Here is a 144,179-nt window from a genome sequence, read left to right as displayed (position 1 = left end):
ATAGTAAGCAAATTGTTCCCCTAACCAGGTCTGTACTCTCAAAGGCAAGGAAAAACAAACAAAAAACAGGAAGACCACAAATAGCAGAATATTGGGAGGGAGGATTATATTCTAAGTTATAAAGGAAATATTTTCAAGTAATAAAGGAAACATCAAGGACTGTAGTTTCTATTTACTGTGGTCCAATGTGGATACTGTATTAAAGGAAAGCCACATGAATCCCATTACTTTTAGACTATTTATAATGACTTACTGCTTGAACTTTTGACTAGTTTGATAGTTCCAATAAATCATAAAGATGCTCAAAGAGAGTTCCTCTAAGGGGAGGAGGGATCACCTAAATGGATTTCCTGAGAGGGCTGCACAAATACCATTCTTGCTCTGCATCATGTAGCCAAAAGATTCTGTGCTTTCTAGGGTGCACACTCCATTCACACAGGGAAATGAAGCAGGCTAATAAGCCAGCCAGCATTTTGTGTGCGTTGACCATGCACACAATCATCTATGCCCAAGAAGCCCAGGAGTCTCTTCGCAAAAGGGCAGCAGCTTTGCAGCACAGCCCAGGCTGCTTCTAATTCCAGGTTCAGCCTTGCTCATCTCTATATATGAGCGGCTTAAGACTCTGGAGAGCCATTGCCTGACATAAGACAATTCTGGCAGCTTCCTGTGCTCCCATCATAAAAATAGTTCCTCTGCCGTAGATAGGTGTTGACGCTGACGGCAAAAGCAAGGAAGACCCACTGACTCTGTCCAAACTGCACTGAAAGAGGAACAAATATCAGTTAAGTAGCAAGCCCATACATCTCTCCCAGCAAACAGTCTGTGCAATTAACAATCCAAAAACTATGACAAAAATGCAAGCAGGTGACAGCTTGCTGTGTTTGCAGACCAGAATGTTTCACCATCTGTGGTGAGGGGGGCGGGGGAATTTTTCAAGCCTGTGGGCAGCAGCTACTCTGAACACAGGCAGTACAGCAGTACCAAGACAAATTCCCACGTCCTTTTTTATTACATTTATATGCCTCCTTTCCTTCAAAGTGGTGTGCGTGGCTCTCCCCTCCCCACTTTATCCTCCCCACAACCTTGTGAGATACAATAGGTTAGGCTGAAAGATTGAGCCTGGCCCAAGCTGACAAATTCACCTCCCTGACCGCCACACTGGCCTTCACTGGCTTTGCCGTCTTACCTGCCAAAAATGCCTGCTATGTTTCTACCGACAATTTAACTGTAGGATCCATACTTAGCAGATTACTACCACTGGCTAAGTCATCAATATGAGAGAAACGCAGCAGGAGAAAATACAGCTTGGAGTTCAGAATGTCTGCTTCAATCCTCCAGATCTAAAACCATTGAGAAGCTTTGTAAATTGCTGCCTGACCGTTCCCTGATATTTTACCACTACATTTAGTTTTGTTCTTATATCCAACCCTTCAACTTTCAAGTGAACAGGGTGGCCAACAGCAAAGCAAAGCTGTAAATACACATTATGCCACTCTTCTTATGCTTCAATAATAATAATAATAATAATAATAATAATAATAATAATAATAATAATAATAATAATAATAATAATTTATTATTAATACCCCACCCATCTGACTGGGTTTCCCCAGCCACTCTGGGCGGTTTCCCACAGTAGTCCATCAAACATTAAAAGCTTCCCTAAACAGGGCTGCCTTCAGATGTCTTCTAAAGGTCTGGTAGTTGTTGTTCTCTTTGACATCTGGTGGGAGGGCATTCCACAGGGTGGGTACCACTACCAAGAAGGCCCCTGCTTGGTTCCCTGTAACCTCACTTCTTGCAGTGAGGGAACTGCCAGAAGGCCCTCGGATCTGGACCTCAGGGTCTGGGTAGAATGATGGGGTGGAGATGCTCCTTCAGGTATACTGAAGAGCTGATGGGACAAAGAGGTCTTCAGCTGCTGTTTTAAGACACGTAAGGGGGGGGGACAGACTAATCTTAATAAGGAGGGAGTTCCGTTTTCCAGTTCTGCGCAATGGTGGTGGCTCTCTCACGTCAGAGAGAGGCTCAGACAAAGGGGAAGGGAACGTTAAATCATTCCCTGAAACCTCTGAGGGTACAGGGGAGCAGGCTGACCTGCGGTCACCTCACTGACTCGCTCCCACATGGGTCAGCACGGGGGTGGATGGTGTTGAGTTTCTAGCACCTTCGCCATGATGCAAACCCTCCTGACTGCCATCAAAAGCAGAGGTTCTCCTAATGATTGGCTGGTAATTGGCATTAAGTAAAGGAGATGTGGACACTAGAACTGTAGACTATCCAGCTGCATTGAAGTGAGGTTTGAAATCTGGAGAAGATGGTATTCTGTGTTGGTAGTGGTGGATGGAGGAGAGGGGGGCTCTCCGCTATGTTTTATATTATGGAAGTTCTTAAGTTTATGATTTGGCAACCCTCTCCAAATACAAGATTTAAAGAGATGCATAGTAAATCAAACCATCCTCACTTGTAACTTTGATATTTAAAAGACTTAAAGCAGTGTGGTTGGGGAGCCTGGCTGTTTCGATGGATGTCGTTGGAGACTAGAGCTTATTCCTCCCCCTCCTTAAAAACAAAGAGACAATGGACTTGAACATAAGTTGTATCTCAACCTCTCGCCAATAGGAATGACATTGGCCAAAGGTGCTGCTAGCAGAGGGACTCAAAAGCAGTGGTGGTTTCACCAGCGATATATTGCTAAGTGAAACCGCCATCTCACTCTGCATAACCAGGTTGAAATTTGGAAAAATCAATAAAAATAATTGACACTCTTAATAAGGATGAAGTTTCAATAGGACACCACCATTTAGGAGGCCCCATCCTGTGTGGCAGTAACACACAAAGGGCCTTGTCTTGTGAATCTTAAATCACTGGTTTCCTGGTACTGAGGAAGGCATTCTTCCTTCAAGTACTTGATTCTTAAGCCATACACAACACAGAGCCACACATGCATATTTACATGCACTTGAAGATGCAGACATTATCAGCATTTCCAGCTGTAATTGGCAAGCCAGGGAAAAGCAGGCTTTCGGCACTCCTAGCCACTAAGCCACATGGACAGTACGGAATCCTGGCTCCACCCATGAGCAGCAGTGCTACCACCACAAAGAAATACAAGCCTCTTTCGTCTTCAAACTGTAGGTCATGATATATAATGGGCAGAGTGTTGAACTGGGACCAGAAAGAAATAGGTTCAAAAAACCATATAGCCAAGAAGCTTACTAAGCAAGTTTTGCTCACACTACTAGAAAACACTACGAAAGCTTTCATAAGCTGCACAGAAGAAATACAAAAGCAGTAAAAATAAATATAGCCAGGATTGCCGCTCTAAGCATACATTAATCTCCACACATACACACAAAAGAAAAACATATTCTAGAAATAATGAGTTCAATGTCACAAGCTACATTTTTCATTAACTTCTCTGCTTAGCTGAAGTCCTCTTAAAAAATTTATATTAATAAAAAATATTTTGCCTAAACATTTCTACCAAGTAAATTAAATCAATTTGCTTTAAGGAAATGCGGTATGTATTTGTTGAAGACCAGCCCCCCTTTGACCAGAAGGTCTCATAGCAACATACATACAATAGTTAACATGGAAAGGACAGAGGAATCAAGTTCTTGATGCATTTATCAGGATTAATAGACACTCACATTCATATGAATTAAACAGGTTGCTCACAACAAGACAAACAAAGCCTACATATATGAAAATCTAAAATGAGAATAAAAATTTCACAGGGAGTCTTCAAACATTATAATTCACGCATATCTTTAAAATGTTTTGTGTTTATACCCCCCCCACACACACACTCACACAAAATAAAAAATACAAAGTGCAAATGACATTTAACAAATCATTTGTGGGATTGGCTGTGGTACCCAGTCAAAGGCGCCAGCGTTTCCTGCTGTGTAATGTGTGAAACGGCCCTCCAATGGCCATTTAAACAGTGAAAATGGGGACACGGGCAAAAGAGAAAATAACTGGAGTCAGAATTTTAAATTAGAGGAGAAACAATGCAAATTTAACTCCAGAATCAAAACCTGAAATGTTCCCAAGGGCCATTTCTCTCAATATATATGAGAGAAGAAGAAAAAAGCCTGCACTGCTTTGTTTGCTAGCTACAACCTACTCACTCGTCTTGCAATAATCCCACAGACTTCAAATAGAGTGCTTTGGAGAAAGCAGTTAGTGGATGGCAGCCAAAAACAACGCTACTGCAGTTATTTTGGAATATTTACCCTACACTGTGAGGCAAGCTATGTGGGTTAAGCCCATTTTTATTTGTTCTAAAAGGTAAACACTTACTAAAAATAAATACCTTAAACAGGAATGAAGGGCAATAACTATTCAAAACCTAAGTTGCTTAGGACACAACCTCTGTCCATCCACAAAGTAGCTGGTAGTTTTCTATGGTGTTGCCAAAAGTGGCTGACATTGTTTAGCTACCAGAAGAACAAAATGGAATCACTGTGTAACACTGGATCCCTTGCCAAGTAACATCTGTATACACCATCCGGGATTCCCTATAAAAGACATCTTGTTTGGACTACATTATCCTTTCACATTTTATCATGATTCATTCTACTGTTAATTCAAACATAAAGTTTACGATCATCAAACAGAGCTGTCTCTCCGCTCTCACTACTACCATACAGTACACAAAGGAAATGTTTGCAGTGAGAAAAATAGACATCTATGCAGGCGACAGGCTTTACTTAGGACTATTTTGCTCCTATCCTATTTGCACATAAACAGATACCTGGAAGAAGAGGAGCATGGTTATATTAGCCCAAAATTATTATGGGTGAATACAGATACCATTTTGTATGCCCATCATCTGGAATGCTATGCCAAGCATTAACAATGCAGTTGCTTTGGGTTTTGACATTATTTTGAAAATGGTTTTTGGAGATAGGTTTGATGAAAAGAAATTTAATAGACACACGTGTGGTGAGAATTCCACTGCGCCCTTGTTTTTAAAAAATCATCTGCTCTGTGAAAAGACCACATGATTCAGCTCCACAAGGTCACAGGTTCTCTTCCCACCCTTTTCCTGTTAAACTGCAAGCAAACATGATAAGACAGGGCTCTTAGAGCCACAGAATTTTATTCAGCAACTGATCTCTATGAACTATTGCTCAGTGAGCTTTAAAAGTATAGCTGACGCACTGTGAAGTAATTGCAAGCAACCAGCCAGAGCAATTCCCTAAAGCCTAAAAGGCTAAATTAACTGAAGGATTCCTGTGAAGCATCCCAGTGTCTCTAGGCTGCTTCTTGTTGCATAAGTTTGCCGCGTGATCCTGGCTGCTAGCAGATGGCCCCCAAAACTTCTCCAGCATCACGCTGTCAATTAAACAGTGACACTAGTTATATTTACAAGCCAGTTTCCAGTGGTAGGGGGGAAAGATCTGTCAAATCCTCTCTTAAGGCTGATGCCCCTTGACAAAATCATTATAGATGGTATGCTTTTTCCAATTTCTGTGTGCCCTTGTAACTTACCACACGAAACTCGCTTGATGTTTTTATTCACGCAGTGGTCAGTTCATAGCATCTATCTGCAGGCTTCTCTTACAAGTCAATGCAAGCCAAAGTGTCTATTAAATTATTGAAAGGCCTGGTCACACATCGTATTAAACCACAGTTCAAAACAAACAACAGTTTAATGGGAATGTGGAAGCTGCTCAAATGTTCTCTGCTCCTCCCCCACTCCAAGAACCAAGCTTATGACAAACCATGAGTGGTAACTAAGGTTTGTTCTTGGCTCACAGCTAATGGCTTGTTTGGAGAGACACAAGCCCAGGTTCAGACATTATGACCAACCAGAATATGGCTTGTTTCCTGGCAACAGCAGGACAGGTGGAGCTGCTGAGCAAGACAGCATTGCAGCAGCAGTCTGTGCAATGAGTTAAACCAAAGTTTGCTTTTAGCTATGGTTTAATGTGATGTGCAAACTCATCCAGCACAACTAGTCTCTTTCAGATCTCATTTCTACAATGATCACACTTAGGAGGAAACCCCCTTCTCTCAACTGCACATCTGTACTATGGGGATTAACATTGACCTACCTTGCAGAGTTGTTGTGAGGATAACTGAGATAAGGTACTGATGACCAACAATGGTGCAGATTCAATTAATAGCACAGATATTGTAGCCCCATTGTCTCAGTCAATTATCCCAAACCAAACTGACTTTGATTCAGACAAAAATATTTATTAGTGGCCAGATGGACAATGTCAGATGTTTGAAAACGCATGTGCTACGAAAAGCAAAGGACAGCACTTGCATTTAGAAATCATTCAGTTGCACATGCAATTTTTGCCCATGGGTCCTAAACACAAGGATACCCAAGACAATGGAGCAGAAAACGCTCTGGGTAAAAAGGACAGGCTTCAAACTTCTGAAACACATTGAAGCAGGGATGAGGAACCCACGGTGGTGCTCCAGAAGTTTCTGGACTCCCTTAGCCCAAGCTAGTTTAGCCAGTGCTCAGGGATAATGGTAGCTGTAGTCCAACAACATCTGGAGAGCCACAGGTTCCCCAATCCCACCTAAAGTGTCAATCCACTAAAAGATTAACAAGATACACACCTCTTTATTTCTTTACATAACTTAAGTTCAGCACAAGTTCCAACTACCTATTACAGTAAATCAAGACTGACATTACCCAAGATGAATAGCTTCCAACCACTTAGGCCAGTGTTTCCCAAACTTGGATCTCCCGCTGTTTTTGGACTACAACTCCCATCATCCCTAGAACCGGTGGTCAGGAATGATGGGAACTGTATTCCAAAAACAGGTGGAGACCCAAGTTTGGGAAACACTGACTTAGGCAAAGACATTATAATATATAGTAGGAGTGTGGTTCTTTCTCTGCCCTTCACTCTTAATAGCATAGGTAACATGGTAACTTGGTTAGCTAGGGCTTTTCCCAGGCTATTTGTGATAAAGATGCAAAGTCTTCTGCCCTGCTTTTCAAGCTGTAAACATGTCCAAAAGACAAAGGCATGTGTGGAGACTGGCAAATCAAGCATATGTGCTTTGGGGAACTTGCAGGCAAACCTACTGTAAATACCATGCTTTGGGCTACCGATTCATGCTGTTGAACTTTCATTTAGTATTGCATTGCATTTGCACTGTTCATTAACAACCTCCACCCATAAAATCATTTTTAAAAAAACACAAAACTGAACAAATACTGCCCTCAAGTAGAACTGTGCTAACCAAACGAAGGACTGGAATTCCATGTGAGTAAATGAAGGCAAACTGTCGCTCAAGTGGATTTTCCTCCAGTTATGGTCTATTTCACAGCTGCTGTAATGCCCAACAGCTGAAATGTTTAAATCTGCTTTTTATATTAGCAGCACTCAGTCAGAGTTGTTTTGAGACACAGGCGTGAGTGGTTTGCTCTCAAGGGGATCTCATCACAATAAAAGTAATTGCAAGAATCTTTCTTATTTCTACACCAGGCAAGCAGTTTCAAGCTAACCATAATTGCCTTTCATTTCAACCAGTCTCAGCTTTAAAGGAATAACTCAGAATTAGATCTGTTGTACAAATTAAACACTACTTGCATGCTGGGAACTGTTTGGACAGGAATAATACAATCAGCCTGAAGCAAAACTGGCAGGATTCTATATGCACTCCAAGGCACAAAGGAGAGTTTGAAGGTCCAGCTTTGCTCAGAACAGCAGTCCATCGGGGTAAGTGACCAACAGTCATTCTTTGACTATTCAAACACACTTTTTCATACAAAAAAGAAAAAGAAAATTGTTTGCAAAAGTGAATGTTATCAGGACTGGGGAATGAAGCTGTTTCAAATATGGTTGTATTTCTAAACTACAATTATAGACTTTGTTATACTCTTATTTTAAAAGGCACAATACATGTCCATATATATTGGGTGGTATTCAACTATGTTTTACTCAGAGTAGCCCCAGTGAAATTAAACAACATGACTAAGCTAGGCCCATTGATTTCAGTAAGTCTCCTCTGAGTAAAACTTAGTTGAATACCACCCACTATGTTCTGCTGTGGTCATCTTGAGAACTCTGCTGCATCAAGTATTTATGGTCTGCACAACAAATAAACAGAGCTGAAAATATGGGGCTAAAGTACATAGGACAAGATTCTTAATTTATTGCATACCCATTTTCTGGGGTTCACAATGTCTCGTGCTATATTCATAATGCAGCAGTCCTACCCACCCCTGGATCTTCTCTCCTGACATGGAAGCCCATAGCTGCATTGCATGCCTGAGTCACTCTAAGGGCTTCTGAAGTACCAAGTGACAGGCATATATTTGCCCCAGCCCTCTTCTCAAGCACAGATGTGGCGAGGGATCATTCCAGCAGTTGCACTGCCTTTGAAGGGCCTTCAATCTGCAGGGACGATCTACCACTCCCAGCCCCAACTATACTTAAGAAGAGAACAGAGATGATTCTTTTCTGTGCTGTGCTGCTTTCTGAGCTGCCAAAAGCAGGGCCTGCCCAGGACATTTTGGCATTTGAGGCAAACCACAAAATGGTGCATGCACACCCCAGACAGGGAAGAAGGAGAGGGTGAAGCTCTACATCAGGAACAAGGAGGAGAATGAAAATCGACACACAATGAGTTCCTTGGAGCAGTGTTAGGAACTGGGATGGGAAAGCCAGGAGCCATGGCTCCTGGGACCTAGGTTGTGGGCACCAAAACCAAAAAAAAAAATTGCTTCCTCGCTATCAGACCAAGCAGCCCCATAGTAAAAAAATAAATAATAAATGCTGCTGGGTGAATTGGGGGTCTGAACTCTACCCCACCAAGCACCTGATTCACAAGGCAGCACAACAGCAAAAAAAAAATTTTCCTGCCAGGTGATTCACGGGTAGCAAAATAGTTGATTTGCTCGGCAGCAGCAAAAAACAAATACGAGTCTTTAGCTGCTGCACTACTGGGTAAATCATCTGTTTTGCAGGGTAGTGCGGTAGGAAAAGACAAGCCTAGTGCCACCAGGCACTGAATCACATGGCCAGGGAGGTAGAGATGCTAGGTGCCAAAGGCAGCACCTGGACATCTCCATCCAGTTGCAAAAGGCTGATTGCCAATCACAAAATGCAACTGGTGCCGGCTAATTTTGAACCGTGCCTTGGAGGCCGGACTTGCTGCCCTCTGTATACTGCCACCCAAGGCAGTCACCTCACCTTGCCTCATGGAAGGGCCGGCCCTGGTCCCAAGCACCTTGAAAGTGCAGAGGTTTGTTCCTGACCCAGCACCACATTTCAGTTGTTCCTCTCGACCCTTTGCTAAAATCATGAGGTAGGTTTGCTTTTCCGAATAAAAATATTTTTTAAGCATTCATCTCACAACAATCCCCACAGAAGAGCAAAAAGCAATTGAGTTATCTCCGTTGAACGAAGCTACTTAAAGTAAGGGGTTTACAAAACCATTCTTGGAAATAGAAGCCAATTGTATTATCTCTTATCTTGAGGATAAGCCCAGGGCAAAATCACATTGCAAGACAACTAGGGCAAAATCCATTTATGCTACTGGCTACGGGACAGTGAACACATGCCTGCTCTTTGTTATTACAGCAATATCTAAGCTGCAAAAATTGCAACACTTTTTAACATCTTTGTACTTACAGGACCCAAAGAAAGAAGAAAGATTTTAGTAGTTTGTTTTAATGCAAAGCATTCACACATGAAAATGTGTGAGTGAGAGGTAGACAGAAATACATTAAGAGAAGAAGAAATGTTGTGGGCATCAGCACACCTTTTCAGTCCTATTCTCCTCATAAGGCTTGACTTGAGTTGGTCAGAGCTAGGCTGCCATTGTCTGCGCCAAAAAATGGGTCCTGTTCTTCCACAGCTTCCAATGCAGTCATGAATACAGTCATGCAGATTCTTCCATCCCAGCATTACAACAGGACAAGCCGCATCACAAAACAAAGGAGGCCTGTGAATAGACATCCTAAAGGTATTTTCTTGAATCACCTTTAGTTTTCAGTGGAGCCTAACAGCAAAGTAATTCAACTGTAAGCCACCTTCTCAAATAGTCTCATCAGAATGTTTAATAATAATAATAATAATAATTTATTATTTGTACCCCGCCCATCTGGGCGGCTTCCAACAAAGATGAAAAATACACTAAAATGTCACATATTAAAAACTTCCCTGAACAGGGCTGCCTTCAGATGTCTTCTGAATGTCAGGTAGTAGTTTATCGCTTTGACATCTGATGGGAGGGCGTTCCACAGGGCGGGCGCCACTACCAAGAAGGCCCTCTGCCTGGTTCCCTGTAACTTGGCCTCTTGCAGTGAGGGAACCGCCTGAAGGCCCTCGGAGCTGGACCTCAGTGTCCGGGCAGAACAATGGGGGAGGAGACGCTCCTTCAGATATACTGGACCGAGGCCGTTTAGGGCTTTAAAGGTCAGCACCAACACTTTGAATTGTGCTCGGAAACGTACTGGGAGTTTAAGGCCCAACGCATACCTCTGAATATACAAGACTGGAAGAATCATAGCTGTCAACTTACAGATTTGAAAATAAGGGACCAGCAGCCTTGAAAATAAGGGACCAGCAGCCAAAATAAGGGACCTGCAGCCTCACCTGTTCCAGGCACTCCAGTCTTCCTGTCCTCCTCCAGTCTGGTCAAACTCATGCTGGGTAGCTTCGAGAACACTGTCCAACCAACTTTGTAACCAGAGGTTCAGCTGAATAGAATCTGAATCACATGCACCACAAGGCCTATGCAGCCTCAACTTAAGATGGCTCCCCGGCCTGGCTTTGCACTGCAAAGTTTGCAGCAGCATGTGCAACAAAATGGCGTCCAGCATTCAAAAACCCCCTCAGTTTGCATTAACTAGCCACACACAAGGCATGCAAGCTCCACCCCCCAGTTGTTCTTAAGACTTCTTATTGGGTGAGCAACAGGGCACGGAGGGAGGGAGAGGAGCTGCTTCCTTTGAAATTTAAGGGACATCATTTAAGGGACATCCATCAATAAGGGACAGCAGCGGGACATGGCGCTGGAATAAGGGACTGTCCCTTCAAATAAGGGACACTTGACAGCTATGGGAAGAATCCTGCCAATGATGACTGAGGTGTTCCACTGCTGGTCTTTCACATCACAGAACTTGGGTGTACATTTTGACCTGTTTCTGTAAACCAGCTGATCCTAAGTGGTCCCCTCCATATTAACATTTGAAGCTGCCTTTTACCAAGTTGGAAGATTAGTCCATTCAACCTAGTAATTTCAGCTATAACTGGGAGCAGCTCTCCATAACCATAAGCAAAGATATTTCCCAATCATGCTATCAGACATTCTTGCAACTGTAAAAAGGCCTGGGATGGATCCTCAGGCCTTCTGTGTACAAAAGCTAAGCATCCCCCCCCCCCCGCCAGTGTGGTATAACAGTCAGTGTGTCAAATGTCCACTGAGCCAAGTTCACTGGGTGACCTTGGGCCAGCCACTGTCTCAGTTCATCATATTTCACAAGGCTGTTTCAAGGATAAAATGCGGAGGCAAGAACCATGTACACCAGGCACCCCCAACCTGCAGCCCTCCAGATGTTTTGGCCTACAACTCCCATGATCCCTAGCTAACAGTAACAGTGGTCAGGGATGAGGGGAATTGTAGTCCAAAACATCTGGAGGGCTGAAGGTTGTGGATGCCTGATGTACACCTTTCTTGCGTTCCTTGGAGAAAAGGGGGGCCTCCTTGAAGTAAGTATTGTAGAGGCAGAACCATACAACCATCTGCACTTCAAACCAACATATTTAACTTTTATTTCTTTCTGCACAAAACCTTATAAAGATTCTCCTGTTAAAAATCTGAGACATCTTCATAGTGCTGTTCTACTTAGCTGGGAACCACAATAGTGAGACATTTAACCTCATTCAGCTATGTACTGTAAACCAGTATCAAGTGGCCAAAACACACTGGTATTTAACTAGCACTAGCATTTAACAGCGGTACCTTGGGTTATAGACGCTTCAGGTAACAGACTCCGCTAACCCAGAAATAGTACCTCGGGTTAAGAACTTTGCTTCAGGATGAGAACAGAAATCGTGCTCTGGCGGCACGGCAGCAGCAGGGGGCCCCATTAGCTAAAGTGGTGCTTCAGGTTAAGAACAGTTTTTCAGGTTAAGAACAGACCTCCAGAACGGATTAAGTACTTAACCCAAGGTACCACTGTAATCATGTTCAGCATGTCTACACCAATGGTGCACTGGTGCTTATTATTATTAACATATACATTATGAAACCATGAGCTGCATTTCCAAACTCTCAAGGACAGATGCCAAGGAGCCATAACTTTGTGGCACATGTCCATAACATTTGGACTTTTCACACTGTTAACACCAGTTGTAGCCCTGACTAACACAACTGCTCCATAAAGCATGGAGCATGCCCCTGGCTTTCTGGGCAATCAGATCACATATTCCACTTCACAGGATGATTTGCCAAGTATTACAGGATCTTATTAAATACAGACAAACCTTTTGCATGAACAGGGAAGAGATAAGGCGTATAGCTGCGATCTGTTTTACATGAAGCATGTCTTTTCAGGACAGTTAACCTCATAGCTCCTGTTTCCCTTGGACAATTATCAGAAATGTTACTTGAAATCTGAAGCACTTTGGCATCCATTCTTTTCTAATCAACAGCCAAAGAAACAAATAGAACATCTGGGAAGCTACAAGTGTGAGAAAAAGACTACATGCCCACAGAGGAACAATGCACAGCACAAGGAGACAACCACAAAATTCATCTGGATGGCAAGACTCATTTATGGAAAATTCCAACACAGAGACACAAAATAGAACATGACAGCAGCTATGATCACTTTTTCCCTTACAATTTGGAAAAAGAAATATAATTTAGACAGCCACCCTCCCTCGACTGAGACAAAACCAAAAAATACCAGTCAGCTTGCTCATCTGGGTAAGAACGAAGAGGCAACTTCACAACATCACAAGGAGTTTTCACAGCTGAATTCCCTTTGCAGGGTATTCGCCATTAAACTAGTCAAATGGGCCTACACTGGAAAAGTATCGGAAGAAAGAGGACTGTGAACATTATCGGCACTGTAGATGGGAAAACACACACACGTCCACCACCATCCAATCTTCAAATTAGAGGTAACCTGCTGGCGAACACAGTTCAACATGGTAAGGCAACTGGGTGAAATTTCAACCAATTCTAGTAATTTCAACCAATTCTAATTACACACAAACAAAAGCCATGATACTACTGTAGATTTTCACTCTTAACGACATAAATGGATATTTGTTTTCATTTTATTCTCACAAAACCCCTGTGAGGCAGGTCGGGCTGAAAGAGAGGCTGGTGGAAGACTGTCCGGGGGGGGGGGGGAGAGGAATTTTGAACCCTAGCTCAACTCCAGCACTCTCTGAATGCATCATGCGGATGTCATAAACATGATGCGAATTCTGGTGCATCATCCAAGCACTGTTTCCACATCAATTAAGTGTTAGGGCTGCAATCCTACACTTGTGTGGAAGAAATGCCCACTCAATAACACTGGCACTTACTTCCAAGGCTCTAATTTATAAAGTCCAACGAACTTAATAAAAATGGGAGGGGGACTTCTACTTTATTTATTTCAGCTCCACTTCTAATCTAGCCACAGGCTTCTCACAAGGCTAATTGGCTGGACAGTAATCCTCCGTTTAAGCACCCATTAATATGGGTTAATACTTATTCTGCTCATTACCTTAGGAAGCAGGTATTGTTTATGAAGGACTGTGAAGATGAGTGTTGACAAATGAGGCCTCTAGTTCACAAAGTGGTGTGTGTTTTTTTCCAGTTGCTTATATATATTCAAATAGTTTCAGATCATTCTATTCATTACGATTCTAGGTAAAAGTGTTCACAGTGAATTTTACCATTGTACAGTAGGCTAGCGTCTGCACACGCCAACACTTCCCTCTCTATCCTCCATCCAGGCAAGCAAAGGGCATCATCAGAGTTCAAGATCACATTCCAACCAGGCAAAAACACTCAAGGAGGGTACAAAGCAAGGCTGGAGAAAGGTGTGCCCCCAGAAAGTCCCAACAGCCAAACAGAGAGGCCAGGAGGGCTGTACTTGGCTAGGAAGCAGAGGGCTGGAGTGATGGGAAAGCCAGTGTGGTGCAAACACATGGGCAAAGCCAAATGAGTTTCCCGTCGGTGTGCCTGCACCACACTAACCTCCCTGCTGCATCACCCATTCCCCTCTTTCTTCTTGGGAAGCAGCAGTGAGTCAGCTCTCAGGAGGGAAGATGAGCACTGCCACCCCACCTCACCATCTGCTACTGAGTGCAGTTTGATGTAGGAACCCCAAGTTCAAATCCACAGCTATCCTCTTTGTGGTTTGGCGTTGGGCAAGCCACTGGTCATACAAAAGCCCTCACACATTTAAACCCAACATGGAGGAATTGTGGGACTGCATGGGCTAGCCTCCCCCTCAACACCGACTTGTCCAGCAACAAGGCCTCACCAACCATGAGAAGTGAGTGTATGGACAGAGTGCCTCCAACAGGATTGTGGGGAGAGAACCCTGGGCCAATCTGGATCGCCACACGCACACATATGGAATTTTACATGTGTTCTTCCAACACATGCATAGTGCTCCTTCTCAGGCTCACAGTAGGGCCAACATAACCCTGTAAACCCCCTCAACATGTTAGAAAAATTCATAATGTTGGCTAAAAGGTAAAACATAATGAATACTTTAAAATAAGATTGACAAACTGTTGTGCAGTCCCATGTAAAGCTAAAGTACACATCATACAGGCAAAGCCTGCAAAATCGAGCATAATCTTTTATATTTTATGTTTTTAAAGAAATTGAATATATTGACGTATACTACTTTTGAGATACCAGAGAGGTAACACCTTTTAAAGAGCTATCTTTAGGAAGGGAAACAAATGCACTGAATATCATTTAACAATGTGTAAACCATTTGCACCATGATTACCAGATTTCTACTTAAAAAAGGTATCTTCATGTCCCGATACACCTAAGACTGATCCATAATAGTACAGAGGCACAACAGGTACAACTTGTGGGGTAAGCACACTACTACTGCAATCTGCACCATCATGGATGGCAACGCAAAACACAGCTTCCACCACTACATGCATCATGGTCCCACAAAAGTCACAAATTCCATTTCCCCACAAGCACAACAAACTTTTGCACTGGGCCCAAGTACACAGGCCAGCCAAAGTAAATAATGAGCACTTCTTGTGTTGAAGATCCCTAAACATTTTCAAACCAGCAGTTTTGGTCAGGGCTGTTTCCCTTTCAGAAGGCTTCTTAATATTCACTGCTTCCAGAATATTGCTACAGGGGATTACACACACCCAAGATCTTCTGGACATTCCCAGCAACACCGAGGCCCCCTTTCCCAGGAACTCTCATCTGGGTTGTAATTTGGTGAAGATAAGAAACAGCAGGAGCACTTTCAAGTAGCAGGAGAAAGACTCTCTTATTTGGCCATACTCCAGTGAAAACAGGGCAAGGCCCTGCTCTGCCAAGCCAGAATATTCGGGGAGGGGATGGCAAAGAACACCAAAAAAACCCCAAACAACTGGATAATAAGCAAGTCAACCTTAAGTAGGCCCTATATATAGAGGGCACACCATTACATTCTAGCTGCTCAAATGCAGAAAGACTCAATGCAGTTAAAAAAGAGCGGAATCCGGGGCAGAGAGCATAAGTCATCATTCGCATGCACCACTGCTGTTTGTAAATCCTTGCGATACACAGGCCCTCCCACCCCACATACATTCCAGCTGCCATGGTTAGGCTGGTAAATGATATTCTTTCCCTCTGCTCACATTTCACTCAAGGCCAATCATAGCGCAAGTAACTTAGCGAGAAGCCATTTGTTTTGCATCCCTCATTTGCCTCATAAACAAAGAGGCCCCAGGAGATATCCCTTTGACACCTTGAAAGTAATCCTCGCTTTCCCACAGGGGGTGTGGGAATGATCACATTCCAATTTCATAAAACTGTAGGACAGAACTAGGTCACCCAGTAATTGTGTAGCCTTAAAGGGGCAGCTGAGTTTGGATTTCACTTTGAAGTCAGAAAATGAGGTCAACATCACAGGAAGGGGTGGGGGTGGGAAGAAAAGGCAGTCTTGAGGGGACATCTCCTCTTTTGACATGCATACCATCCATATGAGAACCTCACGCTGTGGCCCTCATTCCTGAAGGATTTATAAATAAACGCAGAGACTGTACAAACGTACATAGCTGGGAGCTTTACGGATCGAGTCTGAACATTGTGAGCATTTCACACAGGGCTCCGGTTTTCCCCCAAGGTGCTGCCCTAACAGGCATCAGGCTATTTCCTTTAACATCTTCTCCTGCGTAACCAGTGCCTCCCGGCTGGAAGAGGTGGGGAGAACACACACAGGTTTTCAAATTGTGTTCAACTTCTGGTTGGTCCTTGAAAATACATTCAGGGTTTCCTCAGTAAGATCAGGCAGACAACTTGCCCCCCACTGCCAGCTTTCTCCTGCAGTGTCCACCTCAGGAGCACATGGGGACCTTCAAAGATGCACTCTCAGGTGATATAGGGCAACGGTGAGGCCTACAACTGGTGCCCTGCATGAAGCGACTCGCATTGTGCTCTGTACGTGTCCCTGGATCCATTGCAACATGCAAGCCCAATCCGTAGAGATTCCTCAGTAAGCAAGGGTTTCCTAAAAGAAGGTTTGAAAACTCCTGAACCTAAAAAATTGTAGTGTCTCAGATAACATTTCTGAAGGCAGCAGCCACCTCACTCTCTTTTGGTTTCATCAGGAACTTAGAGCATTATGAGTGAAATCCTAGTGGCATTTGTGTTGACGGCTAAGGTGACAATCTTTTCAAGTTGTAAGTCCTGGATGCTTAACAGGCAGGTCCATCGGAAGATTCCAAGAACAAAACAGAAATTGCTGAGAAGTGGTATGATGGGTTAGCAAATTTTCAGGGTTAAGAATTCACTGGCAGTTTTTCAATGAAGTGTAGTTCTGAAACCAGAAATTAGATGGTTCCCTCTGTTTAGCTGGTATATGCGACAATCTTGGCCATGTGTATACTTAAAACTTGCAACACAATCTCTGAAATCAGACTTGTTTCATATAGTTTATAGGACTGTAAGACATAGAAAACTGCTAAGATTTTAAATGCATACTTAATAGCTATGGAACAATTAGACCAAAATAGATGAGCATCAGTTCTCAAATGTGCCAACATGTAAGAATCAGTCATTTCAACAAACCAGTGCTGAAAGTTAGCTTCTGTAGAAGAAATCAAGCAAACCTTTGAACTGCAAATAAGTTTAATGAGGAAGGAAATGCCATAGACTAACCTCTAGGCTCCTTCTTCAGGTTTAACAGGAGTTAAATACATAACAGAATGTGTTCTAGGACTTAGACGCTGAAATGGAGAATGATGTTCACCCTGCTGACACTAAAACCATACTAAGGATGAGACACTGACCTGAAAGTGTGGCATATTTCAGTGAAGGATAAATACTGGTGAAGCATATTAGTTAATCGCATGAACTATGTAAGCAGGGAAGTATTTGGTTCAAATATCAGTTCTACCACAATCAACCTGGATAACCTTTAGCAAAGCCACCAACACCATCTCCTACATATGCATCAGACCATGCACTAAATGACTGTATAATGTATTTCAGTATTTGTCACAGAGACAGGAAAAATATAGTTGTCCTTGTACAATAAGGTGGAAAGCAAGAAGCATAACCCCAGCCATTTATGAAATAATTTGGTAACTAACATGCTACAGTGGACGCTCGGGTTGCGAACGTGATCCGTGCGGGATGCACGTTTGCAACCCGCGTCTGTGCGTCTGCGGGTTGCGATTCGGCGCTTCTGCGCATGCACAACTGCCAAAACCTGGAAGTAACCCGTTCCGGTACTTCTGGGTTTCGGCAGTCCGTAAACCCAAAAAAACGCAACCTGAAGCGTCTGGAACCTGAGGTATGACTGTACAGTTAAACAAATTAGGAAAACCTTAATTTAAACATGTGCCATTTCCTTATTGGCCTAAAGCAGTTATTTTCTACATGAGAAAATAATTTTAAATGTCACATAAATTCTGTAATTTTTCAGAACCCCAAAACTGTGTATAAAAGCAAAACTCAACATACACTTGGATCCACCTGTAATGGAAGGGAGCCAATATTCTCGTTGGCTGCCATGTTTACCAATGTCATGTTGTCAACAAGGCAGTAAAGGGAGGGGGGGTGTTGTTGGGTTGTCGTTATTTTATGGTTTTATATTTTGATTTTATTCTGTGACCCACCCTGAGACCTCCAGGAATAGGGCAGTATATAAATTCAATCACTCAATAAGGTCTGGACTGTATCACTTAAGAAGACTGCAGATGGGGATTCACATAATGGGATTCTCTGCCAAGCAAAACATGCCCGACATGTGGAAAAGTCGGAGTATTAGGATACAATCCCCAAGACTGCCTTAGTAAGAACTAGTTCTCAAATATGCAAAGTTGCAAAGTTCACATTCAGCCTTCACCAGTAATTTATTTGCCCTCAGTCGTCTGAGGAGGGTGTTACAACCATATCTCCCAAACAAAAAACCTGAAAAGCAACATAGGAAACCTGAAACATACGAAAGCTGAACCTTCCACAAGTATAAAAATCCTCTTCTAGAACTGGCAGTCACTTACGACTGTTACTGTGCCCCTTCTCATCCAGTAAGAGTGAGAAAACGTTGGGGTTTTGGAAGAAGTGACTCTCACTCCCCTGGGAAGGAAACGAACCATCCAAACAGGCTCCCGTCATGGGAAGGGGGGGTGACACCTTTGGGATCCTTGTCCCCTCAAATGTATCTTACACAAAATTGCAGCTTTTGTTTACCAATATAAAGGGGAGGAGGGGTGCTGCCAGTATTTCACTCCCAAACCTCCAGTAACAAAGAAAACTGCTCCTGGCTTGCAAGAAGTGTACAAACTGATAAATTTTTGCTGTTCACCACCTTGGGGCGGTCTAGAAATGTTTTTATAAACAAATGGGCACCCTTTTTTGTTTAAATTGTTAAAGGAATTTGGCAACTTCACACTTCTTTAAACAGGGCCTACATTTCAAAAAAGCATCACTTTCACACCCCCAGTTCCCCCACATCTCCAGTTGTGGGCTTGTTCCATTGTCATGGACTGTGGAACAGCTGCTGACAGCAATACTGAAACCAGTATGGATGAAGTAGAAGCAGAAGGCGCCCAAAGAGAGCCTACACCTCTCAAAATAATTGTCCTGCTTAAATAACTTTCTCCTTAAAAAGCCCAAGCTCTCCAGGTGAGAGACTAACCAGCCAGTCAGCAGACTTGAGCCAACTGTTCTGTTTTGAGCTACTGAAGTAAAATCCCATCTTTTCCACCACCCTGGCACTTCCCACTTTCATTGAGCATCTGCCCTACTCACCAAACTTCCTGTGGGCTTCAGAATCAGCAGTCCCACCTTGACCACCATGCCCGAGAAGTGCTAGACTGCAGTCTCTAGGGTCTCCCAAACACTCACTACTTTTCCTGATGCTTATGGCTGCAGGGTATAAGGAATGCTAGCAGAGTGCAAGGGCGGCCCGGGGGTGGGGGGAGCATGCATTTGTGTCCAAATAAACACTTGCACCACGCACAGACAAATGCCCATCTTTACGCATCCAGGGTCAGTTTATCTCCCACAGTAACAGCACCCTGAATTCTTTAGTTTTTCCCTATATATGGAGAGAAACATTCACTTACATGTGCAAAGCAAAGGAGACCACAATTCACGTGGCAGTTCAGTGTGTTTCTGAAAAGCAGTTCTATTTGCACAGCTCCATCCTTGCTCACACTAGAGTGTAACAGAATGTTAGTAACTATACACTGTATATTTAAAAGTGTGAAAATATTACAGTACATCAAGGCTTTTTGACTGCAGGTATATTTGACTGTTCAGAATATCTGCACTTATGAGCGCCTTTGTTGTGGCACTGAAGTTTCAGGAATATTTATTTTGCTGATCACTTATGCCCTTCTGCATGTTCTACAACCAACAGTTCGCAGTGCATATTTTACTGTCAAAACCTTAAACAAGGCTAAAGGAAAAAGAACTAGCAATGCTGACTGCGCCATAAATCCTTAAAAATTGTCTACAGATTAAAAACATGAGGTAAATTTGAATCAGTCACTCCCCATAAATATGCTTTAGAAAACTGCTTTAAGCTATCCTTTAGAATCAGAAAAGCTACTTATGAAGAACACTGCATACCACACAGGCATTCTGCCATTTATTCAGCTCTTCAAAAACAGCTTGGGGTTGCCAGCCTGGGGGTTTGGCCCCCATCTCTTCTGCACACATTACTGAAAACAGATAATCTCTTAAAATGCCATCCAAGAGTCCACTCTGGTACCAAGAGAATAGGAAAGAAAGAAGATGTGGCTCTTCAGCTGGCAAGACAGGACCCACCAATGGGTTGTGCTAAGCATTTAACTTGTGTGCTTTCAGCTTCACGCGCTTGGCAAAAAAATAATAAAATAAAAGGGGGCAGGTAGAATCCCCAGAACATAGCATCTGCCTAAGTTGCGGGCTTACTTTATACTTAGTATTTATGGATTGTTTTTCTTAAAAGTACTTCCAGTTGCGTGTCGAGGTCCCCAGGTCCACCCCAATAACTCACACATCACACAGAATTTTTGTTTAAGGTTTTTGGCATAATTTTGGCCACAACTTTATTAAAATACAAATTTGTGAGTGGTTGCTTAGGCATTGGTTGCGACTATCTGCCCCCACCATGGGGGACAGACTGACATTCCGCACGATGCGAAAGTCAGAATGGGGGAATACACTTGGGGGTTACGCGGAGCAGGGAACCTGCCCTCACCCCAAATGCGACCAGGAGCTCATTGCTATGGCCCGAGCCCCCTTGACAGAGTGGACAAGCAATAGTTAGCCCCCAATTCCTTTAACGGAATCCCTTGCAGCAGCAGCAGCATTAGAGGGGCAGGCACAGCCAATCCATGCCCCTCAACCAACCAAACCATAAACCAATGCCTAACCGCAACCTTACAAGTTGTGACGATTTGCTACGCAGTAGGCAAAAACCAAATGGCCCCAGCCAATCAGCCAGATGGACAAAATTCCTACCAGGCCCCCGTTCCAAAGCAGACGACCCCATGACAGGCATAGCAAGGTCAAAGCGAACAACCCTATTCTAGGGAGGGAGGGACGGGCAATCCGCTGCATGGGCGAAAAGAGGAAGCCCTGGCCTCGTGCAAGGAGTTTTAGCATTTCTGGCTGTCAATCAATAAATGGCAACATTAATTTCTTCCCAACAAGGGAAGCCTCAATCGCTTCAGTGGCCAATGATCAGTTAGCCCGCCCCCAACTTTGGAGTGTCCTGGCGGCCCCCACCGCAACACGTGCTCTCCATGAAGGAGAACACGCTTTCTCGTCAACTTCAGCATCAAGACACAGGGGGAGAATCTTAGAATCCTAGCACTGCCAGTTGGAAGGGACCATGAGGGCCATCTAGTCCAACCCCCCGGCAATGGAGGAATCTTTCTCCCAACATGGGGCTCAAGCCCACAACCCTGAGATTAAGAGTCTCCTGCTTTACTGACAGAGCTATACCGCTTTCAAACACTCCAAGACACTTTATATATATTCTCCCCATTATCTTTATAATATGAGGCAGGCTACCTCTACAGTGGTAGCTCGGGTTACAAACGCTTCAGGTTACAGACTCCACTAACCCAGAAATAGTACCTTGGGTTAAAAACTTTGCTTCAGGATGAGAACAGAAATCGTGCTCCAGCGGCATGGCAGCAGCAGGAGGCCCCATTAGCTAAAGTGGTGCTTCAGATTGAGAACAGTTTCAGGTTAAGAATGGACCTCCGGAACGAATTAAGTACCACTGTACTTCTATATTGAAGGGGTCGTGATGTCCTAATAGCCGTGACAAAACTTGAAATTGGAACCCCACAGCTCACACTTTTAGCCACAAGACACAGCCCCAGATGTAGTGCTCAGTGAAAATGCCACCACACCATCAGCAGGTGTTATGTCACAAGTCAAACCATGATGAGAATAAGAATTTGATCAAACCACCCTGGAGACCAACCCCAAAGCCATTCTAAATTGTTCCAATCCCTCCTCCTACTCCATGGCGAGATACTGACTGACCACCTCCTCCTCTGCTAATCCACAGCAGCTCAACTCCTCTCAAGCTGGTTCATAACAGGCTTTCATGTTATCAGGAACTTGACAGGGCCCAGCTTTAACAACTCTCTGGTCTATTACTACTCCTTATGAGCTACCACTCTACATGCGAGGGGCATTCACACATTTGGGAGTCCTCGTGCCTAAGGATCCTATTCTTAGTTGCCCTGTGTGGAGTGACTGTCTGAAACAGAACTGTATGATTTTATTGCTTTGGCTCGTTGTTACTGCATTAGGCTTTTTACCATTTTAATGTTGTGCATGTTATCCAGTTGATTTTATCAGGTACTACATGCTGCATTCTGAAACAAAGTCTGTTAAATAAATGAATGAACTATTATTTGTATTAATAAACTTGTTAGCCTGGAGTCTCAACAGAAAGATGAATCTGCCTTGCACAGGATACCACCATGCCTATTTCACTAAAAACCACTCTGTATCCCTACTACAGCTGCACAGGATTGCCTCTATCCATCACAACAAAGCTTTATTTTTCAGTTCTCTGGGCTTCGCTGCTCTTTCTTAGAGCCAAGATTCTCAAATGGAAGTTGCAAGTCACTTGTAGGTAGGACAGACAAACGTTGGGCCTGCAAAAGGGATCTGAAGACCAGTGTCCTTTCTCTCTTTGAAGCCAGGGTGAGGCTTCAAATGCAGCAGATAACGGAAGGAACTGCTCAGTTCCTGTCTTTTGGGTCAATCTGGAGCAAACAAGCAGACCCTGTTGCCAGGAAAGAGAGGACAGCAAAAGGAGTCTCTATTTTCCAACTCCACAGAATTCATATGCATCAACACTTCTATGGGCAACAACCTACACATAACCCCCAACGAAACAAATGGTTAATACAGGCCTGGTTTGGGGAGAGGGAGGGTACAATTCAGAAGACTGATCACTGTATTTTTCACTCCATAAGACGCACCTAGTTTTTAGAGGGGGAATGCAAGGAAAACAATATTCTTTAAAGGGCCACGTGGAGCGTGTGTGCGGTTCTTGGGGCTTTTCCCTGAGGAGGGAGAAGGGCAGCCCATCAGTGATGGAGAGTCTTTCTGTCAAAAAATGATTTAAATCAAGTCTTACTGACTAGTAATTTAAATTGTGATTTAAATTGATTTGATTTAAATCAAATCCACCCTGCTGGGATCACTGGGAATAAACAGCTTCCCAAAACTGTATTTTGCACAAGTGTAAAAGCGTGCAAGTGTTATAGGATTTCACCACAGTTTACACACACAAAGACATATGCTGCATACATCCCAGAGCAGAGGTTAAAGACACCAAACTGAACCAACAACCCAACAAGCAGAAGTTTCAAAGAGAAGCTTCAGTCAGTCTTTATTTTACTCTCTCCCAACTTTCCTCAGATGGTGCCGCCCAACATTTTTACTGGTCAAAAGAAGGTGGGTTTGTTTTGCTCCCGTGAATAAGCAAACGGCAGATGTCTAGCTGGAATATATGGCAGCTTCCAGTTTCACAGGCAGGAAGAGAAATAAAGAACTCTGTGTTCGCAGGAGCCCTTGCTCCCCACTGGGCAGAGACAGCAGAAATCTGACAGGCTTTAAAAGCCGCAGAAAACCTAATATTAAAAACACAAAGTAAGTACCTATTGTACAGAATAACCTCTCCCAAAATAACCCTTATCCCAAATTAATGAAACCATGACTTTTTAATTCAATTAAACTGCAGTTCTCGAGCCATTCACACACTGCTGAAGCCAAAACAAAAATCAATGAGGCTGATCCAGAAGGAATCTGGAAAGTTCACTTCCACTAGCCTTGAAACTGCACTACAAGTATGGGGTGTGATTAGGCATGTTGGCTTTTAAAAGGCTACCAACTTAAATTAAACCTCAAGCAAATTTTTATTGGCACCAACAGACCGGACTAATAAACTTCTTCCCTCTAGTCTAGTGAAACATAGAACCTTAGCCTGGGAGACATTAAGCCAGCAGCCAAAAATATTCTCTCAAGCGTGACAAGGTTTTCACAATATCCTGCTAGATCCCCACCACTGCGAGATCACCTTTTCCATTTAGCACCAGTGTGAACATAAAAGTAGGCCGTTCTTCCCAAGCTTAGGAGGAGGTCTTGAGCATATACCTTCCTTAAAATCTCCCCCCCCCCCTTTACCAAATCTCATCCATATTCATATTTAATATATTTCCCCGTGCTTTCATCTACATGATTTTCCACAAACACACAATCATCACAGGTTGGAGGAAAGACTCCAATTTCCTTGGCGTGTGATCAACCTGTTTGGATTCTAACCTGCAGATTGGCTCCCCCTCCCCCCCCCCTCCCAGGCAGCTGATTTAATAAAGCCCAGGAAGGATTCCCCCTCGCCCCCCCTTACCGATCCCACCCCAGGCTTCAAGTTTACATTTCTCCACCCTTCGCAGGACTCGCTCCTTCCCCCCTCAGAAGATCAGCCCCCATTCAGGACCCAACTCGGCGCTTCCTGCCGATGGCCAACAAGTGGGGAGGGGGCGCCTGGCAGCCAAGACCCGGAGGGGGGGGGGGAGAGTGTTCCAGGATGAGAGAGAGAAAGGGAGGAATTGGGCAGCATCCCCGAAGCAGCCTGTCCAGAGAGCGGCCGCGCTTGCAAGCCAGGAAAAGCAGGCGAGCTCCTCCTGCACACGAGGAGACCCAGGGACTTACCCAAGTCGGAAGCGGACCGGGACTTTCAGCAAAGAAAAGGCCTCGCCCCTCTGGCCAACTTTACAAAGCCACCCCCCCCCCTCGCTCTCTCGCCCTCCTTCTCCCCGAGCGCCTTCCGCCTCGCGCCCCGCAGGATCCCGGCCGGAGAAGCGAGCCCGGGGGAGACCCACGTCACTCCCTTCCCCAGGCTCCTCCCGCCCCCGCCCCCGCCAAGGGAGCGGCCCAAAGGACGGGAGGAAAGTCCGGAGAGCCCGCCCCCGCCTCCCGCGGATTGGAGAGGGGGACGTCACTCGCGGGAAGGGGGCGGGGCCGGGGGCTGGCCCGCCTCCCCATCGACATTCCAGGATCCCGGGAAGCGGGGGGGGGGGGGGGAGAGGCGGCGCGGGGAGTAAACAGCGCGCAGCGAATCACGGGGGGGGGGGGTGTCGCGAATGCAAAGTGCAAACGGGGATCTTTACTACCAGTGCAAAGTGAAAACTGGTTTTAGAGTTTTTCCATTTTGAAAATCATTTTCCCCTCGTAGTTTCCGAAACTGCAGGCTCTCGAGGCGGGTGGGGAGAAGAGCCCCAGGACTTTCAGCAACTGGGAAAAAACTGTGTTGTCCTGGAAGAAATCTGCCTGCTCCAGGCCATGCTGGGGGGGGGCTGGAATAAGGTTGCATTTTAACAGCCTCCCCGCCGTTGGGCCCATTCCGTCGCCCTCGCGCTCCGCTTGCAAGGCTTGCTCTTCGCAGTCCGGAACTGAAATTAACTTCAGTCTGGTTTTACAATGGACGTTATTCACGCAGCAGCAACAGCAAACACCAGCCAGTCGCGCAGCCAAATTCTGAATGAATTGCAATTCAACTCGGGGACCGTCGCGAAATCATCCAGTTTAGGGACTGTCGCTAAATCATCTTTTGTGTGTGTTTTAGGATTGGGGAATCAAAACAAAAGCTTCTCAAACTAATTTTAAAAGGTCTGGCCTGAGACAGGACATATAGAATCAAACAACTGTGGAATTAGAAGGGACCCCAGGGGTCATCTAGTCCAACCCCTCAATGCAGGAATCTCAGCTAAAGCATCCATGACAGATGGCCACCCAACCTTTGCTTAAATGCCTCCAATGAAGGAGATTCTGCAACCATTCCACTGCCAAACAACTTACTGTCAGAAAGTTCTTCGTGATCTTTAGTTGGAATCTCCTTTCTAGTAACTTGAAGCCATTGATTCAAGTCCTAACATCCAGAGTTGGAAAAAATCAAGCTTGTTCCCTCTTCCAGCCCTTGAGATATCTGAAGATGGCTATCCTATCTCCTCTCATTCTCCTCTTTTCCAGGCTAAACAGACCCAGCTTCTTCCTTCGTTTCTCATAACACCAACAACCTTCTAGCAACACAAAACCCAGACCTTAGTGTACACACACACATACATACACCCAGGCAAGCAAAATGCACTATCACTGTCCAGTGACACATTATAACCAGGCAAAAGCCCTCAAGGAGAACCAGCGAGAGGCTTGGTCTAGGGCTGTGGTGTCCAAACATTTTTCAAAGAGAGACAGATTTGATGAAGTGAAGGGCTGTGAGGGCCGGCCAAGGGGCCAACCAAAGTTGTTAAGCTTTTTTGCCACAGGGGCCGGATTAGGCCACCGAAACAGACTTTGGACATGCCAAAGAGTCCAAGAGCCAAACAGACTGACCTCGAGGGCCACATGTGACCTTCATGCTTGATGTCCCTCCCACTATTCTAGACCTTCAAATGTTATTGTATAGGAGTTCTGTCCTTTTTTGGACTCTGCCTTTATACATATGAGGTACAGTAAGAATATACACATTCCAACACTGAAGCATTTAGAAGTGTTCAAATTAATCCCACACACATTTAATGAACCACAAAGAAGCAGCAGGAAAACACCTGCAGGCTACGGTCGTTGCATCCTGACACTCCCACTGCCCACGTCCCACATACAGTTGTACATAGAGTCATACGACTGTAGAGCTGGAAGGATTCCAGGGGTCATTTAGTCCAACCCCTGCAATGCAGGAATCTCAGCTAAAGCATCCATGACAGACCCCCCTGAATGCTCCTCACTCAGCAGCATCAAGGCGGCAGCAGGTGGTGTCCATTGGGACTAATGAAGTGGAAGGCAGGGGCCCCAAACAGCAGGTGGAGCCCGTGAGGCACAGAGGCCACTCATTCTAGGTTTGCCCCCCTTCCCTGCTGAGTTTTACAAGGGCAGACTGGGACCAGGGAAGCCAGCAGCCCCTGAACTGGCTGTGAAGTGGCAAGGTGTGGGTGCCTGAGAGCAGCCTGAGTTTGGGGGGGGGGGAACTTCCCCATCAGCCCGAACGGAGCAGCCTCCCCTGCTTCAAGTGCTTTCTCATCAGCCATTCACTGGCTATGTTGGGGAGGCCCATCTGAAGACCACTTTGGTCAGAACTAAATACGACTTTGATACAAAGCACTTCATTTTGCCAACAAATTGTGCTTTTTTTCCTCTGAAAATTAAGCCCCAGGTAAGCTCTTCTTTGCATAGATTTTATGCCATCACTTTAACAAAGTGAAAATTAGCATAGACAATGCTAATAAGTCTGCAGGAACCTTGAAACTATAACACTTGGATGTGAGAAAACTGCTAATATTTGCACTGTGGTGCTTAGTCGGGGTATTTTAGATTTAAGTTTTAGCACTTCTATGGTATTTTAACAGCAATAGGTAGCTAAAGTATTTTAGCTGTTCTAGGAGAACTGTGGCTGCTTCTAGTCTATGACTGTTTTGCAGTTTAGGGGTATTATTTTTCCTTCCACAATCAAATGGAAATGGAATAAAAATGGTGGTCTATGTCAGTGTGGGGTTGTTGTTGTTGTTTTGCAGTACTCACGGGTACATGGTAGTGGTACCTTCCCCCCTCCCCCCAAAGATGGCTTCTAAAGGAAGCATGCAAGGAGGGTGCACCTTTTCTCCTGTGCCCATGACGGCAGGCCCCTCAGCACCGCCAGCCCCGGCAGTGGCACTTTCTCCTTGTCCTCATCCTTCGGTAGCATAGTTGCAGGAAGCTGCTGGGCTGCCACTGCACCCGCCACCCTGCCAGCTCTAAGGCTAGCGGAAGGCACTTGGCACACAGCAAGTGGACCAGTCCAGGGCGGCGGCAGCAGAATCGATGGCAGGGCCAGGCAGCACCAAGAGGACTCCCGTTTCCTTGAAGGCCTCACATGTGGCACAGAGGTGGAGGGCCATGTCTCCTGGCATTCGCCCCACATCAACCCCCATCCTGCAGATAGCAGAAACGCAGCATTTTGTATGAACTTTGCTTAAAGATACCTGTTGCCATAGCAATTAGGGGCAGGCTGTTCTGACCAATGAAAATAGTTTTAGGGGTCCACAAGCTGTCCATGTGTTCTGTTACCCAATCATATTGCTGAAAAGGATTGTGCACGAGGCGATAATGCATGTAATTGTTATAAAAGTGTCTTGAATTTTGTATTTGTGGTCCCAGCTTTTCAGAGATATCCACTGAGGCCTCTAGATTTATGCTGCAGCAATAAATATACAGTAAACTCTTTCTACACGCTGAGTTTGTCTTCTTTTGGCTGAAGGATCAGCGTTTTTATTCCACCCACCCCTGTATGGTAACAATTGTACAACCAAAAACACTAGATTCAATAACTGGAGAGAAGTTATATGAAATATTTATATTATTATTTTCAGCCTGACTAGAGCTCTCCAAATTGCCTCATAGAATGTAATAAAAACAATATAAAAATAGCCAATTAAAACTGTGCTATAAATAATTAAACCATGGGCAATACAATAGTGAAAGCAGGTCTTTAAAAAGCATTAAAAGGGGGGGGGGGAGAATAATACTTCTAGATATTGGCAGGGGGCTAAAAACAGGCTTTCCAAGAGAAAACATTCTATACTCAGTACCAGCACCAATAAGGCCCTGTCTCACATACTTGCCAGATAGTGTAAGCAAATGGAACTGAACCTCTCAGAAGATCTCAGTGGGTACATACAATCATGTGGGAGCAGGTGGGTCTCTAGAATAACTGCCTCTCCCCATATGAACTGACTTGCACCTCATTCAGGCGCTTCTTTGACCGCCCCCTACAAGAGAGGTCCAGAGGGTGGCAAAACCAGAACAGGCAGTTTCTGTGCTGGCTTCCCACTTGTGGAATGCTCTCCCCCGGAAGGCTCGTCTGGCACCCTTCTTACATATCTGTAGGCGCCTGGCAAAAGCGTTTCTCTTCTCCCAGGCCTTTGTGTTATGTATTTTCAGGGCCGTCTTAAGCATATCCGACACCGTGGTGCAAAGATCCCTCCAACTTGCCCTCCCCCCCCCCTTTCCCAGAGTTGTCGAGTTGTCAACCTTTTTAAAGGGGTGGAACCCCTAAATTATTGACCTTTTTAAGGAAAGGTTCCCCAGAGTTGTTGACCTTTTGTTCAATGTGGAAAATGAATCAACCCACAAAAAAGTCACTAAAAGTCAATGTATATCAAACATTTTCTCAATTGGAGCCACGGTTAGTTTGCTTTCATCTCATTAATGCATACTGTGTGCTTCAAATACCAGTTAAGAGATTTTTGCGTAGTATTGGTCAGATAATGCTGTTAACAGCAATAGAATTCACAACCAAAAGAATGCCTGCCCCTGGCACATTTCACAGCTTCAGCTGCTACAGACTGTCACTGAAAATAATGCCTTGGTCAGTCTGAACCATGTCAAGTAAACTATGGAAGTAGCATATCCACAACACAAACTTTCTTTTCAAGTCTAATTCCATAGTGGGTACAATCTGAGGGAGCCACTATTCCCAGCCTGTGAAAAGTAGTGGAACTTGGCTATCAGACATTTTGAAAATGTGAGTTACAGTACATTCTTGCAGCCCAGCGCCAGGTTCTAAGCATTGCAGGGGGTTGGACTAGATGACCCTTGGGTCCCTTCCAACTTTACAATTCTAAGATTTAATAAAAGGTCCTTACAACATAATGCAGTTTAGTCCCATATGATTAAGCAATTACTGTATAAATAAATGTGATTCTCAGACGAAGAGTAGTGTATAATTCTTTTAAAAGAAAGACACCTGGACACAACCCCTGATTTGTGAGCTGTTTGTATGCTCTCATAACCCCTTCCTCTGTGTACTCATTTTTATCATCATCAACATCATGTTTATTTCTGTACTGGCTTTTGGCCCAGGCCTCCAAATCTTTCTTTTCGTACACTGCCCTTCTCAAGGCAGCTCGCAGCATAAAAATACAAAACACAAACACAAGATGCATAATTAAAAATAAGAACAGAAACAAAATGAACCCATAACCTCCTCCTACCAAAGCAGTGAATGGATTAAGTATACAGTATAATAAAAACAAAAAGATAAAATAGAAACAAATTATGCACACTGTTGTGTATTGAGTCAAAGGATTTTATATCTGTATTATTATTGTCTGTATTGCATTAGGGTAAAGTAACTGCCTTTTGGTTCCAGAGGGTACAGCTACTATTGGTTCATTTAAGCTGCTGTATTTGGATCCTCTGTCTTATTGGTTTCCTCCAAAAGGCAGGACTGTGATTGCCTGATATTGTTCCCTCCAAAATGTATCCTTTCTAGCTAGTTCCCTGTCCCTATAAATGTAGCTTTCCCCTCCTCAGTCTCAGTCTTGTTTGCTTGAATAAAGAAGTGTTACTAGAGAACTGTCTCCAGCATATTATGTCAAGAGAGCTGAAATCACAAACCCCACGTCACAACAACTGGCGACGAGGATGGGATCCGGAATGCTGAGGAGCGGTTAAACGCAGCCCTGCCTCAGAGTCCGGATTGTAGCTAAGAACAAGACTCACTGGTCAGCTGAGAAGACGACCCTGCCCACAGGACCATGGAGAGTCCAAGGGTATTGGAGCCCTTCCAGCTATCAGAGCCCCACACGTGGGAAGACTACGTCGAACGCTTCGAGTTCTTCGCAGTGGCTCAAGGGATCACCGATGCCAGCAAAAGAAGGGCCACATTCCTGAGCTACTGTGGGCCTGAGATCCTCAAGCTGGCCAAGGCATTGCTTGCTCCAGCGAAGCTAAGTGAGACATCTCTCAAAGATATTCTTGCCTGCCTAACAAGCCATTTGGCGCCTACTGAGACCAAGATGGCCCGGCGGATGGAGTTTCATAAGAGGCAGCAGCGTGCTGGGGAGTCTGTATCTGCATTTCTAGCTGAACTGCGGAAGCTCGCTCAGCACTGCGACTTCCAAGATCTGGAAGAGACTCTCCTGGATCGGTTTATCGGTGGTCTGAGCAGCAAGAAAGCCAGAAGACGCATTGTGGCTAAAGAAGAGGTTACCCTTGCTTCAGCCTTGAAGGAGGCCACCGCCACGGAGAATTATGAAAGAGAGGAGCTTGATGCCAGTCGCAGGGCCCCTAAGCCACAGATAGAAGTTGCGCATGCCATGGATGAGCTAGAGCAGTGTTTCCCAACCTTGTGCCTCCAGATGTTTTTGGACTACAATTCCCATCATCCCTTGCCACTGGTCTTGCTAGTCAGGGATGATGGGTGTTGTAGTTCAAAAACAGCTGGAGGCACAAGGTTGGGAAACACTGAGCTAGAGGATACTCCGAGCCAGAGCCCAGTCCGTGGGGTCGAGTCAGTGCGTCAGGCCTGCACAGTGCACAAAGATCACCGAGGCAGGTGCCCTGGTTGTGGCGGAAACCATGAGTGGAAGAGTTGTCGCTTCCGGGATGCTATGTGCCGGACGTGCAGGAAGACTGGTCACATCGCCAGGGTCTGTAGATCGGCGGCGTTGGGAGCGACAGGAGCACCTAGACTGGAGCATCGCAGACCGCCCACAGCAAACCATGTTCTACAGGACTGCCACTACGTAATGGAGATCAACGGGAGGGTCGTGCAGTTTCCAGCGCAAGGCAAGGCACACGTCAAGGTGAAGATTGAGGGTCAGCTGTGCGACATGGAGGTGGACTCCGGATCTGGATTCGCTATCGTGTCGGACCAGACCGCGAGGACATTCTTCCCCAGGGGTAAGTTGCCCCCTCTGGAGCCCTTCCCGGCAACTTTGCAGTCATACTCAGCGGGCCGCATCCATGTCATGGGAATGTGTGCCGTGAGAGTACAGTTCCGGGACAAACAGGCGGTACTCAAACTGGTGATTGTGAAGGGCAGTCGCCCCAGTCTCCTGGGCACTGACTGGTTCCCCGCCCTGGGACTGAGTATAGCAGGGCTTAATTCAATCCAAACCTGCCCTGAGATGAGCGAGGCATTATGCAAAGAATTTGCTAGTCTCTTTAATGGAAAACTGGGTTGTTATAAAGGGCCCCCAGTTGACTTCGAATTGGACCCTGGGGTGGCCCCAATCCGACTCAAACCAAGGCGAGTGCCATTTGCACTGCAACCCAAGATCGAAGCAGAGCTGGATAAATTGGTCAAGCAGGGAGTTCTCTCACCCGTGGACTCCGCTAAGTGGGAGACTCCAATCGTCACGCCCCTTAAAGCAAATGGGGAAGTCAGGATCTGTGCGGATTACAAATGTACTATCAATAAGGCACTCAGGGGAAACTCATACCCCATTCCAGTCGTATCACATCTGTTGGCTAAACTGGCTGGGGGCAAGGTGTTCGCAAAAATTGACCTGGCACAAGCTTACCAACGGCTGCCAGTAACCCCACAATCAGCGGAAGCACAGACTATTGTCACACATAAAGGGGCGTTCAGAGTTAACAGAGTGCAATTTGGAGTTTGTGTGGCCCCAGGGATTTTTCAAGGACTCATGGAACGCCTGTTAAGAGGTCTGCCGGGGGTCTTGCCATTTTTTGATGATGTTTTGATTGCTGGAAAAGACCCACAGGAACTGATTGCGCGTGTCCGTGCAGTGTTGCTCAAGTTCAAGGAGGTGGGGTTGCAACTAAAAAAGGAAAAATGCAGTTTTGGGGTGCCAACTGTGGATTTCTTGGGGTTTAAAATTGATGCATCAGGCATCCACCCCACAGATGCTAAGGTTAAGGCCATCATCGAGGCACCACAACCACAGAACAAGACGGAGTTGCAGTCATTCCTGGGACTTATTAACTTTTATCATTCGTTCTTACCCCAGAAAGCTTCGGTAGCTGAACCATTACATAGACTGTTGCAGAAAAAGAATGTGTGGCGATGGGGGCAGGGGCAGCAGAAGGCTTTTGACTCCTTGCGAGGAATGCTGAGTAGCAGGAGCGTCCTTGCTCATTATGATGAGTCGAAGCCGCTGGTCCTGGCATGTGATGCCTCTCAATACAGCCTGGGGGCGGTGCTGAGTCATAGGGAACCGGATGGGTCGGAAAAGCCCATCTCTTTCTATTCCCGTACGTTGTCGGCCACGGAGCGCAACTATGCTCAAATTGACAAAGAGGCGCTTGCAATTGTGGCAGGAATCAAAAAGTTCCATGATTATGTTTACGGTCGCCATTTCTCCATTGAAACGGACCACAAACCACTGTTAGGGTTGTTCAACCCGAACAAACAAACGCCACAAATTCTCTCCCCCAGAATGTTGCGTTGGTCTATATTCCTGAACGGGTTCCAGTACACCTTGACCCATGTGCCGGGGAAACGGTTGTGCCACGCTGATGCGCTGAGTCGATTGCCCCTTCCTGGCGGGAGCAATGAGGATCCTGCTCCAGCGGAGCACATAATGATGCCGGGGGCTCCTGTAACGGCTACTGATATAGCTGAGAAAACGAGGAAAGATGCTGTTCTCTCTCGTGTGCTCACTTGGGTGGGGAGGGGGTGGCCAGGTGGTCCGCATGAAGACAAATTCAGGCCTTATGCAACAAGGCAGCACGAGTTGTCCATGCATAAGGGTTGTCTCCTGTGGGGAGATAGGGTGATCATCCCAGAACCACTGAGAAACAGGGTTCTTGAGATGCTTCACATGGGACACCCGGGAATGGTCAGGATGAAGTCGCTAGCCCGATGTTATGTGTAGTGGCCTGGAATGGACCAGAACATAGAACAATGGGTACGAACATGCAAGGCATGCCAAGAAATGCGGCCAGAAGTGGCCAGAGCACCAGTTCACTGGTGGGAGCAGTCCAGATCTCCCTGGAGCTGGCTGCACTTAGATTTTGCTGGGCCATTCCAGGGGAAGGTCTTTTTGGTTATCGTCGATGCATATTCCAAATGGTTAGAAGTGGCGATGGTCCCTAGCATGGCATCAGCTGCCGTAATCAAGGTGTTGAGGCAGCTGTTTGCAACCCACGGGTTACCTGAGACCATTGTATCAGATAATGGGGCAGCTTTTGTATCCCAAGAATTCAGGGCATTCTTGGCTGATAACTTCATAAGAGGGTTCACATCCGCGCCCTTTCACCCATCCTCCAATGGGCAGGCGGAGCGCATGGTAAGAACAGCCAAAGAATCCATTGCGCGCTTAATGGAGGGTAACTGGTCAGCTCGCATCGCGCGAATGTTATTTTTGCAGCATGCAACGCCGTGTACTGCGACGGGCAAGTCGCCAGCTGAGCTGCTCTTGGGTAGAAGACTGGTAACGGTGCTGGATTATGTCCACCCGGATAAAATGCCAAACCGTAATTCAAGAGCAACCCCCCAGGCTGAGACTGACACAGCAAGGTATCTCGCCCCTGAAGATCTGGTCTGGGTGAGGAACTATTCACGAGGTTCACGGTGGGTGGCTGGTGTGGTCACCCGGGCTAGTGGACCTGTGTCCTATTATGTGACCTTGGAAAATGAGCAAGTTTGGAAGAGACATATAGATCAGCTGAGGCGCCGGGCGCTCAGCAGAGAGGAGTCTGATAATTCATCCCTGGCTAATGACGCAGAGCTACAAGGCCAGGGTGAAAATGGCCCAGAGGCGCAGTCACCAGGGGCCTCAGCAAATGAACCAGGGTCTGCTGGTCCTCAGGATGACGAGGTACAGGTAGGGGACCCTGAGATGTCTGGGACTCCATCTGTTCCTGACGAAACCCCTATAGCAGCCCCCCTACCACAGGTGACACCCAATCCAGAACCGGCAACACCTGTTGTCAGGAGATCAAGTAGAAGTTGTAGGACCCCACAGTACCTGAGAGATTACGTCTGCTGTGCTCACTGGGGGGGGGGAGGGGTGTTGTGTATTGAGTCAAAGGATTTTATATCTGTATTATTATTGTCTGTATTGCATTAGGGTAAAGTAACTGCCTTTTGGTTCCAGAGGGTACAGCTACTATTGGTTCATTTAAGCTGCTGTATTTGGATCCTCTGTCTTATTGGTTTCCTCCAAAAGGCAGGACTGTGATTGCCTGATATTGTTCCCTCCAAAATGTATCCTTTCTAGCTAGTTCCCTGTCCCTATAAATGTAGCTCTCCCCTCCTCAGGCCCCAGTCTTGTTTGCTTGAATAAAGAAGTGTTACTAGAGAACTGTCTCCAGCATATTATGTCAAGAGAGCTGAAATCACAAACCCCACGTCACAACACACACCATGAATCAATCACACATTACACACAAACAGCTGTACTCCAGGGCAGGACTAGCTGGCTTAACGTTCTGATTCCTCAACTGGCAGCAGTTCTGTAGATACAGAAAAAAAAGTCTGGAGGGGCTAAAGTTGGTGTCCTGATTTTCCAGGGACAGACCCAGAATTATGAAAGCCACCCCGGCTTCTGATTTGACCCCAGAATGTCCCTACTTCCCCCACCAGGGCTGCCACTGAGCTCAGAGAGGAGCATGAGCCGGCACTTGTCCGAGCGACTACAACGGCTGCTGCGGCTATGAGGGAGCATCCCGCTGACTCTCCTTGGGCAGCTCAGAATGGCTGTTGGAGAGGAGGAGGAGTGGCTCTTGCCCCTGAGGCCGAGCTCTGCATGATGCCCCGGCTCTGAGGGGCAGGCAGAGGGCAGGAGAGCCCCGGGGGGAAGAAAGGGGAAGCAGAGCAAGCGCAAGGAGTTCCGATTTCTTTAAAAAATAATAATAAAACTTTGTACATCTGCTCCTTTCTAAAACTTATTTGTTGGTGTGTGCTTTTCTTTTTGTAAATCTACCAAAGAATAAATCCAGATTGGAATGGAGGTGTTTTCTCAGGACGGTGGAGGCCTGTGTGCTGCATCCAGTTGGTGCAGTGGTGGTGCCCCTCACCCTCCTTCTGATAGGAAGGGGGAGGGATGGGGGGGTTGAGGGGGGTCAGTTGTGGGGAGTGAGAAATGTCCCTATTTTCATCTGAGGAATTTTGGAGGTTATGGTATTCACCTCCCAGCCAGCAATAATCCTGTTTCTGCTACCTGCCACCTCTCTCTACATTTGGCCAGGTTGGTGGGTGAGGCCTGCAGACAGGGAGCCAGGTGCACTAGGAAGGAGTTCAACAGAGAGGAGCAAACTGCCTCACAAAATGCATGGCAGAGGGAGAGTACTTTACACGCCTGCCCTCCTTTTGCCTTTCTAAGCCCTCTAGACTGCTTTGCCAAGGCTAAAAACTTAGGGTTGCCAATCTGAATGAAATATTGGGGGGGGCAGATAAGCCCCACAATGCATAATCGATCACATGATGCATTGCACACATACCATTTGAATGGGAGTGCCCATCAACTTTGCCCGGCCCCCTCAAATGCTTTATTGTGGGGGCCAAAGCCCCCAAGGCCCATGGAGTCGACTCCTATGTCCTTAAGGCAACGATATAATTTATCAACATTCTGTAGAGAGGAACAAATTCTGCCAGCATATTTAATGATTTATCCACAGTTAAAGCCACTCAATGAGTCAGGAGTGGCCTGCTGTTTTGATTCCCTCTGCTCTCCACAAGACTCTCCTTCCTGCCTTCATAACAAAGAGGAAAACAACACACATGCCTTGTAACATCCACTTGTTAGCACTTTAACCCCCAAAGGGTTCCCGGGGGAGATGACAGCATCTTCATAGTTGAACAGGAACTGTGTTGGCTTCCCATTTCCAAGCGTGTATTTTAGGATCACATTCACTGGGTCTGCATTTCATACCTTGACCTTTCAGAGTTCTTGGCTTATTCTTCCTGTGACACAGTTGTAGAGTATGAAGAGGCCCAAACTGGGGTGGACTTAGGCCCATGTTTCTCACTCTGACCTAATATCAGCGTTCTAAAGTCTCATACTGAATCATTGCTTTTCGCTCTAGAAGGGGATTGTGTTTACATACCTAGAGATGACATTAAAATAGACCAGGATTCACCCACTGATATCAATGGCAGAGATTTAACCACTTCACAGATTAATGGGATATAAAGCAAGTATTACTGAATTCATTAGGGCAGACTCTCAAAGTATTTACTGCACAGCATTAGCACTTATGCTACAATTCTACGCAGTGACACTGACTTCCAGAGTTAACATGCAAAGGACTGCCTCATTGGAAATGCTTGATTTGGTCTGTGCCCATAAAACTTGAGTGTTTTGTGTGGGTCATTGCTGTGTGCATGAATGCTACATAAGTCGCACTGAATGTTAGAGAAGGATGGGTGTTGCCTTTCCGCATCTCCTCTTGCTGGTTGGCGATGGAGGTGCCAGGCTGCCACTGCTTTGGCTGGCTTCAGCACTGCTGCCGCTGCGTGGGACGCAAGATGAAACCTGTTGCTCTCTATGAGGATCTCAATGGCAAGCAGTTTCCTGTTACTCGGGGTCAGGGTGTTGGCCACTCTCAGGTCTCTTGGAGCATGGAGCATAAGTTGAGTTGCTCTGGCACAAGGTGAAGTTCTTTAATCAGGAATCCTACAGCATCTTGTGCAAGACTCAGCAGAACAACAAAGATGCCTCTGAGGTCAAACCATCTTTTCGGTCAATGTGGATCTGAAGGAGTGGAGACCAGAGGTCCACTTCGGAGAGCCAGGCTGGAGCCATTTTATAAGCTGAAAGCCATCTTAGAGAGCAAACTAAAAGCTAAAAAGACATTTCTCTCTCCCCTGCTTGCCCCTGCTTGCAAAAACAATATTTTTGCAACACAGCGAGTTTGCAAGAGGATGCGGTCAGGGGATTTTGATAATAGTTGAGCCTGGTTCTGAGAAACTGTTCGTTTGCCCAGGATGTCTAGCCCACCACAAGGTTCTAAGCCGAGCAACCTGTTAAAACCACAAACACAGGTGGGGGCCAGAGCATTTACTGGAACCAGTAAAGAGGTCAGAAAGATTTTAAACTCGCAGCGCCACCTAGTGGAACCGAAAGGCCACCATCAATTCTTTAATTGGTTGAGTTTCAATGAATATGCATAAAGGAGGATGTCTGGAAGGTGGAAGGAGAGGCTGAACTTTGCTTTGCCTAAGGGGATAAAAACTGTCTGCCCCTGGTGTTCGAGGGCATTCTCTCATTTCTTTCTGAATGCACCCCTTTTTGCTTTTTGTCTGACAAAAACCAAATTGAATAAAATCTTTTTCTTAAAGAAATATTGCTGCCTGGATTTTTCCATTCTGGTCTGTATTCTGAAGTCTCTAACATTTCTGGTGCCTGCGTGACTCGGATAGGGACCTTAAGTCCCAAAAGACCAGAAGGCAGCTCCCTTGTCCTTTTCTGGGCAGGACACAGCCGAGGGCCGAGGGCCAACTACTCCTTGCGCGCACTGAGGCTTTTCTTCGGAGGAGGGCGAAGCCAATTTGACCCTTCTGCTGGATCCTGTGAGAGAAGGCAACGGATTGAAGGACCGAGGTTGACAGGACAGGGCAGAGTCCAGCCGGCTGGGGTGAGTACATGGCAAAGGGCCCTGGGGACAGAGGAAGACAGAGACCCCCTTGTAATTAAAAAGGGGAAGGGGCATCCTGATCACATGCCCAAGCGTGTTTGGTGGCAGTAAGGGAAGGGTTGAACCCTGACAACCACCCACGCTTAAGTATTAGGAAGAAGGAAATGGGGCAGAGGTAATTGGTGTTTGTGTTTTGTATGTTGTATGTTCAGATACTCCAGTGAATGAATTTGTTGAATGAGTGGCCAGGGTTTAGGACCCCTTTGGCCAAGCGAGTGCAGGGTTGTGCAGTTCCTAGTAGGGCGACCTCACCTAGGTCACAACCTGAAGTGTGTGAAGAGTGGAAGGAATTTTGAAACCCGGTTAGGAGCGGAGTATCTGAAAAAAATGGGGTCTTAAGCAAGCCAATGTAATCCTCTTGAATGCTTTTGACAAGGACTTTATGGGCCACACCCTTGAGTGGATGTTAGAATTGGCCCAAAGTACTTACAATCAGAGAGAGGAGGCCTCAAAGGAACAACCACGCCCAAGGTTTTCTGATGCCTGTTCCTCAGGCATCAGGCATCAAATATTTCAGAAGTATAGCAGCCCTAGCTGGGACAGGGCAACAAGGAGTATCTTTTGAGGCTGAGTACCTACTTAGGGAAGAGTTTCAGACTCAGATACAGCTCTGGGAGCGATGGAGGGGATCGCTCCAGAGATCCCTTAGGTTAGTCAAGTTGGTATATTGTACTAGAATGCATACAAAGGTTTCAGATCTCTGGACCTCAATGAAGGCAAGAGTTCAGCCAGGCAAAGCTGGAGGGTTCTCTGCTGACCTGTGGCTTCGGTAGTAAGGCAAGCCTCCTAGTTTTTTCCATAGCCCAGTAGTGAACTGGGAATCACATGAGCCTTGCAGACTTCCAACAGTTTTGATCCCTATAGTAACTACAGCTTGACCAGGGAGGGCAAGCTAAATCCCAGAACTTAGATAGGGAAGAGCTGGGTACCTATGTGACCAGCGGCAGTTTGGAACACATCAGGGAAACCACCAGCAGCCCCCTAGTTTCTCTGATGACCAGTGAAAGGTGGTCTATGGGTAGGAATTACGAAATGCTTTCAGACCTATAGCAGTTACAGTTGAGACAGGGAGGGCAATTTAATTGGTGACCTTAACCAGGCACCACCTGGATGGCTCAGAGCTCAGGTGTGTCTCAGAGAACACTGCAACAGACCCCCAGTTTGAGGCTCAGGCAGAGGAGCCTCAAGAGAAGACCTGCATCTCTGTGGCCATCACAGTGATGAAGGAAGAGATGAAGAATAATCCGGACACCTGAAGTTGACACAGGCTGTGAGCAGCCAAGGTCAGGTGTCTGCTGGGAGAACTACTAGAAGTTAAAAAAAAAAGAAAAAGAAACTGCATAAAACTAAAAGAGAAGGAAGAGCTTTCTCCATTTAACTTGGAACATGGGTGAAGTTCTAGAGGTTTACGTGATAATAGAGAACCCCCCCCCCTGGCTGAAGAAATATAAGACTGATCAATGCAAAATTAAGGAGCACAGGCAGGAAAACGCCTCAAGAAGCCCATTTACCAGGGATCCGAGGCAAAAGTCTTGGCCCCATCCCCATATGATCCAAGTGCCGTGGTGGCCCCCATGGGAGGACAGGGACAGCCCCATATCCCCAAAGCTCTACCACTGCTTCAGTATGTGGCCCCGGGAGCCGAAGCAGGAAAGGGGGGGCTGCCAGACACCCCAGAAGTAGACGAGGCAGAGCCCAGCGACCAGATCCTGGACAAAATATACCCCAACCTTAAAGAATTGAGAGAACAGATGGGCAAATACAGAAGTTCGACCCCTATGTATCAAGAAACTGCAGAAGCTTATTGCAATGTTCAAGGCAAAGCATTGGGGAGCGCAGAGGCAAGAGCAGAAGTCCTGATTCCCCCTTCGTGTAGTCCTGCGCCTCCGTTCACCCTCCAATATGTCCCCTTCACCACCACCGATTTGATGAATTGGAAGACCCACACCCCTGCGTTTGCTGAGAAGCCCCAGGCAATTGTGGACTTGCTGTCCTCTATATTTGCAGCGCATGAGGCTACCTGGGCAGACTGTCAACAATTGTTGAACACTCTCTTTACTTCAGAGGAAAGAAGAAGAATTAATACACAGGCTTTAGAACACCTGAAAGACCAGCAGGTTCAGGAGGCAGATTGGCCTAATCGGTATCCCTTAACCAACCCACAGTGGGACCCAAATAATGTGGACAATCGCAATGCTCTAAGTACCTATCGCGAAATCCTTTTGCATGGAGTTTGCAGGGCAGCTAGGAAGCCCACTGACTTGTCCAGGGTGACCGCCGTCGTGCAGAAGTCTGATGAATCTCCGGGCGATTTCTTGGAACGCCTGATGGAGGCATACAGAATTTGGACCCCCTTTGACCCTGAACTCCCTGCATATGAGTTAATGGTAAATGCCTCCTTCATAGGACAATATGCAAAGGACATTAGAACCAAAATCCAAAAACAGCCTGGGTTCCAGGGCATGTCCAGATCTCAGATCATGGCCATCGCCCAGAAGGTGTTTGAACAAAGAGGAGAGGCTGAGAAGAGGGAGAAAAAGCAGTGGAGGAAAGAAAAGGCAGCAGTGTTAGGCACAGCAATGGCTCACAGGCCAGGGACCCGAGGGGTTCGCCGTAGCCATTCAGAGACCCGCGGCCAAGGGGGAGGAAGATGCCTGCTCAGTGATAGCAAGGCCATGAGAGTTACCCCTGTGAAAGGCTGCATGGAGCCAATTGGGAAGCCTGGTCAAAACGCATGTATTACTGGCTGGCAGAAAAGCAGCTATGGGAAAGTACACAGGCTGAAACAGGCTTTGCCCAGCCCATTAAGAAGTTTACAGGCGCAGTGGAGGCTTGTGAAGCAGACGTGGCTGATGCTCTAGAGAAGCCCTGGGTTGCGTGGCAGGGATTGAAGACGGCATGTCAGGCCGCAGTGGAAGCCAGACCAGAGGGACCTGGAAGCCCAGAAGGGGCTGTGGGACGCCCAGGAAGCCCAGAGGGGCCTAGAGGATGCCCAGAAAAGAGTACCAAGCCCAGAGGGGGCTGAGGCTGCTTTGGGAAGTTGTTTCTACGGTTCAACGCATCTGTGTGATGGACTGTGTGTTGGAGAAAGGCTGAAAAGGCAGTTGCAAGCTGTTCCTCAGGCAATGGAGCACCCAAAAGTGGGGGTGCAGGCCAGGCAAGCCATTCCAAGAGTTCTGAGGAGGCCAAAGTCTCCAAGAGTTATTTGTCCTCTGAGGTGAAGTCCAACAGCGAAAGGCATTGCCATGCAATTGGCAGCTGGATGCAAGGCTAACATCTATATTGATTCTAAATATGCCTTCTTAACCCTGCATGCGCATGGCGCCCTATGGAAAGAGCGGGGCTTGAGTGGAGCCCACGGGAAAGCTCTGAAATACGTTCCAGAAGTTGAGACGTTACTAGAAGCTGTATGGGCCCCCAAAGAGATTGCTGTAATGCACTGCAAAGGCCATGGTAGAGGTTGGGACATGGTCACTAGAGGCAACCGGAAAGCAGATAATGCAGCTTGTGAGGCAGCTCTGAAACTTCCACCAGTAGTCACCGCAGCCCTCACCCCAGAACTCACTCCGGACGATGTGGAACCACGTTACACCCTTGATGAACAGCAGTGGACCAGCCAAGAAGGAGCAACGCTCCAGGAAGGACCAGACAGCCGTGTTTTTTGTGCCCCAACATCTGGCCAGCACAATTGTAAAGAATTACCATGAGTCCACCCATTTGGAAAGCCCAGCTGCTAAAGCACACCTTGGGAGAATATTCTATATCCCCAATCTATCTCAACTAACTGCTGCTATATCCCAGAAGTGTGTCCTGCGCGCAGCCTATAGACCCCAGAGTTCGGGAAACACTGAGCGAATGTCCTGCCCATTGCCTTGTTTCGGGTACGAATCGCTCCACCTAAGAGACTGAGACTATCACCCTTTGAACTTCTATATGGCAGGCCAACCCCTTTCGTCCGAGACATCCCCGCCAGTTTGGGGCAGATGGGAGATCACATCACCCAAGGACAAGTGCAATCCCTGTGTTTGTTGTGTGTGTTTGCTTCCTTTCCAGGTATTCCCTCGAGCATACACCGTGCAGTCCCGCGGCAGTCTCGCTGAGCCGGTTCACCAGTTCCTCTGGGTGACAGCGTCTGGCGACCCCCTCATCCCCAACTGCAGTGAAAGTAGCCGAGGTGATCCCCTGGGTACATCACACACATCTGAAGAAGGGTGTCTGGACTTGCAAGAGAAATCCTGCTGACCCTCTGAAGCTGATCATCACCTTGTGTCTGACGCTACCAGGGAAATGCGTTGGACCACGGGCAACGAGATCCTGCGACTAATCATCACAAGGACAGTCACAAAGACTTTCTCTTTTCTCTCTTATTTTCTTTATTGACTTGCTCTATGTCTTATTGCCCTGACCCTACCGAGCCATACCAACCCTATTGGCCTGCTGACCTCTGCTATGAAGTGGTTGGGCCTGGTAACTCCACACCTAATACCCTTGAATGTGGCAGGGTATTCTTGTGGCTGCATAAGAGTTGCCACCCAATAGACAGACAGGACACCTAGTTCCGGAAGAATTGGATGGGAGGGGTGCCCGCGGGCAGCATCCCCAAAGTAGAAACTTGCTCTCCAGCAAATTTAGAGGCACCACTAGGACTTTTGGTATTGGGACCAGAACCCCTTGATATAGTCACCCCGTGTGTCAGGCCGTTGCAGGGGTGGATATATTCTTGTGGGTGCATGGTGATATATGAAGAGGGGGAAGCCCCTTTTGGGTATAATCTCTTGAGGAGACAACACGAGGGCCCAGTCCACCCACAAGGGATTATAGGGAAATTGCTCCATATAGTGGGTGCCTCAGCAAAAAGGTGGAGAGTCACCCCTGAGGCCCAGCGAATAATTGAATACGAATATCAGTGGGCCCTTCAGCAGTAAAAGAACATTAGGAATGAACCCCGAGTATTGGTGCGAGGAACTATGGAATTATTGGGGTTGGTGAGTAGGCGTGGTATGTACTGCCCTACTTCTTTGGATGCTCCTGTATTTTTGCTGGCATTGGCCAAAGCGGGAAAGAGTTCCCTGGTCTCCCCTGCCAACTTTTCCCGTCTAATGACTGAGTGGGGCGTCCATGACCCCTACACTAGGTGGTTCCAAACGGCTGAAGTGGTAGCCCATCCTGCCAATGCACCATGGCCCCAACAGATGCCACGAGTGGACTACCACTCCTCCCACTGCCACTTAACCGTTCCGCCATTCACAAACGAGCATTGGTCAATGCAGTTACATGTACGCATGTCCTGGCTCTCTATGATGTGGTACCTATAGATCCATCAAAATGAAAATGCAGAACCATAATCGCTCGGCATTTTCGTGATGGAAAGGGGGGAATGAAGGAGTGGAGACCAGAGGTCCACTTCGGAGAGCCAGGCTGAAGCCATTTTATAAGCTGAAAGCCATCTTAGAGAGCAAACTAAAAGCTAAAAAGACATTTCTCTCTCCCCTGCTTGCCCCTGCTTGCAAAAACAATATTTTTGCAACACAGCGAGTTTGCAAGAGGATGCGGTCAGGGGATTTTGATAATAGTTGAGCCTGGTTCTGAGAAACTGTTCGTTTGCCCAGGATGTCTAGCCCACCACAAGGTTCTAAGCCGAGCAACCTGTTAAAACCACAAACACAGGTGGGGGCCAGAGCATTTACTGGAACCAGTAAAGAGGTCAGAAAGATTTTAAACTCGCAGCGCCACCTAGTGTATAATGCAACTTGGAACCGAAAGGCCACCATCAATTCTTTAATTGGTTGAGTTTCAATGAATATGCATAAAGGAAGATGTCTGGAAGGTGGAAGGAGAGGCTGAACTTTGCTTTGCCTAAGGGGATAAAAACTGTCTGCCCCTGGTGTTCGAGGGCATTCTCTCATTTCTTTCTGAATGCACCCCTTTTTGCTTTTTGTCTGACAAAAACCAAATTGAATAAAATCTTTTTCTTAAAGAAATATTGCTGCCTGGATTTTTCCATTCTGGTCTGTATTCTGAAGTCTCTAACATTTCATCGAGGTGCCTGGAGCGAACCGTGTGGCTCCACTGAGGTGTTGGCAGCATTCATTGGTCTCCTTGTGTATTACATGGCCTTCAGTGCCAAGAGCAACTTCCAAGCATAATCTGCTTCAATAAACCTGGAAGACCCTGTTTGCCAGCAATTTATGAAAGGAGCCCAGTTGTTGAATTTTTTCGTGAAGATTATGAATTCATATGGCAGTCCCACACCTACCTCCTCTAATCTAGGAATTATTCCACTTTTGCTCCTGATGCAGCATTGCTGTATTAATGCTCACTTTCTCAGAAGGCTGTCATTTATGAATTACTGGACTCAGAAAGCTGAAGCAGAAACTACACTGAATGCAAAGCCAAGGGCACATGTGCACCTAAACTCCCCTCTATCCCACAGCAACATGTAGCAGAAGGGGAGGGTGAATCTGTCAATCTTGGTTTCTCTCATTTCTCGTTTTTATCAATCTCCAATTCTCCACATTTTCACATCTGCTCATCATTTTTAAAAAAAGCCTCAATAAATTCATCAGCATCTTAGTCAAATAATGTAATGTACACATTTTGCTTTCAATTTTGCGTAATACAATGCATTTTGTGTGCATATTTTTATGGAGACCTGCGTTTTGGTCTGCATATTGTTTTGGAAAGTTGGCCTCTAAATACAAACTGAATGGAATTTCTCCCTGATCCCTAAGCAGAACTTATTTACATTCAGCGTTACAACATGCAGCATCTCCTCCTCCCACCCCACATAATTGGCTGCTACTGCTGGGGTGGGAGGGAGGTGTGGAAGAGACACATGGAACATTGTGTTCCTCTTCCCCTCAAGGATGCCACAGACGACTATCTGGAGAAGGGTACATTATTCTATGGAATGTTATTGGGTGAAGGAGGAGCTAAATACATAGCACTAGCTACATGTTTGGTATAATGTCTATTTTGACCAGAAACTGAACTACCGTATATCTTGCCTCTGGTTCTACAGTTTATTCCATGCATTATCTTGAAAATGATATGCCAAAGCAACTGCCAAGGCTGTCTTGGCTGGGGACTTTGCAGCAGCTGTGACAAGCATGACACTTTCTCACCACATCACTGGCCCAACCCAGAGGCAGGACATGCTTGCAACCTGGCCTTTACATACATACAGGCATCATTTTATTTGTATCTTGCCTTTCCATGCTCAAGGCAGCTTACAACGTGATAAAAATTACATAATTAATCACATAACTACGGTAGTCAAAAACAAAAAACAAAACATCAAAAAGCACAGAACCAAATTGAACAATTTAGAAGATCTAAAATAAACAACCACCCCAACAACAAATGAATATTTATTTCAGTTTGCTCATAAAATATCAAACATCCCTTTGCAAAACTGCACTTCATTTGATGAAACTCCATTTTGACTGCCTGCACAGGGAGTTTAAACAAGCACCCTTGTGATAATCAGTTACTTCATAAACCACACTTTTATTTTTAGCCTAAAAGGACCTGAAACACAGAAGTAATAGTACCTTTGTTCAGAGAGTAGAGAGAAGAAAAACAAACTCAAAGGCTGAAATAATGTTTGTTCAAGGTAAACTGCACTGGCAGTAACATCTCTTTAGAATGACGCATCTTCTAAGGGAGGTGGAGATGGGAGAGAGAAGGAATGAAAAAACCTGAAGCATTCCAGCAAAGAAGGCAAATTCATAATTCAGTAAAACAGCAAGATCAGCAATGCATAGCAGTAGCCTTCGTTGCTGAAGATTTCATATTTTGCCTCTAGCCTCCAGACCCTTCCCACCCTTTTTGGCCACAGTGTCTGAAGGCTCAGTGCCTGTTAAGGCAGAATGAGAAAGATTGGCTTCACTCAGAAGATCCCAAGATCAGTTTCAAAAGAATTTAGATTTAGATTCAAGTTACTTCCCCACTCCTGTTACCCCACGTTTTCACATAGCCCCGGAGCATATTGTGATAAGCAGAAAACCTAAAGTCTTTCATTCATTCTAAGTTGTTTAACTATATAAAGTGCAATCACATCTTATGTGGGGGTTCGGCTGCAAGGTTTCCATGCATAAATCAAAGTTGTGCATACCCCAAGCCTAGGAGCTGCCCCATGGCTAGCGTGGGGAGAGAGAGAACCTCCATATTCCTGGAGCCCACATGCCAAGTGGGCCTTGCCCAGGAGGCAAGGTGGAGAGCTTAAGCACTCGTTTTCCACCAAGTAACCCAAGCAGGCCTTGCTGGGGAGACACAGCTTGCTTAGCATGCTGGCTCTGGGATGCTCTCACAAGAACTCAGGTGGCCCCATGAGATCTCACAAGAGCATCCCTCTGGGACCAGGGCACTAAACAGGCCATACCTCCCAAGCAAGCTTGCACTTTATGACCCAAGCTATCCACCTTGCTTGGATTTAACTTGCACAATTTCAGTGTATGGGTGAATTTGCGCAAGTTAAATGCATGTAAGATGTGATTATGCTGCATAGGCTTTCCAAGTGGTGCAATGGCTGTCGAAGGCCCTGCTTCCTGTTCCTGTCCCATTGCCATCAGAGGGCTGGTTGGCCAGGACAAAGGGCAGGCTCTTTTTATTCGCAGTGCTCAGCTTGTGGATCTCCACCTTAGGAGCGCAGCTGGTTCCTTCTTTATTTGGTACTCAGCTAAAACATTTTTTGCTCTGTTGCACTGTTAATTCGGGGTAGATTTTCTCCCATTCTGTGATTTCTAATAACTAGCTTCCAATTTTTAAGTTCAATGCTGTTGTTACTGTTTTAATTTAGTTTTGATATACCTTGTGAGCCGATGAGAATTTTAAAAGGGTGAAAAGGTGTGATATACATATGAATACACCCACACACCCCAATATTGGATTATATATATATATATGGACACACACCTTGCCTTTTCCTGAAGCTTGCTGTTAACAAAGCACACAGAGGATAAAATATCTCCTCTGCCCTATAACTCCTCTCATCTTAAATTGGCCAAGATACAAAGGGCATTTGTTTCCCTAACCTTGGTGTTGTAGGGATAATAAAGTATCCTACAAACAGTCTGTAATGTTGCAGAGGATTCCAGATGCAAGTGGAACAGTGGAACCATCTTGTGGACTCTTTCCTTGGAGGTTTTGAAGGAGAGGTTGGATGGCCATCTGTCATGCACGCTTCAGCTGAGATTCCTGCATCAGAGGGGGTTGGACTAGATGACCCTCGGGTCCCTTCCAACTCTATGATTCTATGCAGCAAAGCATTATATCTCAGAAACTGTAGAAGAAACCAGATTAGCAAAGTACCTCCACCATGTTCAACACCTCTCATTCTTTGTTGCTCATGGTGGCCACCAAATCTCCTTATTTGACAGAGCCAACACTGGGTATATCCATTCTGTGTTGTGTGTGTAACCTGTGTTACACATGCCTGGTTTGTAATAAAAGTTCCCCTCCCCTCGCCGAGTGTGATTCTCTCATTACTTAACTGGGAATGAGTGACAACCTTAACTCCTTGCTACTATGCTGGGTTGTTAATCTGTTGTTCACAAATTAAAAATTACTGTTGGAATATTATTGGTTTCTAATGCTTCCTGTTATTAGAGCAGACCTGTTGAAAGGTTTTCTAACACAGCAAGTTCCCTCCACAAGTCCATAGGATGCAACTTTCCACTCATTATATCAGCAGATTATCAGTTATTGAGGCTTTCTCATATACAAACAAGTTCTGCAAAGTTATTGTCTGGTTTTAGTCTAACTACAAGGCAGGCTGTAAAAAGGGGTCCTGTTCAAGTGCAGCCAAATGAAGATCAGAATAGCCAGAGATACTACATCAAGTGAGGCCCAATCAATGTTCGAAACTGAGATATGAAAGCTAGGAGCTAAATGACACCTTAAACCGAGGTTATGGATGCCACAAGAGAATGTCTAGGTGTGCTTTTTCATAACAAGAATACAAAGCTGAAAATGAATGAACTGCAGCTAAAATCTTATATTCGTTTTTCACATGGTGTAGTCCTCATCTGAAGACTGCAAAAAACAAAGCCCTATTTCCCCTGCCCACTCCAATATTATTATGAGGGTCCCTTCTCCAGTCCTCAGAGAGTGGCTGAAAGTGGGGAGGGAGAAAAAGGTCCACCTTTCATTCCAGCAGTGGCATTACTGCTCCCAGAGCTCAGAAACTGCTTGCATTAATGAAATTCCCTGTTGCAAAATGTGCCTGGAACAATGGGAGTTTCAAATGCTGGGCCTAATGAATCTGCTGTAACTGTTCACAAGGATGATTTGACAAGACTAGTAAGTTAACTGGGCCTTCTGTGTGCTAACCAATTTGGAGAATCAGCTGAAAGTATTCCAGCTGAGGGGTCAGCTGACTGTCTCCAGCCTGGGATTGCACCCTAGAGACTACCCTTTCTGGTAACCTGTCTGGCCTTCTGAGGAATTGCAGCCCCTAGCTAGGAATGCCCCTCTGCACCTAGTATGAACCAAAGTAAATGCACTCTCCATATGGAGGTGTTTTAGTCAGGGTGCGGTGACACCGTGACACCTACACATAAAGCAAAGGTTGCTCCACCTACTTAGCACAATGGATCTATGAATTAGTGTCAAAATAAATAAAAATGCAAAAACAAATTATGGTCAATAAATTAATAACCTCATTTGCAATACTGACAGCAGCCTTTGAACCTTGAGATCTTCATTCCTTCTCCATTCAAAACAGGAAACCTGTTAACCTGGTAATACGCAATTTGGACAAAATTGTCATCACACAAGTGATTGCAGTGTAAAGAAATCCTTCTGAAGGGAAGGCAAACCTACAGCACTTTAATAAAAGGCAGTTCAGTAACTCAAAGCAAACTGGAACAGGTTTCATCATCTCATCAAATTGAAGATAGATCTTAAAAGGAGAGCCCTCTCTCAGCCTCCAAATGTCCCCATGGGCTGAGGGGATGGTGCTTGTGTTATTTATGTGCTCTACTACTTTTAAATTAAACATGCCTTATTTTACATATAGTGGAAAATTACTGCAAGATGTACTCCGCTTTTAACACAATATTATGCAACCAATCACTTCTGCATTAATCAAGAGACCAAACTTCAAAGGAACATTATGAGAATGAGACAAGCCCCCAAATGCCACCAAATGTATCAAAACAAGTTTGCAGAAATTCATCTCATTCCAGCCTGAAGATAAAAACAGAAGGCGGCAATATTTTCATTCCTGCTCAGCACTCATTTCCTCTCCACCTATTCATCTTTGTTTTTCATGGCCTAGTTTTGCTTGTGTTTTGGAAACAGCAGGTTGCCTGGTGTTGATATCTTTTGCTGTTCCTAAAAGCCTTCTTCAGCGCTTAATATAAGGCCTTCTAAACAGCACAGTGGCTTCAGAAATAAAAGCTTCTTCAGTTTTCTTTCCTTCTCTGCCTGTTGCTGGGAGCTCTGTTTAACAGGCTGAAGCCAGCTGGTTCTGGTGCTAACACTTTCTCCTTGGACTCTTTAAAGCTGCAGGTGAAGTCACTCCCCCTTTTCCCCCTCCAGGCTGCTGTTCAGCAGGTGACGCTGATTCCTGCCCCATGACACTATCCCCCTTCCCAAGGTGCGCCTCCACCTGCCAGATGGCTGCCGCCTTTCGGGGAGCACGAGAGTGGAAGTGTTGGACCAACCGGACATTGGGGGAGCATGGACATGCAAGGCATCTTCCCATGAGGATTTTCCATTAAGTCCATGTCCATAAAAAAGGCTGTAGCCCCTCAATTTCTATCATCTTCTTCTTTGGCGATCACATGTAGCTGAGTAAGATTGTCTTCCATGAACACAGTCTTAACAGTGAGTCCATAATGGACTGTGGAAGCCAATTCTGGGCCCACACATCCTTCCACCGTGGGGACATAGGTTTCCTGGCAGGAATCAATCAGGGTGAGGGTTTGCCGAACATGCCTTCCTCTTAGCTCGTTTCTCTCTTTCTTCCTGATTTCGAGCATCTTCAGAGTCCATGACACCTTTGGTAAAGGCTGTTCTCCAGTCTTTCCCAATTGTTTATACTACATTTCCTTTAGATTTGCCTTGAGAGAGTAATTAAACCTATTTCGTTGACCACCAGCATTACATTTTTAAGATGCTTGGGAAGATGATAATCAGGTGTAGCCCAGGTCTGTAAAGCAGCTTTCCAGGTAACTGGAAGGGGTGGTGTGAGGCATCTGGACTTAGCAGCACAAGCCAAGCCCTGACCCTTAGCCCCATCTCAAAACCAAACCCTATCCAACTCTCTCCCTCAGAAACGGCTCTTTTTATACTCTCTCCCAATGTGCTGCTCCTCCCCCTTCTGTATCTAGCAGACTCTGTAGCCAATCAGAGAGAGGCTCCAGGCCTCTGGTGGAGTTTCAGGGGGAATGCATCACCTGACTGCTCTGGCTCTGCTGTCCGTACTATTCACACATAAAAGTAATGAATACCTAAATGTGAAAAGTGGTTTCTACTTATTTTCCTTACTATATTCATTTGATAAGTGAGAAGAGCCTGTCCACACTTACATCTTATCATTGAACAGGTCGGACACAGCTGAAAATCAGCCACAGAAGTAATTGTCACCCGTCCCCAAACAATTTTTACTTGATTAATAAGATGTCAATAACTCTTGGGAGAGCTGGGTGCTTCTGCTCTGTAGCCCAACAATGTAGATTTGGTTAATTGCTTAATTGGTGAGCTATGAAATGAGGGGGAGGGTCAGATGCCTTGTCAATCCCAGAAGGCCTTGTCAACCAATCAGAGGCAGCTTTGTCAATCCCACCAGCAGGTATAAAAGTGGACGACCAGGCCTACCCAGGCCATAGGCCCACTTTGCACAGCCCCCCACTCATAGCTGTCAAGTGTCCCTTATTTGAAGGGACAGTCCCTTATTCCAGCGCCATGTCCCGCTGCTGTCCCTTATTGATGGATGTCCCTTAAATGATGTCCCTTAAATTTAAAAGGAAGCAGCTCCTCTCCCTCCCTCCCTGCTGGCCAGGGAGGAGGGAGGCTCCAACTGTGTTGCTTGGCTGTGTTGCTCACCCAATAAGAAGTCTAAGAACGACTGGGGGGTGGAGCTTGCATGCCTTGTGTGTGGCTAGTTAATGCAAGCTGAGGGGTTTTTTGAATGCTGGACGCCATTTTGTTGCACATATTGCTGCAAACTTTGCAGTGCAAAGCCAGGCTGGGGAGCCATCTTAAGTTGAGGCTGCATAGGCCTTGTGGTGCATGTGATTCAGATTCTATTCAGTTGAACCTCTGGTTACAAAGTTGGTTGGACAGTGTTCTTGGAGCTGCTGATAGATTGTTTCACTCCATGTGTGTCAACTGTGCAGGAGGAGATGTAAGAAGCAGATCAGAAGAAGTTTTATTTGCATCAGCCACTAGCTATAGCAATAAAATAAAATACAATGTACTGAAGAGGTAAAGGCTTAACTATACAAAATACATTATAGAGGTTTATATCAATGGTCAAGTAATAGATCTTATTCTAATTGCCCAGCTATTTTTTTGCAGTTTTTGCTGTCACCTGGTTACTTTGATCTGCCAGAAGAAAAGACACAGTAGCAATGGTTGAACAACCTGGTATGGATTGTAGTAGAGGGGTAATAACCTCACTCCTCAAATATTTATAAAGAGTACAGTCAAGCAGTACATGAGCTACAGATTTTAATCTCCCTCTGGATATCAAGGGGAAATTGCTTTTAACAAAATGGTGTAACAATAACCTGTAATAATTCATAAAATAAAATTGTAGCCCAATGTTCTGCAGTGTTTTCCAGTTCCTTTCTGAACCCAATTTAACATGCTAGCCTTAAATGGTTTGAGCTGATCTGTTTGATGGACCTCTTGCACCCATACCATCTGCCTACATGTACACTTAATAGAATTATACGTAATATAACTGTACATTTTTGATTATTTTAAGTTTCTCTGCATGGGCTATACCAGGAAAACCAGTCTATAATTATTTTTTTAATTTAATGAATTTTTTAAATAAATAAAATAATAAAATAAACATTATACATTCAAAATTATTTTGGCTGTTCCAAAGATTTTGACATCAAGGAAGGTCGTTTTAATAAACAAAGGCAGCTTCATGCAGAAGTTTTCATCTAGATGTCTTTGCAATCTTCCATATTGTAAAATTACAATTTTTAATAGCATTCTGACAAGCAATTATCTCAGGGTTTACTAATTCTCCACAGCACATGGCAGGGGAGAGGAAATCAAGGGAAGCCTATATTGTAACACACACTTAGCCATCATTACAGGGGGCAACTGAATGATGAAATCCTACTGGCCATGTCCAACGTGCGTATATTTTTGCATGCTGACAAAAGCAAGGAACTTACAGTGGCCACAGTGAATAAGTAAGCCTGGGAACAGCACAATGAAATTGTGTATCACACAATTCTACAAAACGATTACATAATATTTATGGTGGTATGCTAAAGCAGACGTTTATCTTGCTCAAGGAACAATGTCATGATGGGCATTTTTGAGCCATAGCAATCAAAACACATCAGTGTGGAAAACTGCACCTGGGGGTTGGGGTGGGTGGGTAGGGCTAGTGGCGGGCAAGCTCAGTCCTCAGCCCAATGCCATGTGGGTGGCAAGGAGCTAAAATTGGGCAGCAGACACACTAGGGCATGGCTTGATCCTGCCCACCACCAGTAGGCACTGCCTGCCTCCTGAGGGAATGAGGTCCTCCTTGAGCTAAAAAAATAGGAACCCACAAGGTCCAAACCAAATGCTTAAAAATAAATTGAATATGATACTTTGAAAAATGCATATACACACACTACATTTTTGTATAAAATATATATTTATTCTTCCTACACATTAGTTAGTGTAACTATTTACAAACAGTAGAAACTGGCAAAGAGGAAAGGTTGAAGAGCAAGCTCTGTAAGTCGAAAAACAAAAATTTAATAACAAAGCAAATGAACAGATACTGCACCTCTCACTAAGGAAAAACACTGTCCTATTAAACTGAATAAAGCTAGTTCCAGAGATGATTTGCCCCAACAAAGAAAATGATACATGAACCATCATAAAAGATCCCAATAGTCATTACCTGAAGAGTTCACAGTGCCAAATGTGCATTAGGATGTCTGTTTGAACCCTTAAAATTTTTAGTTCACTCATCCAACAAGTTCACAATTAGGTGGGACAGAAGAGAATCAGTTTTTTCATACTATCCTTTTCTTAATATTACAGTATTAGTTATTTTGTTTCATTTTGCTATCTACCTAAACATTAAGGGGGCCCAACAGAAGAACCACCACCACCACCATCATCATTATTATTATTACCACCCCCACCTTTGCTTGTTCCAAGGCTGTTTACACAGAAGTCAAATTCAGGAGGCTTGTGGGTGTTTCCACAGGATCAAACAAGGTTCTTTCAATACCCTGGAGCTCTGGAAAGCAACTCACTTTGCAAGATGGACTCTATGAGAATGTACTGGGTTATGGGGAAGCCAAGAGGTCAATAGTTCTCTTTAAAAGCTCTGCTGCCAAATCTTATTGCTTCAGGTCATCCATTCACACCCTTTAAAAAAATTATTGCTTATCAAGGGGGGGGCAAATAATATATTCAAGGGGCTGGAGGTTGCTTAGAGACGTTTATTATTACTCTACATTTTGAGCCATGTTTAGCTTTGTCAGCAACCTTTTACACATGCTCCATATACAGCTACGTACATGATTTTAGTATTTTCCTTAAAAAGGAGAGGGGGAACAACAACAACACCACTGTCAGTTTCACTTCTATTTCTGGACAGGCAAGGAAGTGCGCAGGCACTGGGCACTACATCTTGGTGCTCCCCTGGCATAGGAAGTGTCCCAGCCTCCTTGCTGGCCCTAACTTCTGTTGCCACTAGACAGCAGTGTTGTATTTAATTCAGTAAGGCTTCTGACAAAGTCCCCCATTATATTCTTGTGGAGACACTGGTGAAATGTGGACTGGATGAGGGAACTGTTAGGTGGATTTGCAGCTGGTTGACTGACCAAACCCTAAGAGTGCTCACTAATGGTTCCTTGTCATCCTGGCAAATAGTGACAGGTGGGGTCTGTCCTGGGCCCCTTGTTGTTCAATGTCTTTATTAACTACTTGGACGAAGGAATTGAGGGGATACCCATCAAATCTGCAGATGACACCAAACTGGGAGAGGTAGTTAATGCTGCAGGTGACAAGATCTAGATTCAATATAAGAGATTGTAAAACTGGGCCAAGACTAACAAAATGAATTTCAATAGGGACAAATGTACAGTTTTACACCTGGGCAGGAAGAACCAGCTGCACAAATATAAGATGGAGGACACCTGGATTGCTAGTAATACATGTGAAAAGGATCTAGGGATCTTAATTGACCGCAACTGTATCATGAGTCAACAGCAGCAAAAAAAAAAGCTAATGATCTTCTAGATTGCATCAACAAAAGTCCAGTGTCGCCATCAAGGGATGTAACACTCCCACTCTATTCTGCCTTGGTCAGACCACACCAGGAGTACTGTGTCCAGTTTGGGGCACAATTTAAGGAGAATATTGGCAAGCGGGAACATGTGCAAAGGAAGGTGACCAAGGGTCTTGAAACCAAGCCTTATGAAGAACGGTTGATGGAGTTGGCTATGTTTAGCCTGGGGCAGATGAGACTGAGAGGAGATCTGATTACCATATTTAAATATCTCAAGGGCTGTCACATGGGAGATGGAGCAAGCTTGTTTTCTCCTGCTCCAGAGGGGAGGACCCAAACCAATGGATTCAAACTGCAAGAAAGGAGATTCCGACTGAACATCAGGAAAAGGTTTCTGACAGTAAGAGCTGTTCAACAGTGGAACAGACTTCCTGGGGAGTTTGGTGGACTCTCCTTCCTTAGAGAGGTTGGATAGCCACCTGTCATGCATGCCTTAGCTGAGGTTCCTGCATTGCAGGATGTTGGGCAAGATGATCCTTGGGGTCCCTTCCAGCTCTTCTTCTTTCTTTGGTGATCCCTCGTAATGCTGGTGGTCAACAAAAGAGGTTTAAAGACTCTCCAACTCGATGATTCTAACAAAAATAGTGAGGCTGGAAAAAGTTACATCCAATGGCAAATGTCCTGTCATTTTCTAGAGATTAAATGACCCTTTCATATATGAGTGTCTGAAGCAGTGTGCATGCACACGAAAGCTCATACCAAGAACTAACTTAGTTGGTCTTTAAGGTGCTACTGGAAGGAATTTTTTTGTTCTTTCATATATGTACTGCAACATTATATGGGTGATCAGTGCAACTCATACATTAATGCTGTTACAATACACTACAAGTAAGACCTCTAGTGGCTATTGGGCATAACTACCCACAATTTCTCTCCCTAGAATTATTTCCCTGGTATGTTTCACAAGTTACAAATTTAGCAGTTCTGTCACTCTATGCAGTATACTTGCAGTATAATCCATAAGGTGGAAAAGGCAAATATTATACAGGTACTGCATATAACATATTATAAATGACCCCCAAAACACTGATTACACATGGCCTCACCAATTGCTAGTACATTACTGATGCACGTATCTATTTCATGAATGTGTGAAGGTGTCTTCACATACAGACTTATACAGTACATTACATACAAAAAAATTCTAATCTTACTATTCTCAGTGGAGCAATCATATTTAAAGTAAAGACTTTAGAATTTTAAAATAAATTGCTATTTAGTATAGGCAGTAGTTGTTTTTCTAAAGTTCAAATTTATAGGTGTTTATCTGCATGTTCAAGTTTTAATTACTTTATGGCAGGGGACCAGTACTCCACATTTTCAGAAGGACTCTCACTATGTGAAAAAAATGCACTTCAGTGGCACAGTGTGCTAGAACATCCACACATAGCATAATCATAGCATTTGCATGTATTCAAAATGGACAGTCTGTATTGTATAATACATTGTATTGTATAATACAGAGCCTAGAGCAGGAATACTAATCGCCAATGCTACAATCTTGTACAGTTACCTGTAAGTAAGTCCCACTGAACTCAGCATCCTGAAAAAAACTAACAAACAATTCTAGTATATCTATATTTTCTACAAGGCTTGGGTACTTTGGGTATTGTCAGATATGATTTCCATATTATGCATTAAAGATACATGGGTGCTCAAGAGCTACTCCAAAGGTGACAAGTGCATTTTAGTATATTACTGAAAGATCATTGGCTTCCCTGCTCAAAATTTGTGTGTGTGTGTGTGATGTTTTCTATCACTACTGCAAACACTAGAAAATAATATACCAAATTTTGTTGTTTTAAGTCTTTCCTGTAGCAGTTTTACACTGGAAAAATGCACAATTTCATGATCAATATGAATGACTGCTCACTTTGTAAGAAACTTCCATTCTTTGTTTCTTGATCCCTGGGTTCAAACAATCCAACAGCAAAAAAAAAATATCTTAAGGACTTGAGCTCCTCCAGGAATGGACATAAAAAGTCTAGTTCTAATACAGTACTCAAGTACAGTACTGCTACCCAAGTAGCAGTAATAAATTAGGAACAAGGAAAACACATATAAATAGACAGGAATATTTCAGAACAAAATCTGTATGCCCATTTTACAGTCGATTCTCTTTTTTTTTGTAAAAATATAACTGTTTTAAGATTCTGGTCAACAAGTGTATCAGTAACAAAATTGAGGTCCTGTGTCATTTTTAAAAAATTACATGTTTTCAACATATGCAGCCAAAATGACTGAGAATAAGGCCAAAGTCATTTTAAAATATAGATATTGTAAATTTGAATTAAAGTCTTAAAAGGTACTAGTACAGTACTAGAGAACAGATCATTATTTTTGTGCATCAAAGTAGCTTCAATTCCTTCTTAGCTGTGTAATACTAAAGAGTCCATTGCATGTCACTGAGCTCTGCTGGATTGCCCAGACCTCCCTCAGCTTCCAAGTAATTCATAAGAGCAGCCATTGCAGTGTCATTTTCACAAACTGCATCAAAATCCAGTTGAGAAGCATCACCTAAGAAAAAAACAAAAAATGTCACCACTTTATGCAAAAATCAGCCCCTGTAATTCATTGTTTACTCTGAAACAAACAACATCCTTTTGGCACAAATAACTTTACACATCACATCTGTATTTCCTTGTACAAGATAGCCAAGACTGCGATACAAAGAATGAAAACACAATTGTACTGACCGGCAGCTGCTCTCCAGGAATTCCCAACCCTACCTGACTTAACCAGAGGTCTTCTGCAGCCAAAGCAGACCCCTCCACCTCTCAACTGCAGCTCTTCGCCTTTGACTAGAGAGCTTAACTCTACCACATGGTAAATTGCCAATTAATGTTCCTTAAGGGGGTGGTTCAAAATGCCCTGCTGAGAATGATTCTGACTAGCTTGAATTTATGTTACCAGAAAAAGGAAACCTTAAAATATTAACAGATTTCTAATGAGTGTTTTCTTTAAAAGCCCTATCACTTTTGCATTGAAAAAGAGGTATCTTAACACACATTAAAAATGTACATATTAAATGTAGGCTTTATTCAGTTCTGTTAAAATAACAACTTTTATTTTAAAAACATCCTGAGGATTTATATTTTATGCTTAAACAGCTTAAGACGTTTATTGGGAGCAGGCATTCCTGATTTACCTTCATTCTTTACTGAAACATTGTTTCAAAACAGAATGAAGTTTGAGATGAGTCAATTTACAGAAATAAAAGCACTATGGACAGAATGCAAAGTATCAGGCATGAGTATCATATTGCCCTTGGTGGCAGTGGTGAACCTATATTTGTGAGCTGCATTTCTAAGCTGACTGGGCTTGCTCAATGAAAAATTTCAGTTTCCTTCCTTTTTTTTGGTGTGGACCACCTGCATCCACAGGTGACATCTATTTCTTTTAACCTAAGGATTCTATGAACAGGAGCGCTGGTAATCTCAAATTAGTAGGAACTAAACACCCTCAGTTACACAATCGACTTCTGCAGAGACTTACAAATACTTCATTAAGAGGAAATAAACAGAAGGGAAGCTTACTGAGAAGAGGTTCATTGCTGGGGAGTGGAATAGTGCCCTGGTGTTGCCCTGAGGTTTCCACATCTAATATTCCTGAAGGACACAGCTGAAGAATGTCTCTCTTTGGCACCTGAGCACACACAAAAATGGTGACAATAGCCAGAAATCAACAAAAATGATATTACAGAAATCAAATACTTTTCAATGCTGATTCTTAGGGATACACTGTCGAAATTAGATGGCTTTGTTTACAAGTGATGCAAGAGCAGGGAACTGGCAGCCCACAGTCCAGATCTGGCCCATTATGGCAGGCACGTGAGAACAATCGGAAGTGATGTTTTGTCCAGCTCTGCCTTCACAGACAACTCAAAGGAAAATTAAAAAACCAGCAGGAAATCTGTGAGATCTGTAAAGGAGGAACGTGTGCTATGTGTCTGCTTACATGTGACAATGTTGAAGAGTGTGTTATATGTGTGCATGCTGGTGCATATGCATGAGTGTGGACTGGACTTGTCCCCTTCAGCTACACCCACTTTGGCCCTGCCTACATGTGGCTCCTGAACGGCTGGCTATGAGGGAATGCAGCCCTCTAGGGAAAAAAGATTTCCCATCCTTGATGTAATGAATAACAGCTGCAACAATTCTGTATTTGCAATGCCCTCTAAAATACATTTTGGCCTTTAGTACAATAAAACCACCAGAAAGAAAGAAAGAAAGAAAGAAAGAAAGAAAGAAAGAAAGAAAGAAAGAAAGAAAGAAAGAAAGAAAGAATTTTGTGCTGAAAATACAGCTTGACAAAGTATGACAACAGGCCCCTAACTGAACTACTTCAGAGGATACTTACCAAGAAGTAATAGTTGCTCCTATCCAGGGAGTTTATAGTCATAGAAGTTGGAGGGAATCCCTAGGATCATCTAGTCCAACCCCCTGCAATGTGACTCTTTTGCCCAACAAGGGGCTTGAATCCACAACCCTGAGATTAACGGTCTCAAGCACTACTGACTCAGCTATCCTACAGTCGGAAGCTTTCAGGCTCCCAAAAGGAAAGAGCTGTTGCCGTTTGGAAACAGCATAGTTGGTTACAGAAATTTTGCTATAATATGAAATAACCGTGGCCTCCTTCACATGCTACATGAGGTCATGTGTGGAGCCAAAGATGAGGACTATGCTGCTAACCCTACCCAAAATGTGTGTTGAGGATGCACATCAGAAGAGCCCCCATCAGGAGCAATTTGCCCACACATATGGGGCCTCACGTGGTCAGGGCCTCAACTGCACAGGTGGGCCTCTCATGTAGAACATTAGCAGCTGCATTACGCACAGGAGATCTTCAGACATGATGTTGGGGGTGAGACAAGAGGCTTGGCACTCCTCCTTGCTCTATACACAGATTCTCTTCATGCGTGTAACAAGTTTAGAGGGCTAGTAAGAAAGATCAAATCAAGTTACTGGGATATTAGATAGCCTTTCTTAGAGGCCAGTGGCTTATGGATACTCACATCACTACCGTCTACTGGGGAAGAAGACTTCCTCATCAGATCTGATGGACTTAACTCACCAGAAGGTGGAGATGTATGAAACCTAGATAAAAACAAAAGATGACATTTAATCCTCCTCACAAAGTATTTGGCAAACACAACCAATCTGGCCTCTAAAACACTTGATATTATTTATTAACTACTGCTGCTGTATCAGAAACATTAGCAACATTTGCCCTTTAAGATCTCCACCCCTTCCCTCCAAGGTCTTAGACCTCCATCTCTGGAGGAACTTGATCATATTCAGTCCTATAAAAGAGTCCTAAAATTCAGACTAAATGATCAAGTGGCTGTGTTGTTTAAAACTATAGGCTAAGCTGATTAAGTGATTCTTTAGTTCTGCAAAGTTTTAGTAGAATGGGATGCCAGTGAACCAAAAGGATGTACTAACAGCCTTGATGGATCAGGCCAAAGGCCCATTTAATCCAGTATCCTGTTTACAGTGGGCAACCAGATGCCTATGGAAAACCCACAAGATGGAACTTAGAACAAGAGCACTCTGTCCACTTGTCATTCCCAGCAACTGGTACTCAGGGGCCTATGAAGTTAGAACATACCTTAACTCCTATGGTTCCTCAATGAATATGCCTAATCCTCTTTTAAAGCCTCTTTAAATGAGATGGTGGACATCACATTTTGTGAGAACAAATCCCATACTTTAGCTATTACTGTGAGGGTCATGTGCACAATCAAGTGAGCCATGCATTAATTACAGTTAGTTGGAAACTCTTCAGGAACTTTGGCCCTCGCACTCGGCTGGCAGTCGGCATGACTTCAGGGATCAAAATTAAAGCCAGATCAATGCATTATTTAGGACTACCAACCCCCCTCCCCAAATTTCGATTATTTGTTTAAATTTAATTTTTGACTGGTGCCTAAACAGATTAAGCAAGACCTCAGAACTCGGAGGAATATGAACCTCGTGATTCTGGGCAGCCACTGTTAAAATGGTCCAGGCTCATGTTCTTTTTCCAAGTGCTCCCTATTTTAATTTCAAGCGCAAGTATTAAGGGTTGGCAATCCACTCCACTAAACAGATCTCCCATTTTATTAAATATGCGGGATTACAGGCTGGTGGTAGGGGATCTTTAGAGATTTGAATTTCCAGTGTCCAAGGGTTCTCAGAAGGAACTTGTTTCAACACCTTATACTTTGCTTTTATACTTACAAATTTCTCCCTTTGAAAACCCTTCAACTAACATGGGAGGGTGACCTAGCTCTTGAAATGGATCCCTCAGAGTGGTCTAGAATTTGGTCCTCTAAAGCTTTTATTTCAGTTTTGGCCATGGTTAGTTCACCTTTTAGAATAAAAAAATGGTTAGTGATTGCTGCAAAAAAAGTTATTACCTTTGTAAATCTAAGACTTCATTTGCAATTTCGGTTCCTATGCTTCCAGCCCCAAGTACAGTTCCTGTAGACACCCCTGGTACACCAAGAAATGGTGGCTTTGTTGTATCTATGTTTAAGAGACAGGGAATCAAGATGGTTTTATTTAGTTTTACACTGTTTCCCACTGTAACAGATTATCTATTTTATTGAAATAATTTTTATTAAAGATTTTATTGAATTACAAAAGAACATGCAACGTCTTTCTCTCTCTTTTTATCATATAGTCTCTTAGTTATGTTCCATGTAGGAAAATGTATCTAGTATAGGGTTGAAGGGGAAGAGAGGTCGTAGGGAGATGGTGTGGTAAATTTACATATTATTTTTCTTTTCTTTTTTCAAAATTGGTATCTGTGTGTGGTTTTTGTGGCAGCGTCACTTGGGCAGGTTCTCTTTCTTTTCATTTGTTAGTTTACATTGGCACTGAGAGAAGCTTGGGAGGCAGATTATCTGTTTTAACGCTTAAAAGTAATTTTAACTGTGTTATAAATACATCCTATTCACAACCATTTGTTTCAATTTTGATGACATACATGGAATGCTTTCCCTTTCATGTAACGTAACCTACAATTTCAGTATTTTTTTTTTACAGTTAATATAGGATTTCAACTCCTTGCTCCAAAATAATAAACAAGGATAGAAACTTCAATCTTTTCACAGAAGTAATACGATGAAAATTTTAAGAGGTTAGGCTGGCCTCAACCAGAGCCAGGGCTTTTTTGGCTGTGGCTCCGATCTGGTGGAACACACTGTCACAAGAGATTAGGGCCCTGCGGGACTTGACATCTTTCTGAAAGACAGAGCTGTTCCACCAGGCCTTTGGCCAGGGCACAGCCTGACTCCCTCTTTTGGCAATCCTCACAGAACTCTAGTCCAATAGTTGCCATTAATTTGATTTGAATTAATTTTATAATGAAATGATTTTAGAATGTTGTATTATTTTACTGTTGTTAGCCGCTCTGAGCCTGGCTTTGGGTGGGGAGGGCGGGATATAAATTTATTATTATTATTATTATTATTATTATTATTATTATTATTATTAATTGTAATTCACTTTTTTCTTGCACCATCAGCTTTTACCCTACAAGAGTAAGACGCACGCAATAAAAATCTCTGAGTTATTTGTCTGCAGAGCACAGATTTAAAAGAAAGGGAAGGTGTGCACATCCAGACAGCTTCTATATGGGGTATGTAAATGTTAAGGGGTATCTCTGAACAGCAGTTGTCAACATGGTCCCCTCCAGATGGTTCTGGACTTCAGCTCTCCTCGTTCCTAGTCACTGCCCATAAGACTGAAGCTGACGCACTCCAACGCCACATGGAGGGAACAACGTTGGCCTTTGATTAATATTGTATTTTCAGATCAAACTGAAGGTGAGTGAATGCACTTATATTGCTCTTCATAAAAGGTTTGCACATTCACCCATGTGAAGGATGCTTTGTTTGTTATGTTTATATGCCACCGTTATCTTCCATAGATCTCAAGGTGGTGTATATGGCTTTGTTTCTCCCCATTTCATTCTCACAACACCCCTGTGAAGTAGAATAGGCTGGGAGATGCTGACTGACTCCAAAGTCACCCAGTGAGCTTTATGGCTGAGTGGGGATTTGAACCCTGCTCTCCCAGGTCCCAGTCCAGCACTCTAACCATTACGCCACACTGGCTTAAAGCTCTCCAAAGTGGTGTTACAGTTTAGCCACAACATGCTGGGGAAACAAGTGGCGCTGCTATCGTCTAAATTATAAGTGGTGTGTATATACATCACCATATAAAGAAACAAGTGTCAAAATATTGTAGCAAAAGGCTGCAACCAATAAGGCTAGATCTTTTAATATCTTTAATGCTTTAACGTTATTAACAGTAGGTGTTACTATTATGGGAGAATTATTTGATCAAGAGGCAAGAAAGAAATATTCTAAATAATAGAAATGATATTCTACTACTGATAAGTGAAGTTAATATGGTCCCTGATCTAACAACATTGTCTCACTGTGGAACTAAAAACAAAGAGTTAAAAGGACTGCAAATTTCCTGTGCCACAAAAACATACTGTTTTTTGAAATTTTATTCAGGTTGCATACACACCAAGGCTTTAAAGCATATTTAAGACACCCACCCACCAAAGAATGCTAGGAACTGTAGCCTTAAATTTCAGTTCCCAGGATTCTTGGGGCAGGATGGATGTGCTTTAAAGGTATGGGACGTACACAATTTCACAAACTATTTGCAATGCAAAGTGGGGAGGTGGGAACTGATATTTGGGGGAGGGCTCTTAATACCTTGTAGTTCATAGAGGTATTTGCATGCCTCTTCATATGCTGGTCACTTTATTAATTTAACAGACAAGTCTGCAGCTTCTATCAGGATTTTAATTTTTTTAGTAATGTGCCCAGTGTGAAGCTCCCATTTGATTTATGTAATATTGTGTGTATCCTTCTCACTGTAAGCATGTGTACTTGCCTTCTGAAGACAGGGAACTGCAGGGTAAGAGTGCCTCCTCATCTGATTCGTTATGATCTCTAAAATGCACCAGAGCAGAAAAGTTACATAAAGGAGCATTCTCAGACGTAAATAATATACATGTTTTCTACATGAGTACTATTTCTTGTTTCTTCTTCTTTTTTGTGTCTTATCTTACTCTGCGCACTTGTAATTTTGTACTTTTGAGTTTTCAATAAAGAACCATCACCATCCCCATTCCCTAAAGCAGCCTTTCCCAGCTTCCCCCAGCCAAATCCCACCATCCCTTGGACGATAACCATGGAGGCAGAGGCTGATGAGATTGTAGTTCAAAACATCCGGAGGACACCAGGATGGGATAACCTAACATTTGCCAAGTAAGGATTGCCATCCTAATTAGAAAGATCTAATCTATTTATCCAACACAACAAGCCTGACATGGGCTGGTGCAATGGATAATTGAATATATTTTAATAAAAGTTAGCACTTGCTATTCCTGCCAACCTAGCAGTTCGAAAGCACGTCAAAGTACAAGTAGACAAATAGGAAAAGCTCCAGCGGGAAGGTAAACGGCGTTTCTGTGCGCTGCTCTGGTTCGCCAGAAGCGGCTTAGTCATGCTGGCCACATGACCCGGAAGCTGTACGCTGGCTCCCTTGGCCAATAAAGCGAGATGAGCACCGCAATCCCAGAGTCAGCCACGACTGGACCACTTAATGGTCAGGGGTCCCTTTACCTTTACCTAGCACTTGCTATGCAGCAGTAGAGCCAGCAATTGGCTTAAAAATTAATACATTAATATTTATTCTATTTACAACTGAAGTCCTAGCATACAAGGTGACATTATATCAGTATGAAGGTCAGCAGGACAGAACCAAAATAGACCACCTGCATTAATATTGCATAATTAAATACAAAAGGAAACCTATTTTTTTACATTCAAGCTCATAGGCAGTGAATGCACATGCATTCTTTTAATTAACTTTGTCTTTTAATAATATCTAAGCTATGGTAAATATTTAAAATAGTTTATTCATAGCTTATATGAATAAGACTATAACTTACGAAACAACTGTGTTGATTGACACAATGTACTCCAGTTCTTTGGTCCATGGATTTATGAAACTAAACCACTGACTTTTTAATGTGACAAAAGAGCCATCTTTTGCTCTGAATTTGTAGAAGTTTGTGAATATCTTTTCTTTGCTCTGAAGCACTGGTGGAAATATAAAACAAGTTATGAACAAAACCAGTGTTTAAATGTGTTTCAACTAAACCTATGTTCATACAGCAACTGTAAAACATTAGGCTGCATAAAGACCATTCAGAAGACGTCATCCCTATGAGGCTGATAACATGATTCTCATGATCATTCATTTAATGAATGAGAAACAGAGGAAGAAAAAGGGAATGTGCTAAAGAGGTGATGAATCAATTTCTGATGAAAGAAAAAGTGGCCAAATATAGCAACTACAGCAAACCATGGTTCTGGATCCTTGGTCATTCTCCCATCTTGCCAGAAGCAAGAGAAAAAAGAACACTTTAAAAATGTTATTTCTCTGGCTGGAAAAAGAAACATTGGTTCCTACCTGAAGGGTAGCTCACTCAAACTGGGATGCATCGCCACCTTGTGTTGAAGGCAGGAAGGTGAACTTCAGGGAAGTAGGGCTTTCCCAGACACTATTTATTTATGCTTCCAGCAGGAAGCAACACAGGAAACTGCCTTATACACCAAGTCAGACCTCTATTCCATACAGCTTACTATTCTATACCAGGGAAGGGGAGCCTCAGATGCTCCAGGCCTCTCTGCCTGGTTCTCGGGGCTTCCCCAAGGCAACACACCAACCTCAGCCACACCCTTCACCAAACCTTCACCCTCCTCAAGTATTTTTGCCTGGGAGGAATAGGGCTGTGAACTCTGATAATGCTTCTTGCTTGTCTGGGTGGAGAGGGATGTGTGAATATGAAGAAACTAGCCTATACAGTACTACAAAGGTTAAATTCACATGTATTCTTCCATTCACTTTTGTCTCTGATCCTGCCACCACCAGAAGGGAATGTAACCCCCAGGCTGAAAAATATTCCCCACCTTTGGTTTACACCAGTGGTTCCCACATAGCTAATTACTGAGGATCCCCTATTTTTCAAAAGCCACTGCAAGGACACCCTACTTTTGAAAATTTTGATAACTCTATGGCAGCTACCTCTGCAAAGCAATTTTTTGAACAAAATGTGGGGTAGCCCATAATAAGCAAAGGATTTTAGGTATACCAAAAAAACCGGACTAGGGCTGAGCAATACCTGGTTTTCAACATTGTGATGTATCAGCAGCTAAACATCATGATATTCCGATGTATCACTGAAACTGGAAATCAGGTGTAGGGATGAGGGAAGGAGGAGTCACAGAGATCCGGCGGGTGAAGTGTGTGCAGATCAGGCATGGGGATGAGAGAAGGAACAGCCATGGAGAGCAGGTGGGTGGGGGGAGGAGAGGAAGAAGAAACCACCTCCACCGCATGGTTTGAGTGGGGGGGGGATGGGGGGGACCAAGTCGCCGTCCCTGGTGGCAGCCGGTGATGATGGAGGTCCACTGTGGCTGCTGCTGCTGCTGCTTTCCTGCGGACTGAGAAAATCTGCTCAGCCTCAGCACCAGGGAAAGGTAATGCCACGGTGCCTTGAAGTGAGGGCGATCGGCTGCCCTGTTTTCCCTCAGCGTGAGGAAAGGGAGCTCAGATCAGCAGCATTATCGGCTAAGATCATCGTGCGATATCAGTGGTGCCTTGAAATTGGCTGCCCTGCTCTCCCTCACACAAGGAGTGATACATTGCTGAGTCAAAATCATTATCACAGTATGATTCAAAACCGATTTTGGCTAATATATTGAAAAATCACGCAGTGCTAAAACAGACCATAAAAACTGTGGTATTACCATGCAAAAATGACCAAAAAAATAGTTGGGGGAAAGCAAGGGATGGGGCTGTGGACCCCCGGGTGTGTTTCGTGGACCTCCAAGGGCCCCTGGACCCCCCCAGTTGATTGGCAGTGGCTTTCCAGAGTTTCAGACAAGAGTTCTTCCTCAGCTGTACCAGAAATGCAAAACTGGAACGCTCTGCAAGCAAAGCATGACCTTCACTCCAGGGCCACTACTCAAGATAGCTTTTTTTCCCTTCCAAATTTAAAATGTTAACAGTAGCAGGAAGTAAAATACTACCATACTTTACCTGCTTTGTGTTTCTCTGTTAGATGACTGTAATCATCTTGGTGGAAGTACTCATAACATGAAGTTCCTAGAAGCTCTTGTGGTAAGTATCCTAAAATAACTGTTGCACTATAAAGAAAACATGAACACACTACAGATTCTGAAAACATCTGAAACGGGCTTTTTAAACACATTACTCTGGTCCCTCATGCATACGAAAGCAACAGATGCTCGTTTCTGAAAAAAAAATACTAAAACTTAAAGTTAACATATATAGCCAAAACAGAAGGACAAACAAATGCTACATTGTAATCCTTTTGTATTATTAGATCTAATAAAAGGAAACATCACCACAATTCTAAAATTGAATTCAACTTTGAAACCACATCTGATTTTTTATTTAAACTTCTATCAGTTTGAAGTCAGAGATTATTTGTAAATGTTCATATCAAATCAAATTAAAAAAAAACCTTTGTTAGAAACTAGTACTTTAAATAAGTCTTACTTAACTAGAGGACTCTGAAGTAGTTTATAGAGCAACAGCAACTTAACAGGAAGTCTGTAGTGTGGGAGGGGATCTTATCTAAATACTGAAACCTTACACAATTTAAGAGCTATTGTCTTAAAATTAAAAAGGCAAAAATGCTTACCGCTGGTCTACAAAAACAAATTTTCCATCCATGGCAAAACGTGCTACAAATTCTGTTGGCTTGACTTTTATCTCACCACTTTTTTGTGGAACAGCGTAAGGGTGCAATCGCCCAATTGCAACAAGGCAGTTAAAGTTACTGCTGTCTTTTTCAGCCTCACCCTCCTCTTCAGCTCCCACTTCATTAGGAGGCCAGCTCTTCAGATACCCGGTGCAATGAACAGTACAGTACTTTTTAAGATCTAATTTATTACAAACACAAAACAGTTTTTCAATTTCTTTTCTAAAATCATCAGAAGCTACATTTTGCACTAACCTAAAGGCATGAGCTAAACAATTATTAAATTCAAGACTATAGTGTCAATTTGTTATAATTTTTTTAAAATAAACACTGTTTAGGTTTGGCTTACCTGTGGAAGCGTACTTCTAATCTTACAAATGATTTGAGAAGGTAAGTCATAGGTGCTGGCAATAAAAATGTGTTCTTACATACAAGAAGAAAATTTAATAGTTTAGTAATAGAGACTGCTTTCCAGTACAATACTGTTTGATTTCAAAAGTGTTATGATTTACATTGAGCCAGATAAACTGCAGAAGGGACTTTGAGCTTGAGCCTATTAAAAACTTAATGTCCCTCTCTGATACAAAAATATGGGGAAATCAGGAAAGAGAACGAAGAGGAAATTCTATTTATCTTTCATCTGGATACATAAAGGCGTAATTGCAAAGGTTTCTCATCTCCCCAAAATGGGGAACATTGAAACATGAACCCCACACCTACAGTTTCAAATGCTACAGTCCAGAAATATGCACATCATATATCATAGTTCGGTTCTAAAGCCTTGGCCATATTTAGTGCAACGCACATGTACAAATTATTTGTGAGAAACAATGAGCATTATATCAGGTAAAACATCACAATCTTATGCACTGCTCTGTGGAACTGACTTGCTTAGGATGCTGTTATAGCAATATGCTTGCACTATTTCACTTGAAGTGAGAGATAAGGTAGAGATAAAAGGTAGACTTCAGTAGGCTTCAGTGGAGTATTGTTCAGCTCTTACTGCCTACATAAAGTAGACACACTGCATTTATTCTAAAATAAGAGCACTGGGTCCTCAGTACATTCAGCAACACTACACCACAAAAGAAGACTTGCAAAATACTGGTACCAGTGGTTGTCTACATTCGCAAAAGTGTGCTGAAAACTCTGGATTGTAATGATAGGTAAACTAGTGAAATTCCCAAAATGGTACTTGCTGTATTAATATAATACAGGGGTGAGGAACTTCAGGCCTGGAGGCCAAATGCAGCGCTGCAGTCCTCTCCATCTGGCCCTAATGACTCTCCCCAGACCACATCCCTCACTGCTCCTGCTTCACACTCCCACGGGCTTTTGCCTGGCTGCAATGGGCAGGATGGAGGATTGAGAGAGCTGCAGGGGGGCTTGCAGAAACTAGTCCAGCGTACAAAGGTGAAATTTTCATTGATTGCTCTGCCTTTTGTACTCACTGGCATGTGGCCCAGAAGAAATACGTCCCTCCGGCTGAAAAAGTTTTCCCACCCCTGATATAACAGAAGCAGGATTATTATTATTATTTAATCCCATTAGGATATGCATGTGTGGAATTGCCTATCTTGCAGAAACTATCTATTCAATCCTAACTGTTGGTAAAATACTACTGAAGTTATTACTAAACTGTCCATGTTACAATTGTGATAAAATGAATTTATTTGGTGTTCGGATTAAACACTCTCCTCAAGATGCAACCAAAAAACCACCTCATTCATATAAAATGAACATTGTTACTCTGTACAAGCATCCAGATTATGGCCGTGGAACTTTGTTACAACCCAAATGCTATGCCTGGATTAACGCAGGCCAGGATGTCAGTCCCCTACTGAACTTGCATAGGACCACCGAATACAATACTGATTCTAGTGACAGCCATTTCTTCTTTGATAAAGTCAACAGATGTAGCACAGAAATACTCATCCCACACACATGACGTTCAAGTAAGTAAGGAGGGTAATAAATTTAGATTGAAGTTAATTTATTTCCAACTATTGTTTTAGGTATTTTGAATGCTGAAGTCCACGTCTTATAGCTTTGAGGTTTTATTAGAATCAGGTGGTATACAAATCATGTGAAATAAATAACACAGCTGTAACATTTTAAGAAGATCATATTTTGAAATACACTCGTACAATTACTGTATTTTTCACCCCATAGGGCGCACCTAGTTTTTTGGGGAGGAAATAAAGAAAAAAAATATTTCCCCTCTAAAAAATTATTTCCCCCAGGTGCGGGGCTGGAACGAGGGGAGCCCGAGCTTCCCCCGACCCCAGCCCCCAGAACAGGCTGCTATCCGCAAGCCATGGGAGAGCTGCACGACTTTGTGCAGCTCTCCCATGGCTAGTAGAGAGCTGCGCGAAGCCCGAAGCCTGGGGCGTGCTGAGCTCAGCGCACCCCAAGCTTCTGGGTGCAGGCAAGCTCTCCGCTAGCCCTGGGAGAGCTGGGTCTCCCAGGGTTAGCGGATAGCTTCCTGAAGCCTGGAGAGCGAGAGGGGTCGGTGCGCACTGACGCCTCTCGCTCTCCAGGCTTCAGCGAAAGCCTGCATTCGCCCCATAGGACGCACACACATTTCCCCTTCTTTTTTGGAGGGGAAAAAGTACGTCCTATAGGGCGAAAAATACGGTAAGTAAGAATGGGGGAAAGCTGAGGTTGAAGCTGCATTTTTTAAAATGAGGTATGTGGTCTCACAATTAAACCAATAAAAATGGTTAAATTTAAGGAAACCAGCTGTACAATATTCTACTAAAAATATTGTCATTGTCCTATGTATGCAAGTTTCTACAGACGTTTAAAAAAAGAATGATTCAGGCACACACTGTGCAATTGCAGAGCTTGCCCAATTTCTTAACAGCTTTTGAGAAACCTTTATATTTGCTGTAGTCCTGGTAACTTAAATCCTATTCAGTGCCTTTCAGGAAACCATTTCATGTTTCCAGAAGCATATTATTCTCCTGGATTCTACAATTTTACATCACTTACAGTGCAAACCAACATATGTGTACTTGTAAGTCAGTCCATTAAACTTAATGGAGTAACTTCTATTTAAATGTGTACAGAAAAGCAGCCTCAAATCATACAATAATAATTCAAGCACATTATGATTTAACACATACAGCACTTGAAATAAAATATTATTCACTTATTTAGAAATACCTTTCGTCTTTGAGTTTGGCAAGGACTCATTTTCTTCTTTCACTGTGGTTTTTATACACTTTATTCGACAAAAAAATGAACGGCGAGCACCAGAATACAGACGACATGATGACCCAGCTTGAAAATCTGTGTGAACTTGCAAACCGGCTTTTAAAGTTTAAAAAGGAACAAAACACACAAAAATACTTGGCATGTGAAATAAAAACACTATTCAGCTTTCACATGCTTCCAAGATACTTTCATATTGCTTCTGAAATTTCAGCATATATAGCTTAGAAACCTTTGATGAATTAAAATATGAAAATGAAGAAATATGGTTAAAGTAACTCAAGAGGGGAAAGCAGCAATCTATTTTACAACCCAACCAATGTTATGCATGATGATACAGTATGACTGAAGTTTGAATTTGAACTCCATATAGCTTTAACCACTAATTTGGTAGGAACATTTAAAAAAAAGGTTTCTGAGGATGCTCATACAAAAACCAGTTACAAGTTACATAATGTATATGATAGAAACGGTATCTGATTACATTAGGAATGGCATGTAACATTTTTAAATACAGTGATTCTTGGTAGTTAAGCATTTTATCCTATGCTAGACTACACCAGGTTTTTCTACTGACTAAACACACACACAATAAACCAGCATGCCTGGTAAAAATGACATGACTGATTTTGCTACATATCTAAAATTATTTCTTGACATTATCAAAAAACATGCTTCTTGGGGCACTTTCAGTTGTCTTAAAGTCTTCCACATTAATTACAACCAAGCACTCATGATTTAGCTCCTATAAATAAGAACTGCAGGAACATGGCTATATGTACATACAGCTAAATCATGACATCTAAGCAATTTTAGGTGAAGACTTACTTTTGGTGTCTATTAGCTTTTCTCTGGGAGAAGCATCTGAAGATGAAAGTTGCTCCTTCACTTTGGCAACATCCTTTGGATGAAGATAGTCAAAAAGACTTTGCCCAATCAAACTCGTCTAATGGAACACAACATTGTTACCTCATAAGCTGTGCATTACAAATCTCGTTCACAAACAAAAAGACACAAGTATACTGAAGAACACTGAGTACTTAAAGGTACTCCACTGTAAGGGCTAAGGTGTGTGTGTGTTGTCACACATTCACAGTCACTATAATGGATTGTTGAATCAAACATTTGGGTTTGTTTTCAAAGAAAACTGCATTTAAACAATATCAGATATTTTCACATTATAGCAGAGAGCACTGGCTGGCAAACTATTTAAGTAACATCACGCAATTCTGAAATTTAGAGGTAAGGAAACAACTATGTGGTGGTGCCAACGACGACTATAACAACATGCAGATGAAGCTTGTCCACTGTCAGCTACTAATGGGGAAGAGCCACGTGTGTTTGAAGAACTCCTGCAACAGTCATTAACGTGAAAGGTGTGTTTATTTGTTTTGTGAATATATACCCTGTCCTTCAAATGCAACAAGAACCTACTGGATCAGGTCGATGGCTTATCTACTCCTGCACCATGTTCTCAGTTAGCAATCAGATGCCTCAGGGAAGCCAGCAAGCAGGGCAGAAGAACAACAGTACTTTGCCCACCTGCAGTTCCCAGAAACTGGTATTGAGGCATACAGCATCTGACAGTGGAGGTAGAACAAAGCCACAGTGGCTAGCAGCTGTTAATAGCTTTGTCCTCCATGTCTCCAGGGCAGCTTACAAAAACCTCTGAAAGTAAAAAATGGTAATGCATGTGTGATGGTGAAGGGTGTAGGGTTGGCACTTGTCAGGGCAATTAGTAATATGTAAAGAAACTGTTATACTAAATATTTTGCTGTGAAATACTGTCTGCATTCAGTATTCAGTACACAAAGTCACCTACTGGGTCATAGTTAAGGATCTTGAAAACAGATTCTGAAACAAACAGGATTTTCCCTCTGTCACATCCAACCACAAAGAGGAACCCATCAGCAGCCTGTAAATTAAGAGAGAGAGAAAACACACACATGTTTATAGGCAGAAAAAACAAGATCTCATGAGACAGAAAAATAAATTATGTAAACAGTAGTTTTAATAATTTAAGATTGCAGCATTGATTTGAACATATTATGTTAGTTAAAAACATGTTTCCTGGATTCCTAAGCACAATTCAAAATTCTGGCTTTTAATCTTTAAAATCATTACAGCTTGGATCCAGAGTTTCTCTCCCAATGTCAGAGGGACATTCTTTCTATCTTAATGTCAGAGGGAGGTTCTTTCTATCTTAGGAAGAGAACCTTGGATCCAACTCAGGATTGTCTAAAGCAGGGAGTCAAACTGAACTTGAACCTGCACCAAACCCCGGAATAGAACCTGAAGCATTATCTTAAAGTCTCTACTGAACCTTAAAAGCACTGTTAAAAGAAAGTGTCACTGGTTCAGAATAAGTATTCAACCAATGAATCAATTGAAATGGTAAACTCACTGAATCCACCAGGATCAGAATGAGCACATACATTAAAACCAATATCTGGGAGGATTTATATATTTTGTGGTATACAGGATTCTATATTCTGTTCTCTCCAAAGACTGGACCTGGGAAGCACTAGGCAGGGACAGAATTCCATTCCCTCTGCCAGAGAGGTTTGGTCAACATACAACTGATGACATTGAAGGGATGACTATAATACATGTGTGTGGCACAAGAATACCATACGGGAGTCAGATGACATATCTGGTGTCTTATCAAAGTATGGATTGATTGATCGATTGAATTTGGATACTGCCGTATAATTGCAAGTCTCAGGGTGTTTCACAGGATAAAAGCACAATATAAAACCACAAAAGACAAATAAATAAAAAAGAACAACTCAGTAATTCCCCCACCCCAACACATTTTAAAAGGACATTGAATGTCAGTCAACTAAAGGCCTGGTTAAAGAGGAACATTTTTGCCTGGCACCCCTAACTCAGGCATCTGCTCCAGAAGGATACCATGTTCAATGGTATCAAAAGCCGCTGAGAAGTTAAGGAGAATTAACAGGAACACATTTCTCCTGTCTCTCTTCCAACAGAGGTAATAATAAAGCCAGTGGCGTGGCGTGGGTTGTCAGCACCCGGGGCAAGGCAAGTAATTTGTGCCCCCTAACCCGTGGATTTGCACCCCCTAACCCATGAATTTGCACACCCTAACCCTAACCCCCAGATGTTGCGCCCGGTGCGGCCGGCCCCCCCTGCACCCCCCACGCTACGCCACTGAATAAAGAGCAACCAAAGCAGTTTCTGTACCAAAGCCAGGCCTTAACCCTGATTCAAATGGAACTAGAAAATTAGTTTCATCCAAGAGCTCCTGGATCTGGTACAATATGAACATATATATATATATATGAATGTAAAATAAAGTAGGAATATGAATAGGGATTATTGTGTGAACCCAAAACTGGACCAGGAAAACAGGAAACAATTTTAGAGGGCAAGAAAAGCACAGATTGGAATTAAACCAAGTCATTCAAATAAATGGGGGGGGGGGGAGGTGACAAACCTAAGGGTTTGCAATGCACTTATGTGAGGACTAAAACTGGAGGAGACACCATTGCTGTGCAGAGTACGTCCTTCATGCTGCAGTGCTCAGTTAATCTGTAGGTGGCCAGCAGGTCTACGGTTAATGCATCTGTTATGGCTAGACCTTCAGAATCCTGAGCAGAGCAGAGTGCCCTGCATGGCAGCCCGCTAGAATACTTCAGGCCCTAAGAAACAGAGAGGTGAGTGAGCAGGCTCTCCAAGGCCCAGAAAGCCTGAAGAAACCCTCAGCCCAGGCAATAGTGAGCATGGTGTTGTGTCTCTATAATAGAGAGGATGTTCCATTTCTGGTCTGGTTCAGGTGTGTTTATGCCCCTCCCTTCCAGATGATTAAAAACGTTAAAACTCATATTGTCACCACAAAGATCCAATTTGAAGAAGTCAATCTTGGAGGATGATTTGTTTGTGAGACAGCAGAAATGATAGAAAACCTGTCATGCCCTCTTCAGTTTACATGTAGAATGAGGAGAGGGGCAGCAGCTTGAACCACCTGGAAGTAGCTTTTAATAGTTCTTAATGTATTATTATATTTGATTAATATATCAGTATCAGTCATCTTGAGGTTGTCTTGGAGAAAGGCAAAGAAAGTTAATAATGCAGTATGAAGCAATTACTGTTGAAATAACACTCAATTCCTGGCCTTTCTTTACTTACCTTAAGAATTAATTGTTGAAGTTCATCATCTTGTAAAAAAAAAGGCTTGTAGCGGACTTCTGAGTAAGAATTAGAAGAACCTGCAAAATGATAAATGATAAATTAATTTCTAAAAGGAGACCAAAGGCAGATAAAGAGATTTCACACCAAGTCATTGATTTACTAGCAGGAAAACGCCCCACAAATATGCTCACATGACAAGACTTGCTTGGCATTTTCACTTTTAAAAATGCAAACTGGTCATAAAGGTTTGCAAGTGAAAGCTGAGACAAAAGAGTATGGAAAACTCTTTTTTCCATACTCTTCCACAGCAGGGGTCAGCAAACTTTTTCAGTAGGGGGCCAGTCCACTGTCCCTCAGACCTTGTGGGGGGCTGGACTATGTTATGAAAGGAAAAAAAGAACGAATTCCTATGTCCCACAAGTAACGCAGAGATGCATTTTAAATAAAAAACACACATTCTACTCATGTAAAAACACACTGATTCCCAGACCATCCGTGGGCCTGATATGAAAGGTCCGGCCCCTGGGCCTTAGTTTACCTACCCATGACCCACAGAGAGCAAATTTTAAGTCTTAAACAGATATAAACATAGAGAAGAAAATGGTAGAATGCCTTCACAGTAGTAGCACCCTCCCTGTGGAACACCCTCCCTTTAGATGTCAAGGAATTAAACAATTATCTGACTTTCAGAAGACACCTGAAGGCAGCCCTGTTTAGGAAAGTTTTTAATGTTTGGTGTTTTTGTATATTTCGATATATGCTGTGAGCTGCCCAGAGTGGCTAGGGAAACCCAGTCAGATGGGTCAGGTATAAATAATAAAATAATAATTACAGTATTAACATCTTTCAGGTTCCGTTTTCATAAATACTTAAAGCAGTGAAAAACTGTTCTAAATTTAACATCAAATCCAATGGTCTGTTTCAACAGCACTAAAAGCAAGGATTGCTGTGTCAGTGCAACAGTATAACTTGCCAGGACACTTTTCATGCCTTACAGAGAGGCAGCTTGCTCAAAAGATATTGCAATCAAAGAAAGCATTAGCTGGGCACTCAATCTGTCCTATATAGGACACTGTAGTATTTCTATTTGTGGAAGTCACTCTGCCCTGGTGTACACCTTTTTTACACTTAAAACAGGATATTTTATACCATTCTTAACTCACTTTTCAATGACTTTAAGTGCTGCACAGCCATTCTTAATACTGTGAGTTTATCCACTTTACGGGCCACTGGGTTGCACTGAGGTATCATAGCAGAGAGTTCTTCTATGAGGTTATTCATTTTGTCTCTTCTTCGTTTCTCTGTTTGGCTATGAGCCTCCCTAAAAAGAGTGCAGAAGACATATCTTGTGCAGGGTACTTAATAAAAACAAGCTGAACTCCATGTAACATGTTGCAAAGTTATTATATGAACAGCAAGAGAACGCAGAAAGAACCATACTGATTTCTGCAATTAATAACTAGAGATGGGAGAAAATATTGATATACAAATATAAGTAGGGGCTGAGTATTCATAGGGGATAAATAAATGACTGTCAAAACCTCTTATTTATAGTTTTTGACATTTTTTCAAGTTTAAATTGCAGAAGTATATATGTATGTATACACACACCTGAACATTAGTAAAGGTAAAGGTACCCCTGCCCGTACGGGCCAGTCTTGACAGACTCTGGGGTTGTGCGCCCATCTCACTTAAGAGGCCAGGGGCCAATGCTGTCTGGAGACACTTCCGGGTCACGTGGCCAGCGTGACAAAGCTGCATCTGGCGAGCCAGAGCCGCACACGGAAACGCCGTTTACCTTCCCGCTGGTAAGCGGTCCCTATTTATCTACTTGCACCCGGAGGTGCTTTCGAACTGCTAGGTTGGCAGGCGCTGGGACCGAGCAGCGGGAGCGCACCCCGCCGCAGGGATTCGAACCGCCGACCTTTCGATCGGCAAGTCCTAGGCGCTGAGGCTTTAACCCACAGCGCCACCTGCGTCCCTCACCTGAACATTATCTAGGATTAAATCTAAACTGAACACTAACAAATGAAAGTTAAGACTTTATCTTCTTAAAACTACCATGACCCCTCAAGCAAACAAATTAAAGCCTGCACTAACCAGTACACCTGCACGAGAACTAGGGATATGCCAGTCTCTGTGGGATCTTCCACTGACTCAGGTGGATCTTCTTGTATTATTTTATACCCTGTAAATAGTGGAGTTCAGCAGTCTACTCAGTTCTCAAATTCAGCGTTAACTCTACTAGCCAAACAAGGAATACTAGCCATTTTATCTGAAGCAGAAACACTGTTTTACGTAACTACACTATATTTCTGGAAAGTTCTTTACATTTAGTCTTTAAGTGATCTTGATGAGCATTTTGAATTTGTAGAAACACAAATATACATTTAACCACCACTTTAACTCTTCTGAGCATGGTATTCAAAAATACAGTACTGTATTTATCTATTTGCTTGTTAGTTCGTTAAGGCATTATACCTGCTCTGGAGATCATCAACATCACATGCATACCTAGAGAAAAGAGAATTTAAACTATTTAGAAGACATCAAAATCAAGAATGAAAAACAATTACAATAGAAAATCATGCTGAGTTTTCCTTACTCTTCTTACAGCAGAGACCTGGGACACATAAGAACGCCAAAAAAGAAAAGAAAAATGCCTTTCTTCTTTACCCCTGAACACCAGTCATAGAAGACTGCATTCCAGTACAGTAGTACCTTGGGTTACAGACACTTCAGGTTACAGACTCCGCTAACCCAGAAATAGTACCTTGCGTTAAGAACTTTGCTTCAGGATGAGAACAGAAATCATGCTCCGGCGGCACGGCGGCAGCGGGAGGCCCCATTAGCTAAAGTGGTGCTTCAGGTTAAGAACAGTTTCAGGTTAAGAACGGACCTCCAGAATGAATTAAGTTCTTAACCTGAAGTACCACTGTAATGTGATTCCAAGAGTTTTCCTTGGTTTTTGTGGCTATTGTGCTGAAGAGGTACTAAAGATTGTGCTGCAGCCTGAAAAAGCCCAGGGCAACTGTGGTCAAAGTTATTTCACGTACTGCAGGAGTAGGGAACCCATTTCAGTCTAAGGGCTGTGTTCCCCACATGTGTAAACTTGGGTGGGGGGACATATGCAGGACGAAACCCAAAAAGGAATACAGTGCAAAACAAATCCAGCTACAGAAATACTGTACATTTTCAGGCACATACACACACCACTTACTTCTGCATAAAATTCAGCTTCCTTCCACCCAGCTCCATCTCTCCAAACTTCCCAAATCCACAGCTCCACAGAAGAGACATCTCGCTTCTCCTTTCACTTCCTGCATCTCAATCTCTGTTTTTCCTCCCAACGTTATGCCTCCCCCCCCTCTCCTTTTCCTCTCCTCCCGCACTGGAATTATGGAGCATCTCTTTTCCTGCAATTACTCTTTGGCCTTACTTTTCCTGCAAGAATCCCACCCTGTAACTAGAGTCCCCACTATTTTTTGTTGAACATGCCTCCAAAGAGGGGATTATCACTTTGGGAGAAGTGAGAGGAGCTGACTGGTTCTTGAAATACTTGAGCACTTTTGAAAATGGCTGCATGCTGCTGAATACTCCCCAGGGCACCTGGAAATGTATGAGTGCTTCCTAGCGCAGAAAAGAATGTCCAGATATGGCTACTTCCCTGAGTAAGGGAACATGCTGACAGCTGGTGAACTGACTGCAGCCGGCATCTGCAGAAGAGAGTTGAAGCATGACAAGGAGGGGGTGGAGCCTTGGAAAGTGAGTAGGCTGAACAGAAAGGCTGTGTTGACCAGATGCAGCCCACATACCCACGGATGTAGCCACAATTTTTGTTAGGGGGGCCGAACCAACATGATTAGAAATACTTAACTAACTGACCATTGTTTTATTTGGTCTAGGGGAGGCAGCCCGCCCCCCCCCCAGGCTACACCCATGCCCATGCCACTGGTTCCCCACCCAGTACAATCAATTTGGGCCTTGCTATAGCCATAGCAGAATACCCTAACAATTAATAGACATTTTCCCTTATCACATCTGTCATGACATAACTTTTTGTTAATTACTTTTAATCATCTGACAATTTAAAATGATGTGCAACTTTCCAGCAGTTCTTATAATATAGCACACTAAAGATTCAGGTAAATATCCCTGATGCCATAACCAACTTAAACAAGAAAGTACGGTATTTGAAAGATGCTCACATTCAGAAAGTGGGTCCTGTCATAGACTCTTAAGAGTTGGAAGGGACCTGAGGGTCATCTAGTCCAACCCTCTGCAGTGCAGGAATCTCAGATAAAGCATGCATTGCAGATGGCCATTCAACCTCTGCTTAAAAACTTTTAGTATTATGTCAGTTTTTAGTATTATGAAGAGATATTATGAAAAGCACTTTGGAGAACTCAGATAGGAGTTAGTCGTTCAGAAACAGATTTTCAACAACTCTATGAAAAATCTAAATAGAAGCAGCATGATGTATCTGATGAGGTAAGATGCCATTGTTGGAAAAGATAAAGATGTACACAAAAACTTTCATAGTGTTAACTCACTGAGACCATCTGTGGCAAGAAGAATCTACACTAGACAAATGGAAAGTAGGAATAAATTTCATTACATCATGGAGGCCACCTGAAACAGCTGAGCATTCCGATACCCTCCTTCAGATAGGCTTCTTTCTGTAGGATAATCTTGGTACCAAATCTAATGGTTTTTAGGTTAAATATTTGTTGTTGTTGTTTCAAAATATGTAAACCCCTCCAATTAAATCCTATAATGTTTTCAGTTGTTGATTTCCAGCCCTGCTGTTTTATTATTTCAAAATATCAGGGAAGTATCAAATTATATTCTTGGAAAGAACATATAATAGGTAAAAACGTTAAGATGGAATGAGAACAGACAGTGTGAGTAAAAGATGGAAATGTATGTTGGTTTAGGAAAATTATTGAGAACTGTGGGATTTGAAGAAGTTTACAAAGAGCAGCCAGTTGGAAATGGCGTGAAGCACAGAAAAGAACAGACTTTTCCAGGCACAGAATATGTCATGGTAGATTAATAAAGGTGTGAATAGGAACTGGAAGCACAAGAAGCTGAAAATGCATTATCACCGTTCTGTCATGTGTTTAATATGTAGCTCCTGAATATACACAAAAATATCTCCCAAAATAGATGTGTTAGATGCATAACATGTACACACACACACACTAGCAACTATAGGTCTAACACAAATCCAGTATTATTATACTACAGTGAGGCAGAAATACCCCCCCAAACTTACTGGTTATCAGAATCACTTCCTTTGCGTTTTCTTGGAAAGTCCACCCCAAATGTATTACTTGAGTTGGCAGTGACAGGCTGGGCTATAGGAGTCATAAGGCTTGAGAACGCAGAGGCAACACACTGGTTTCCTTCCATCTGAAAATTATCTGCAAATAGTAAAATAGTGCCAAAGTTGAGACAGAGTGATTTTGTATGTACTGTATTCCGACCAATCTAGACAGAAATGAAAAAAATTGCTGACCTAAATCCGTGAATAACCTTGATACAAAGAGCTCCACCATCACAAACATGCTTCTTTATTCTGTGTCAATCAATCTGTCCATTTACATAATTTATGTCCCACACCGTCAACAAAGATTTATGCTCTTTGCTGCTAACCATGGTGTAAGAAGCAAGAAGTAAAACTTAAAATAATAACAACAATAACAACAATAATAAATACAAACTAATACGGGAAATTAAAAAGAAACTGAAACATTGCCAGCCAATTTAACTACAGTATCAAAGTTAGAAACGGAATTATTAGAACCTAAGACTAAGGTACTTTCAAGAATGTATAATTTGCTGCTAAAATGGAATACACAAGATGAAACGGTCAAATCGGCTATGATAAAATGGGCACAGGACATTGGGTACAATATCATGTTTGCTGACTGGGAAATGTTATGGACCACCGGTTTGAAATTCACGGCATGTAATGCCTTGAAAGAAAATATTATGAAAATGATATATAGGTGGTACATGACCCCAGTCAAGCTTGCAAAAATATACCATTTGTCTGATAATAAATGTTGGAAATGTAAAGAAACTCAAGGAACGTTCTTTCACCTCTGGTGGACCTGCCCTAGAGTTAAGGCTTTCTGGGAAATGATATATAACAAGTTGAAAAAGGTATTTAAGTATACCTTTCCTAAGAAACCAGAGGCCTTTCTTTTAGGCATCGTCGGCCAGAAGGTGTTAAAGAAGGACTGAACATTTTTTATGTATGCAACAACAGCAGCAAGGATACTTGTCGCCAAGCACGGAAAAACCCAAGATTTGCCCACGCTGGAAGAATGGCAGATGCAACTGATAGACTATATGGAGCTAGCAGAAATGACTGGCAGAATCCGAGACCTGGGAGAAGAGGCTGTGGAGGAGGACTGGAAGAAATTTAAGGACTATTTACAAAAATATTGTAAATTGTATGAATGTTAAGAAAGATGTAAGATTATTAACAATATGGCACCAACAAGCTAGTTAAAAGGAATATGAAGATAAATGAAAAGATAAGAAAAGATAAATTTTGGATAAATATTATGTTAAAACTAAGCTTTTAAGGTTTGGGTTAAATTATCTAAAATTAGGGATACAATATTGGAAAATTATAATATAAGAATTGAAACAAGGTGATAAATTGCTGGGTAAAGCTTGAAAATTTGGAACGCAGGAACGAGAGATGTGAGGAAGTCCAAAGAAGCGAAGAAAGTATGGTTATTGTAAAAGTATATGTTATTTTGTTTGGGGTTTTTTATTGTATTAAGAAAATCTTTAATAAATATTTATTAAAAAAAAGAAAGAAACTGAAACATTGCCAGCCAATTTAACTACAGTATATGGGTAAAAACAATCTTCACTAAGTTAAAGAATGTTTACAGTCCTTTAAGCCTAGGAAAACAGATTGCCTGGTGACTAAGGATTCATCCACACATTTCCGCTTTCCCTGGGGAAAACCCGCTGATGAATAAACATCAATTGGGTTTTCTCAGGATTGACATTTGCTCCAATTTAGCGCTGAAGAGCAGTTTTCCGGGGGGAAGTGGCGAGGTAAAGGCAAAACTGCTTGGATCTGTGCCTAGAAAACACAGAAAGTCATTTTGACCCATTCTTTCTTGGCACTGGACAAGCGAAAGTGTGGACAAGCCCTTAATGATAGTAATGCAGTCTCTATGTGGACCTCCTTTAGGAGAGTATTTTAAAGGTGTGGTGCCACCAAAAAAAGGCTTGCTCTCTGCCACACATCAGGCTGCAGAGGCACAAGGAGAAAGGCCTTAAATAATGATCTTAAGGAATCGGTAGACTGATGCAGAAAAAGGCAGTCCAACAAATATTTGGATCCAGAGCTGTGCAGGGCTTTAAAGGTTATGACTAGCACTCTGGACCTGAGCTCAGAAAGTTCCTGGAAGCCGGTAGAGTTGTTGAAATAAACACAAATTATTTTCTCTTCACCTAACTCCTATTATCAGCCTAGGAACAGTGTTCTGGGCTATCTACAGTTGCTGAATTGTCTTCGAAAGCAGCCTCATATCAGTTACCAAGGCAAATACAACTGTGGCTAGGCTAGCTCAGTCTAGGAGAGGTTGCTGTTAGCATATGAGCCTGTCAAATGACAGAAGTTTCTTTGTGCCACCAAAATTACTTGACCCTTAAGAGAATGACAAACCTAATATCACTCCCAGGACGTTAGATAAAGTACAATCCCTTCCAGAGCTGGCTGAAAACCATCTGAAAGAGGATTAGCTTTTAGTATAACTTTCCACATAACTCCTGCTGCTGCAAACCCAACCTACAATGGCTACGGAAAAGTGACTGCCTGAAGCATTCACATCATTTTAAACACCTGGCCTTTTCTTCTCCACACTATGCTGTGCATACCACAACTCAATAAGAATTAAAATGTCTGTCTGCCTGTCTGTCATGCAACCCCTCACTGAATGCCTAAATTTACTTACCTAATTAACAAAATCTATATACTGTTTGATTGTAATAATCTCTAAGCACTTTACAGGAAATATTGAAACAAGTACTCAAAAACATTTAAAAATAATTAACAAAATACACTGCAACTACAGATAAAAGGTTTTCCAACCCAGAATGAATACCTAAACTCTCTGCATATAAGGCCACATAAGAGTCTTTATGCTTTCTTCATGTTCACAACAAATTTATTACAACAGCAGAACACATCCAGGGGAAGCAGTGATTTTGCTGCAAAAAACAGCAATGAAGAGTCTTGGGCAAACTTAAAAACTAACATTTATTTTTCATTACACATATCAATGCTAATGATAGACCTGCTTACACACAGTTTCCCAGATTAACTGCCCCTTCCTTATCTTGGTTCAACATTTACCTATTTCATTTGCATGATCAAGTAGTTAATCAGAGGGTGGAGTCAAATAAACATGAGGGAAAGAAACTTGACTAAATAATCAGATACTTCTTAATTTGCCGCTGTTCTCTCACAGTACAAGCAACTATATTTGCATGTAAAGAGAAGATTGAGAATTATAATTCATCAGAAATATGCAGCAACTTGAATGATGTGGAAAATGATAAGGCTAAACTGGACTGAGCATGCCTTGCTTGCGTGAATGAAGCTCTTATTCTCAGCACTTCAATATAATGAACACATAAGAAAGTACTTAAGACCATTACAGCATTTGCCTTATTAACATACAGTACCTTCTAGCACCCTTGTGATAGCTGGTAAGCAACAAAAAGGTTTACCACCCACTGTTGTAGATGTTTAATCTTGGAATATTTCAGTAAATATAAGGGCCAACTGTGCTTCCGTTTTAGGGAAAGTAAACAGATTACTGTGACTCAAATCCAGGCATCCCTGAATGACCCAATTTTTTTTTACACCCTGTATCTACAATGGATCACAACATCCTGCAGAATTTTTTTTAAAATATATATTTATTAGGTTTTTACAAAATATAAAAGTACATAACCACCACAGAAGTAGAAAAAAATGTAAAAAGAAATAAAGCATAATCAAAAGTAACACATAGAACAGATCAAAACACAAAACTATAAAATACAGTAAGGAAAAATTCCACCCAACCAAGTACAAAAACATAAAAACTCCAGCTTTTTCGATCATACTTAATTAACTTCCTTTCTTCCTTTCCCTGGTCCTGAATGGGGTAACTGTGCCCCTGAAGGACCAGGTGCGCAGCCTGGGAGTCATTTTGGACTCACAGCTGTCCATGGAGGCGCAGGTTAACTCTGTGTCCAGGGCAGCTGTCTACCAGCTCCACCTGGTACGCAGGCTAAGACCCTACCTCCCCGCGGACTGTCTCGCCAGAGTGGTGCATGCTCTAGTTATCTCACGCTTGGACTACTGCAACGCGCTCTACGTGGGGCTACCTTTGAAGGTGACCCGGAAACTGCAATTAATCCAGAATGCGGCAGCTAGACTGGTGACTGGGAGTGGCCGCCGGGACCACATAACACCGGTTCTGAGAGATCTGCACTGGCTCCCAGTACGTTTCCGTGCACGATTCAAAGTGTTGGTGCTGACCTTTAAAGCCCTAAACGGCCTCGGTCCTGTATACCTGAAGGAGCGTCTCCACCCCCATCGTTCAGCCCGGACACTGAGATCCAGTGCCGAGGGCCTTCTGGCGGTTCCGTCATTGCGAGAAGTGAGGCTACAGGGAACCAGACAGAGGGCCTTCTCGGTAGTGGCGCCCGCCCTGTGGAACGCCCTCCCATCAGATGTCAAAGAGATAAAGAATTACCTGACATTCAGAAAACATCTTAAGGCAGCCCTGTTCAGGGAAGTTTTTAATATGTAATGCGGTACTGTTTTTAACACTGATTGGGAGCCGCCCAGAGTGGCTGGGGAAACTCAGCCAGATGGGCGGGGTATAAATAATAAATTATTATTATTATTATTATTATTATTATTATTACTTGACTTCATCACGCCTCCCTTTTTTGTGGTCCTCTTTACCCAATCAGATACAGCAAATCCTTACCCTCTTTCAGATCTCATTCTATTATGTCACCAATCTTTTCTCCTCGTACTTAATCACCTTTATAATATTATTTACTTTCGACATAATATCACTTTAATCTTTCCTCCTTTTCTATTACATTTTGCATACTTTTTAAGCTATGTCACTAATGCCTTATTATTTCCAAATCCAACATATTTTAACATTCATAAACTTTGCAGTGTTTCTGCAGATAGTCTTTAAACTTCTTCCAGTCCTCTTCCACTGATTCTTCTCCCAGGTCTCGAATTCTGCCAGTCATTTCTGCCAACTCCATATAGTCCATCACTTGCATCTGCCATTCTTCCAAGGTGGGCAAATCTTGTGTCTTCCAATACTTTGCAATGAGTATTCTTGCTGCTGTTGTCGCGTACATAAAAAACGTTCTATCCTTCTTTAACACCAATTGTCGGACTATGCCCAAGAGAAAGGCCTCTGGTTTCTTAAGGAAGGTATATTTAAATACCTTTTTCAGTTCATTATATATCATTTCCCAGAAAGCCTTAATCTTTGGGCACGTCCACCATAGGTGAAAGAATGTACCCTCAGACTCTTTGCATTTCCAACATTTATTATCAGGCAGGTGATAAATTTTAGCAAGCTTGACTGGGGTCATGTACCACCTATAAATCATTTTCATAATATTCTCTCTTAGGGCATTACATGCCGTGAATTTTATACCGGTGGTCCATAACTTTTCCCAGTCAGCAAACAAAATGTTATGACCTATGTCCTGTGCCCATTTAATCATGGCTGATTTGACTGTTTCATCCTGAGTGTTCCATTTCAACAGCAAGTTATACATTCTTGAAAGGATCTTAGTTTTAGGTTCTAACAGTTCTGTTTCCAATTTTGATTTTTCCACCTGGAAACCCAACTTTTTGTCCAAATTATAGGCCTCTCTTACTTGATAATAATGAAGCCAATCTTGCACTTTGTCCTTTAATTTCTCAAAACTCTGCAATTTCAGTTTATCTCCTTCTAATTCTAATATCTCCCAATATTTCGGCCATTTGGCCTCCATATTGAGTCTTTTCAGAGCCTTTGCTTCCATGGGTGACAACCACCTTGGGGTCTTGTTTTCCAATAAATCTTTGTACCTTATCCAGACATTAAATAATGCTTTCCTGACAATATGGTATTTAAAAGCTTGGTGCGCTTTAACCTTGTCATACCACAAATATAAAAAAAATTCCTTCCAGTAGCACCTTAAAGACCAACTAAGTCAGTTCTTGGTATGAGCTTTCGTGTGCATGCACACTTCTTCAGATATACTGAAACAGAAGTTTCCAGACCCTTCTATATAGTGAGAAGGTGGGGAGGGGTATTACTCAGAAGGGTGGTGGGAATGGGTGATTGGCAGATAGCTGTGATGAGCCTGCTGACGACTCTTAACGACTGCAATAGGTCATACAGGAAAAAGCAAGGGGTGAAAAGGTGAAAAATGGCTTTGTCATGTATAATGAGATAAGAATCCAAGGTCTTTGTTCAGACCAGGTTTCTCCATGGTTTTAAGTTTGGTGATAAGTTGCAAAGAATTTGCCTCTCTTACTTGATAATAATGAAAGGATAAGAATTGCAACTTATCACCAAAGTTGCAAAGAATTTGCCTCTCTTACTTGATAATAATGAAGGGATAAGAATTGCAACTTATCACCAAACTTAAAACCATGGTCTGAACAAAGACCTTGGATTCTAGAAGCAGCCAATCTCTCAACCAGCAAAATGCTGCTGATTCGTAGTAGAGTTTAAAGTCCGGCAGGGCAACCCCCCCCTTTCTTTCGCATCTGTTAATATTTTAAATTTTATTCTGGGCTTTTTGCCCTGCCAAACAAATCTAGAAATATCCTTCTGCCACTTCCTTTAGAATTGTTAATGGGATTTTTTTTTTTACCCATACATTCTTATCCACACCTTGCAGGCTCTCATCTTTCCTTCAGGTTGCAGCCTAACTTTATAATGCAGAGTGCAGCTTTTTCTGTGGTGATTCTAGAGTAAATAAAACTCGTTCCTCAAGGAAATCTGTATGATTGTCCAGTTTTAAGAAAGTTTAGTTTTTAGGAAAGCTTTTGGCAGTTTATTGTGTTAGGAGGTAGATGATGGAGTAGTTTGTCCGTAAGAAAAAAAATCATAATTTAGCATTACATGCAAAAGCTGGCTCCTCCTACCCTCTGCTCCTGCAGCACAAATGCAAGAAGATCAGAAATAGGTGCTTCCATTTTAAACTAATTCTACTTTTTTGCTGTCTCACAACCAGGACATGCAGCCAGTTGAAACTATGGTTTGTTCACACATACCAGAATCAGAACCCATAGTTAAAATATCTAAGCTTGTTTGGACAAACTGTAGTTTAAACCAGTGTTTCTCAAACTTGGGTATCCAGCTGTTGTTGGACTATAACTCCCAAAATCCCTGACTGATCCTGCTAGCTAGGGGTGATGGGAGTTGTATTCCAGCAACAGCTGGAGCCTAAAATTTGAGAAACACAGGTTTAAACATTCTGCCCTAGTTTGGAAAAAAACCCTACAAACTGAAGTTAGTTTCAAATGGAATTGGATTTCTACTGCCCTCCTTGCAGCTGCATCAAAAGGGGGAGTGCATAAGCTTTCAGTCCATGCCCACAGAAATAAACTATGGTTTACCATTATACCCAATCCAGAACCGATTATATGGATCACGTGGCTCCTATCTTTAGACTGCTGTTATGATTTTTATTTTATCTGGATAAATTTCCAAAATGACAAAACAAAACCAATAGTTTCAAAATACAAAATACAATAAAGTCCTACAAATATACAAACTGGTAGCCATTTCTGCCTAATATTATATATAAGCAAGCCCTTGTTCTACACATAGCTGTTATTGCACATAATTCAAGTATTTCAACACTTGGTTTTTCTCTAGATTACAACATGTCCAATAAACAAATTTTATCAAATCAGGCAAATGAAGAATATTAATCTGCCAACAGGCGGAGTGCCAAGAAGGAGGTACAAAGAATACACATGTTCTGAATAAAACTTGAATAAAATAGGGGGGCAGGTAAGCTCCATTCCTCAATCACATGATGTGACACACACACACTATTTGAATGGCAATGTCCCTAAACTTTGGTGTTAACTGCTATGTAGACAAGTCTTAACCTTCTAAATGATTATTGTGAGATAAACCAGACTGGCTGCTTTCAGTGTTTTTAGCCAATCTTGTAATCTCCATCTGAGATCAGGTACTCCCTTTAAATTATTATCTGCTGATTCTACTACAGAGTAAATGTGGGTGAGTGCTAAAGAATCTTCCACCCTTGCAAAGAAACAGAAAAAGCACATGCAAACTGAAAATGCTGCAAAGGGGCTAAGGCATGTCTTCTAAACGCCAGGCAATTAAAAAAAACAAAAAAACTGTATTGTTAACTCTCAGTACATGTTTAACGAGTCTTACTCCCAGGTTAGGGACACGGGTGGCGCTGTGGGTAAAACCTCAGCGCCTAGGGCTTGCCGATCCCATGTTTGGCGGTTTGAATCCCCGCGGCGGGGTGAGCTCCCGTTGTTCGGTCCCAGCTCCTGCCCACCTAGCAGTTCGAAAGCACCCCCGGGTGCAAGTAGATAAATAGGGAGTGCTTTATAGCGGGAAGGTAAACGGCGTTTCCGTGTGCTGCGCTGGTGCTGGCTCGCCAGCTGCAGCATTGTCACGCTGGCCACGTGACCCGGAAGTGTCTTCGGACGGCGCCAGCTCACAGCGTCTAGAGCAAGATGAGCACGCAACCCCAGAGTCGGACACGACTGGCCCGTACGGGCAGGGGTACCTTTACCTTTACTCCCAGGTAAGTGGGTAGAAGATTGCAGCCTAGGTTTTCTTGTGAGGGGGGCCAGATAAGGGTTTATGGTGATGCTTTACCCTTGGGCATGCTATAGCAACATGGGAGTGAACTCATTTGCATACAATTGGGTTTTTGCATCTAAGCACACAAAAAATAGGCCAGATTAAGACTGGTTGAAGCCTTGGAGGTGTACTAATTTGGGGACAGGGGAAAAAATGCCCCTTTAAAGTACAATGAGTTTAACTAAAGGAAGCAAAAACTGATGTCTATAACAGTGGCGTAGCGTGGGTTGTCAGCACCCGGGGCAAGGCAAGTAATTTGCGCCCCCTAACCCGTGGATTTTAGTAGGGGCAGAGAGCTGCGAGTGCGAGCGCACCCCCCCAGATGTTGCGCCCGGTGCGGCCGGCCCCCCCCGCACCCCCCACGCTACGCCACTGGTCTATAATGCAAGAAAGAAGTCCCCTTTTGCAGCCACCTTCTATATCTTCACAGCAGCCATAAGAGATAAGTTCAGCTGATAGTTAGTAACTGGCCCAAGGCAGGCAGCTGCACCAGATTTAGGGCAATGCAGGTAGTTCCCCCACACATGGTGCTGAACGAAGGGGACACAAAATAGTAGTAGTAATAACAACAGTAACAACAACAGTAACAACAACAACAACAACAACAACAACAACAACAACAACAGCTATTTATATGGGTACCTACTGAGAAGATCCATACAAAACTAACTGTACCATTAGGAATTATTCTGAAAATAAGAATGTTTGGATGGCAGGGTGGGGGCAAATTATGTCCCCACTCAGGGTACCATATTACCAAAGTCTGTCCCTGCAGGCAGTAAGCAAAAACAATGACAAGCTGAACAGCATGTGCACACACACAAATGCATGTCTGTGTGTGAAGCTTGTTTGTGTTTACTACATTCCACTCCTGAATTTTCATAGCAATCAAACAACAGTGTTGGTGTGTGCACCTGAATTCCTGGCTTTGTGTGTTTTTATTTCCAGTGTTTCATCACTTCTTTTTTGCCTGTGTAAATGCAACATTACAAATTATGCAATTACTGGTGTAAATTTTTAATATATTTCAAGTTGCCCAAATGTTTTTTGGCTGTTTTTGTAACATTTCACAGGGGAATGGGGGAGAGAAATATTCACTGTGTGCTTCACAAGTGGAGTGTGGTTCTCCAATTTCTGGGTATGTCCCCCCCCCCCCCGGGAAATGCCGCAGTGGGACAGAGAGGTGGGGAGTTGTGGAAGCAATATGCAGGGAGAAGTGATTACTGTGGTTGGGGGAATATGGGGGTAAGGTTGGTGCCACTGGTATTAAATGCTTAAATGGATTGCTGTTGAAAAAGATCAAGGCCCTTTTTATGGTTCTCATTCCCTTTTTATCCTCACAAGTCTGTGAGGTGGGCTAAGATAAATGACTGTTTCAAGGGCGCAAAGCGAGCTTCATGGCTGAGTGGGAGTTTCAAATTCTTTTTTTATAAAAAAAAACCCATAGAAAACATACAATCATTAAAAAAAAGAAGAAAAAAGAAAAAAGAAACAAATCAAACCTTTACATAACTTCCTTCCTTTACTTATTTCCTTGAACCTCCTCGCACCTCCCATTTTTGTATTCTAGTTTAAATTGTTGTTTCAGCAAATCCTTCTAACCTAATTTTTATCTTAATAATTTATTTTAACATACAGTACTGTATCTTTACATTCTCTCTTTCATCAATTCATTTTTACTTAGTCCTTTAATGTCTTTTTACCAAACCCACCTTAATTCCTTTCTCAAACATCTTATCAACAAAATCCTTCCTATTTATTATTTTCATTGCCATGATGCTACACATTGTCGAAGGGAAACTCTCCACTGGGGTAAAAATCATATCGAACAGATGGAAAGCTCTTTAATTTGAGCAGGCTGAAAGCAATGAGTAAGGTTACCATAACTTCCATCATAGAGCTTCAATATGCTAATGACAGCGTAGTGTGTGCACACTCAGAGGATGACCTCAAACCATCCTAAATATCTTTGCAGAAGCCTATGGAAAGCTTGGCCTATGCTCAACATCCAAAAAACCAAAGTGCTACACCAACAAGCACAAAAAACCCATCTGTAGCACGACAAATCCAACTCAGTGGTGTAATGTTGGAAAATGTTGATGATTTAAGTTACCTTTCCACAAGGGCCGAAATTGATGCCCAAATCCAGCATTGCCTTAGCTTGGTGAGTGTAGGTTTCTCCCGACTGAAGGGCAGTGTGTTTGAGGACTAGGACATTTGCATGGAAACCCAAATGCTTGTTTACAAAGCTATAGGACTACCAACCTTACTGTATGCTTATGAAACACGGGCCACTTATAAACGCCATCTCCAACTCCTTGACAGATTCCATCAACAGTGTCTCCGAAAAATTTTACATATCACTTGGGAAGACAGACGAACTAATGCCAGTGTACTTAGCAAAGATCAAGAAAAAATGATTCTTCAACATCAACTTTGTTGGGCTGGTCATGCCTAATTATCGTCTTCCAAAGCAACTACTGTATTCTGAAGTTAAAAATGGAAAGCAAAATGCTGGTGCTCAACAAAAGAGGTTCTCAAGGCAAATCCAAAAAAAGTAGTATAAACACTAACAACTGGGAAACATTGGCCTGCGAGCGTTCCAATTGGAGAACAGCCTTTACCAAAGGTGTCATGGACTTTGAAGATGCTAGAACTCAGGATGAAAGGGAGAAACATGCTGAGAGGAAGGCACGTTTGGCAAACCCTCACCACAATCAGCTCCCGCCTAGAAACCTATGTCCCCATTGTGGAAGAATGTGTGGAACCAGAATTGGCCTCCACAGTCACTTGCGGACTCGTTGTTAAAACATGTTCATGGAAGATGATCTTTAAATTATAAAGGTAAAGGTACCCCTGGCTGTTAGGTCCAGTTGCGGACGACTCTTAGGTTGCGGAACTTATCTTACTCTATAGGCCAAGGAGCCGACATTTGTCTGCAGACAGCTTCCGGGTCAGCATAACTAAGCCACTTCTGGCGCAATGGAACACCGACACCAGAGCAGCGCACGGAAACGCCATTTACCTTCCCGCTGGAGCGGTACCTATTTATCTACTTGCACTTTGACATGCTTTCGAACTGCTAGGTTGGCAGGAGCAGGGACCGAGCAACAGAAGTTCACCCCGTTGCGGGGATTCGAACTGACCTTCTGATTGGCAAGCCCAAGGCTCAGTGGTTTAGACCACAGCACCACCCGCGTCCCACAGCCATAGAGCCCAAAGTAATTCCCCATCCTTGCTCTAGCTGATCCACCTTGTTTAGTTCAGCATCAGAAAAGGAGGGTGTAGAAAGATCCAGTACGTTTTAGGAGCTGGATTTTTTCTTGGAGATCAGTAACATGGCCTATAGTTTGTTTGTTTTTGATAACTATTTCTTAATAGGTGAAAACTGGAAAATTAAACAATCCAGTCATCAACTTTGCAAGGAAAATACCAGCCTCGAAACAAGATAGGACTTGACCTACTTTTTGAAGACAAAACTTACGGTATATATGCTACTTTTCTAGTATGAAGTAAAATAGAAATGACAACAACAGAAAACCATCTCAAATTGGAACACAATTAGCATATACATTTCTAGATTTAAATTTTGGCAACAGACAACTTTGAAGTATTAAGAAGGAAGCTATACACTTTAACATTGTTCTATATATCACTTGACCCTCAGATTTAAAGAACAAGGGATATTAACATACACAAAAATAATCCATAACCTAAAGTACCACAGCATGGCAAAAAATTATCTTGACACATACAAATTTATTAAAAAGCTAAGGAATAAAAACATATTTTAAAATTAACTGTAGATAAAATTGCAGCATATTGTACACCAAGAATCAGGACCTCCAAGGATATGTGACTCCGATTACAGAACAGCTCCAGCCAAATGATAAAACTATTTATCCATCTGCATATATCTATAGTTCTATAGACTATTAACAGAAAAGTGCATTTGGACTGCATATAACAGCATTTAATGCATCCCAATATTTCAGTTAAACAATGTAGAAAACACACCCAGATTGGGACTGATTTTAACCTCCTCTGTCAAACATAAAATACACAACAAGTATTAGTTTATGTATCCAACTGAAGTCACGGCTAGTCACTTATTTCAGAAACCTGGAGTTCCACCAAGACACATTTTAAAAGCTCCAGAGGGGATTCCTAAAGCATCGCTGCAGGTTCCTCTTCCTATTCCCCCGCTTTTTCCGAGAGAAAAAAAAGTCATTTGGAGAAGATTGAAGTAGGAAGGGAGGCTGGCAGCAAGTTTCTTCTCTGCGCGACGAAGACCAGCCGGACAGATTTAAAATGTACGTGTCCGGCAGCCAGATCACGCACCTGTTGCGAAAGTAGGGCAGGCGAAAGAAAGGTCGCGGGAGCGAAGCGCGGAGGAGGAGGAGGAGGAGGAAGTTTCGCATCCCGCTCACCGGCCCCACTTTCCCTTATTCTTCCATCCCGTTTCTTTGGGGGGTGAAGGGGGGAGAGGAAAATTCGGCCGAGTTCCTTCGGGTCTGGCTATCGCCCGGCGGCGCCTTCTTTCCCCGCAAAGCCCCCTTTCCCCCGCGGGGGCTGCCCTGGCTGGGATATTGAAAACCCAACCAGCCGATCAATTCAATGCCTGGGGAAGAGAGGAACCCGCGCCTCCCGCCCCCCTCCGCATCCAGCTGCCTCGCGGCTGGCGAGTTTGCAGTCACAGACCTACAGACTCGGGAAGGACCCCCAGGGGTCATCTAGTCCTACCCGCCACAAGGCCGGCGAGAGACGCGAAAGCCGCCGCTCCTTCTGAGGAAGGACTGGCTCGCTCGCTCGCTGCCGCCGCCGCCGCCCTTCTCTCACCTGCGCCGGACACCGCCGCCGCCCTCAGCCCTTGGCTGCCGCCGCCGCCGGTCTCCTCCTCGCCCGCCTGGGCCATGGCCAGCGCCGCCGGCTAGTCCGGGGCGACGGAGGCAGGCGCGGCCCCCCGCCCCGCAGGCATGAGGCCAGGCGCCCCTTCGCCTCCAGCCCAGGAAGCAGCAGGAGGCGGCCCAGGGCGGAGACGCCGCCGCCGCCGCCTCACCTGGGCGAGCGAGGTTCCCTCAGCCGCAGCGCCGCCTCTTCTCGCGAGAGCGCGGCCTCGCCGCCGGAGCCAGAAGAGCTCCGAAGAGAGACACCGAGGCCTCGGCTCATGGCGCGCGGACCCCGGGACGCCGCCCTCGCAAGGAGGGGAAGAAGGAGCGGCGCGCAGGCGGCGCCTAAGGCCTCCTCACGCCTCGGGGTCGGGCCTGGGCCTGCTGCGGTCCCTTTCCCCTTGCACAGTTCCAGGACGGGAAGGGCGCCTGCGGCCGAGGTCGCCTCTCCCGCTCCGCCCTCGGGCTCCGCCGGCTCGCCTTGGCCAGCTCGGGGTGACCCACGGGCAAGCCGAGCTCCGCCGCCGCCGCCGCCGCCGACCCCCTTCCAGCCCCCGCAACGCAGCTCTCTCACTGGTGCCCCCCGCCCAGTTTCATGGTTTCTCTAGTCCTACGCTATTCAGAAGATAACTCGCAAAAAGTGCCTTCTGCACCTGAACGCGCAGCTTGGAAAACCGCGTGAGGCGGAAAGATGTTGCAGCCCGGGGGCGAGAGGGAGTCGTCTGAGCCCGCACCTGTAGCAAAACCTGCTCCATCACAACAGGGCGCAGGTGGCCCAAGATCAAGCTTGAGGTTGCACTCCTCTTGCAGGATGCACATTTTGTGAGAGTATGCTCCAGCTTACCCGAGTAAACATGTATATAATTCTGTTGTCAACTACAGTACAGTGGTACCTCGCAAGACAAATGCCTCGTAAGACGAAAAACTCGTAAGATGAAAGAGTTTTTCGTTTTTTGAGTTGCTTCGCAAGACAAATTTCCTTATGGGCTTGCTTCGCAAGACGAAAATGTCTTGCAAGTTTGTTTCCTTTTTCGTAAAACCGTTAATACCTATGGGAAGCCGTGCTTCGCAAGATGAAAAAATCACAAGACGAAAAAACTCGCAGAAAGAATTAATTTTGTCTTGCGAGGTACCACTGTATTCAAAAAGCTCAGGCCAGGCTGCAAGGCGGAAGTTGGAGCCTACCTCCAAGTGCCTCTACAAGAACAGATGTTTGGAGGCCTCTGCTTCCCAAAATAAGCTTTGAGCATTCCCAAATCAGAAAGCACGGCCGCTAATAAAATGTTCCCTGGGGAAAGGATGGGGAGCCTGTGGTCCTCAGGTGATGCTGGATTCACAACTCCAGCCAGCATGACCAGCAGTCGTGGTGTTTTTTTTGTTTTTTTTTACAAAACACATTTCTAGCCCACAATTTCTCCAAGGTGAAGGTGCTGTACATAGTTCTCCACATTTTATCCTCACAACCCTCTGAGGTGGGTTAGACTAAGAGGCAGTGATGGCCCCTAGGTGAACTTCATGGCTGAATGGAGATTTTAAACCCTGGTTTCCCAAGTCTTAGTCCAGCACTAACCGCACTAAACTGGCTGACAGTCCAGCAACATTAAGAGGGCAACAGGTTCCCCACCATTGCCTTCTCTGATGCCCCAGCACCATGTCCAGTGCAAAGCTTTGTTTTTATGCAAGGCGTTATCAACTGTACAGCCCCCAGATCTATGCTTATAAATATGGAACTGAGGACTTTGAACCCTAAAAGAAGTCTTGGGCCATTTCCAATCGTACATACTTGCTGACAGATGCCAGGCATTTTGATTCCATCACTCCAGTTTTGTACAACCTGCACTGTTTGTCTGTTTGCTTCCAAGCACTATTCAAGGTCCTGGTGTTTTTGTTTAATCCAGCTTTCCCTGAACTGTGACTAATTTTGAATTACTGGTTAATTGATTGAACAATATTTAATGTTTTGAATTTTATATTTTACAGTTAACTTTTTTGTTATTGCTGACGTTTTCTTTTGACTGTTTGGTGTATAACTTGGCTAAATAAACCAACCACTTGGGACCGCCTTCTTTTATAAATTTCTCACACTCAGCTATATTGGTAAAGTGCTTTATGTGCATTATAACACTGACACTGGATGACGCTGTGGAGACCTGTCTTTAGCCAATTGGATTTCCCTGTATGAAGTTTACAGTGCATTTAACTGAATCGCTTCTTTGATGGGGCTAGATCCAGTCATTAACTAGGCATCATCTGAAGCTTTATTCCAGCTCCCTCAGTCTGTGGTGAACACCCACTCTAGGTATTTCAGACATGTCATTTTTCAAAAAGACCTCTAGATGATTGGGGGGGGGGGGGTCTGGTGCCTTGCCACTTTGGAGTTACTACTGTGTTTGGGTTTGTTGTTTTGTTTTGTAGTTTTTAATGCTTCATTTGGCTTGGGGATTTTTTTTAAAAAACCAATCAAACCTGTTATGATACTGTACCTCATTAGTTCCTCAAAATTTAGGTGGGGCATACATTTTTGAAACAAAAAAATTGATAAAATAAAGAAGCAAGCTGTTGAGAATACTTGAAGATGCTCTCATGCAGAAGTGCTCAAAAGCATAAATGGAGAACAGGACAGCATGAAAATCAAAACAAAGTTGATCCAAGGCATATGTAAAAAGAAAAGGAAAAGGCAGAAAATGCTTAATATTGCAGAACAGATCCTGACTAAACAGAAATAACTTTCTGACAATAAGCTGTTCAACGGGGGAATGAACTCCCTTGGATGGTTGTGGACTTTCTTTCCTTGGAGATTTTTAAGCAGAGGTTGGATGGCCATCTCTCTTGGATGCTTGAGCTGAGATTCTTCCATTGTAGGAGGTTGGACTAGATGACCCTTGGGATGCCTTCCAACTCTACGGTTCTATGATTCTATTCCATTTTTTTAATCAAGGTGACATGATGAAGTACTTCATGTGCTGTGTTTGAACAACATCCAGACAAGAGGACTGGCAGCTGTGACAATGACCCAGGTGGAGAATTCCTCCTGTCTACCTGCAGTTCCATAAAAATGCTCTTTTAGAAACAATGAAAGATTGTACTTTCATATACTTTCCCATGTAAAACATGGTGCATGTATATAAAACTAGTGACAGCTGGGACCAGTGGAATTTGTTGTAGTCCAGCATCTGGAGGACACTATGCTGATGTATTACTACATCAGTAAATGCTGAGGTAGACTCTTCCACCTGCATTCCAGCACACATTTTGCAGGGCTGTACCATAGATTTCTGAACAGCTGTGAAGTTTGCACCACTGCAGTCGGAATATTTCCTTTTTAAAGAAACCAGTGCTGCTCTTGCAGCCACAGGCAAAATACCTTGGCCATTTCATCCACATTGGACCAATTGTCCAGAAAAACATTTGTTACATGCTGTGATTTCTTCTATTCACTCAGCTTTTGGAAGTGCAATTCCATCAGGATTCTATTGTACACAATAAGCTATCATGAGGTGGGCCCATTTTCAAATCTAATGAAAATACTTTTCATTTTAGAGCCGCTTAGCACTGCAGTACTATTACGACAATAATAGTAATAATTGAAAAGGCAGGATTTGTGGGGTGGGGCGGGGCTGCAAAGTGTTTTGAAGAGCCTTAAAGGAGCCTCTAAGATCACACGGGTGTAAGACAACAGTAAATGTAAACAAACTACAACTTGTAGAAAAGAATGCCATGTTTATTTAATATGCTGTAAAAAGCCTTATATAAATCTTTATAATGCTTTCTAGTGTAACTTTTCCCAAACCACAACTAATGAATTTGTATGTTAAAAAAAGAGAGAAAATATAGATTGTAATTGCCATTCAATTCTCAAGTGATTTTTTTTTTTTGAAATTTTAATCATTAAACAAAGTCAAGGTACTTTTCAAGCACTGATTATTTACTGGGGAAGAGCTGTGCACAAATGTGCAAAAGAAATAAAGAGAAAAAGCAGAAACTCATTCACATGGTTTTCTGCATCTTTTCATGGGCTGTTGTGGTAAAGACTAGAACGAGTTCCCAGAGTACTAGTATTTTGCCCAGAGATACAGAATCTGTGACTCTCTAGATGTTGGACTACAGCTCCCATCTTTCCTAATCATTAGCCATACTGACTGGGGCTGAGGGGAGCTGGAGCCCCAACAATTTCTACCCACTGCCAGCAAGCAAGCAAGAAAGAGGGCTGGCATGGAGGGAGTAGCTACATGGGTTTACAAGCAGCTCCTCTTGAAGAGCAGTAGCAGTGGGACGTTTTGCCGCCTTCTGATGTGCTTCAGCACTTCGGATTATGGAGCGTGTTCCAGATACCATAGAAAATCAGAATAAAACTATGACTTTAATCATGGATCCAAGCAGCCTATGAAGTCTTCTGTGATCACTTAACAAGGGTGATTCAGGTTAATACCAGGTTCTCTCTCACTGCATCCGGTGACTGTGGCTTTGTATAACCAACCTTTAAAAAAATAAAACCTCTAGCAAAACAAAACAAAAAGTGCAATTGCTCTAGCTATATTAGATTTCAATCACTGGCAACATTGGTTGATTCTGGATCATTTCCCCATACAAAACTCTGTCCATTTGTTCATTGCACAGCTCTCCTGGGACCGTACCATTCCAACAGGCAGATGGGGGATTGAACATGGAAGCTTGCATATTTGTGAGCTACTTCTCATGAAACCTCTCTTCCCTGTAGAGAGTTAGCATGGCAGGGAGAAGAATTTTAGAATTCTTCCCAACATGCAGCTGGTTGCTTAAATGCAGGAACTCTGTTCAATTTTTTCTTTAACTTGGAAGATGCAACTTGTCCACCACTCTAGTTCTGAAGTGGTCCACTTACAAAGAGGGCTGTGCTATGTGATATTTGCAAGTTTGTAAGTTCATCTCCAATTCATTGTATTAAAACAACAACAACTTAACCCACAGCCATAAATATTAGTCAACCCAGCCCTCACTTCCCGAAGTTAAAACCATGCGAGTAATTTCATCCTTCTTAAACATCACATGTTGACAAGAAGTGAACCATATATACTTCTAGTAAACAGAACTGTATAAATTTGCAATCAAGCCATTTCAGGATCTTTGGTACTCCGAGCAGAATAAAATGGCACAACAAACCATCAAGGGGAAGTTAATGCAGGAGGAAGAAAATGAAAGAAGCAAATGGTAGGTTGTACACTGATTTTTGAAAGCATATTCAGCTGCTGTTTAGCCTGTTGTTGTCCCAGATTTTTCTCCTCTCTACAAGTTTTCCACTATGAAGCTGTAGTTTAATTGATTTCACAGTACCATTTCTCCCCTGAAAATAAAAGAATTGCAGCTCTCTCCGCAGCGGTTTATTATGCTAAATATATTGGGTCCCGGGTCCCATTTCTATACCGGTTCCAATCTGAAGTGCAGCTTCTCTTTAGGAGCCCTGAGCTAGAGCACAAGCCATTAAGTACAGAGAATAACCTTCAAAAGAGCTTGTTTCAACCAGTATATGCATTTGTTTCAAGCAGCTCCATGACAACATCTTATGTCTTCACATGCCATCTGTAGGAAACCTATTGAATAGTTACAAAAAGTGGCTTCTGGTTTTCATACTGCATAATCTAAAGCCCTGTCCAGGTTAAACACACAACAGGCAACATTACTGAGAAGCAATGTCGCTTCGTACAAATGTGATACGGGCTGAACCCCTGGGCAAATTAGACACATTACAGTACAGAGCCACAATACAAACAGAGGCATAATTGACCCTTTTACACACACACACACACACACACACACACACACACACACACAGAGCGCAGATACAAAGATGTCCATTCCTTTTTTATTCTAGTACCTTTGTTATAATAAAGTTAACAAAAATATTCACTATTAAAAAAAAAGAGTGTGTGAGAGAGAAGCCAGCTGGCACTGCCAACTAATTCTTGTAGTAGTCTTAGAAATCCTAATCCGGTAGAATTTCCTATTTTCAGTCCATCGTCGTGACCATTTCAGTGTATTGAGATCTATGCCAAGCGGGTCTTGGTGATGCAGCAGTTACCTGAGTTCTTTGTTTTATTTCTGCTGTGTTTCACAACTTTCCAGCATTCATGTACGAAGGGATGGAGCCACGCTGAGTGAGCCCTTCAAACCTTTTGTAAGTATAATTAAGAAAAACCCAGTCCTTGGACTTGTAATCAGGTTCTGTGGTGTTTGGCACTAGAATGCAAAAGTAAAGATTATAAATATGCATGCATATGCACAGAGTCAAGCTTCAAGCAAGGCTAAGCTAAATTAATATTGAAGACGGAAGTTAATCATTCACACTGTATAACTTTTAAATTACACAAATAAAATGGTGATGCATTTTACAGAGTTTACTTAGGATCCGAGAGTGAACAAGAGGATACCTGCACACCTTAAACTTGGACCCCTTCAGAATGCTTGGGGATTCATCTGTATTGCTCTTATTTATATGCATGATTTTTCTATTTTACATTTGCATTACCCCCTAAATTTCTTGCAGTAATAGGGTTGCCATATTTCAGAAAGTGAAAATCTGGACACAAAAGTTATTGAACTTTTTTTTTGGCAAACATCTCCAAAAAAACCAGGAAGTTTTTAAACTATTTTTTTCGAAATTCACCAAAAAAACAACACTTCCAACACGTGTTGCCTTATGCCCTGGTTTTCCCAACATTTTCCCAGATTTTTGGAAATTCCGTCTAGACACCATTTCCAATGGCCAAATCCCGGATATGTCTGGGAAATTCCAGACATATAGCAGCCCTGTGCTGTAAGAAACAGTAGTTGGAAGCCCACCATAAAGGCAACCAGCTCCCTTCAGATTAATAATTTTTATAGCTACAGGGAGAAACCTAGAAGCAAGAAACATAATTTAGGAGTAAGGAGATCAGTAAGCAATTATGGGTGAATGGTTCATCTACCTCATACTTTGTTCTTACAAGGAAACATGTTTTGACCAGATGTTAGTCTCTCCATTGTTCAGTTTATATCAATTTTATCTTCTTTCCTTCTATCTTGTTCTAACCATCATAATTTGTTTTTAATCTCCCTCTCATCCTGTTCCTGACTCTAATTTTGTTTTTTTTGTTTGCATCCCTGTCGGACTACTACAGGTGGCAAACATTCTAGGAGAGTCTAGTTGACGCATGATTGTTGGCCTACAGGTCTTTTTGGATCCGGAAGAAGGCAGAACGGGGGCAGAGCAGAACTCCCCTACAAAATGGTCGCCACCTGTACTCCACTATTTTGTCTACTACAGGGCTGAAACTGGAATAACATCAAGCACAGTTCTGGATAAGTCTAATTTTGGCTATTATAAGCCTAGAGCAAAATAATGTGTGTGGACTTGAGGTAGCTTTCTATCTCTCAGACTCTTCCCTTATCTTTGGAATACCCCACTTTCCAGCTCTTTTTCCTTAGCACTTCTATTTCCCTTCTTCTGCCACTTCAGTCCTTTCCCTCATTATATCCTAGACCCCTGGTCATTCTTACTTTATTTTTTATTAATTGTTTTAAACATTTATAAACACTTCCCCAAAGCCCATCGGCAGTCTCTTCCCCTCTGTACAATGTGCTCAGCTAATAGCTCTTCTGTATGCACTGCCCCTCAGTTAATTAGGACAGCTCAGCCAATCACTGACAAAATAAATCCATTAGTGCATTACAGTATATATTGTTCTGATCAGTTAGAAGCGAAGAACATTTCGGGTTCATTTTAGTTTCTCATTTTCATTTTGCTTTTTTTTTCAGAAGTAGTCAAAGTAGCTTAACAAAAGAAGACATACATAATTATATCAAAACCCGATTAAAATGATAGATGCATAAGACACAAACAGGTTTAAAAGCAAGCAGTAAAAAACATTAAAATCCAACTGCAGCAACCCCAAAATATGCTGATCAAGTTTACATAAATTTGTTTTTAATGTCTCAGTTTATAATGAAAATTTAAGGAACACAAAGTGTTCCTTTGTACAGGGGATGAAGCGAAAGGTGATAGAAAAGACGCACAGCATTTCTCCCATGTGACAGGGACATGCAAGAAGCCTGCTAAACTATAAGTGATGAAGTGGCCCCCAGATAACAAAAACAAGAACTCTGAAACGAGGCCTTATTCCCAAAATTATGTGGTTCATTTAATCTATATTGCAGCATTAATGTGCACTCTCACCTGGCTGTAAAATATCAGATTCTGGGAAGTCATCAAAATTGGAAGTGTCATCAATACTTTTGATTTCTATAGTGATTGCAGCTGGTCTCTCTCTGCAGCAAAACAAAAATACCAGAGTAGTGAACAGCACAAGCAACTTTATAATAATTTCACAGTGCATTAAAAAAATCCTAACATCACAACTTTCTAGGAAGCTTCACTAGAGCACGTAGATGTTAGAGATGCAGTATATTTGCTCCATTCTATTGCTATTATTTCATTGAGGACCCGAGGATTAAGTGCTGAATGCAGCCCACTGGATCTCTCTGTATAGCCATTGGGGCTATCCCCATGCCACAACCTTCACAAGCCCTGCTTCACATCCTTATCAAGTGCTTTTGCCTGGCTGGAAGGTGCCTTTGATTATCACTCCAGCTTCCCTGGATAGAGAATAATGTTTGAGTGCAGGTTGTTTGTGTAGGAACCTCTGAGTTCTGCTGGAATGTAGCCTACTGTACAAGGGCAAGAGTTGCATCTGTTGGCTCCATCTACTTTTTGCCACTGGGTGTCAGAAGACTGACCACAAGGGACTGTAGTCCTTGGCCTGAAACAAGTTTCCCATTCCTACTTTAATCTTTCAGCAACTGTACCTGATATGTCCCCAATCAACACCTTCAAAAAATGGGTGACTCTTAAGTTCTTCTACTCCACTGCTACCGATTCTGTTTTCTGCATCAGTGCAAAATCTGAGAGAAAGAAAACATGACAAAATGTTGCAGCCAAGGTGGTCTACAATGAAAGATGAACGTTTCAAAATTCGCAAAATTGCAGTCCGAATCCACACTTCCAGTCACCAATGGAAATCACTACTGACACCAGGAGACTGCCCCTTCCACTCATGAATTTGTAAGGGAGTTTTAGGTTCCCATACTAATTCTAAGAATACTGATGAAACTTCTGATGCTTGCAAGACATTCCCATAGTTCCTTTTTTCCTTCATACAAAAATGTGCAGATGAGACAAGAACCACTTCTTCCCCATGGCATCATTCACCAGAGGACTTTGGGCTGCACAGACAAACAACAAGAGATGGGCACAACACCCCTCTTGCTATCCCTATGGAAAAAAGAGTAACCAAAACAGAACATAGAAAACTTTCTATTGGCTAAAATCCAATTTTTGAAAACAAATAAATCTGATAATGGGTTAGTAAGAATCACAACCTAATGCCAACATTTAGGATTATAGTGTACATTTCAAATTTTTTTCAAAACACAAAAGCTATTGACTCATATAGCAACCCTGTAAGTTAAGTCAGTATTATCTCTATATTCCCAGCACAGAACTAAGGCAGAGAGATAATATACCAAGTTTAAAATCTTATTTACCTGTGCTTTTAACAAATAAGGATGTAGATTTTATCACTGCTACCATTCTATTTTAACATATAACATTTAACATTTTATTAACATATAAAACTGAAGGGGTACAGGAAAAATGCTATGCAAACAAGTAACTGGTTTTCCTAAGGTTACATTGTTGGTGGCAGAAATGTCATTGAACTAAGAATTTCCAAGATCATAGCTCAAGCTATTAAGACATTTTAGTTTTGTGATTCTTTTAACTGCCTTCCCACTTTTTGCTTCTGTAGGATTTCATTGCCATTTTAGTTTTATTCTGTAAGCTGCTCCAAAAGCAACGACTGAAGAACTGCTAATAAATATTTAAAATATAAATAATTTATATAAGTAAAATAAAAACATACAAACATTTTGGAGCATTTCATTCCAATACTCAATGGTTCTGTTCCTCTTATTTCAATTTATTTGCATGGCAAATTTTTAAAGTCTTAAAGCTTAATTTTTTAAGAGATATTGACATACACCAAATTCCTTAAACCAACTAGATAATTGTGCCTTTACCTTGTAACACACCCAGGGCTGATTCAGGGTTATGGGAATTCATAGTGACTTTTTGTTTTTTTTTAATACAAGGGCATGGGGAAAGTAAGGGCTGGAAAAAATCCTTGTCGTGATCAGCTACATTGCCGGAGTGGCAGAGTTAGGAAGTTCTGAGGTGCAATTTGAATAGGCTATAGGGATAATTATGAAGGAGCTGCATGATCACTGACTATAGCCAAATGGTAGATCACAGGATTTGTACATCTTGAGATCCCTATTTCAGTCCCTGAATGAGATTATTTGTTGTTGTTGTTTAGTCGATTAGTCGTGTCCGACTCTTTGTGACCCCCTGGACCAGAGCATGCCTGGCACTCCTGTCTTCCACTGCCTCCCGCAGTTTGGTCAAACTCATGCTGGTAGCTTCAAGAACAGTGTCCAACCATCTCATCCTCTGTCATCCCCTTCTCCTTCTGCCCTCAATCTTTCCTAACACCAGGGTCTTTTCCAGGGAGCCTTCTCTTCTCATGAGGTGGCCAAAGTATTGGAGCCTCAGCTTCAGGATCTGTCCTTCCAGTGAGCGCTCAGGGCTGATTTCCTTCAGAATGGAGAGGTTTGATCTTCTTGCAGTCCATGGGACTCTCAAGCGTCTCCTCCAGCACCATAATTCAAAAGCATAAATTCTTCGGCGATCAGCCTTCTTTATGGTCCAGCTCTCACTTCCATACATAAAGATTATTTAAAGGATCTCAAAAGCAGACGGTGCTGAACTAGGAGGGCAATGTGCAGACTGTGCCTAAGGCAGCCTTGCAGGAGGCTGGTTTCTATCTGTTCCTGGAGATTCCTGGAGGTGTGCCTGCTTTTAGTAAGCTGCTAATCAGACACTCCATTTTCATCTTTAATTTTTACTAAATTTTCAAAATAAAAATCAACAGATTAACCAAACTCAAATTAACTATTAACTATAAAAATTACAAATTAATTTCCAATTTAATATATCCTTAGAGATTGACTACCCACCCTTATCTCCAAGGTGTTTTAACTGCCTTCCCTTTACTGCTGCATTATACAAATAATGTATTACAAAACTTTGATAAAATTATTATCATCTTTCTTTCGTTGCTTAAACCTCAAATCCTGCTCACGGTTTCATTTATCTATAATGTTTCTCCAGATACAGTGGTGCCCCGCAAGACGAACGCATCGCAAGATGAAAAACCCGCTAGACGAAAGGGTTTTCCGTTTTGGAGGCGCTTTGTAAAACGAATTCCCCTATGGGGTTGCTTCGCAAGACAAAAAAAATCTTGCATCCCCCTGCGGGTTTTTTCGCTTTTTTCTTCCTTTTTTTAAGCCGCTAAGCCGCTTATCAGCTGTTCCGCTGATAAGCCGCTTAACAGCTGATCGCTGGAAGCCGCTTGACAGCTGTAGCGCTAATCCGCTAAGCTGTCAATGGGCTTGCTTCGCAAGACGAAAAAACCGCTATACGAAGAGCCTCACGGAACGGATTAATTTCGTCTTGCGAGGCACCACTGTAGTCCAAAAAAGAACTGAACTCTTACAAAAATTGCTTGTCTTCATCTCTTACGTTGTTGTCCTCATATTCTTTTACATTTAAAATCCATCTTTAATTCACATTCTCTCCCCACCCTTCGTTCCACTGCTGCACCTATAAGCACCTGGGTGCAGTTATTTCATCCTCTTTGGAACCTTTGTCTCAGCTGTTGTTAGCGTGTTGGGAATCTTCTTTGTTAGTTACTTTCTAAGTTAGCATCACTGCTCCCAGCAGTTCTTACATTCTGATCATCACCAACATTCTTCTCTATAAAACTGCTTGGTTCTGGAGGTTCTTAGTTTTGGTAGTTCAAACCCATCAGTCGAGCCACAGTCCTTCCCGCTCAGATTCCATTTTGCAGTTCTCATTCAACCAGACACAAGAGGTTTATGTTTACATTCCTCTTCCACTGGAACTCTCCCATTGTACTGTTACGAGCAAAGTACTTCCAATTTTACAGTATAAAGTCACATTATATTCAGATGTTCTTCTTTGGTTTTGATACTCCTTATTCCATTTTAATTTTGTTGCTCTTGATTCAGCTGACAACAGGGAAGGTAGCAATTTCTCAATGACTTCATAACTTTGATGCACAGTCCACTCCTCCCCTTCTTTCACATAGCAGCAATTTCATCCTCTCTTCCTTCCAATAGTTAGACGAACAGACTTTCCCCAGCATCTACCAACTCACCATTTCTGGCAGGGCACCTTTTATTTCATTTCCAATTAGTCCATTTTGATAGAAAGTAAGCCGCTTCTGTGTTGCCTCCAATGGAGTCTGCAACAATGTCGCCTGTGTCTCACCCCTTAACCTGCCTGAAAGGAGTCCTTCAATTCCTTCTGAACCAGAAAAGGGGCAAAAATTATCTCTGTACCTAATTTTCTCCTCTGATACCAATGGGGGGGGTAGGGGTGTGTGTGTTTGTCATTCCCCATTTGAGTCTTCTCCGATCTCAGACAAGTGGCTCCCCACAGTCACAGCTTGATGCAGAAGCCCATTTGTATAATCTTAAAATATGGACTCTCCTTCATGGATCCCTGCCTTGTCGTGGCGAAGGGGCTTGAATAACTCAGAGAAGCTATGACAGGTCATAGACGGACAGGTCATAGCCGAGAGTTTAGACTAAATGTGATTCACCTGGAGAAGGAACTGGCAAACTACTCCAGTATTTTGCCAAGAAAACTCCAGACATAAAAAAGGAGAAGCTTTGAGAAGAAAGTGAGAGTTTACAAGGCATGCTCTGGTTCATGGAGAGCCAAACACGACTAAGTCGACTAAGCAACAAAAATACTTTGTAAATTTCTAGCACTGAAGCAAACTACCTTACATACCAGCATGCAGCAAGTTCAGATAGGTAAACAAACAAACAAACAAACAAACAAACAGTCTGGCAAGTCAGTCCCATTATTATTGACTATTCAATACAACAATGGACTAAAAACAATCCTCTTCTAATTAAAAGTGGGGAGAAAACAATTCTAAAAATGGCCAGCTCCAGAGAGTGGGGATCCAATATTTTGCCCCCCGCCTGGGGCTAGAGGGACCCCCTTGGACTGACAAAGAAAAGTGCCAAATACAATTCCTAGGAGCCAAGAGAAATGGGCTGTGAAGACAACTCTAGGACAGTGAAACAGTGAAGAGCAGCATTACATACCAAGCACAGTCATGAGCGGAAAGATGTTTTTCATCAGTTTGTGCTAGACCCTGACAGAAGTGCTGTCCCCCCCCCCAAACTGAGTGTGTGCTAGACCAAGTGTGCTCTAGAACAGTGTTTCCCAACCTTGTGCCTCCAGCTGTTTTTGAACTACAGCTCCCATCATCCCTGACTAGCAAGACCAGTGGCAAGGGATGATGGGAATTGTAGTCCAAAAACAGCTGGAGGCACAAGGTTGGGAAACACTGCTCTAGAACACAAATAGCACCACTGCCTCTCCCTTACAACTCCTGTTGCTGGGAAAAATGAGAGGCAGGCTGGACCAGCTTCACTACACCACCACATTTTGCTATAAGCCTGGGGAAAGCCATTCCAGCTAAAATCAGCCATGCAGTTGCATATAGGAATAAGCAACCAACTGTACTACACAGTTACAGCCAGGAAGATCCACTGTAAATCAGTCATGCATTCATACATACAATAAATCCCAGGGAGTGACAGTCTACTCAGGGCTGAAAATAGTATTAAACTAGCACCCCAAAAAGAAAAAAGACGGTGGGCAACGGCAGCAGCAGGGCAGTAGAGCACTGCTACTACCAATACTACAGCTAAATCCCACCCAACCAGGTGCTACTTAGCCACCAACACAACTCCAGATTTTGCCTTCGTGCCAAGTCAGTTTCAGCTTGCAGTGGTGCTCCATAAAGCTGGAGTACACAGCCTCCAATCCTAAGAGAAGTCAATGCACTCTCAGAGAGGCAGTGTATGTGGTGTGGGGGAAGAATAGCACTGTCCCTGGGTAAAAATATTACAAGTTGAATGCAGGGAAAGTGCATTACCTCCTCAGCTGAAACACAACAGTGAGGTAAGATATGTGGATGTGACACAACTATATGTCAAATGTAAAAACACAAGCATAAACAAAGGTCCATGAAGTATTAAGTTTTGCATTACTTCCTGCAATGAAATCACCTTTAAACCCCTCCTGTATCTTCAATTCTATTAATGTGCAAGAACCTAAGAGCTGTTTTTGCTAAAGAAGAACAAGGACAACCATTTTTTAATAAACAGAACCAAGAAGTTACTCAGCAGCATGCTGGCTCAAAATATTTAGGCTATATCTGGCTGCAGCAGAGGGAGAAATGGAACAAGGCAGCTCTGCTGAGATCTGCTTCGTTTGCATCCTCCTTTCTCTGAACTGCTTCCACTCAAGCAGGCCACTGAAAAAACCTCTAAGAAGTCGTGTCTGAGTTCACTTGTTTTCCTCTTCCTTGTCCAATCCTTTTTCCTTTCGAGTCCTGACTTTTAGATTGCAAGCCTGCAGGCAGGGACTGTCTTGCTTCTCGTTCATTCTTAATCTTATGCAAGCTGAGCCTTTATTGGCTGAAGAGCAGGGTAAAAATGCTTAAAACACTGGCATCTACATTGCTAAACTGGATCAGCTAGTCCTACTATCTTGCCCACATTACGCAACTGGACACTGCCAATTAAAGGTTTTGCCTTAACTTATTGTAAGGATCTTTCCTGCAGAATCTTGCTTCTGCTCCTAATTTTAGGAGTGATTTTCCACAATAACTTCAACAGCTTACAATTTTTTGGACTTCACTTACTTCAAAACATGGATTAACAAAGCAGATTTTATTGGGCTTTATTAGGGGTACTTTCTGACATAATGCCAGTGTTGTGGAAGCTTCATGCCCCATCGACACTGGAAGCCTGAATTCATGGGAGGAGGCTTCCAATTCACTTACCTCCCACTCTATCATCCACGTTTGTGAGAAGAGCAATACTGTTCTGGAAAGTACCTATGTACATGGCAGAGGCTCCCACAGTGGGAAGGCAATGACCAAAGAGCTCTACATTGCATGCTCAGTGCTAACAAAGCTGCGCATCATTGTGTTTGTTCCACAAGCAGGAAAAGGGTAGTGGAAGAAAACAGAAGCATCAACTCACTTTAGAATTAAGTCCTTGGCTTTTTCTGAAATGGGCACCTCAGGTGGAAATACTAGGGTCTCTTTCCAATTCATAACTTTCCTATATGTTTCTTGAGGTGTTTCAGAGCAGAAAGGGGGATAACCTGAAGAAATGGGGGGGGGGGAGGAGGGGAAATCATTAAAAATGTTGTACTGATTTGAATGTCAGATTTAGACTAAATTACAGGAAAGATTATAAATCAGATGCAGGACTGAATATAAACCTGCAAGTCAAAACACTCAGAGAAAGTGTTATTCTCATTGGAAAAGGGTCAAAAAAGATGAAGGGGGCCAATAATTCTTACCTATTAGCATTTCATACATAATCACTCCCAAAGACCACCAATCACATAATTTGTTGTAACCCGTTTGCATGAAAACTTCTGGAGCAATATAATCTGGGGTCCCAACAGTAGAGTATGCCTAAAAGCAAGATGATTTTAAGAAAAAGTTTTAGTCAATACTCTGGCAATCTTATTAACTTGAGTTATAATAATGTATAAGCATTCACCTGTCATCTAATAACAGCCTTTTAGTTGCTTCAGGAGATTGGGTGACAAGTAGAGGTTGCTGAAGCATGAATTTTTCAGCAGAAGGCCATCATGCTGAAAAACTTTGCAGAAAGCACTCAAAGCTCACCAAAAACTGTACTTACCAGCTGTCGCCTATTCTTTTTCCATGTTTCTGCTTTTCTCTTAGAGTTCATGTTCTGAAATGCTAATTTGCAAAAATATAAATTATTGCATTCAATTTTACCAGCACAAGAAAAATTCAGATAGGGCACAATCCCAATGTTACCTCTGTACAACGGGAGCTACGTTAGCATAGTTTAATACTGAAACTGCACTGGTAAATGTGCAAACGAAAACCATGTTTAGGGAAGAAGGAATTATGTGGTTACTAGTGGTCACCTCCTGAATGAGGGTATGAAAGCCAATGCCATCATTCCCCCCTCCCCTCTCCAAACTTGCGTAAAACCTATTACCAGAGCAATACAGAATCAGGCTATTCTGAAGCAGCTCCACAGAAAGGTAAATGTGTGAAATCAAGTTTTATAGATGCAAGGCATGGAAAGTGAATGCAACACTGGAAACTGTTCGTGCCAAATATTTGTACAGGACTTCAGCACAAAAGACACAGGAAGATGGACTTTGTTTATAACTGAATAACGGGTATCCAGGTTTTGTTTTTGTGCCGTGATCTTTGGTCTCGTCCACACATGGAGCAAAATTAGGCAGCTGAATAGGCCATACTACTTGAAACTGCAGGTGGGGGTGCCATTTTTTAATGCTTGCCAATGTGTATGTGTTTTTTTAAACAACAACAACACCTGCAAACAAAAAGTAGGCACATAGTAGTGAGAGTTAGGAGAAGGTTGAGCATGAACATATGCTAATTTGTCTGTGTGTTTTTTAACTTACAGAATTAAAAAAAGGAACTTTGAAAAATGGTAGTCTATTCTATCACATTTTGCTGCCATGTGTAGACTAGGCTGAATTTACATGGCCTTGTTTCAAATATACAAATCTAATTTGGAGAGGGGAGAGGCTCTTATCTGTTGGAAAATTCCATTCCACCTTAAGGAGCAGACATGGGATTGTTGCATGTCACATGTCTGTTTACATCCAGCACAGTCTGCTGGGAACTTCTGTTTGTGTATAGCTTTTGCTTTCCTCTCTCTCTGAGGAGAAGAAAGGGAGACAACATGTTTTCTTTGTCCTGATTTATGCTTAATAAATTTTTAGCTGTTAGTATGTTTCCACAAGCCTCACGCCTGTTCTGTTTGCGCAGTACAGTGGTACCTCGGGTTAAGAACTTAATTCATTCCAGAGGTCCGTTCTTAACCTGAAACTGTACTTAACCTGAAGCACCACTTTAGCTAATGGGGCCTCCTGCTGCCGCTGGAGCACAATTTCTGTTCTCATCCTGAAGCAAAGTTCTTAACCCGAGGTACTATTTCTGGGTTAGCGGAGTCTGTAACCTGAAGCGTATGTAACCCGAGGTACCACTGTATGCTCTGCTAATATAGCATGCTCAGGCTTTTGAAGTCTGAGTCGCTGATTCACGTCGCACCAGAGATCGGGGGATCGTCACAGCTGGAAGGGCATGATCCAGCTGGGGTCTAGCCAGCAGGCATCTCGACCCCCGAAGGATGCTGACATTATCTACCAAAGTTTTGAATAGTTAACAGGGCGACAAGAGAACCTTTCGGCAACACCTGGTTTACTGTCCTCCCAGTCTTGGAAAGGAGGACGACTAAAGCAATGCTACTGCCAACTCACAGCACTTACTCTCTGCAGCTCTGTTTTCCCAAGCCACCATTGTTCGTTTTCTCTAGCAGCAGCTAATATCACCAGACCAGGCAAAAATGGCAGCTGCTGGAGCAAGTGACCAAAGGTTTCTTTAGAACACCAGCCACAGCAAAGAAGTATGAACTTGGCACTGTTCTCATTCAAAGAGGAGTTCTGGCAACAGGAATGCACTTATATAATGCCTAACCTGTACGGTGTACCTATCAATGCCTCTGAGGGAGTGCAGAGTAGTTTAATACTTTTAAGCTACAACAGGCTGTACTTACAGAAGTCACTTGGTGGATTGTGTGTAAGATTTCTGTAGAATTCGGTTCTGTGAGCTTTCTTTAAACCTGTGCAGAGTCCAAAATCAGAGAGTTTTACATGCCCCTATGGAAAGAAAACATTACATGAGTTTAGGTGCTGAACTACCAAAAATCCTTTGAAAGCTTGCAAGTCCTTGCAAGTCCATACTTAAAATGCCCAAATCTAGAAGAGAATTACAACAAAGGAAAAGGCACATATTTTGAAAATAAAAAATGATTTTCAGTCAACAGCATTGCATTGTTCTGGCTGAGAGGAGCCTGTTTTCCAACGCCTTTCCTCTGACACCTTTGCATGTACCAGGAGCAGGTAACCTGCAAACTGGAGTCTGAATGCAGACCTTCAGGCCTCTATCTGGCCAACTGAACTCTCCCCAGCTGACACTCCTTACTGGTCCTGCTTCGCATAAGAGTGTGTTTTTGCCAGGCTGGAGTGTGTCCTTGAACTCTGGTGTCTCTTGCATGTCTGGATGGAGAATAGAGAGGGTGCGCTAGTGTGTGCAGAAACTAGCTTATTGTACAAAGGTAAAATTTACATTTGCTGCTCTGTCTGCTTCTGCCTCTGGCCTCATCCATCCCTGGAATTTGGGCCTTGGAAAGTTGTTGTTTATTAAATTTATATACCGCCCTTCATAATAGGATCTCAGGGAGGTTCACAGAATAAAATACAAGATAAAAACACAAGTAAATAAGTAAAACAAAACAATATCTCCCCTTCCCTTTTGAGGTTGCTTAGAAGGGAACACATCCATTGAGCTGAAAAGTATTCCCCATCCATGGCATAAAAGTATCGTGAAGGACAAGAATGACTTTCTACCATGTCCCTTCAGCCTTTGGATGCTGCAAACACCCAATGTCAGAATGAAGACAGGAAAGTACAGGAGATGTAAAATCATCTTATACCTTTGCATCCAGGAGAAGATTATCTGGCTTAATATCTCTGTGAATAAAACCCAGCTGGTGAATTGCATCAATGGCCAGCACAGTTTCAGATATGTAAAACTGTGTTTCTTCCTCCGATAAAGTATCCTTCTTCATTAATAATGTCATCATATCTCCTGAATCAAGGAGAAATATATATTATAGGATTTTACAATTAAATAGGCTTTGGTAGTCCAAATATTTACAACGGCACAAGCTCAATCAGTTCTAATAAGTATTTTCGAAACTCAGCAGTTCAGAGCAGAGTGATGAAGGCTCTTTCATGAAATATTTGGGGGACTCCAAACATTTTATGTAGTCACTTGCATATACACTTAAGCCTTCTATTGATTTTTTAAAACAATTAATCACTGTGTTTGTATTGTTACATTATGTCACAGAATAAAAGCCAGTGTGAACAAAACATTCCTCATCCTTTAATTGTGTTTAAATTATTGGGAATAGCGGACTTCCGGGTTGGCGCCATAGCCGAATGGCGGATTCCCTCCGAGCTCCGGAGGGAATCTGCTAGACAGGGGTCGGGTCCTGCCGCGCCGGCGACGCGGGGACCCTCAAAAACCACGGGCGCGGAAGCCCGTGGACCTGGTGACTCGGCGGGCACCGTTTGCGCCCCCCCGACCTGCGAAGAAGCCTTTTTAAAGGCTTCGGAGCGGGGGACGGGGAGCGGCGCGGTGCTGTGAGTCTTCTGCTTCCCCTGCCAAGCGAAGCCGCATGCCATTCGACGGAGAGCGCTGACTTCTTCTTTTGAAAATTTGGACTAAAAGATAACAACCCGTGAGTAATTTTGAAATTGGACTAAAAATTTTCTTGGATTTGGTACGAGCGGGGGAGATGCAAAAAGGAAGTCCGCCTCCCCCCCCCCATTGTATACAATTTAAAGCAAGGATTTGACAACTAAGGTCGAAGAAGAACCTTTTCTTAAATGGATAAAAATTATTAATTGCACGGATTGACAGTATAAGTAATTGTGCTGGAGGATGAGAGTTAATTTTTTGAATTAAAGTGCCACCCATCCCGGGACCGGGAGTGATCCGTGAGAGGAGCCTGCTGAGGAGACATAAAAGATTTTGACAGCTGTCAAATTAGTTGTCAAAGTCGGAAAAAATTAGAGAACTTTGTTTCTGATGTTCCTGCTGGTTACAATAGATACAATATAGTTACAAATCGCTGAAAATAAAGAACTGAAACAAATTAACTTGGCTTTTGGGTTGGAAGTGAAAGGAATATTGAATAACCAGAATCCCTCTAGTGGGGGTTCAGGGACATTACAAAAATGGAAATAGGTCGAAAAATACTAGCTGACCTGGAGGAGGTTATTTTTCTTGTGAGAAAGTTGCGTGAGTCGCAGCAGCAAGGTTTTGTTTTGTCTACAAGTGCCATAACTGTGAAGCCAACAGCAAAGGAATCTACTGAGTTGGAAAAGGATTTGATGTATAAAACCCAGGCAGCTGAACAAGAAAAGAAACTTGAGAAAATTGAGGAAGTGGAGAAAGAGATATATGTTGAACAGGAGGAGCAGGAAGGAGGGACTGCAATGCTGCAGAAGTCAAAGGAGAGCCAGAGGCCTGTCAAGATGGATATAAAAGAAAATAAGAATTGGATAATAAGATCTGGGTTCGAACTGGAAAATGAGGAGTGGAAAGATCTCCTTTTGTGGAGATCTGAAGATCTATGGTCTATAAATCTGATCAAGGTGGAAGTTGGAGCCTTTGGGCTATTTGGACTTAAAAGGATTGAGAAACAAGACTTGAGTTCCACCTTTAAATATGGAGGTCTGGCTGGAAGGAATATGGACATTATAGGGATAGTGCCCCTCCGAGATTTGGTGTTTAATATAAAGGACTTTCAAAGAAACCGGCAGAGAGGGACTGAAAGAGATTTAAGGGCCTCAGACGTGAGGTTGCCAGGCTGATAAAAGATGGACTAATGGACAATGGTTTGGGGATTCAAACCGGGGAAGGGAGGGTGGGGTTTGGAAATCCAAAGGATGTACAAAAATACTCTGATTTTTTCTATCTTTCTTTCTTTTTGTGTTGCCACTAGTAGTAAAATGGGGAATTCGTGGAAGGGAAACTGGGACGATCTTAGAAAAAGTCTTTAAGTATAATGATTGATGTATATAAGCTAAAAGTTTATATATAAATTGAATTTAACGTAACAATAAATTAAGGTTAAAATTTAGGGATAAGAACTTGCTGAACAAGCTTCTGGATATGGAATACAAGAAGGGGAGGCGAGGGGAAGTTGCGGAAAAAAGTTACTGAAAATATGGATTGTAAACGTTCAATTTTTCTTTTTTTTCCTTTTTCTTTTACTTTTTTATGTATTATTTGAAACTCCAATAAATATCATTTATAAAAATAAATAAATAAATAAATGATTGGGAATAGCTATACACTTTCCTCAGTCCAGGGACTCAGCTATACAGCAGCAAATATAACGTTTTAAGTGAGTTTTAAGTGCAATATTCAATGTGACACTAGATGATAATGGTGAGTCTTATGGAAAATTCAATCTAGTAGACCCTCTGGATATGAATGTAATTCATTCCAGGGGTCCGTACATACCCCGAAAAATCCACAAGTAGAGGTGCCACTTCTGCACATGTGGCAAACCCAGAAGAATACACTTCTGGGTTTGCTGCGTTCACAACCCAAAAGTTACATTACCTGAAGGTAACATAACCCGAAGGTCCACTGTATTTTAAAAAGTGCTGTTTAAAATAAAAAAAGGATTTTCAGAGTGGTTTTTATATGTGTCTAGATTCCACCCAGCTCTCAATCCAGCAAGTGACACTGGTTTCAGGTATGAAGCATGGACCATTTATTTACCTCCAGGTAGAAACTCCATGATCAGGTAGAGATTCCGTTTGTCTTGAAAACTATAAAACATCTTCACCACCCAGGCACCATCTGCTTCAACCAGTATATCTCTTTCTGCCCGTATATGAGCCACCTATAGTTGTGAATATTGAATAACGAAACAGAATGTTCACAATAGCCAATACATAAAGAATTATTATCCTACATAAACCACCAGTTGACCAATTTTCATATGCAATGCAGAAATACATTACTGCTAGATAATATAAAAGTGTAAGTACATGGGTGTGCACACACACACACACACTTCCCCAGAAAGTTACAATGCATAGAAATGCCATTGATATTATTAAAATTTTAGCACTTAACTCTGCGTCATTGATTTCAGTGGGACTTCAAGATTCCCTCTACGTTGCCCTCTTGGACAATATAAGCCAAATAATTTCAAAGAAAGCCTATTTATGCTATCAACAGAGGTAACAGCTGTCAGACAAGCTCAATCAATTTGCAAGACTGAGGTCCATTTTGCAGAACCAAGCTTTATGTGTTAAGGTGTAGTGATCATGTATCATACATGCTCACGTGAATTTGCTCTGTCTCACAGTAAACAATGTAAACAATACAATAAACAATAGTTTACAGTAAACAATTAAATACCACAAGGTACAGTGGTACCTTGGTTTGCATACGTCTTGGTTTGCATATGTTTTGGACAATTCCCAAGAAGTTTATAAATATAGATTTGTTTTAGATTTGCAGCACACACTTTTCCAAAGACTCCAAAGAGAGTAGTACGTCATGGAAATATAGCCACAGTGCCCAGTGTTTTGTTTTAAAGACAGCCTTATCTGTCTTCCACCCTCCCACACCACAAAGAAGATCTCAAAAATCTCAGTCTCAGCCAACTCATCCTTCTATCTTGCCCAACTTCTCTATAAACAGGTAAACTAATCTTTCAGTAACTTATCAGTTCTACTAATGCATCCTACTGGCAGCAAATGTGCTGAAGGAATAGGGATGGTCCTTTTTCAGCAATACTACAAATATATATTGCACACAACACTGCATATCATCACTATTGGTTTTGAAGTCCTTGCAATATACAAAAAAGACATACCTGCTCTTTCTCTAGCATGTCAGCTTTTCTTAGTATCTTCATTGCATAAATATGACCCGTATCTTTCTTTTGAACGAGGCGGACCTGTGGATTAATTTTTTTAAAGCCATTATTAAAGCATACTGTTAAGCTAATAAATTTGCAATACTGGGGTAAATGCAGCAGACTGGTTGAATAGCAAAACTGAAAAAGGGTGAGCGTAACAGGCAATCTATATGAACACCTGATCTCTGCTACAAAGAGCAACAAATGCTACTAAAATCCATGAAGATTAGAAGGAAGGTCTCTAAGGAGAACTGAGAAAATTGGGAGTGAGGGGAGAGAAAGTTTACTGATTGTTTACTGAATGTTTATTAGAGTTATTTTAAAAAAAGTCTCAAAGAGCCAGTCAGGGAAGGGAGAGCAGTACAAAAAATGAAGAATTCTGAGATGATGATGATAATAATAATAATAATAATAATAATAATAATAATAATAATAATAATAATAATAATTTTTTATTTATACCCCGCCCATCTGGCTGGGCTTTCCCAGCCACTCTGGGCGGCTTCCAAAAAAAATTAAATTTAAAATACTGTAATACATCAAACATTAAAAGCTTCCCTAAACAGGGCTGCCTTCAGATGTCTTCTAAAAGTCTGGTAGTTGTTGTCCGGCCCCCCCTTGCATACCATAAACAGGATTACTGTTCAGTAAGTTATCCTGACAGGAAGGTATCCTGAAATAAAGAGGTCCTAAGAAAATACACAAATTACGAACCTCTCCAAAAGCACCTCTTCCAATGACTTTCAAGGATTCAAAGTCATCGAGGCCTAGCCTTGTTCTCTTCAGCCGCAGAAATTCGGTTTCTTTGCGGGCGTGCTGAGATCTTCGTAGCTTTTTCTGAAATATATATTAAGCATGAGAAAATCCACAACTCATACAAAAATGGTATAAACAAGTAATCAGTTTATAATGCTACTATCACCAAGTATGGGATATAATTCCCTCTAGTCTCCCATAGGGAGGAAGGACTAAGTGAGTCCCATTGGTGTGGTTAATGTGTCATAAAATAAGAACACAAGAATAGCCCTGCCGGGTCAGGCTAGTGGCCCATCTGGTCCATTGTCCTGTTTCCACAGTGGCCAACCAGGCGCCCATGGGAAGCCTGCAAAGAAGCCATGCAAGGAACAGCATTCTCCCTGCCTCTGACCTTGGAAGACGACTGCAGTCATCATGGCTAGCAGCCACTCATAGCCTTTTCCTCCATGAATTTGTCCAGTCCTCTTTTATAGCCATCCAGGTGGGGGCCATCACAAATTCCATAGTTTTAACCATGTGTTTCTTCCGTCTGTCCTGAATCTTACAACATTCAGTTTCACTGGATGCTCATGAGTTCTAGCAATACAGTGGAGCCTCTACTTACAGACGTAATCAGTTCCGGAGGTCTGTCTGTAAGTCGATCTGGGTTGCTGGTAGAAGCACCATTGTGCATGTGCAGGTGGCGGCCGCCACTTTTGCATGTGCACAAACAGCAGAAGACACTTCTGTGCATGCGCGAACCACGGCAAACTCGGTATTTACTTCTGGGTTTGCCACAGTTGCAACTTGGATCAGGCCCAATTAGAGGCGGTCGTAAGTAGAGGTTCTACTGTACAGTGTAAGAAAGGGAGAAAAACTTTTCTCTGTCCACTTTCTCCATGCCATGCATAGTTTTATGCACTTTTAACTCACCTTTTCACTAAACAGAAAACAACAACCCGTGTGTGCTGCAGGGATGTAGCGGGGGGGGGGGGAGTTTCTGGGGCAATTGCCCTGGGCACACGGGGGAGGGCTACTCCTCACACTGCCACCCCCGTGCCAGCCCTGCACTGGTGGTGCTTCGGCGGCAAGGGCTGGCCTGGCGCAGTGGGCTCCGTTTGCCCTCTGCACTCCCGCCCCCCCGGCGAGGGTGCATGCTGTCCCCCTTCCTCACAGGGGAGTTCCTCCATCTCCTTGATAATTTTGGATGCCCTTTCCTGAACCTTTTTCAAACTCTACAATACCCTTTGTGAGGTGAAGTGACCAGAACTACACACAATATTCCTGGTGTGATCACATGATCAATTTCTATGATGACATTCTGGTACTGGCAGTTTTGTTTCTGATTCCTTTCCTTAGGACTCCTAGGATCTGCCTTTTCAACAGCTGCTGCACACTGGCCAGCATCTTCACAGAGCCTCCTCTCCAAGCCCAAGGTCTTGTTCTTCATCAGTCACTGCCAGTTCAGACACCAGGGGCATATATGTGAAATTAATATTTTTTTGCACATTTAGTATTCCAACATAAACAAAATGTAATATTTAAGCATAAACAAAATTTAATATTCTAAAACAAACTATTGCTTATGGTGCCTGCTGCTGAAAAAGTTCTCACACCACCTCTGTGCTGTTTCTGTCACAATGGCTTGTTGGGCAAACCCAGGCTTATGGCTCGTTTTCCTCCAATGACCTACTTCAAAAAGACATATCACACCTGGTCATAATAGTTATATAGGCAGTGGTATCTTAGCTAGGACTTAAGACCTTGGAGAGCTGCTGCTACTGAAAGTATTGAGGTAGATAGACCAATGGTCTGCTTTTGTGTAACGCAACTTTATAGGTCCACGCAAGGCCATCTTCAACAGAAAATTGGTTAATAACTGATATGCAAAATTCAGCATGCTGCCTAATATTAGGAAAGGTGCCAAATAATAGTTTTCATGAGCAAAATAGACAAACATCAGTTGGTAGAGAATGAGACTCTTAATCTCAGGGCCATGGATTCAAGCCCCACATTGGGGAAAAGATTCCTTCATTGCAGAGGGTTGGACTAGATGACCCTTGGGGTCCCTTACAATGCCTTTCTCTGATTCTACTATGATAAAAAGGTAAAGATACCCCTGCCCGTACGGGCCAGTCTTGACAGACTCTGGGGTTGTGCGCCCATCTCACTTAAGAGGCCAGGGGCCAGCGCTGTCCGAAGACACTTCCGGGTCACGTGGCCAGCGTGACATCGCTGCTCTGGCGAGCCAGAGCTGCACACGGAAACGCCGTTTACCTTCCCGCTGGTAAGCGGTCCCTATTTATCTACTTGCACCCGGAGGTGCTTTCGAACTGCTAGGTTGGCAGGCGCTGGGACCGAGCAGCGGGAGCGTACCCCGCCGCAGGGATTCGAACCGCCGATCTTTCGATCGGCAAGTCCTAGGCGCTGAGGGTGCCTCTAAAAAACTCAATGTTTTTTATCTGGTATCATTTACAGCCACAAGATGGCAATGTATACCCATTTCTGTCAACATGAGATTTCCCAACTTTCCTAGTCATCTCTTGTAGCATGCTATCAGGGGCACTGGCTCCTGCCCCCCCCCCCAAGTTTTAAAGGAGGGCGCTAAGCCCCCTCAAATATCCAGTGGTGACATCATGTCGTCACACATCATCGCATGTGGGATGTCACATCATTGTGTGACATTGGCCTTCTCAATCACCGGAGCAAGCGTGCACCAATGTGTGTTATGTTATGAAAAAATTGCAAGGGCAATATAATGGCAAAAACTATTGCAGAATCATCCCCACTCTCGTGGTGCTATAAGGAATGGATTACTAGAGCATGATGATTCATTAGTAGTTCTACTTATAAAAGTGAACCACAGTGACTTGCAGCACAGTATAAACACCAAAATCAATTACAACAAACCAACCAATAAAAAGTGTTTGAAAATCTTTGCCAATAAAAGGCAGTCTTGCTGAATCTGCCATGCTAAAAAAGACCACAAGTGTTTGAAACCATTAAAATATCAATACTGGTTCAATTATATGGGATTATCTTCCTCCTTAAGGAAAAGGCAGCTCCTTCTACAGAATAACTCTATCCTGTTCCAAATCTAGCAATCCTACTTTCCCACAGTGACAAAGAAGGTGCCGTTATTACCTCCTACCTGTGTTCTCTTCATCTTACTCTTGCTTTCTAGGCAACGTGATTCCAAGACAGACCGCTCAAGTGCAGGCCTGTGAATCATTAAGCACCAATTCTGAACAGTAAACTGTAAAAGCTTCCAGCTTAAATTACATTCACATTACCTCTTCATCTGCTAAACCTTCCTCCTCCATGGCCACTTCTAGTTTCTTCTGCCTAGGTTGGTAGAAAAAAAGGGTGTATGTATATATTATAAAATGAACAGCCTGTATTTTACTCTACTAGAGTGACTTCACTCCTCAAATCGTATCAGTAGGAAGAATTGGAACACAGAAATGTTGAGTACAGAATACAAGTTTATTTAAGCTGCCACTGTTCACCCCATGCCCTTCCTCATCTTTCCCCAACTTGGCACCCAGCAGATGTTGGACTACAATTACCACCCTCTCTGACCAGTCCCCAAGCTGGCTGCAACTGATGGGAGCTTGGGTCCAACATCATCTGGAGGACAACAGGTTGGGGAAGTCTGGGTGACATACATAGATCCAGACACTCATTCGCCTGCTTGGGTCCCTTTTGTGTTTCCCTGGAAGATGAGGAGAGGAGCAAAATCCCTAAAGTGAACTGTCCAGCCTCCGGGTTGCTAATCCTGACACAAGAGAATAGAAGGACACAAAACCACATAAGAACAATCTTCTCTCATCTTACATGTCTCCACCTTCTCCTCTCTTTCACATTTCTTGCAAAGTATCGCATAACATGTTTCTTCACTGACTTGGTGTAGGAAAACAATATCCAACTAAAAATAAGAAGGTACATTTTGCTGAACAACTGGATAAAAAGCAGAGCTTCTTTTGAGACCTCAGCTTTTCCAAGGGGTTAATTAACAAGGACATTGATACACAACTAGCAACATTGTAAACCAGGCTTCCTGAACCTCGGCCCTCAAGATGCTTTGAGACTACAATTCCCATCATCCCTGACCACTGGTCCTGCTAGCTAGGGATCATGGGAGTTGTAGGCCAAAAAAACATCTGGAGGGCCGAGGTTGAGGAAGCCTGTAACGTAAACAGAGGCTTTTTTGCAGAACAGCAGCTGAAATGGCACAAGGGAAAGCTGCCAAAACCTTTTTAGCTATTCATACCAAGAAAACAGGTGGTCAGTTAAAAGTTATTTGCTAGCCAGAGTTGTGCACATGTTTTGAGGGAGAATAAGAGACACCCCCCCAACATCTACCACACATAGAAAACTCAAGTGTAGAAGAAATCTAACCGCCAGTACCTGGTTTCTCTTTCTTCATGCTGTAAAATTAGGTTGCTATAAAAGTTCTCCAGCGTGAGCTTGGCCACTGTCACTCTCTCCCGGGTGTGGTTGCTCATGGAGAAGGAAGTTGGAGTCCCTGCAGTCATTGCCATAGTAACATGTACTGAAACAGAGCGCATAAAATAATAATTACTCCGCAGAAGAAAATTCTTCTGAAAACAACCAGATTTCACAATGAAAGCTCCACCCTCAAAGAGGCCTTATTTCAGGTGGAACATTTTCTCTCAGACAACGACAGTCTGCTAAAGAACATAACTGTGTTATCTTAATTCACAGGGCAAGAGGAATATAAGAGAGACATCAAGATTATTAAGGGCTTCAAAAAAAAGTTAAAGACAACTTCTGGTTCAAGGAAACACTGTAATCAACATCCCTTTCTAAGATGTGTTGCTAGGGTAGGGTAGGAGTGGGGATAATAACTGGGAGTCAACAGTGCACCACCCAAGGGCATATGTGTGATTGGGGGCATCCTGCACCCATTGCCTCCACTACAGTTCAGGGGACTGGTGAGTGTCCCAGTCAGATGGACGCAAAATATCTCTATTACAAGGCAAGAACATTTTAAACAAATATTTTTACTAGATAAACCACGAAAAAAAGACAAGCCTCTTTCAGCAGCTGCAACGAAGCCCACAACCTTGTGCATATGCACATAGTCGTTCCTCTGACTTTACCATGATATTGTGACAGACACTGCAATCTGGCACCCAAACCAATTTTACTAGGAGGCAGCAAGATAATGGGAATCTGAAACAAAGCCTAAGGAGGAATAGGGTACAATTTTAGAAGAATGTAGTATCTGCAGAATTTCTTACGGGATCTATAAACTCAAAGGAGACACAAACTCTAATGAATGTGAACTTGCTAACATTTCAATTCATTCTTGTAAAACAATGAGTCAATCATGCACTGCCCAAACAGATACATTAAACAGTGTAATATACACTATTAAGATGCTATGGGCTGGGTTCAAGGTAAATTAGCTGAACTTAACTCAAATTGAAATCAATGGGACTTGAAATCAATAGTAGCTTGTCCCACTGATTTCAGTTTGAACCAAGTTCAACTAATCTGGTCTGCATCCAATCCAATTTAAGTCACCCATGAGTCTGGCAGTTGTGAGAATTATGACATATGTACACAAGACAACAAGAGTTTCAGTAGTTCATTCCTCTTAGTTTTGCTACCATCAGAAACATGCTGCCAGTGTTCACTTAGTTCCAGAATGTTACCCTCTCACACAGTCATTACCATCGCATATGTTTGGAAATCACAATCCCTTTCAAAAGTGATGTGATAATTATTTCTAGTCAAAATTATAGTTCACGCTTTCTGTCTGCTGCCTAAACATCTAGAGTAAGGCAAAGGTAAAGGGACCCCTGATCATTAGGTCCAGTCGTGACCGACTCTGGGGTTGCGGCGCTCATCTCGCTTTATTGGCCGAGGGAGCCGGCATACAGCTTCCGGGTCATGTGGCCAGCATGACTAAGCCGCTTCTGGCAAACCAGAGCAGTGCATGGAAACACCGTTTACCTTCCCGCTGGAGTGGTACCTATTTATCTACTTGCACTTTGACGTGCTTTCGAACTGCTAGGTTGGCAGGAGCTGGGACCGAGCAATGGGAGCTCACCCCGTCACGGGGATTCGAACCTCCGACCTTCTGATCGGCAAGTCCTAGGCTCTGTGGTTTAACCCACAGCGCCACCCGCATCCCTTAACATCTAGAGTAGTGTTTCTCAAACTTGGGTCACCAGCTGTTGTTGGACTACAACTCCCATCATCCCTAGCTAGGAGGACCAGTGGTCAGGGCTGATGGAAATTGTAGTCCAAAAACAGCTTGAGACCCAAGTTTGAGAAACACTGGAGTAATTTTTCTGTAGCATAAAGTGATCGGATTGGAGGTGGAGTTAAAAGAAATAAATACTCTGCACAGTCTGTTTCCCTGTGATTCCTGTACTTACTAATACAGTGGTACCTCAGGTTACAGACACTTCAGGTTACAGACTCCGCTAACCCAGAAATAGTACCTGGGGTTAAGAACTTTGCTTCAGGATGAGAACAGAAATTGCACGGTGGCGGAACGGCAGCCCCATTAGCTGAAGTGGTACCTCAGGTTAAGAACAGTTTCAGGTTAAGAACGGACCTCTGGAACGAATTAAGTTCTTAACCCGAGGTACCACTGTACAGACACCGCCAGACAGAGTACACCTAATATGTTGGGTTTTATTAAGCCTGGAAAGAGCAGATAACATTTCTGGTACTAAACAGCCAAGCTATAAATAGGGTGGGCGATTCTATCTCTAAAGAAAGAAAATTACAGAAGAGAGTGTGCACTAGTGCCTTATATTATACGAGGGGTATAATGATGTCCCCCCCCCCACCAGCTGACCATGCTGCACTGCTCCCCTTCTCCACCCTGCTATACACAAAGCACTGCCGCCTTTCCTCTCCTGTCCCCCTGGTGATGTTCTCGGACTGGCAGGCGCCACAATGGCAGGGTAATGTAATGGATAGCCTGCTGGGACGCTGATCCAAGATCCAGATTCAATTATCTGGTAAGCTCACGGAGTGTTCTTAGGCAAGCCATTATGTCCAAATAACTTAACATTGTTGTTTTTAAGTGTAAAATCCAGGTCAAGGGGAGGAAATCCATGTATGACACCTCAGACTTTGGAGGAAGGGTGAAATAATATTATTCAGTTCATTTGTATATCACCCTTCATATGAAAACCACGGAGCTGTTTACAACACTAAAACAAGAAAACAAATAAAATTACAGATACATATAGCAATAAGGTGTGTTGCATTTTTCAACTGTCAAATTCCAAAAATGAGGGGTGCTAAAAAGTTACAATCAGCCCAAAAGCATTTTGGCACCCGGTACAGATCACACAGAATTGGTGTGATGTGGCTTCACTGTGGCACCTGGAATCCTCTCTGCAGTATTTTGCACTGGCGACATCTTCCAAACCACTATCAAGGGTAGCCTCGTGAAGAGCACATTACGGTAGTCCAACCTCGAGGTTACAAGAGCATGGATCACAACTGGCAAGCTGTCCCAGTCTAGGAGAGGGAAATGTGCCTCCAGTACAGTCATACCTCGGGATAAATGTGCTTCAAGTTAAGTATTTTCGGGTTGCGCTCTGCGGTGACCTGGAAGTAACGGAGCGCATTACTTCCGGGTTTTGCTGCGCGCACATGCGCAGACGGTCAAAATGACATCATGCGCAGAAGCGGCAAAACACGACCCACGCATGCGGGTTGCATTCGTTTCAGGATGCGAACAGGGCTCCGGAACGGATCCCGTTCGCATCCCGAGGTACCACTGTATCAGTGTTGGATCATGGAGGACCTCCAAGCTATGCAACTGCTCTTTCAAGGGATATGCAACTTCATCTAGAACATACCATTCCATAGACACAGGAACTGCTCACTAAAGTGATGCCAAATTTAATGAATAAATCACCTGCCCCATGTCTTTGCCCAGTAGCTAACATCTGTGGCTGGAACAAAGAGAACAACGGCTATGATGCTGCCCTTACATTCCAGGAGACCAGCCCAAGCCCTGCTACAGCAAATGCAGAGAGCACATAGACTATAGGCATAAGATAGAGACTTAGGTTCTCTTTCTGGCATCTCTATGGGCAGCTCTTGTAAAGGCCAAATGTTGAGATACTTGAAAGTGTCAACAGTCCACTAATCTGATCCTATATAAGTGAGGTTATTGCACTCCCCGTTTCCCTAAAAAACCCTGAAATTCTGCACCCAGGTAACACAAATTCTGCACCAAAATTTTGGATTCTGCAACTTGTATAAATTAAGCAAATTGTTTCCTTTCTTTTACTTAATTTATGTTGCAAACATACTATTAATTCTGGTTTTGCTGGTGGTGGAGGGCACCAAAGCAACCTATGGAAGAATTCTTCTATTCAGTTTCAAACACAGTTAACTTTGCAACCCTAAAGGCAGAAGCTTGCCTTCTCAAAATGGAACAGAGTTTTTTGGGAGATTGAACTTCACATTTAAGGAGTGGTGAATGCCTCCCCTTTTGGGGGGGCAGCCCCGCAGCAAAAAATAAAATAAAATAAATAATAAAATGCTGTGGATGAATCAGGGGGTCTACAGGGTAGCATGACACCAAAGACGTGTCTTTTACTACCGCTCTACCCTGCCAAACAGAGGGACGCAGGTGGCGCTGTGGGTTAAAGCCTCAGCGCCTAGGACTTGCCGATCGAAAGGTCGGCGGTTCGAATCCCTGCACTTGAGCGGTCTGTCTTGGAATCACGTTGCCTAGAAAGCAAGAGTAAGATGAAGAGAACACAGGTAGGAGGTAATAACGGCACCTTCTTTGTCACTGTGGGAAAGTAGGATTGGTAGATTTGGAACAGGATAGAGTTATTCTGTAGAAGGAGCTGCCTTTTCCTTAAGGAGGAAGATAATCCCATATAATTGAACCAGTATTGATATTTTAATGGTTTCAAACACTTGTGGTCTTTTTTAGCATGGCAGATTCAGCAAGACTGCCTTTTATTGGCAAAGATTTTCAAACACTTTTTATTGGTTGGTTTGTTGTAATTGATTTTGGTGTTTATACTGTGCTGCAAGTCGCTGTGGTTCACTTTTATAAGTAGAACTACTAATGAATCATCATGCTCTAGTAATCCATTCCTTATAGCACCACGAGAGTGGGGATGATTCTGCAATAGTTTTTGCCATTATATTGCCCTTGCAATTTTTTCATAACATAACACACATTGGTGCACGCTTGCTCCGGTGATTGAGAAGGCCAATGTCACACAATGATGTGACATCCCACATGCGATGATGTGTGACGACATGATGTCACCACTGGATATTTGAGGGGGCTTAGCGCCCTCCTTTAAAACTTGGGGGGGGGGCAGGAGCCAGTGCCCCTGATAGCATGCTACAAGAGATGACTAGGAAAGTTGGGAAATCTCATGTTGACAGAAATGGGTATACATTGCCATCTTGTGGCTGTAAATGATACCAGATAAAAAACATTGAGTTTTTTAGAGGCACCCTCAGCGCCTAGGACTTGCCGATCGAAAGATCGGCGGTTCGAATCCCTGCGGCGGGGTACGCTCCCGCTGCTCGGTCCCAGCGCCTGCCAACCTAGCAGTTCGAAAGCACCTCCGGGTGCAAGTAGATAAATAGGGACCGCTTACCAGCGGGAAGGTAAACGGCGTTTCCGTGTGCAGCTCTGGCTCGCCAGAGCAGCGATGTCACGCTGGCCACGTGACCCGGAAGTGTCTCCGGACAGCGCTGGCCCCTGGCCTCTTAAGTGAGATGGGCGCACAACCCCAGAGTCTGTCAAGACTGGCCCGTACGGGCAGGGGTACCTTTACCTTTACCTTACCCTGCCAAACACCTGATTCACCCAGCAGCAAAAAAACAAAACAAAAACAAAACACCAAATTCCTGCTGGGTGAATTGGGGGTCTGGAGGGTAGCACAGCAGCAAGAGAGACAGGTCTTTTGCTGCCCCTGTGCCTGGCAGACCAGGTGACTGCAGCCAGGCAGTTGGAGCTGCTAGGCCCCAAGGGGGGAGCCTGCACATCTTCATCCAGTTGCAAAAGGCCAGTTGCCAGTTGCAAAATGTGACTGACACCCAGCTAATTTTAAACACTGCACACTAATAACAAAAAATATTTTCTGTTCTGGAAAATATAGCCTCTTTTGCCAAAGTTTTCATTCAGCCCTGAATTCCAACAGAAGCCCTTCCATCATGGAGATTAATACCGAAGCTGGGAAAGTATACAGAATGATGTGGGAATAGCCACAAAACATAATGTAACAGCAGTATTTATGTACTCTAAACAGCCCATTATCAAACAGCTAAACCTATAATGCGGAGGAGCAGGGTTGGATTTCGAAAAAGAAAAGGTAATGGTAGGAACTCAAGGCAGGCTGTAAGTACCAAAAGCTTGATGTGAAGAACAGAGACCCGAAGAGGAGCAAATTCTGTGCTTTCTAAAGAGAGGCCAGCATTGCAAAGTATACTACGGATAATTATGTTCAATTCGTCATTATATTCTGCTATAAAAGGTGGAGGGATTTACTCAGAAGAAGATTACAGCTTTATGTCCCTTTCATTTTAACAGAAATCTCAATCCCTAATCTTAAAAGTTTTCTATTGTAAATCAGTAAGACAAAAGTGTTCAAAGTTCAGTTAAAAGTATTTAGAAGGGACAAACCATCTCAGAATAGTTAATGTTTTAACGCTGGAGAGAATCTCATGGGATTTACTTCCGAGCAAGCATATATAAGATTCTACAGCAAACTGTGAGAATCTAGAATGTGTTTTTACAATTTTCACTTTCATGCAAGTTCTTATGAAAGTCTAAACCACTGAGCCTCTTGGACTTGCAGATCAGAAGGTAGGCAGTTCAAATCCCCACGGGGAGGATGCTCTGTCCCAGCTCCTGCCAACCTAGTAGTTCGAAAGCACACCAGTGCAAGTAGATAAATAGGTACCGCTGTAGTCAGGGACCAGACAATTTCCAGCACTTTCCTGAGATTTCAGGGGAGAACAACAACTATTCAACCTGTTGAAACCTGTAATGTAAATCCACTCAGGCAGTACCGTGCTCTGGGGTCAATACCAGCTTGCTATATTTAGGAGCAATGGCTGGATACCATTCTTAACAAATTCTTAACACATTGGCAGTAGGGAGAAAGAGATTGCTTCAAGAGACTCAAGCATTTCAGGATAGCATCCTCCTTCCAGAAGTAACAGTATGGCTGCACGTTACACTGACTATGCAATAGCTCTGCTTGTTCAGAATCCCGAATAGCTCTCCTCACAATATGCAAAGGATATTAAAAACCCAATATGTTGGTTTTTAAGGGAAGTGCATGGAAAAATTACGAGCAGAGAAAGGCAGTCAGCAGCTCCGCCTTCAACATTTATGATTCCCTTTCCTTCTAGTTTCCTCTGCCTGTTAGCAAGGGAGCCTTGAAATTATACAGTCAGAGTTCTCATTTGGAGAGTGAAATGTGGAGGCAGCTTCTAATGAGTGAGATAAGGCCAATGTCTGGACAGCTGGGAGAATGGAAAACAGGTTTGACTCACAAGACATGAGTTTCCTCCAAAGTGAAAAGCAGGATATATCTGAACTATCACAGCTTAATCTTTAGTCTTCCAGGCTGCTTAATCACTAAAAGGGCTAAAAGAGAACTTGGGGAGAAATAATACTTTAGACAATGCTTTTTTCAAATAAAAAAACAAACAAACCAGTGTGAGAGCAAAGATTTAAATTTTTTAAAATGCAAAGGTAACATGATATAAACTTCATGGCCATAAACTGAACTGCATCATGGCCTTGTATAGTCTTCCCCAATCTGGTGCCTTCAATATGTTCTTGTCTATAACTTCCATCAGCCACAGCTGTATCACTTCAGACAGTTGTAGCTGTGGTGGGATGGGGGGGGGAGAAAAAACACTTTTTAAATCAAATACTCCCCCAAGTAGGGAAACTAATGCAGCAGGGGGAGAGCTGGTTAGAATCCTCTTCTCCCTGAATACTGATTTTTTATTTGCAGGGAGTTTTTCATATTGCAGAGCACTCCAAAATAAAATGTTCCCCAATCATCATCAATCTTTATTACGGTCCAGGCAAGTCACAGTCTCTCAGAGTATAGCCCCTTACCTAACCAACCTAAGGCCAGAGCTCTTATTATGTAATAAAAATAATTATTTGAAGACTAAAACAAGGTAGCTTTGTTATATATTTGGCAGGAGTATGATATATGACAATAAATGTTAACTCAGTCACAATAATCTACCAGCACTCCACTAACATATTAGCGAGTCTCTCACAATATAGAATCAATGTTATAGTCCAGCGAACGCTAGTTTGCAAGAGCTTCGGATACAGTTTTACTTTAGACTTCTGTGGTAGCATGAACAAGCGTTACATGGGCTCTTGAGCACCAGAGTTTCAATGAACAACTTGGCATCCGGACCTGTTTACACCATCATGTTACAAAATTTTAACTGAGGATTATTATCCAAAAATAATAAACAAAGCTTGGCTTTGTTTGTGGGCAGAGACTCTAGCATTTTTTCCAGTCACATCCTCTGCCCATCCTTTCAGATTACTGTGTCGTGGTTATGAATGGTAAACACTACCTAACAAATGTTTATACAGTCAGTTTGTCAGCGTTAAAAAGGGTTGCCGATTCATCCACTCTTTATCATAGAATCTTTTGCTTCAGTTTAGCCTCACACCATTGTTGTGTGAAATGCCAATGGAAGGGGCGCGTTAAGTGATTGTAATCCAGGGATATGCATTATGTAAATAAACCCTCCAAGGTGTCCTCACATTTTGTGTGTGTTGTGTCTCATACACTGAAGGCACACTGGCTCTTCCTAGATAATTATTAGCTTTTAAAGGACTGAGCTTAGTTGATACGTTATGGTGTTTTTTTTTAAGCAGATCTACTCTTGTAGAACTGACCCTTGTATCTCTGTACCTTCTATCCTACCCTGGTACTACACTGAGATAAAATATACAGTGGTACCTTGGATTACAAACTTAATCTGTTCCAGAAGTCTGTTCTTAAACCAAAGCATTCTTAAACCAAGGCGTGCTTTGCTAGAGCAGTGGGAACTCAATTTACAAATGGAACACACTCAACAGGAAGAGAAACATGTTCTTATTCCAAGGCAAAGTTCATAAACCAAAACACCTACTTCTGGGTTTGCAGAGTTCTTAATTCAAGTTGTTCATAAACTAAGCTGCTCTTAAACAAAGGTTCCACTGTACTTTAAATGAAAAAGACAAGATAAAAATATTTAAAATAAAAAATCAGAAGGTACTATTTTCCTTTTAAAGGGCAACAGCCAGTCAGTCTTTGTGTAAATCAAAAAGAAACTTGCAAAAGAGAAATGCAGAGCTCCCCTTATTCTTCTTCTTTGACAAAGTAAACATTACATACTCAGGGCACTATCATGGGCAGAAGAGAATGGCGTATGAAAACCAAATGTGTGCAGGTATAGCAACTGTACATGAGCAGTGAGCCATAACAAGAGTGCTATGATTCTACGTCTGACTTCATCTCATAAGTGAGGTGCTTTGCTGACAACATTATCAATACCCTTGAATACAAGGAAACTGCACCCAAGCAACAAGTTCAGTTGTTCCAGACAGAAGCTTCGTCATCTATCCAAGACAAATATGGAATTTTTTCGGAACAGCCTACTAGTGCGCAATATCTTGGCTGTTTTATGTTTTATGACTAAAGGGCAGGAAAAAAGTCCCTTAAAATAACCGCTCCAGTAAATAGCCAGTCATCCTTTTGCTGCCAAAAGAAACTGAAAGCCCATGGGAATAATAATAACCAAGAGAAGTTTGCATAGTCTGAGTGAGAGACTAAAGTTAGGAAGGGCCATGGAAGAAAAAAATAACCACAAAACTTGGTCATTAAAGTCCTAAATTGCTAGACTTCCTGCAAATGACTTGTGGGTATAGACTCTGAATTAAATACCAGAAAACACTTCTTAAGAGTGAAAGACCAAAGCTCAGTGACAGAACACAAACTTTGTATGAAAAAGATCCCAAGTTCAAACCCTACTGTATTCTGCAGTACCATTGTCAGTCAGTACAGAGACAATATTGAGCTAGAGAGACCAATAGCCTGAGTATAAGCCAATTTCTTATACTCTAAACTGCTGAACCAAGAAGCCACTCCATATGTTGGATCAGCTTGCTATCAGCTATTACATAATCAACAACCATACCATCACCATTGTGTCTGGGGAGGAAAAGAAAAGACTGTTTGTGTTAATAACCTGGACATACTTACCGTATTTTTCACCCTATAGGACGCACTTTTTCCCTTCCAAAAATGAAGGGGAAATGTGTGTGCATCCTATGGGGCAAATGCAGGCTTCAGGAAGCTATCCGCAAGCCTTGGGAGCACGCGGGAGTTCCCACCGGGCTCCCAAGGCTTGCGGACAGCAGCCTGCAGCCCGAAACCCGGGGAGCGCAGCGGAGCGCGCTCCAGGCTTCGGGCAGATATCCGCAAGCCTTGGGAGCCCAGCATGACTTCCCGCCGGGCTCCCAAGGCTTGCGGACAGCAGCCTGCAGCCCATAACCCGGGGAGCACGGCGGAGCGTGCCCCAGGCTTCAGGCAGATATCTGCAAGCCTTGGGAGCCCGGCAGGAGTTTCAGCCGGGCTCCCCAGGCTTGCGGATAGCAGCCTGCATCCCAAAGCCTGGGGCGCACTGAGCAGCTTGGTGCAGAGCCAAATGGAGGCTTGATTTCAAGTCTCCAGCACCCTCAGGAATAAAATCGCCTTGAACGACTGCAAAAACGTTCTTCACCTTTCTCAACACACCTCCTGAAAGGTAATGCTGCGGGGCTTGCGAGTGTTATACTGCTGCACTGCAGGGATTTCCTACCAATGGGGGTTCCCATTTAAGTTGTTGGTGCAAGTCATGGCAAATACATTGCTGCCTCCGATGAACAGCAGGTGGAAAATATTCTCCATGAACTTAAAATTGCAATCCCCAAAGTGGCTGCAAGAGGTGGAGCTAACCCCCCTCCTCTTCCTCATGGTTCATACAGAAAAAGAAAAAGAAAAGCTCTGCAGCAGAGTCTCTTCATTCGTACCATGGCTCTTAGGCCTTCATACAGCATAAACTCTTGGCTAGGAGTTGTTCAAATTAAACCAAACAGTTAGCCATCAGGCTTATTATGACTAACTCATGAGGGAGAGGGTGTGGGGCAGAAAGATCTTCCCCCGCCTCAGCCTCCCTTCTGTTCCTTGGTGTGCTAAGCTCTCTACAGCTTCCCCGATCCCAGCCGCAGATAGCTGGATGCACCTTGAACAGTTTGCTATGTTAAAAGTTGAATTTCTCTGTTCTTGTTCTTCTCTCCCATTGAGAGTTTTTGCGCAGTGCAATCAACCCTCAAGCACACTACTTCCTCATTCAACATCTTGTATAAGCACCATTTGTTCTCAACTATGGTTATAGTGCCACCCATTTGTATTTTTACATTCATTATTCTTACTGCATTTCTATGTGCTTATGTCAATAACCATTCTGTATGAAAAATGATGATGTTGATGATAATGATGTTTCTTATTGAATAAAGGGGGGGGGGGCGACAAGCCAGCCTCTCCACATTCCATGGTTTCATCAGGTAGTTCTTTGGGTCCTAAGCAGTTTCAAGCATGGCTTCCAGAAAAATCTAGTTCTGGACATTCTGGTGGTGATGAGATGCTTGTAACTCAAGACTCCATCGTCCCTTCTCCCATCCTTAGCTACTGATTGCTTCTACTGTAAAGCAAAGGTTGCTGACAATGTTGTATACTCCTAGCACCTTGCTCTGCAATTGACGCTGACAGATCTCAGTCTTTGGCCAGGTGTAATGACAAACTACCCTATCAAAGCACAAGAGCAAAATGGCAGAAGGCCCTTGCCTAGGAAGTGATGAGCTGGTGAAACCATCAATGAACCACACTGAAACTCTCACTTCAGCACAAATCTTCAGTTGAACACATCTGGAGGCAGGTGCTGAGGATATGCAACTGAAGCAAAATAAAGAAACTAATTCAGAAAATCATTTTCTGCTTTGAGTACAAACATATTCAAAGAAAGAGCTGTATCTGTTTTCACAGGAAATCTATGCTAGACCTGCTCTCTGCCACAACACACCCATACAAAAAGGAAGAAGGGCCTTTGGTTGCAGACACTTGATAGAGAGGCTGGTTGGTATTTGGTAACCAGCGGAGAACATGCAGGGATGAACACACCTAATTTTCACCAATAAATTCAAGACACTTCACACACGATAACTTCCTACTCAAACATCCATTGCCATAGTGGAACACACACATATGGTTGAAAAGCTCTAATCTTCCATGGTTGCCCAATGTACACCTGCATTTTAAAAATGTGGCGCAGTGCATGGAGAACTCGACTACCTTTTACACTGGAATGCTGTGCCTGTAACATTATTACAGTATTGTAAAAGAAGGTCTGCTTCTTCGCCCACTTACCCTGGGTCATGGCATGGGGGAGTTTTATTTCGTAAGCTGCCAGGGGTGGGGTCCTGCTGGGGTTATAAGGTAGGATAATAATTGAAGAATAATAAATAAACCAGCTATTGTTATTGTCAACTGGCTCTTTAAACACAATTCCAGATACATATTCCCAATGGTTTTTAAGTGATCTGAAGCTTTATGTCCTGAAATAAAAGTTTTGCTTACATTCATGATAATAAAGTCACTAGCTTCTTTTATAGCAGTGCCAACCAGGCTGCCAACTTCAATCATTTTCATTTCATTTATTGAATTTATAACCTTATGACAATGCAATAGGGCTCGGAGATGTCAGCTTTTCAACATCACCATGTATTGCCAGGCAAACACCGTGATCTGGCAGTACATTGTGACATTCAAATCCTTTCTTGGAAGAGTGCGTTCCTGTAAGCCGCTTTACACTTAAGTCAGTTGGATTCCCTGGAGAGATCTGGATGCAACGGTATCCCAAACCCCCTTTGCATGTTTGCTGTGAAGCGAGCACAGTGGGCTTTTACTCCCAAGTAAAAATGCCGGATTTGCAGCCTTTAATGCACAACTGCAGTCTGCTAGTTTGAAGAGGACAGGATTGCAGTGCACATGAAAAAAGAAGAGTTTGCAAGGCCAGGTGGCGGTGAGGAAAGAGGGTGTCACAGGACTTGGGAATCTTGTAGAAGCAGTGGAGGGGATGGGAGAGGCAGAATCTGCACCCACCCCAGGCTCTGTTGTGCTAGACATGATGGCCGAGTAAGGCCTGACCTGGGGGCGGAAGCGCCGGCAAGGAGGGGCGAGGCAGTGGCAGCATCCCTTTCCCGCTGCCCCTCTCTCCAGCTGGGCTGCTCCGTGTGCCCATCCACCCCAGGTGGCAGAAGGGTAAACTATGCCACTGAACCCAACACAAGCTGTGTCCTTTGGTCAGCTTGGTAATTTCACACTTGGACTTAATGGCCTTATAGAGCAGCCCCTTTAGATGGGAATTGCTTTAATCTTTTGCCAACCCCAATTATAAAAAACATACTCTGAGCATGTGATGCATTCTATTTTAAGGTTGCTTAAAATCATGTCAGCATGATGACTCCAAGTTTGCCTTTGCAAAATACATTTACTTAGGATTAAGCTTCAGTTTGTTGTAAGAAAAGGGTAATATATTCCTTAAAGTAAACAATAATAGAGTGAGTACCTGAAACCATTATAACACACTTTTCAAAATAAGGAATAAAGTATGCTGTGATGACCAAAATCAGTCCCGGTGGGTCATACCCGTGCCAGCATAAGAATTGGTCTGGGCTTCTTCGCTGCCACACTCTGGGTGGCCATTTGGGTGGGAGCTGGGTTGCAGCGCCCTAGATTTTAGCAGCAAGCATCTGTTCTAGCTGCATCACTGCATTCAGTCAATCTAGATCCCGTATCATCTCTACTAGTGACTATAACAAATAAAGTGCAAGTTCAGCCTGATTCTTGAATGCCTTAAAGTAAATGTACTCATTTATTAGCTGTTAGGGTCCAGCTATTTCTTTGTGGACATTTATAAAACCCTATATGCTTTTGAGATGAAAGAGCGTCTCTATTAATTACTTCTCCTAATCTCAGCAAAATAAACTGCCTGGCGTTTAGGACTGTAACCTTGCACCTGGCAAGCATTTGTTACAATGTTTGCTATTTTTAGCCTTACAGTATTTCTGTGCTTCCTTATTTCAGTTGGGTCGTTGAACTTTCTATGAGTTCACCACCATTTGGATTTAGTATTCATTGAATTCTAGGTCAAGGATGGAGGCAGGGAGATTGGCACATTACTAGTAGCAAAAGGTTTTAAAAGGCCACCTGCTAGGAGGAATGTTGATAAAATGATTGGATTTAGTCGAGATGACAAAGTTAATGTATTTAATCACAGAAAAATCATTATTGACATTTATTAAGGGTTGGAAACTTCTTATGGACTTCTTGCATGAAAGAGAAAATGAACTAATATCTGAATCTAAAGATTGAAAAAAACATTGGCTTACCGAAAACAGAATAGTTGGATGGAAATGAGTGAATGCTATATTTAGTGGAAAAAGGGAATTGAAGACTTTATCTTTTTTCATTTTTCTATCTTTCCCTTTTCTCTCCACCCCCTTCTTCTTCTTTCTTCTCTTGTTCCTTTTCAGATTATAATTTTAAAGTATTTGTTTTATTCTGATGTATTATAAAAAGATACTTTGTATTGGTATGAACTTTTGTAGATCTTTGGGTAAGTATAAATATTTTCTTTAAAAAAGGCCACCTGCAATTGGTCGATGGGACACTAATGAAAGGTTGAGATGAGAATGAGAGTTTGTAACACAGGTAGAGCATGTATATAATGCATCTTCCAATATAAAGCCTGCAATTTAGAGTATTTATGCTGCAACAGTAGTTTCAAACACAGGGATATAGTGCTTCAAACGCAGGAATATATGTTTCATGCAGTACAATACAAAGCAAGCAGCTGTTCCTGTTTTGAGGCAAGAAGATTCTGTCTGGGTACAGGAAGGGAGATTGGTTTAAACAGTACCAAAATGGTATAATTAATTAATTAATTAATTAATAATATTTGTGACCTACCTATCTGATTGGGTTGCCCCAGCCACTCTGGGAAGCTTCCATTACGCAAAAACATAATAAAATGTCAAACGTAAAAAACTTCCCGATACAAAGCTGCCTTCAGATGTCTTCTAAAAGTTTTGTACAGTGGTACCTTGGGTTAAGTACTTAATTCGTTCCGGAGGTCCATTCTTAACATGAAACTGTTCTTAACCTGAGGTACCACTTTAGCTAATGGGGCTTCCCACTGCCGCGGCACCGCCGATGCACGATTTCTGTTCTCATCCTGAAGCAAAGTTCTTAACCTGAAGCACTATTTCTGGCTTAGCGGAGTCTGTAAGCTGAAGCATATGTAACCCGAGGTACCATTGTACAGAGGAAAGAAGTCTACTATTTTCCTCTGTAAGCCCTCCACACTGTTTAATTCTCCAACATGCAGTGGTTCAGTTCCAAAGAGACACATCTCCACACAACTTCCACATACGCTTTGGGAGGGGTCTTTAGCTTCCAATCATTTATACATAAAGTTTACTGAGGAACAATCAAATAAAAATAAGTTCAAACAGACACATACAACCACCTCAGTTCTAGGGCCCACAAAGGCCGAGATGGCTACTTACCCATACAGCATTTTTAACATATAAAGTGCATTATACAATATATTTGTTTTTGGTACTGACAGCTCTGTCAGACTCACAGAACTGGAAGGGACCAAGAGGATCATCTAGTCCAACCCCCTGCAATACAGGAATCTTTTGCCCAACGTGGGGCTTGAGCCCATAACCCTGAGATTAAGACTTTCACACTCTATTTTATTGCCATTTTACTCAAACTGAGGTCTCAGCAGAATGATGCATCTACTACATCTTCTAAGGCTGTCTTTGGAGTTGTATGTTATTATTCCTATAAGATTAGCATCAATTGCAAGTCATAGTGAGCCACGGTTTGACTAAAACTATGGTTTATTTGTGAACATGGCTCCCTCCTGCTGCAGGGGTTTGTATGTGGGGTGAAACACAGTGCCTCACAGACCTCAAACAAGTGTTGCTGGTCACAAAAAGTAAGCAAGAAATAAAGCAAGCTTTGTTCTTGGTGTCAAACAATCCATAGGTCGAGTTCATACAACATAACAAGCCATACCACGTTTTATTTGAGCCATGTGGGTGCTTTGGTTGGGGGGGGGAGATTATGAACTGTGTAGAGGCCCACATGGGGGGGGGAGCTGATTTAACCATGGTTTAACTGTGGTTTATCATGATACGCGAACAAGACCACCATATACCCTTCTGAGTACAGTTGAAAACAATGTGACAAGAGATTTTTCTTCCCAGCACAGCACATTACAATTGTTTCAACAGGCAGAAAAATCATTTAAGTGGTCCACAAAGATCATCAGCATGAGGGGAAGAGTTTGGGAACCACAGTTATAAAGCATCCCATAACAAGAACCTTTGAGAACCTCAGTCCAATGAGTCCAGCACAACAGACTGTAGCAAATGTAGGCATTTCTTTAGGGTTTACAAGAATGGCCTCAACATCCTTTGCAGAAACATGGTATAAAACAACAAATAACTACACTTCAATTGCAAGGAACAAATGTCTGAGGCATTTCACTGGTCCGTCTAAACTTTTGTTTTCAGTTATTCTTAGAGAAACATGTCCTTTTGCTCACTCGCTTCTGCAGATGGAGGGAGAGAGCAATTGCCAAAAGACATTCAGATGCCATGGATACATAGATCTTCTCAGCCGGATAAGACTCTCTCTGGCATTTCATGCACCAGGCCAGAACGTACAGCATTGGACTGCACTGGCAACCAATCATAACTCAGCTGTTAGCATAGTTTTGAGGCAATAGTTATTGTCTCTGTTCTTATTTTCATCATGGTTCCTTGATCAAGATGCATTCAACATCCTTTTAAAAATATTTGTAACAAATGTTTGACAGACAATTAAAACTTTAGTTTTGTTGCTTGTTTACAGAACTCGTTCTCTGAAGAATGTCATAATGCAATTACCGTCAATAGTAGGTCTCTTATAAATGTAGCTATACACCAAAATGAACAGAGAGTGAGATAAGATTATGTGATTTTATTTTCAATAGGATGTTTGATTTATGCCAGCCATCATTACCAAAAGATATGCAAAGCCTAGATCAACAAAACCAAACAATTTACTGCATAATACCAGTCTACTCTTTACATCTGAGTGATGAATACTGCATTTAAAGTAATTCCTTTTATTATCCTAACAGATGAGCTTGCTACAGATCTTTCGTGATATAATTTCAGAGATTAAGCTGTTTCACGTTTTTTATTCATCTATCTGCATTTGAGAGAATATAAGGATATGACTGTTAAAAAGCCTAAAAGAGGAATAAATTCAAAAATATTTCACATGTAAACAATAATATCATTTTCACAGGTTGGGTAAAGAGAGATTTATTCACATTCATATTCATATTTCTGATATTTTTTTGCAACTTGCTACAAAGATAAAGCCAAGCCTATAAAAACAGTCTCGACTATTTAAACTATAGCAAGGATGAACAAACTGTACTTGATAGGACCATGAATAAATTGTATCTGGATCCAAAATCTAATCAAGGTGTGTGGTTTTTGCTTTATTTAAAGTCTACCATTTAACTTGTAAAGAAAAGAAACTTGTTCTCTCCTCAGGTATTTTATGCAGCACCTGAGCACCTGAGCCCCACATAACCTAAACCCTTGCTGATACTAGTGCTGACTTTGGTGGAGTGTCCTCATGCTACTGTCTTGTACACAGCTATCTACAAGAGTGACCACTGAAAATACAGAAGCTGACAATCTCTAAGCTAGAAGAAAAAGGGATATAAGTTTGCAGGAGCAGAATAATGATTCCCCCCCCCCCCGGAAAGAACAGCATCACATTTTCATTCTCTCTACCAAGGATAGGACAAGTAGTAGTAGTCATAAAGAACAAAGATTTATGCTAAATGTTACAAACAGCAAGTGTGGTTTATCCCTGGATTTATCCAAAGGCCTATGGAAATGGAGGAAGCTTCTTCTTTGGTAAGTTGCAAAAAAAAAAAAAAAAAAAAAGCTGGACAGAAGGAGTGGATTAAGCAAGTGACATCAGGATCGTCCCAACTCTTACTCTGAACACACATTGAGTGTTTATTTCTGCTTCTAGCTGCCTGAACTGTTGCCTCCAAGAAATGTTTGAAATTAGCCCAGACGCATTCTGCACCTGGCTATCGACCACTTGGAAATGAGTGAAGATACCTGGGTGCCAGGATGGCACCTGACAACTCCACCATCTGGAGATGCATGCCTGGGGATCACTAGATCCTGACTGTTTTCACACACTAATACCATAGCCTGTACAATTCTATCAGTTATATTTTATCTACACAATCAGAATGAATTTAGGGAACCAAAATGCTTCTTCTATGCAGCCTGGCAACTATAATCTTGGTTTAAGGAGCCACTTGGTGTCTAGCTTCTATATCTGAGTTTCCAACACTGCCTCCGAGATTCACATCTCTCAATGAGAACTAAGCCAGTACAAGATTTCCACAAACAGCCTATGAAAAGACTGGTCTTTCTGCTTAAAGATAAGGTGGCTTATATTACTTTAAAGGGGGATTTTTATGAAGAATAGTTCCATAAATGGCTATTGGCCATGCCATCTAAATACAACCCCTGTGTAAGAGATCCTATGAATACTAGCTGCTGGATGGCAAAAAGGAGAAGACTGTTCTCTTCATCCTTACCAAAGGGCTTCCCAAAGAATCTGTCTTGCCATTGTTTGAGAATGGGTGGTAGACTAGATCCAGAGAGGCTTATATATTATTACATATATCATGTGAACCAGGCATAGGCAAACTTGGCTCTCCAGATGTTTTGGGACTACAACTTCCATCATCCCTAGCTAACAGGACCAGTGGTCAAGGATGATGGGAGTTGTAGTCCCAAAACATCTGTAGGGCCAAGTTTGCCCATGCCTGATGTAAACTTTTACATATTACTAGGATGCATACTCTGTTGAGGGCCGCTTACTGCATTATCCGGAAGTTCCTTGGCTTGACAAAACTCATGAAAGTCAATAAAACTTCACTGACTTTTCAGCTAGTAAGTAGTCCAGTTGCAGGTAATCAAGAAATTAATGAAAATGGCAGTGAATGCAAAATAACCAGGAAAAGCTGTTAACGAGATTTACAGTGGTACCTCGGGTTACAGATGCTTCAGGTTACAGATGCTTCAGGTTACAGACTCCGCTAACCCAGAAATAGTACCTCAGGTAAAGAACTTTGCTTCAGGATGAGAACAGAAATCGCGTGGCGGCCAGAGGCCCCATTAGCTAAAGTGGTAACTCAGGTTAAGAACAGTTTCAGGTTAAGAACGGACCTCCAGAACAAATTAAATTCTTAACCCCAGGTACCACTGTATTTTTATTTCCTGCTCTTTCTTGCTGTCTGAAGAGAAGCAAATCTATTTCACAATATATTCCACAGAACCCTGTACTGTATACATGTAGCAGTGCATACATCCCTCTCCACTGAGATCCATTTACAGAAAGTGACTTTGCAGAACTGTCTGCAACACAGCAGGATATTTGGGAATTGAGATAAAGTAAAACACAAAAATAGACTTCAGACATGATGACCGACACCTCTATATGGAACAAGCACAAAGGGAAACATGAGCTCAGCACATACTTAATGATAATGAAATAGTTCTCCGCTAAGAGCATTAAAAAAATTAACTCCTAATAAAACAAACCTGCTAATCAAAAATACAGATTTTAATCTTGTTCACCAACTTCTTTGTTCTCATGTACCATTTTGTCTCATGTATGCACTTGAAAGGTTTGCTTTAACAAACTTGACTTTACAGTACTTCTTTAAAGCATCAGGCCTACAACCTAAACATATTATACTTTGTGTGCATACCTTTAGCTCTTTTTCCAAACCCATTTTAAAATGATACAGACCAAGCAGACCCTAAACTAACAAAACTACAAGTTTGATCAGGAAGTCAAGTTAACCTTTAAGTTATGCCCTTTGGACATTGCTTCATAGAACAGTCTATTTGTTTTAAAGCACGTTTCCCATCACTTCAAGTTTGGCTAACAATAGCATTTCAAATTTGGAAAAAAATAAATAAAACTGAACATATCTGAACTAAGTATTATGCTTGTACTTACAAGCATGCTTTATCATGCTTGTAAATCCTTGTACAACAACAACAACAATATTTATTACGGCCGTAGGCCCATACCGGTAAAAACAACACATAAATAACAGCTTGTGCACGTGGGAAAAAAAACAGCCGCTAAAACACCACTATAACAATAAAATACTATAAGGTAGAATGGCATACTACGCCTTAGTTAGCTTGTAGTGCTCCTTGGTGTCGCTTTTGGGTAAGGACAGCGACCAGGAACCTAGCCACTTTCAGGGTCGTATGAGTATCCTTATCCTGCAAGATTTGGGCAAGGTGGAATTTTGGTGGGGTACCCTCTAGTTTCTGTATGATTGATCCCAACAAATTTGCCCGTGGCACGTTGAACAGGGGGCAAGTGAACATAATGTGCTGGAGCGACTCCGGCGTCTCCTTATCACATTCGCACATGGCGGGGGCTTGGCCCTTTGAGAATCTATGTCTCAGGACATTGGAGGGAAAAACGTTGAACCTCGCTTTGGTGAAGGCCAGTCTATGGGCAACAGTCGAAAGGGAGGAGAGGTATGATGGAACGCAGTAAGTTAAAGTGATACCAATGTTCTGGGGCGAACAAACACCTCCCCCCAGCATATAATTTCGCTGTAGATCGATGTCATCCAGTCTTTGGCGGATCAGTCTTTGAGCAGTAATTTGGTCTAGTTTTAGGGAATCTGAAGGAGAGATTCCATAACTCAGGAGTTTGGCATGAATTCTACTGGTCCAAAGGCTAGAGAATTCATCACACCATAAGCATTGGACAAGGTAGTGGTTTGGTAATCTATGCCACAATGATAACCAATAATTGAAGACTTGCTTCCACAGGCAAGTTTCTAAGGATGCGATCTTCAGTTCTAGTCGCATGGCTGCGTTACTTACGCACAGGGGGAGCATTAGGAGCCGACGTAGGAATTGATTTTGCAGTAAATCCTTGTACAAAGATGCCACATTATGGAATGTATCTGACAGAATACGCAGGTCACAAAGGTGCCAACAGTGGGTTATTTAGCAAGAGGATGGGGAAAAGACGGGAACAGTTTTACTGTTGAGCTCTCTTGGTAAAATATTTGGGAATCACAACCCATAAAAGTATTCAGAGAAATCCTATGCATGCTTCCTTGGGAATAAGTTGCATGGGGCTCGGTCCCAAGTAAGCACGCATACAGCAGCAGTCTAAAACATGCCAACTTTTCAGAAAGAATGTAAACCTGCTGAAGTCACTGGAAAAATTGGGAACCCAGAGCATTTTGAGATCACAACTTGATCTGAATGCATACGCACAGCTGAAATCCAAACCAACTGATGGCGCACATCCACAAGGGTGAAACTGAAGGTGACTTGGCACACGTGCCAATCTACGTTTGGAACAGAGGAGTTTCTGTGTGGAATCTTTGCTATGAATTCAGTGACAACCCCTTTGCCACATTAGCAAGGCTCTGAAACAGCCAGCCAAATGAGCGAGTGGAAATCATTTCTCTCATACTGGGAAGCAGATCTGGGGCTTGCAACTGAGTCACAGCTTGTCCTTTAGCTGCCCCCACTTCTCGGGTGAAAAGGGGCACTTCTCAACCCTGTCACAGGCTGCGGGTAACAAGGCACCTCCTTTTTCCACTGTGCCCAATACTGTGCCCACTTGGGGAGGGGGCAGCAGGAGACAGGAAAAGATAAAGTGGCAGCGTTTCTATTACATGCATACACTCTCCCCTCTTTCTGGACTCATCTCTGCTCCTCTCTCGGCAGAAGCATCTGGCATTTCCCCCCAAGGTGATGGCTCTGGCCTCTGCCGAAGGCTCATGAGAGAGAAAGAAAGAGAGAGAGAAAGAGAGAGAAAGAGAAAGAGAGAGAGAGGGGGGGGCTCCCCACATGACCTCCGTGTAGGTGTGACAGTGCACCAAAGTGAACCAAGTCTCCCGCCCGCCCGCCCAGCCTCCCCCTCGCCCCCTCTCTCGGACGCGGCTGGGCTTCCCCGGCGCAGCCCTCCTTCCCCGTCCGCACTCACCGCGCCAAGCCTTCGCGCTCTCCGCAGCCCCGGCGCCCGGTGCCTCGAATGGAGGGAGGGAGGGAGGGAGGAGGGAGGCAGCGGCGGCCGAGCGAGCGAGCGAGCGAGCAGGAGGGATCTCTCTGTTTACTAGCCAGTTCTCGCGAGAGGGTGGATCCCTGGCCCGGGCGAGGGAGGGGCGCCGGGAGCCGCTGCTTATTGGCTTCTCGGCGCGGCTGAGGCGGGCGCACGTGCAGCTGGGGATCCCGGCGCGGGACTGGCTGGTGGGTGAGCCGGGGAGCCGCGCTGCGCGGTCGGGAAGGAGCGGGGCCCTGCGCGGGGCGCCCCGGCTGAGGAT

The 144,179-nt window shown here is 43.1% G+C and overlaps 2 protein-coding genes across 4 annotated transcripts; both read right to left on the bottom strand.

Moving 5' to 3' along the window:
- Positions 1 to 55,939: 55,939 nt before the first annotated feature.
- On the bottom strand, positions 55,940 to 96,564 carry BMAL2 (basic helix-loop-helix ARNT like 2). Of its 3 annotated transcripts, none has more exons than XM_081927742.1 (16): positions 96,528 to 96,564; positions 80,529 to 80,676; positions 77,732 to 77,764; positions 76,414 to 76,571; positions 75,248 to 75,327; positions 72,918 to 73,010; positions 71,924 to 72,041; positions 71,048 to 71,194; positions 67,820 to 68,060; positions 67,192 to 67,298; positions 65,036 to 65,186; positions 63,973 to 64,031; positions 61,473 to 61,581; positions 60,087 to 60,168; positions 58,609 to 58,717; positions 55,940 to 57,589 (listed from the first exon to the last, which is right to left on the bottom strand). In XM_081927742.1, exons 1-16 carry the CDS (start codon positions 96,547 to 96,549, stop codon positions 57,456 to 57,458), a joined length of 1,791 nt encoding a protein of 596 aa, XP_081783868.1. In that variant the 5' UTR covers positions 96,550 to 96,564; the 3' UTR covers positions 55,940 to 57,455. The 3 variants fall into 3 exon arrangements, with proteins under 3 accessions (XP_081783868.1, XP_081783867.1, XP_081783869.1); XM_081927741.1 differs by lacking the exon at positions 96,528 to 96,564 and adding an exon at positions 94,012 to 94,102; XM_081927743.1 differs by lacking the exons at positions 77,732 to 77,764; positions 96,528 to 96,564 and having other exon boundaries at positions 80,499 to 80,655.
- Positions 96,565 to 99,111: 2,547 nt separating this feature from the next.
- On the bottom strand, positions 99,112 to 143,924 carry STK38L (serine/threonine kinase 38 like). Its single transcript, XM_081927772.1, has 14 exons — positions 143,843 to 143,924; positions 121,992 to 122,136; positions 120,875 to 120,926; positions 117,561 to 117,683; positions 116,802 to 116,885; positions 115,694 to 115,817; positions 112,824 to 112,978; positions 111,885 to 111,987; positions 109,962 to 110,023; positions 109,612 to 109,729; positions 109,287 to 109,410; positions 102,879 to 102,974; positions 102,250 to 102,341; positions 99,112 to 100,274 (listed from the first exon to the last, which is right to left on the bottom strand). Exons 2-14 carry the CDS (start codon positions 122,123 to 122,125, stop codon positions 100,147 to 100,149), a joined length of 1,395 nt encoding a protein of 464 aa, XP_081783898.1. The 5' UTR covers positions 122,126 to 122,136; positions 143,843 to 143,924; the 3' UTR covers positions 99,112 to 100,146.
- Positions 143,925 to 144,179: the final 255 nt, after the last annotated feature.

Source organism: Podarcis melisellensis, assembly GCF_964234715.1.
Source record: "Podarcis melisellensis genome assembly, chromosome: 10".
NCBI classification, from domain to species: domain Eukaryota; kingdom Metazoa; phylum Chordata; class Lepidosauria; order Squamata; family Lacertidae; genus Podarcis; species Podarcis melisellensis.
This window is presented reverse-complemented; position numbering and strand designations above follow the sequence as displayed.

Coding starts and splice junctions, on each gene's coding strand:
- BMAL2 (XM_081927741.1), bottom strand. CDS start 94,087: ATGGCCCAGGCGGGCGAGGAGGAGACCGGCGGCGGCGGCAGCCAAGGG. Junction 75,328..76,413: donor GCACTTAAAGTCATTGAAAA/GTGAGTTAAGAA, acceptor ATCATTTTGCAG/GTTCTTCTAATTCTTACTCA. Junction 58,718..60,086: donor CCCCAGTAGACGGTAGTGAT/GTGAGTATCCAT, acceptor GTGTGTGCTCAG/GTGCCAAAGAGAGACATTCT.
- STK38L (XM_081927772.1), bottom strand. CDS start 122,125: ATGGCAATGACTGCAGGGACTCCAACTTCCTTCTCCATGAGCAACCAC. Junction 120,927..121,991: donor CATGAAGAAAGAGAAACCAG/GTACTGGCGGTT, acceptor CTACCAACCTAG/GCAGAAGAAACTAGAAGTGG. Junction 116,886..117,560: donor GAAGAGGTGCTTTTGGAGAG/GTTCGTAATTTG, acceptor ATTAATCCACAG/GTCCGCCTCGTTCAAAAGAA.